General features: G+C 50.2%; 5 protein-coding genes across 19 annotated transcripts; 2 read left to right on the top strand and 3 right to left on the bottom strand.

The window, feature by feature from the left end:
* Window positions 1-750: 750 nt before the first annotated feature.
* Window positions 751-25,792, bottom strand: LOC124473450 (fibroblast growth factor receptor 2-like). Of its 6 annotated transcripts, none has more exons than XM_047028862.1 (9): window positions 25,244-25,788; window positions 21,480-21,742; window positions 14,289-14,564; window positions 13,485-13,562; window positions 9,567-9,736; window positions 6,921-7,044; window positions 2,519-2,709; window positions 2,004-2,142; window positions 1,063-1,162 (listed from the first exon to the last, which is right to left on the bottom strand). In XM_047028862.1, the coding sequence occupies exons 2-9, from the start codon at window positions 21,664-21,666 to the stop codon at window positions 1,149-1,151; spliced, it is 1,179 nt and encodes a 392-aa protein (XP_046884818.1). In that variant the 5' UTR covers window positions 21,667-21,742; window positions 25,244-25,788; the 3' UTR covers window positions 1,063-1,148. The 6 variants fall into 6 exon arrangements, with proteins under 6 accessions (XP_046884820.1, XP_046884819.1, XP_046884815.1 ...); XM_047028860.1 differs by lacking the exon at window positions 1,063-1,162 and adding an exon at window positions 1,171-1,420 and having other exon boundaries at window positions 25,244-25,790; XM_047028859.1 differs by lacking the exon at window positions 2,004-2,142 and having other exon boundaries at window positions 753-1,162; window positions 25,244-25,791.
* An 18,387-nt stretch (window positions 25,793-44,179) lies between these two features.
* On the bottom strand, window positions 44,180-83,523 carry LOC124473411 (arginyl-tRNA--protein transferase 1). The gene is given in 13 exon segments (XM_047028778.1): window positions 44,180-44,470; window positions 45,314-45,434; window positions 56,305-56,404; window positions 59,723-59,904; window positions 62,249-62,281; window positions 66,758-66,784; window positions 66,786-66,887; window positions 70,129-70,331; window positions 78,022-78,201; window positions 79,873-79,976; window positions 80,125-80,187; window positions 80,338-80,401; window positions 83,347-83,523. Coding segments are annotated over 13 exon segments (1,455 nt in total). The 5' UTR covers window positions 83,444-83,523; the 3' UTR covers window positions 44,180-44,291.
* LOC124473412 (gamma-crystallin S-1-like) lies at window positions 83,426-85,833 on the top strand. 2 transcript variants are annotated; one of them, XM_047028779.1, is made up of 4 exons: window positions 83,426-83,584; window positions 84,022-84,087; window positions 84,382-84,624; window positions 84,838-85,833. In XM_047028779.1, exons 1-4 carry the CDS (start codon window positions 83,576-83,578, stop codon window positions 85,120-85,122), a joined length of 603 nt encoding a protein of 200 aa, XP_046884735.1. In that variant the 5' UTR covers window positions 83,426-83,575; the 3' UTR covers window positions 85,123-85,833. The 2 variants fall into 2 exon arrangements, with proteins under 2 accessions (XP_046884735.1, XP_046884736.1); XM_047028780.1 differs by lacking the exon at window positions 83,426-83,584 and having other exon boundaries at window positions 83,857-84,087.
* A 652-nt stretch (window positions 85,834-86,485) lies between these two features.
* On the bottom strand, window positions 86,486-98,678 carry aldh18a1 (aldehyde dehydrogenase 18 family, member A1). Of its 3 annotated transcripts, none has more exons than XM_047028769.1 (19): window positions 97,355-98,678; window positions 95,892-95,946; window positions 95,227-95,341; window positions 94,967-95,118; window positions 94,708-94,857; window positions 94,506-94,610; window positions 94,215-94,373; window positions 93,821-93,911; window positions 93,404-93,528; window positions 93,158-93,302; window positions 92,702-92,775; window positions 92,258-92,357; window positions 91,605-91,825; window positions 90,845-90,982; window positions 89,988-90,183; window positions 89,727-89,848; window positions 87,574-87,760; window positions 87,293-87,388; window positions 86,486-86,817 (listed from the first exon to the last, which is right to left on the bottom strand). In XM_047028769.1, exons 3-19 carry the CDS (start codon window positions 95,321-95,323, stop codon window positions 86,636-86,638), a joined length of 2,340 nt encoding a protein of 779 aa, XP_046884725.1. In that variant the 5' UTR covers window positions 95,324-95,341; window positions 95,892-95,946; window positions 97,355-98,678; the 3' UTR covers window positions 86,486-86,635. The 3 variants fall into 3 exon arrangements, with proteins under 3 accessions (XP_046884725.1, XP_046884726.1, XP_046884723.1); XM_047028770.1 differs by lacking the exon at window positions 97,355-98,678 and adding an exon at window positions 96,420-96,536 and having other exon boundaries at window positions 94,221-94,373; XM_047028767.1 differs by lacking the exon at window positions 97,355-98,678 and adding an exon at window positions 96,420-96,535.
* On the top strand, window positions 96,544-121,308 carry klc1b (kinesin light chain 1b). Of its 7 annotated transcripts, none has more exons than XM_047028771.1 (16): window positions 96,544-96,640; window positions 100,854-101,119; window positions 101,748-101,978; window positions 102,687-102,768; window positions 103,229-103,457; window positions 103,583-103,670; window positions 104,214-104,315; window positions 104,484-104,657; window positions 105,897-105,996; window positions 107,649-107,701; window positions 107,883-107,950; window positions 108,113-108,221; window positions 108,932-109,063; window positions 119,036-119,160; window positions 119,413-119,470; window positions 119,817-121,308. In XM_047028771.1, exons 1-16 carry the CDS (start codon window positions 96,559-96,561, stop codon window positions 119,889-119,891), a joined length of 1,974 nt encoding a protein of 657 aa, XP_046884727.1. In that variant the 5' UTR covers window positions 96,544-96,558; the 3' UTR covers window positions 119,892-121,308. The 7 variants fall into 7 exon arrangements, with proteins under 7 accessions (XP_046884727.1, XP_046884729.1, XP_046884728.1 ...); XM_047028773.1 differs by having other exon boundaries at window positions 108,932-109,036; XM_047028772.1 differs by having other exon boundaries at window positions 102,690-102,768.
* Window positions 121,309-141,722: the final 20,414 nt, after the last annotated feature.

The following is a 141,722-nucleotide window of genomic DNA, read 5'->3' on the forward strand; positions in this document are numbered from 1 at the left end:
TTTAGGTTCGAGTCTAGCTGCCTCCTTTCTAACTGGTGCCCAGACATCTGGTTCCGCCTAAATACATGGAGACGTGCAGCCTGTCTGCCCTGCTCTGTTACACACTGACTTGACACGGACAAACTAAAGACAGACAGATAGATTGAGGAGATGTAAAATACACACACACTCACAACGGTAACAAACACCTTAAACAGATGCATACAGATATGATTCATTCTCCATACATCACACGGATGGGCTCTGGTCACTGAGAAAGTCAAGCTAGGCTGGCTGTGACTTCCTGATTCTTAAACTACATCCACTGAAGCACCTGAACACATCATCAATGATGTCACCTATTTCAAGAATAATTAAGATAAATGAACTCATTGATCAGAGCCAGGACTGGAGGCTTTCATGGCATTCAGACAGACACACAAACATGCTCCCTTGTCAAGATGAGGGAGAGAGACAGGGAGAGAGACAGGGAGAGAGATAGGGAGAGAGACAGGGAGAGAGACAGGGAGAGAGATAGGGAGAGAGACAGAGAGAGAGACAGGGAGAGAGACAGGGAGAGAGACAGGGAGAGAGATAGGGAGAGAGACAGGGAGAGAGACACATGAAGAAGGGAAGGAGGAAGGCAGCCCTCTGTGGAGCATGAAGACACTTGAGATGTTCTGGCCAGGCAGGCTTCCGGTCACAGTTATAATCAGCCCAGTTCAGTCCAGCCTTCTGGCCAAGGTATTCAACAGGTCGCCCATCTAGATAAGAGAATATATATTCTCTCCCATTTCACTGGACTGGAAATTGCCTGTGCTAGTTCATGAGAGTAATTTAACATAATCTAAAATTGGAGTTTGTGTCCTCCACTCCAGAGGGGCTGCTTGCCTCCCGTTTTCATGGAAATAACATGAACCCACGGCAGATAATGAAAGGAGGAGGGGAGGGGAAGGAGAGGAGGAGGAGGAGGGGAGGAGGCAGAGGAGGATGGAGAGGATGGAGAGGAGGGTGAAGACAGAATGTGAGGGTATATACCTGGAAGCACCGTCAACCAAGCAGTGTGATAGGAGATCCCAATAGAATTACCAGCCAAGCACGTATACTCCCCAGCATCCTCCAGAGTTACATTGGGCAAGAAGAGGACTTCAATCTCCTTATCCGTGGTGTTAACACCTGCGGTCTGGGAGAGGGGGAGGAGGACGAGGAGGAGGAAGAAGAGGAGCAGGACGAAGAAGAAGGAGTATAGCAGGACGAGGAGGTCAAGAGTTCAGAGATTGAAGGAAGGGTGAAGAGAGGGGAGTGAGAGGGGAGGGGAAAAGGAGGAGGAGGAAGCAGAGAGATACAGTGAGACCCAGAACACCAGGAGAGAGAGGGGCTGGATGATGTCCTTCATCCTCCATAAAGATGGGAGCTTCCAAGGGGGAATGGAGGGCATACCCTGTAGAGAAGACATAGACACCCTGTACCAGCACATTAGGAGAGAAGACATAGACACCCTGTACCAGCACATTAGGAGAGAAGACATAGACACCCTGTACCAGCACATTAGGAGAGAAGACAACACTGTCAGGTCCCTTCACCAACCAACCAATGAGCAGTTCACCGTTGACCTGGTTACATGCACAGGCACACACAGACACACACACCGACACACACACCACGGGGAGAGACATGGAGAGCACCCTACTGCAGCACACAACACCCTGCCAGGTGAGAGAGGAGTAGAGAGAGAACAACAGGTAGATGGAGAGAGAGAGAGAGAGAGAGAGAGAGAGAGAGAGAGAGAGAGAGGGAGAGAGAGAGTGGAAGGAAGTGTTGCAGGATGTGAGTGTGCAAACCCAGAGGTGTTTCCATGGCAGCAGTCACAGTAGAGCAGCTGAGATAGTAGGAGAGTACCCAGGACCAGACCACCAGGACCAGGACCAGAACCAGGACCAGACCACCACAGCACACCAGCAGGTCAGTGACAGGAGAGGCCAGCAGGGAGCAGGGTCAGGGGTCGAGGTTCAGGGGTCTGTTACCTGGGATCACAGTCAGCCAGCCAGACTGGCTGACGTCTCCTATATAGTTGGAGACTTTACAGGTGTACTCCCCCGCATCCTCCTCCGTCACGTTGGACAGGGTCAGCACCTCCACATCAGAGCTGTTTATGCCCGAGCGCTGGTGGCCACGCAAGCACACACACACACAGGGCAGCAAAGGGACATAAGCCTGTTATTCTTCAGGCAGTGCAGAGTAGCAGGCTGGTTGAAGGGCCCCAGAGGAACACAGTCAGATTCAGGTACATGAAGCTCAACTTCCTCATGAAGAAAACAAGATTTTAAAACAAGTTTAAAAACATCTACATACATATACAGCTCTTCAACTGCAAACACAGTCTCTGTAATCAAATGTTTAGGTGAGAAAACAAAAATGGAGAGGCTAGGCAGGTCAGGTAACCAGAGAGAGAGGCTAGGTAGGTCAGGTAAGCAGGTATCACAGGTACGACTGTCCCTACTTGTCTCCCAGGAACGGCCAGTGAGAGGTGGGATCATACCTTGAGCACGCGTACGTAAGGGTGTCCATCAGGCCCCACGTGGCTGCCGTTCTTCTGGATGTGCTGCAGCCACTGGATGTGGGGCTGGGCGTCACTGTACACCTTGCACACAAAGCGTGCATCCTCCCCCACGTGGACCGTGGTGTTGGCCGGAAGCCCCGCCTGCAGGATAGGCCTGTGAGGGGAGCGCTCTGAGGAACACAGGAACGGGGGGGTTAAGGTGTATAGGTGTGTGTGTGTGTGAATGTTGCAGCAGGTAGGTGATGTCACAGCCCCATATCTCTTATCCTGGTGAGCGTTAGGTCTCCTGGAACAAGCAGAGAGTTATCTTCCTGATAAGACGTTGGCACGGCCATGTTTGGAGACAAACTGAATTTTGTAGAGCACAGGTGTTCTGTAGCCTCACTGTGTGTGTTTGTAAGTAGGTGTGTGTGTATAGGTGCGTGTGTGTATGTGTGTATAGGTGTGTGTGTGTGTTTGTAAGTCTGTCTAAAACACATGAAGCAGTCTGACATGTAAGAACTAGAGTTGATCTGCAGGTTGCTAAGCCTGAGGCAGCCTGACTGAGGCAGCCTGACGGAGGCAGCCTGACGGAGGCAGCCTGACGGAAGCAGCCTGACTGAGGCAGCCTGACGGAGGGAGCCTGACGGAGGCAGCCTGACGGAGGCAGCCTGACGGAGGCAGCCTGACGGAGGCAGCCTGACTGAGGCAGCCTGACTGAGGCAGCCTGACTGAGGCAGCCTGACTGAGACTATCGGCCTCAGGCAGACTCAAACTATCTGCATTCTTTTGCAAGCAAACATTTGGCCTGCAAATCCAAACAGAGCAAGACCTGTAGAACAAAGACCTCTTTCACACAGTCTCCTGCCTCCACTATCACAGCACAGCCCTCCCCCTTTGACAGCACCCTCTGCTGCCACACACACATCCATACAAAAATGACGTCACTCCATCCAGGGCAGTAGGGGAGGGGCAGGGGATCATTTGAAGAAGGAGAGATTAAATATAAGGAAGGAGGAGAGAAAGGAGAGGAGGGAAGGATGAGGGGGTATGAGAGGAAGGAATAAAGAGGTCACAATAGATGAAAAAAGAGAAGAGTTTTAGTGCAGGAGGAGAGAAAGGTAGAGACTCTCCTCATGAGCCCAGTCTGTTCTCCGCCAGGACTCACATCACAGGCTCCACCCTCCTCCTCCCCCTCTCTCCCTCCACCCTCCTCCTCCCCCTTCTCTCCCTCTCTCCTCCTTCCTGCACATTCCTAGGGCTCATGGTGTTTGTTGTCTCTCTCTCTTTCCCCCTCCTTCCCTCCCTCTCTCTCTTTTCTATTTCATATGCCTCATTTCTCTCTTCACACCGTATTGCAGGAGAAAGGGAGTTGGGTACCAAACCCTCACTCTCTCACCACCAGTATTTACAACAACAAGACAGACCTGAACGCTAGCTGTCTACTGTAGGTTTACAATTCCACAAAAAAACGACATTTAAGTTTAATATGAAAAAATAAATACTTGTGGGGTTTCTAAATGCAAAAGAGAGTTTAGACTTGCTAACACAGATCTAACTTTTGTCTGAACAAGAACTGTATACAGTAAATACTTTGTTCAAGTTAGAGATGTTGGACCAGCAAGTCTGGAAGAGGCTCACTGGACTGCGAGAGAGAAAACAGGCTGCATGGCTCCGACGAACCTGCTAACAATACAGATCTGTAGAGCAACTCAGTTAAAAATAGAGAAAGGGTTTTGGTGGGGGAGGAGGTCAAAAGCGTTTCCTTAAAGGCCGATTGACCCCGAACAAGAGAACTACAGTGACCCACTGAATAAGGCACAGAGATGGAGAATGAGGGAAAAAGTTCAACGCAGGGAGAGGAGAGGAGGACAGAGGTATTTGAAAACCACAACCATGTTCCGCTTTCTCTGCTACCACAGGAAACACTCCCCACAACCGACCAGGCGGAACTTTTGGGGTTTACAGTGACACACACACACACACACACACACACAGCAGGGGCTCTACACAGTGTTGCCTTAAAGTAGACATGAGGAAACACACACACACAGTTGACAGGGACAGGCATTGACAGATATAAACATAAAAACAGGCAGAGAGACAAAGGCACACCTAGCTGGTAACAGTGAGGTGGATCTCAGTAACAGTGAGGTGGATCTAAGTAACAGTGAGGTGGATCTCAGTAACAGTGGGGTGGATCGGTGGATCTCAGTAACAGTGAGGTGGATCTCAGTAACAGTGAGGTGGATCTCAGTAACAGTGGGGTGGATCTCAGTAACGGTGAGGTGGATCTCAGTAACAGTGAGGTGGATCTCAGTAACAGTGGGGTGGATCTCAGTAACAGTGAGGTGGATCTCAGTAACAGTGGGGTGGATCTCAGTAACGGTGAGGTGGATCTCAGTAACAGTGGGGTGGATCTCAGTAACAGTGGGGTGGATCTCAGTAACAGTGAGGTGGATCTCAGTAACAGTGAGGTGGATCTCAGTAACAGTGGGGTGGATCTCAGTAACAGTGAGGTGGATCTCAGTAACAGTGAGGTGGATCTCAGTTACCTGTCCTGCTCTCAGCACTGACAGCATGAGCAGACAGCATGGAGTCCCCAAGCAGTGTTCTACTGGACCTGACTACAGCACTGTCACAATACACACACACACATGCATACACACACATACATACAATACACACAGATACATGCACACACACATCTTCCTTTCCCTGCAGCACACAAATATCAAAATGCAGTAGCAGTTACTTGACCAGGATCCATTCACCCGAATAAAATCTAAATCAATCTCTCAATTAAGTAATTAGGGAGGTCTTTACGGCTGGCAGGGCTGGGGTTCTGGGGCGCTGTGTGTGTGTGTGTGTGTGTGTAACTCCTCCTCCAGACGCCAGTTAAAGCAAGAGAGGCTGGTCAAACTTTGTTTTCAGTGACTGATCCTGCCGGTCATCTGGACCCAGATGCCTGATAACAACCCCCCCCCCCGGCCACCATTACCCCCCTGCCCCCCCAGCCCCCCTGCCCCCCCCCCCCCCGGGCCCCTAGTGCCCCCCATTCCCTCCCGGAATCAGAGTAAAAAGTAAAGCTGATTGGGGGAGTGAGTCTGGAGTGAGACTGAGAAAGAGCTTCCTGCTGGGCAGTAAAGCTGAACCTACCAAACAGCAACTTTGAAGGACAGCTTTAGTTAATCCCAGGACAAGGGGTCTGCTGAAGGGGAGGACACATGTGTGTGTGTGTGTGTGTGTGCGTGTGAGTGTGTGTGCGGCTATGGAAAAAACAAAGTATAAATGTGCAGACAGACAGACAGGCAGGCAGTCAGACAGACAGACAGATTGAGTGCTTTCAGACCCAATGGTCTATCTCGCTCAATACCCACCCTTCCCTCTCAATACCCACCCTTCCACCCACTCATTCTGCAAGCTGAGCAAGATAGCACTCTCCCCTCCACACACACACACTCCCTCCACAAACACACACACACACACTTTCTCCCCTCCACACACACTCTCCCCTCCACACACACACACTCCCCTCCGGCCCCCCCACACACACACACGTGTTGGCTCCAAAGTTCAGGGGGTGAGAGAGTTGTGTTTGAACTCTCTGTGTCCTTGTTGTAACACTGCTGACCCCAGTGGTTCTGTTTGTCCAGCGACGCAGGTACAAACACACACACACAGACACACACACACAGACACACAAACACACACACAGCTGCACACTGACCAAGTTATGTATAGTGGCCATACAGAGTTAAGCCCAGTTAAGTCACAATTAAGACCAGACAATAAACAACCGGCTAACCAGGCCTCACCAGACAGTACTGGGGCTAACCAGGGCTCACCAGACAGTACCAGGGTTAACCAGGGCTGACCAGACAGTTCCAGGGCTAACCAGACAGTTCCAGGGCTAACCAGACAGTACCAGGGCTCACCAGACAGTACTGGGGCTAACCAGGGCTAACCAGACAGTACCAGGGCTCACCAGACAGTACTGGGGCTAACCAGGGCTAACCATACAGAACCAGGGCTCACCAGACAGTACTGGGGCTAACCAGGGCTCACCAGACAGTACCAGGGTTAACCAGGGCTGACCAGACAGTTCCAGGGCTAACCAGACAGTTCCAGGGCTAACCAGACAGTACCAGGGCTCACCAGACAGTGCTGGGGCTAACCAGGGCTAACCAGACAGTACCAGGGCTCACCAGACAGTACTGGGGCTAACCAGGGCTAACCATACAGAACCAGGGCTCACCAGACGGTACTGGGGCTAACCAGGGCTCACCAGACAGTACTGGGGCTAACCAGGGCTGACCAGACAGTTCCAGGGCTAACCAGACAGTACCAGGGCTAACCAGATCTAACCAGACAGTAGCAGGGCTAAACGGGGCTAACTCACCCACTACATCCAGGGTGTAGGTGTGGTTTATGGCTCCATACTCATTCTCCACCAGGCAGGTGTAGTTGCCCTTGTCTGACGGCACCACGCTCTCCATGATCAGGGTCCAGTGCTGGTGGCGCACCTGAGGAAGGGGGGGGGACAGGCGAGATGACACATATATACACACACAAATCTATCTCAGAAACATACACGTCTAGACACACACACATAATATATACACACACAATCAGCATCTACACACACTAACTTACTGTTGACAGAAGAAGGAAGCCACAGAGAGAGAGAGAAAGAGAGATAGATAGATAGAGGGAGAGAGAGGGAGGGAGAGAGAGGGAGGGAGAAAGATGGAGAGAGAGATAGAGGGAGAGAGAGAGAGAGAGACAGAGAGAGAGAGAGAGAGAGAGAGAGAGAGAGAGAGAGAGAGAGAGACAGTAAAAGAGAGACAGAGTAACAGAGAGACAGAGTAAAAGAGAGACAGAGTAAAAGAGAGACAGAGTAACAGAGATACAGAGTAAAAGAGATTGTGAGGGAGAGCTGTGCTGGGTGAGGAGTAGGGTGGCAGTGTGACAGGAGTGGAAATAATATAGTTCCTGGTAAGAGATGAGTCCTGGTTAACTGTAACTGTAGTCCTAGCTCTAAGGCTAGTATAGTCGCGGTAACGCTGAGTGCAGATGTCTTTGTCTGGAGTTGAGCTATAATGACACTGTTTACAGAGACAGGGCCATAAGGGGAAACATTACCAGCTACATCAACACATTCTCCTTCTGAACGCCCCTTAAAGAGACATCCGTTTCCTCGTAAACTATCATCCATTAACTACAACACACACACACACAGACTGTGGTTGGCATCATCCCCTCACTTACTCCACAACACGCCTCTATTAACATCAGCACATATCTAGGGTGGTAACCATATCAGTTCAGCATTCCCCACAGAATTCTATCTCTGAATGTGATACTTGTTGAAATTCAGAGAGAGGGATCTCAGACCCAAACACAGCAAGCTGCTGCAAGACCAACTGCTCTGTCAGACAGGAGGGATTCCTGCAGAGACACGGAGCTCTCACTAGTGTTTAATAAGGAGCTGTCACTAGTGTTTAATAAGGAGCTGTCACTAGTGTTTAATAAGGATCTGTCACTAGTGTTTAATAAGGAGCTCTCACTAGTGTTTAATAAGGAGCTGTCACTAGTGTTTAAGAAGGAGCTGTCACTAGTGTTTAATAAGGAGCTGTCACTAGTGTTTAATAAGGAGCTGTCACTAGTGTTTAATATGGAGCTGTCACTAGTGTTTAATAAGGAGCTGTCACTAGTGTTTAATAAGGAGCTGTCACTAGTGTTTAATGAGGAGCTGCCACTAGTGTTTAATGAGGAGCTGTCACTAGTGTTTAATGAGGAGCTGTCACTAGTGTTTAATGAGGAGCTGTCACTAGTATTTAATAAGGAGCTGTCACTAGTGTTTAATAAGGAGCTGTCACTAGTGTTTAATAAGGAGCTGTCACTAGTGTTTAATGAGGAGCTCTCACTAGTGTTTAATGAGGAGCTGTCACTAGTGTTTAATAAGGAGCTGTCACTAGTGTTTAATAAGGAGCTGTCACTAGTGTTTAATAAGGAGCTGTCACTAGTGTTTAATGAGGAGCTGTCACTAGTGTTTAATAAGGAGCTGTCACTAGTGTTTAATGAGGAGCTGTCACTAGTGTTTAATGAGGAGCTGTCACTAGTGTTTAATAAGGAGCAGTCACTAGTGTTTAATAAGGAGCTGTCACTAGTGTTTAATAAGGAGCTGTCACGAGTGTTTAATAAGGAGCTGTCACTAGTGTTTAATGAGAAGCTGTCACTAGTGTTTAATAAGGAGCTGTCACTAGTGTTTAATAAGGAGCTGTCACTAGTGTTTATAACACAGGGAGGAAACCAGAACAAACTGTCTTCATAGTTAGCTGTTAGCTGTTCCTTTGACACATGGAGGTAGTTATTTTCATTAATAATAAACGTAAACATTTTGTTTCCTAAATTCCTCTTTGGGGTAAAAAAATGAAGCTTTTACTCAGCTTTATGTGTGTGTTAGTGTATTTGTGCTGTCAAAATGGGTGCTACTCTAAAAATGTCTTGAGATATTGACAACGCGGAACATTTGGGGAACTTGTGGCTGTTTTGCAACCAAACTATGTGTTGTATGCACAAGTTCAGCCACAGGTCATCTCTCAAGTGTTCACATAATTTCAGTTCTCTGTGCAGTGAGCCTAACCCTAACCCTAACCCTACACCTAACCCTTAACCAGTGCAACAGAAGCTACTCATCTAATCACTGAACTCATTTCAGAACAAAGGAATCACACTCTCTTGATGCCAAAGCTTGCAGGACCAGTTTTCCCTGAAATTTAATGACTTCAGTATTTCTCTTCTTGACTCCCTTCGACTATGACACTACCCAACTTGCTCTGTGAGAGTTTCGGTGAGAGCCTGGGTGAAGCAACAGACATAAGGGCGAGCAGGTCCAAATTCCCCCCAGCAGACCTCCATCCTAACTGCTCCGAGGAGCAGGACTCCAGAACACAGGAAGCAGAGTGACCCGACTCTCGGAGGATGCTGCCACAAAAGATAACTCTGACTTGTTTAAAGGTCCCAGCATGCTCTGCTCTAATACCTTGTACCCGCCCATGCGGTCCTCCTGGCGGAAGGGACGGCTGTTCTTCAGCCAGCGCAGGCGTGGGCGCGGGTGCCCTCCTGCCGCACACTTGAACTTGACGGTGTTGGCAGCAGGAACAGCATGCAGCTTCTTTTCCATCTTCTCTGGAGAAGTCCAGTAGGGTGTCCCTGGAAACACACACACACACAGTGCTGAGTCAACACATCACATGCTCAAACTTCATAACCACAACTGACAAAAAGTATTTTCGTTTTTAGCTTTACATAGAACCATACTGTAAACAGTACATGATAGATTCATAGAGTCCATTCATTATTTTACCATTGTTAGCATTAGCATGAGGTTAACAAGGTAGCATGGAGAAAACAGACAGCTATGGTTTTTTTTCTTTTTCTTATTTTTTCTTATTTTTTGTGGTTCATGTTGTTTTAATTTGTAACTTGTATAACTGCATGCTCTTATGGGTCTTCCCTTTTGGCACTTGTTTAGTAGATTCTTCACAATGTATGCTTCATGTTTTGGCTGCTTGCAATGTTTGGGACTACCTCGTTGTTATGATCAGTGACCTATGCTCTTTTGTAAAGCTCTCTCTTGGAAGTCGCTTTGGATAAAAGCGTCTGCTAAATGCATAAATGTAAATGTAAGAGAATAAGAACCACAGCCCCCCTCACTTCCCCCTACACCACAGCCCTCCTCACTTCCCCCTACACCACAGCCCCTCCTCACTTCCCCCTACACCACAGCCCCTCCTCACTTCCCCCTACACCACAGCCCCCCTCACTTCCCCCTACACCACAGCCCCTCTCACTTCCCCCTACACCACAGCCCCCCCTCACTTCCCCCTACACCACAGCCCTCCTCACTTCCCCCTACACCACAGCCCCCTCTCACTTCCCCCTACACCACAGCCCCCTCTCACTTCCCCCTACACCACAGCCCCCCTCACTTCCCCCTACACCACAGCCCCCCTCACTTCCCCCTACACCACAGCCCCCCTCATTTCCCCCTACACCACAGCCCTCCTCACTTCCCCCTACACCACAGCCCCCTCTCACTTCCCCCTACACCACAGCCCCCCTCACTTCCCCCTACACCACAGCCCTCCTCACTTCCCCCTACACCACAGCCCCCCTCACTTCCCCCTACACCACAGCCCCCCTCACTTCCCCCTACACCACAGCCCCCCTCACTTCCCCCTACACCACAGCCCCCTCTCACTTCCCCCTACACCACAGCCCCTCCTCACTTCCCCCTACACCACAGCCCTCCTCACTTCCCCCTACACCACAGCCCTCCTCACTTCCCCCTACACCACAGCCCCCTCTCACTTCCCCCTACACCACAGCCCCCTCTCACTTCCCCCTACACCACAGCCCCCCTCACTTCCCCCTACACCACAGCCCCCCTCACTTCCCCCTACACCACAGCCCCTCCTCACTTCCCCCTACACCACAGCCCCTCCTCACTTCCCCCTACACCACAGCCCTCCTCACTTCCCCCTACACCACAGCCCCCCTCACTTCCCCCTACACCACAGCCCCCCACACTTTTTTGACTTGACTTTGCTAACTGACTTCTTCAACTTTCTTCAATTACCATATTATCTATGTTTATATGGCTGTCTGGTTTATCTAGAGGTTGGAGCGAGTAATATTTATCACACTTGGATAATAATAATGTTCCGCTGGGAAAACTTTCTGGCTGGCTCACACACATCTCCACCTGCACTCCGTCATCACAGCTGTTCTCTCACTGTCTACCTAACACCACGCTGAAATGCTCTTCCCCCAACTATTTAATGCTCCTCCCCCAACTATCTAGTGCTCCTCCCCCAACTATCTTCTTCCACTTTCTATCCCTTCTCCCCCTCCCTCAGTCTCAGTAAGAGATCTCTCAGTAAACTGTGGTTCCCTCCCTCCCTCCTCCCCCCCTCTCTCTCCCTCTACCCCTCTCTTTCTCTCCCTCCTTCTCCCTCCCCCTCTCCCTCTCCCTCCCTCCCTCCCATTCCCTCTCTCCCTGCCTCTCTCCCTCCCTCTCCCTTTCTGTCCACCTGGGACAGTGATTGCAGAAGCAGATGCAGATCCCAGCAGGGCTGGAGAGACGGAAGAGAGCAACATTACTGTCCAGCCCTCCTTCAGGTCCTCTCCATGTAGCTGGAGGGACAGCAGAGAGGGACAGGGGGATGGAGGGACAGCAGAGAGGGACAGGGGGATGGAGGGACAGCAGAGAGGGATAGGGGGATGGAGGGACAGCAGAGAGGGACAGGGGGATGGAGGGACAGCAGAGAGGGATAGGGGGATGGAGGGACAGCAGAGAGGGACAGGGGGATGGAGGGACAGCAGAGAGGGATAGGGGGATGGAGGGACAGCAGAGAGGGATAGGGGGATGGAGGGACAGCAGAGAGGGATAGGGGGATGGAGGGACAGCAGAGAGGGACAGGGGGATGGAGGGACAGCAGAGAGGGATAGGGGGATGGAGGGACAGCAGAGAGGGATAGGGGGATGGAGGGACAGCAGAGAGGGATAGGGGGATGGAGGGACAGCAGAGAGGGACAGGGGGATGGAGGGACAGCAGAGAGGGACAGGGGGATGGAGGGACAGCAGAGAGGGATAGGGGGATGGAGGAGAGGGAGGACACAGGCACAGCATGTATACTCTGATGCGGCTTCCTTAAGTGATCTTCACTCTCACTATCTGTACACCCTCCCATCGTTCCTCCCCTCCATCCACTCACCCTGTTCACACTTCCTGGAGCCGACAGAGAGACAGATGAGGTGAGGACTGGCCCATCCAGAGCCTGTCTCCCCCGGGTGAACTCTGACCCCAGCCTGGCAGCTGTGTCGGAGGGTTTCCCAGGATCCTTGTCCGGAGTTGTACAATTTCAAAGGACACAAACCCACCTGACCCCTGTACCCCTGTCTCACTGAGGCCAAACTCTCTCTGGCCCCCCTGCCCTAGGCCTCCCCCTCCACCTTCCATAAGATCGTCCTTGCAGGACCACCTCCTGCAGACTCCTCTTGGCTGTTGTTGCCCAGCCTGTCTCTACAGAGACCCTGCCCACTGGGTCTTAAACGCTACACAAACTCTCCTCTCCTCCACCTCCAGACTGGGCCTGCAGCCAGAACTCAGCAGCGAACACAGAAAGCCACGGTGCTGATCCAAACCAGAGCTCTCCAGTTAACAGGCTCCCCCCCCACCACCACCACCACTCCACCCCTTCTTTAATATTATGTTGTTTTTTGTTTCAAGGACAAAATACACAAGATGAAACTCTGCCCAAGCTGCCAGAGCAGCTTATTTCCACCAGTAACTCTGCCTCCTCCAGTTCCTCTTCCCCACATGTCATGGTTTTCAGGCAGAGCTGTCCCAAACTGGGCAGAAGGCCTAGCAGTGCGTGTGGAGAATTTTAACAATATGTGGAAACCCTCATCTTCACTTCAGCGCCATGTGACACACACACACACACACTCTCTCTCTAACATACACACACACACACTCTCTCTCTCTAACACACACTCTCTTTCTAACATACACGCTCTATCTCTAACACACACTCTCTCACTCGAACACACACACACACACTCTCTCTAACACACACACCAGGCCATCTCCCATCAGGTCGCTAACCCAGTCCAGCTGACTGACCAGACTAGAGGAATGTGAAAGATCCTGGAGCCTTGCTGGGAGACACGCTCCAGGATCCTCCAAACACACTCTCCCAGTCAGAGTTTAGACAGGGCCGACACGGCACAGTAACTCGTCTCAGATGACCCGGCCAGGACGGGCCCTCCCCATCCACAGACAGCAGAACCACACGACTGCTCAACTGGGCTGGCGGTGTGGCTCTGGAGCTCTGGGGCTTCAGTGTGTCTCCTCTGGGCCATAGGAGGAGCCGTGAACCTGCCCCCATACTCACTCATCTGGTCGGCTGCATCTGCCCCCACGTCCTCCGAACGCTCGCTGTCATCTTCATCATCCCCAGACGAGATGGCATCTGCAGAGAGCACCACCATTACTGCCAGCTCCCCTCCCTCCAGGACACGCACACATGTGTACAAGCATACATACACACACACATGCATACACACGCATACATACACACACGCATGCATACACAGGCATACATACACACACGCATGCATACACACGCATACATACACACACGCATACATATACACACGTATGTATATACACACGCATACATATACACACGCATACATATACACACGCATACATATACATCCACACATGTGCATGCAGAACCCATGCCTTCATACAGTAGACACAGCCCTAAACACACACATGTTGTCACAGTAAAGAGTGTGTCAGTGAGTCATGGCTCCAGCCAGCAGCTCCAGCCAAGGGCTCCTGGCCTCTCCCCTCCAGGCCCCTCCCCTCCTGGCCTCTCCCCTCCTGGCCCCTCCCCTCCCGTCCACACTCTCCCACAGCAGGTCTCTCCCACAGCAGGTCTCTCCCACAGCAGGGCAGAAGAGCGGCTATGCTCAGCTCCTCAGCTCTCTTCCTACAGGAGGAGGTTGCTCCATGTTGGGCCTCGCCTGCCCTGGGCCTAGCCTGCCCTGGGCCTAGCCTGGGCCTAGCCTGCCCTGGGCCTAGCCTGCCCTGGGCCTAGCCTGCCCTGGGCCTAGCCTGAGCCTAGCCTGCCCTGGACCTAGCCTGCCCTGGGCCTAGCCTGCCCTGGGCCTAGCCTGGCCTGACTCACCTGTGATGTTGACTATGAAGCAGAGCTGAAGGCTCTCGGAACCCGGGGCCCCAGCCAGGCCACTGCTGCACACGTACAGCCCTGAGTCCCGGGGCGTGGCATCCCGGATCTGGAGCACCGCCTGCTCTATCAGGGTGCGGTTGTTGGCCCCCAGGGAGGTGCCATCTTTGGTCCAGGTGATGCTGCCCTGGGGCAGAGGGCAACTCAGCTTCAGCACCTCCCCCGGCAGGAGCGAGCAGAGCGTGGGCTTAGAGATCTGGTATTTGGTTGGAGGTTCTGCGCAGCGAAGGAAGGAGGAGGGAAGAGGGCGAGGAAGGGTGACAGGGTGCGAAGAAGGAGTGAGAGACAGAAAGAAAGGTGGGAGAGGAAAGAAACAAGCAATAGTGTAAGAAATAAAAAAACACCACATAACCCCATGGATGCACTGAACTCTACTTCAGCAAGAGCAACTGAAAGAAAAAGAAGTTAAACCAAATGTAAATACTGATGAATCCAGAGTTTCAAATCACCCTATATATGCCCCTTCTCTAGATATCAAGTGTCTCGTTTTACGATCCTGTTGCTGAAGCATGCAAGTAAGCCCAAGCAGAGGAGGGCAGGGAACAAGACCCACCCTCCTCTCAGCACACAAGACAGCCAGTCAGGGTGTGTGTGTGTGTGTGTGTGTGTGTGTGTGTATGTGTGTGTGTGTGTGTGTGTGTGTGTGAGTGAGTGAGTACAGCAGGAAAAACTGTTCTCTACTAAATAAAAAGATACTAAAACGATGTCTGTCAGAAGGTTAGGCAGCCAGGAAAGATCTGAAAGATGAAGCGTTTATGCGGGAACCTCTTCTCTCTCTCTTTTCCTTGTATATGAAAGCAAAACCTTGACCTCAATGTGGTCTGACCTCTCTCTGCTTCTCTCTCTGTATCTCTGTATCTCTCTCTATCTCTCTGTCTCTCTCTCTGAAACATTTACATTTACATTTACATTTAGTCATTTAGCAGACGCTCTTATCCAGAGCGACTTACAGTAAGTACAGGGACATTCTCCCCGGGGCAAGTAGGGTGAAGTGCCTTGCCCAAGGACACAACGTCATGTGTACTGGCCGGGAATCGAACTGGCAACCTTCAGATTACTAGCCCGATGCTCTACCCGCTCAGCCACTTGACTCCCACTTGAAACAGCCACAGAGAATCTGGTTTAAAATATCTCCACACGCCAAAGCAAAAAACCTCTGAACTCCAGAGAGCAACAAAGTCTTTCTGGGATCTGAGAACATCTGCAGCTCCTCTGTACTCAACATGGCCCAGGAGCAGGGCTGGGGAGCAGGAGAACAGGACCAGCTACCACACCTGGAGGTCCAGGACCAGCTACCACACCTGGAAACTGGAGGTCCAGGACCAGCTACCACACCTGGAGGTCCAGTACCAGCTACCACACCTGGAGGTCCAGGACCAGCTACCACACCTGGAAACTGGAGGTCCAGGACCAGCTAACACACCTTGAGGCTGGAAGTCCAGGTGTTCGGAAAGAACATGCAGCAACAGCTTTGATTTAGACACTGTAACTTTGCCAGAAAAGTATGTTGGATCATGCAGTATATATTGAAGCCAGGCCCAGTCTCACCCTCCAGCTCATGCAGACCCTGACACAGGAATACACACACACACACACACAACTGCACTAACACATGTGTGTACACACAAATGGATACGTACTTACACATGCATACAGTACACACACAAATACACACAAACACAAACACACACACACACTCACACTCAGGATTCTCTGGATAAGCTCAGTCTGCATATCTCAAAACCTTATAAAAACGTTTGGGGACAGTCTAAGTTTTGTTTATTGCCGAACAAAAATCTTTACAAAACTGTGTATGTGTGTGTGTGTCTGTCTGTGTGTGTGTGTGTGTCTGATAATGTGTGTGTGTCTGATAATGTGTGTGTGTGTGTTCTCACTCAGGAAAGAGGAGCTGAGAGAGGAGTGAACCTGAAGTAATGTGAGGCCCTCACAGTGGGGACAATTAGAGAGGGAGAAATGCTCCCAAGCTTTCCTGTACCTCCACACACCTCTCCCACAACATTCCTCCCCCATTATGTGTGTGTGTGTGTGCGCGTGTGTGTTTCCCCATCCCCAGTCCTCAGCAGGAAGAGAAAGTCCAGTGAAAGTCATTCCACTGGCAGGCAGCAGGCAGCAGGCAGTGTGTCCAGCTTTTAAACAGGTTCAGCTCTAGTCTTTACTTCCAGCGCTCCGGAAATATAGAACCCACCCACCCTCCACCCCCCTCCTACCCAGCCTCCACCCTCCCCCAGATCCCCCCAGCCTGAGGGTGTGGTCCTGGGAGGAGTAGCAGTGTTGACTGAAGAAGCTGTGTTCCAATTTCAGATCAGGAAGCCCTCATGACTGTGGTTCCATGTCATTATTATTGATGGGCTTCCTGTTAATGCTAAGCTGAGATGTGTCTCTGCTGATGCAGCCCAGGCCTCCGCTATAGGGAGACAGCAGATACAGCCACATAGGGCCCCAATATGAGCCCCCCCCCCCGGCTAAGAAACACCTGGAATTTCTCACACACACACACTTTCCCTCTCTCTGTCTGTCAACATAGCTAGGAGAGCAGACTAGTTCTGAGGCCCAGCACGGAAAGCTGATATGGACTGAGAGAGGAACCCCACCTAGGGTGACACCATGGCACTATATCTCTCTCACACACATGTATGTATATAACTACATCAAACTAAATATACAGTATACACACACAATGGAGGAGGGAGCACTAAAGATAACCCTGGCAGGTGAGCGCACACACACATACACCCACTCAATACTTCTTGATGCTCTTTGCTTCTGTGTTCATCTGTCTCCTGTGTCTTCTCCTTCACTGCCCCTCTTCTCCCTCATTCCTCTCTTTCACCCCCTCCCTCCCCCTCCCCCCTTGACCTGCTGACCTGACCCTGACCCCGTCCCACCCTGCTGACACCCCCAACATGCCTGATTATTCATGGGAACCTGGGGGACCTGCACACACACACCAGCCCCCAGCCTCAAGCCCCCAGCCCCCAGTCCCGAACCCTAAGCCCCCAGCCTTCAGCCTCCAGCCCCCAGCCTCTGTGGGATGGTGAGGTGAAGAGGTGAAACTCATCATGGCTGTGTTGTCTCCCCCTCTGCAGGGAGGGGCTCATCTCCCCTCGTCAGACAGCTCGCTCAGTTCCAATCAAACAGCCTGCCCTCCCTCCCTATCTTGCAGGCTTCCTTTCGTATATTGAGTTCTCCCTCTCTCAATTCTCACTCCACACAGACTGAAAGAGAGAGAGAGAGAGGGAGACAGACATTCTCTTTCTGCAGCCCTCCCCACCTCCTCTTCCTCGTCAGCGACAGTTATTATTGTTGTGTCCATTAGGTGAGAGTTCACCAGGCTCAATCTCACACCTCCCTCTCTCTCCTACTGTCTCTCTCTCTCCTTCTGTCTCTCTCTCTCCTTCTCTCTCTCTCTTCCTGTCTCTTTATTTGTCTCTCCTCTCCACATTCACACCATCCCGTCTGGAGTAATAAGGATCTCTAACCACGGTAAGACGCAGCGACCAGTTCTCACACCACACAATTGGGTCTGTGTGTTTGTCTCCTCGGGGAGCTCCATGAAGGTGTTCCTGGAGTGGAACACGTGAGAGATCCTCATAGCCATCATACAAGCCTGGCTTTAAACTGAAGCTCCTGTTCTGTAGGTTAGGTTACGGAAGAGGAATACTGATAGTTAAAACCAATATCCATAAGTACACACATTTACAATGACCCCCGCCCCAACTCACCCACACAAACAGATACAGCTCATTATACATGCTAACTCCAACCCTATCATCCCTTTCCTCATATCCTCTCTCTTCTTTTATCTTCTCACTGTCCTCTTCCCGCTCTTCCCCAATCCTCACAGTCAAATCCCAGGGCTCTTCCCTTATTTTCTCTCTCTCCATTCTTATGCTTCCCCTTTCAAATTCAAATCCCAAACAGCTTTATTGTCATGACAATAGGGCGGCTTTGCCAACTGCCTCTCAGTGGTGTCCTTGGTAAAAGCCCTGTGTCCAGCCACCCCACTGGTCACACACACACACACAGTCATCCCCTGGTCCCCTGGTTCTTGCGACGTCAGAGCTGGGGGGGTCTATGGGGGGCAGCTACCCCCTCAGACCTCTTGGCAGCCAGGGCACCACACTGCTGCTGCAGCCAGCACTGAAACCTGAACATTTCACACTTGGTCTCTTCCTGGTTCCAGTCCTGCCTGCTCCTTCCAGGCCTCCTGTCCTGCAGGAGAAGATCCTGTAGGAGAATATCCTGTCCTGCATGAGGAGCAGAGGGGGAACAAGGTGTGTCCTGGATTCTGCAGGAGGAGCAGAGGGGAACAAGGTGTGTCCTGGATTCTGCAGCCAAAAAAAGCAAACAGCAGGTCACACCTCCAGCACACCTCAGGGCTGCGCAGGCTAACGCTAGAGGCTAGTATATATAACCTCCCTGTGTAGCGCAGGCTAACGCTAGAGGCTAGTATATATAACCTCCCTTTGTAGCGCAGGCTAACGCTAGAGGCTAGGATATATAACCTCCCTTTGTAGCGCAGGCTAACCCTAGAGACTAGTATATAGTACCTCCCTGTGTAGCGCTTGTTAATATTAGAGGCTAGTATATTTAACCTTCATGTATAGCCCAGGCTAACGTTAGAGGCTTGTATATTTAACCTTCCGGTTTAGCGCAGGCTAACGTTAAAGGCTAGTATATTTAACCTTCCTGTATAGCGCAGGCTAACGTTAAAGGCTAGTATATTTAATCTTCCTGTATAGCGCAGGCTAACGTTAGAGGCTATTATATTTAACCTTCCTGTATAGCGCAGGCTAACGTTAGAGGCTAGTATAGTTAACCTTTCAGTGTAGCGCAGGCTAACTGCCCACTGAGCCAGAAACACACCGTTTATTCAGTGGGAAAGTTCAGTTTCATTGCCACTAAGCCACACACAACACACAAACACTATCATTAACAAGCCAGCTGCAGTCTGACACTTTAATACTTTTACAACCCTGATCCTGTAGAGATCCCAGAAGAACCGTGATCCTACTGTAGAGATCCCAGAAGAACCGTGATCCTACTGTAGAGATCCCAGAAGAACCGTGATCCTACTGTAGAGATCCCAGAAGAACCCCAGCCTCCAGCCTCGCCCACACCCTGCCATTCAGTAACACAAGGTGGATTTGTCCATCCTAATTTATCAAATCGATCTATTTATCTTGTTAGAAAACACCTGAGCTGAGACTATTGAACAGTGTGTCTGTCTATTCACGTTTGCTCTACTGACCTGACAACTAAACCAACAGCTAAACCATTGTTAGCTTGCCTTCTTAATGTCTGTGTTGTCAGTTCCCCTGACACATAGTTCACAGTGCACATTAACTCACAAGAGCCCATAGCAGAACCCAGGCACACAGGGGTGTATCACAGTTCACACACACACACCTCTGTTTAGCTCTCCAGCTCCATGTCATTGTTATTCAGCCCACTCAGGGTATTTTAATCACAGAGCCAATCTAGATACTGGACAAGGTAAACACAGCAGACCATACAGACCAGGCAGGAGGCTGGACTGACAACAATACCTAACTTGTACAACCTATCTCTCTCAAACTCTATTTCTCTCATTCTTCCTCTCCCTATCTCTCTCCTTCTCCCTCCATGTCTCTCTCCTTCTCTAATGTGTGTGTGCATGTGTGTGTCTGGTGTGTGTGTGCGTGTGTGTGCATGTGTGTTGGTAGGCTGAGGGCAGGTTGTGATGCAGCCCTCATCATGTGACCCAGGTTCAGCCGCTTAATCCTCAGTCACATGACTTCCAGACTGCAGTCTCCCTAATCTCCTATCTGAAGTCAAATCTGTGCAAATCCTCTTATGGGTGGAGGTGGGGGGGTGAGAGTGTGTGGAGGTAGGGTAGGGGGTGGAGGTGAGATGTGTGGAGGTAGGGTAGGGGGTGGAGGTGAGATTGTGTGGAGGTAGGGTAGGGGCTGGAGTTGAGTGTGTCGAGGTGGGTGGAGGATGGAGGTGGGTGGAGGTGGGTGGAGGTGGAGGTAGGGTGGGGGAGGAAGCGTTTGGTTGTCCAGGTTAATTACAGTGTGGAACAAAGACAGAGGAATGTGATGTAGTATCCATCACAACAACACTAAAGATCTCAGAGGCCAGAGTAGGAGGGCACTCCGACAGATAAACACGCTGCTGGCTACGTAGATGTCCATCAGGGGGACAGAAGCTTCTAGAAGGTGTTTTAAACTTTTTCCAGCAGTTTCAAATTCATTTAAAAATAGCCCCTGAAAGTGTTACTAGTTGACAGAACTAAGAAGCTAGGCCTAAAAACCTAAACCAAGCCCCAGGGTTTGATAGGAAAAAAAACAATTAAAAGGAAGAAAATGTTTCCTTCTGAAATCACTCCTCTGTGATTGTCTCAGCTGAGACAATGAGACACTGAACAGCTAAACATCACAGAGATATAAACATAAAGAAAATATTTTCCTCAACCTTTAAAAACACCTAAAAAGGTTTTGACACGCTAGGCAGGCGTAAACTATGAGCAGAGTTAAAAAACCACATGTGCCACCATACGCACTCTTTCTTGCCCCCTATCTCTCTCTCTCTCTTTCAATCTACCTCTCTCTTTTTCTATCTCCTTTTATGTCTTTCTGTCTCTATTTCTGTCTCTCTTTCTATCTCCCTCACTCTTTTTGTCTCTGTTCTCCTTATTTAATCTCTCTTTTATCTCTCTCTTTCTGCGGCAGCAGGGCACAGAAAGGAGCGGGTGAAAAGACTGTCCTAGCCCCATTACGCACTCCTCCTCATCTTCTACCACACACACAAGTATCACAGCCCCTGCCTCTGACAGAGCTAACTTGCCAGGCAATGACTAAGACTAAGCTGTGTACCATGTGGTCAATATTTTTGACATACCAGCCAAGGTGAGTTAATTTTTTTCCTTTTCTTTTCCCCGAAAACATAGCCTCAACTACTTCATTTCTGTGGAATTATATTAGCCAGATCTACCCAACCACAAGCCACCACTCCAACCTACCCTTTACAACACGAGCCACCACTCTTTGGTCAGGTCAATAATTCAAACAGTGTCTCTCCTCCTTCTCTCCCCCCCCCCCCCCCCCCCCCCCCACCCCAGGGTTGTACCTTCAGGCTCCGTCGTGGCCACCCCCTCCTCCTCCTCTGTAGCAGTGAACGGTGGTCTGGCTAGGGTGGCCGTCAGCAGCGACAGCAGGACAGCCGCCAGAAGCCATGCCCACGAGGCCATGCCTCTACTGGGGTGCAGGTCCAGCCATGGCCCCCTCCTTCGCCTCCCCCTGGACACGGATCCCATCTGAGGGGCTCCACCCAACCATCAACTGCAAGCTGTCTGGCCTGTCACCCACTGGAAGTCCCAGTAATCACCTGGGCTGCAGGGCAGAGGAGAGATAAGGGTGTTGGGATGAAAAGATGAAGGAGACCAGGGTTAGTATGAAGGAGACCAGGGTTAGTATGAAGGAGACCAGGGTTAGTATGAAGGAGACCAGAGTTAGTATGAAGGAGACCAGAGTTAGTATGAAGGAGACCAGGGTTAGTATGAAGGAGACCAGGGTTAGTATGAAGGAGAGGACAGGGTTAGTATGAAGGAGACCAGAGTTAGTATGAAGGAGACCAGGGTTAGTATGAAGGAGACCAGGGTTAGTATGAAGGAGACCAGAGTTAGTATGAAGGAGACCAGGGTTAGTATGAAGGAGACCAGGGTTAGTATGAAGGAGAGGACAGGGTTAGTATGAAGGAGAGGACAGGGTTAGTATGAAGGAGACCAAAGTTAGTATGAAGGAGACCAGAGTTAGTATGAAGGAGACCAGGGTTAGTATGAAGGAAACCAGGGTTAGTATGAAGGAGACCAGGGTTAGTATGAAGGAGACCAGGGTTAGTATGAAAGAGAGGACAGGGTTAGTATGAAGGAGACAAGGGTTAGTATGAAGGAGAGGACAGGGTTAGTATGAAGGAGACCAGAGTTAGTATGAAGGAGACCAGGGTTAGTATGAAGGAGACCAGAGTTAGTATGAAGGAGAGGACAGGGTTAGTATGAAGGAGAGGACAGGGTTAGTATGAAGGAGAGGACAGGGTTAGTATGAAGGAGACCAGGGTTAGTATGAAGGAGACCAGAGTTAGTATGAAGGAGAGGACAGGGTTAGTATGAAGGAGAGGACAGGGTTAGTATGAAGGAGAGGACAGGGTTAGTATGAAGGAAACCAGGGTTAGTATGAAGGAGAGGACAGGGTTAGTATGAAGGAGACCAGGGTTAGTATGAATAAGAGTTGGGCAAGCATGTGGTGAGAAAAGAGGAGAAACATTAATCAGAATCAGAAGGGATTTTATTCGCCATGAATGTTTGCACAAACAAGGAATTTACTTTGGCAGGGAGGTGCATACATTAAACATATAGGAATATTGAAAACTTAAATATGTGGTCTAACTATACAAAAGGAGCAAAGTCTAGCTAATACTAAGGGGAATAAAAAATAAAAAACAAAAATATAAGTAGCCCTAATTAACAATCTAACCTAAAAATACAGATAGTGCAAACGATACAATAGTGCAAAATGCAATGTGCAGGGTGTCATTGTGCAGATTGTGATTTAAAGTCAGTGCGAGTCCTTGGCCTTGTTAAAGAGGCTAACAGCGAATGGGAAGAAACTAATTAATTACTTGATAAATAATGTTATGTCAACCCACACAGAATCAGTACAATAACCTTCTGCTAAACTTTGTGCTGGCATCCTCTCACTTCACCCATACAGAATAATAAGTGACAGAGATAAAAGAGAAACAAAAGAGAGGTGTATATATATATCTTCTGTATACGAAAGGAGAAAGAAAAAGAGCTAGAGTGTTAGAAAGCAGGAGATCGTTTCTCGAAATGCTGTCGAACGAGCCTCGCCACAGACATACCGAAACTCTGATGCACTCTCAACCGACAACTTCAATACATGCACACACAGTCAACTACAATACAGCTACCTACCGTTCCTACTGTCTCCTAATTACTGTGACAGCTGTTCCCTGTGACAAAGTACTCCACTGAAGGACCAGTGACTAAACGGCGTGCTGAGAATACTTTTAGTAATTGTTTGTATATGCAACTATAAGCTAAAATGCATAATTACGATGAGACCCTAAATTGAACGATGATTTCTTTTGGGGGGGGCAGTGAGTATTTGTTGTTTTCAACTTTTATTTTATAACTTGAATTTTATTTTAATTTAGATTCCGCATATGTCTACTAGCATGTTATTTGAGAAAAAGCTAATAATTCTTAAACAGTCAACGTATATTATATATTCCATCATATTTCTGATCACAGATAACACCTAAACACCCACTTTTCCAGTGCACATCAGATTAATCGATCCTGATGCTTTCGATTAATTTCGATTCATATTTTATCAATGGAAACCGTTAAATAGCACGTTCAGTACAAGACATTAAGGATTACGCCAGTGTATTGGCTAAACATCTGTGGTTCAATCACTGAAGAGTCTCGGGAGGGTTGAAGCCTGCTGCACCGGCACCCAAGTCACGCTTCCTAGAGCGCCTTCTGTTCCAGCTGCGAGGTATTGATTAGTTTACCCCGAAAGATGCATGTCATTTGACTGGAGCAAACTGCCAAGGTGTCAAGAGGCTCCGTTTCATCTCTAGTGACCCACGAGAAAACCGATCATGGGCCACAAATAAGACCGAACAAGCGCATCACATCACTGAGGCCAGATTTATGCACGTGCTGGAGACAGCGTGTAGAGCTCATGTCTTGGCCAACTAAATGTTGTAGTAACCTGGTTAACCTAGTTAAGGCGTGGGACACATCGACGACTCAAATATAATATTTATATACAATAGATGTGGACTGCAAGCAAGGTTAAACAAAAGGCTACAGTTACAGCCTCCCTCGGCTTTACGGAGCTTTTCATTTGTGTGCACGTTTGTTTCATTACATAACGTAGGCTATCTTGGGTTGTAAACGTTTCATTCTGGATTCTGCAGTTCGGTGGCGAACAGGTTTGGATCCCTGAGGGCTTGGAGTACTATGCACGTCCACAGGTTTCCACATCCCCCCTTTAAACCAGGGCTTCTGAATTACATTTCTTGGCACTGATTGAATTCCTATTGAAATTCAAATCACTTGGCTTTTTCTTTTTTTACAATGACGGCTCATTTAGAGCGCTCAGTGATTTGGGGGTCCATCTCAATGCAGTGAAATAACAACGGTGGTCACGGGATAATTGGCACCATTAATGTAGGCTAACGTAAACAATTTAACAATAAATTATTAACTGACATTATCAGCACCATAAATGAAATGGAAAACATTTTAAAATAAAAATTACGTTAATAGTTGTTAAGGAGTGTACAGTGAATGATGCCAGCCAGGGGAATGTTTTTCAATGTTTTAAAGACTGAAACTTACTTACAATTAAATCTATAATTTCCAGAAGAAAATATCCGCGCACATACTGTGATACGATTTTTCGTCTGCTTGAATTATGATTTGCTCAAAATACAAAATGTGTAGCCTTTTTTCACTCAAACAAAATACAGTCAAATAATCTACACGTCGAAGAAATACTGTGTGACCAAAAAGTAATTGGCCTACATTGACGCGTATTACAATAAGTATAATAATGATTCTATATTATAGGCCTAGCATTAGCTTTTTTTCTCTCTCTTTATTTTCAAAAACATTTAGGAAAATCTGCAAAGCTACAGCAACGTTAAGCTAAGCTACCACCTCAACTTTCTCAGACATGACGGGAGATGCGCGGTGACTGGTCTGCTTCTGGACCAGACTGTCAGAGGGTAGCCAAGCCATGACGTTACGCGACATTTTCACACATTCTGGCGGTTGGAAAGTACTCTGAAATACTCACCAAGACGGACTAAAGTGTTTAAGATCTCCTGTTTGCATGCACAGAGAGCCGAATGCACGGGCCGGAACGAGAGAGGAATGTGTAGCTCTTACTCCCCACTGCACCAAAAAATGCAAAGCTTAAAGCAGCAGAACCCAAAAGAACCGACTCAAATAACTGAAAACATTTGGTTCATGTATTCCAAAATATTAAGTAGTCCACTGCACTTGAAGAAATCCGCGTTTCAATGCATATATCCTCCGAAAACAGAGAGAAAGGCATAAGTTCCCGAAACTTCACTTCCTCAGCAACTTTCTTTTACAGGCATTTATGTCAGTGTTCTAAAGCACTGTAAATGTAAATCTCACAACGTGTGAGAACTAGAGCGCGGAAACGAACGCCAATCTACTATCCAAGAACATAGAATCCATCAATATACGGTCCCTCTCGGCTCGGTGTCTTCTCCCCCGACAATCCTCGTTCTGTTCTCAGACGCTTTGTCAGATTTACTAGCTAGATTTTTTTCTCCTCCTTACGTCCCCACACACTGCCCCCCTCCCTCACTCCAGTGGGTGTCACTCCCCCCTGAAATTCGACCCGTTTCCTGGCGAGAGTGATTTTGGCTCTGCCTTCCTCCGCCAATCAAAACTCTGTGTCTCCCGTTGTACGCTTCTGCCTCAAAGAAATGACGAACCTTGCTCCGTACGCCCGCGGAGACGGCTCGATTTACGGCGCTCACTAGAAACTTGGTCCGATGCGTGTATCGCCCTCCTCTCCGTTTCGGTCGCTAGCAACCCGCAGTAACAACGCCGCCCTGTGGACAGAATCAATGTTACCCCATTAAGCGCATAGTAGGAGGTATTTTACGAATTCATATTTGGGATCAACTAGCTTCTGAGCATTTGCCTACCAAATTCACTTCAGCCAGCATTTCTTGTGCCTACACCCAATCACTGTAAGCCACTCTGAACAGCAGTTGTTACTGCAGATGAGCAAAGATACGGATTCAAGAAAACATGTGTGGATCCCTCCCAGTAGACTCTCAGACTCTCACTGTGAATGTTAAGATCATTCCTGGGACCCCGACAACAATGGCCCCAGGCTCTTCTCAGCAGCAGGCCCCTGCAGTCCACTCCAAGCTGGCTCTCTCATTGGCTCTGGGCTTCTAAAGGGCTCTGAAAGAGAGAGCTGAGTGGAACAGAGGGAGAGAGGGTAGAGAGGCTAATCTCCCCTAACTTTTTTCTCTCCCTTCCAGTATGGAAGTCCAGGGAGGGGGCTTCTCCTACTCTTTCTAAAGAGGGCAACTAATAAGGCTGTTAGTGAAAGGCAGGGGGGGGGGGGGTGAATGGCTCTCTCTTGCTTCATCAGTGTTTGTCTCCAGCAGTGAAGCCATCAGTGAGGAGAGGTGGCAACAGGGTTGAAACAGAGGAAGGGAGAGAGAGAGGTTTTCTTCTTTTGTGTTAAACAGAAGAGGGAAGTTCAAGTCTTCTCCCATCCTGTCACCTTGGTTTCCAGTCCAGGAGAAACTTCATCACGCTTAGCTTCTGCCCAGTACAGCTCCAGGTAGCAGAGCGGGGGACACCACACAGACTGCTGTTGTCCTCCCTCTCTCCCACATCTTCCCCCCTCCTGCCAGTGGGGGATGGAAGAAGCGATTACTCTGACAAACAGCTCTTCTGTATTTCAAACGTACACTCTTACTATCCAATAATACTTTTTAAAGGTTATAAATAGGAATTGCAGAACCTATGCTATGCTACTAGCATAGCTATGCTTGGAGGTTTTAGTCAATATATGGGCTCTCCCTCTCCATAGTCAGAGAGGACACTGTGCTGCTATGCTAATGAGGAGCTGCTGAAATGAGCTAATCAACAACTGGCAGCTACCTCTCCTTCCTGAGGGGCCGGAGAACATCTGCCAGCCACCAGGTGCTGGTCATCCTCACCTGATACCAGTCTGATTGGATTCTGTCTGAGTTTACAAACAGACACTCCTCTCAGGAGGAGGTTGGAAGATGGAAAGGGAAGCAGACATTTCAGAATTGTGAAGGGTCGTTCCCAATGCTCACGTGGAGATGCTCCTTGCAAAAGTATAGAGTGTGTTTGGAATCACACAAGACAGTATCACTGCTATGATTTTCAGAGCTTCTAGCTGCTGGCTCCAGCTGGCGTTAAGCAGCCTTTATATGGTGGTTTTTAATGGTTTGACAATCCACGCACTGACAGTGAACTTGGCATAGATAGCTTGGCTCCTCTTTAGACACTGAATGTTGTTCAGTTCCAACAGAGATGACCCAGAAACCAACATTAGTGAGCAAAAACACCCTCTTGTTTTCAGATGTGAATTATTTGAATGTGGTTTTAGTCCAGTGCCATACGTAAAATGATCTGCTTGTTTTGCAGTGAAGATGATCCTGTCAGCTGAGATATGCAGATTCCTCCCCAAACTTGAGTTCTGCCTGTCCTATACTGGAGTGTAGTCACGTCCCACAAATTCATTAGCCAGCAGTGACACAAAGCTTGATGCTAACTGCAGTGGTGAGATCTCACAGTGGAGTTTGGTGGAGGTTATCCATTAGTGCTGACTCTGGCGGTCTGCAGAGTCATTCTGTCTGGAGCAGCAGGAAGAACAGTTAAACATTGTTCAGTCCTTGACGTGGCTGCTGAGTCACAGCACCGGGTCTGGTTAACTCACCCTCGCAACCAGGCCCAAGCACTTGCTGTTTACAGGCCCAACAGAAAGTCAGGCCCAAGCACTTCCTGTTTACAGGCCCAGCAGAAATTCAGGCCCAAGCACTTCCTGTTTACAGGCCCTGCGGAAAGTCAGGATCAAGTACTTCCTGTTTATAGGCCCAGTGGACAGTCAGGCCCAAGTACATCCTGTTTACAAGCCCAGCAGAAAGTTAGGCCCAAGTTCTTCCTATTTACAGGCACAGTGATAAGTCAGGCCCAAGTACTTCCTGTTTACAGGCCCAGCGGAAAGTTAGACCCAAGTACTTCCTGTTTACAGGCTCAGCGGAAAGTCAGGCCAAGTACTTCCTGTTAACAATAGTTAACCTATAAGACAACTTATGCTGGTTGCTAGACGTGTCAGTAAGTTGCCTGCATATCAGAATGGCTCACAGAACTTTCTGGAATCTGGAACAACAAGAGGACAGAGCTGGAGGTTCACTGCTTTCCCATCATGCACTGCTCTCCTTGTGTTTATAGTGGGGGGGGGGAGGCAGGGAATAAATCACAGGGTCAGTAAATGTGCTGTCTCACCTTTGACCTCCCTCCCCTCCCCCCAAGCCCAGGCTAGAGACTCTACAATGTGTCCTGCTGACATTAACAGCAGAGCGCTCAACACCTCCCCCCCTCCCCAGCACCTAAATCACCCCTCGCCCCAAACCACCAGTTTAAAGCCCTGACCTTGACATGCCTGTGGTCTCCATTCCCTGCTCATGATCAGCCTCACATTTACATACACTTCTTTTTCTTTTATCCAAAGCAATTTACAAACGTGCCCAACCCTAACCCCAAACCTAACCTATGCAGTATGTGTAGTAGATAATCAGGACTAGTTCATAGTTCTAAGAGTCTTACAGTGGTTAAGGCTAAGGAACAGTTCGTGTTGAAAGACACAGGCAACAACATCGTATCTAAAGTACAAACGCACAGAACATCACTTTATAGATTACCCAACACCTCACCCTACCCCGTCTCCTTGTGTTCATTACGTCATACACTCTACACTACTCTACATTTGTGTTAGTGTGAATGTGTCTGTGTGGTTGTGTGTGTATGTGTGTGTGACTGTGTGTGATTGTGTGTGTGTTGAGGTTTCCTGCTCTGACAGGATAACAGAGGAGGGTTTGTGAGCAGGTTGGCTTGGCGCTCCGCTCCGTGTTATGGCCTGCATACCTCCAGAGCCCAGACTGACAGATTTACATTGTTGTCTGCCGTTCCGCACTCATGCTGGTAAATTAGCCGGTTGCACAACGGCAGCTTGTGGACGACCTGTCCCTCAACGTGTGGCCCGCTACAGCACCTCCTCTCTCCAGGAGAACCTGGTCTACAGCACCTCCTCTCTCCAGGAGAACCTGGTCTACAGCACCTCCTCTCTCCAGGAGAACCTGGTCTACAGCACCTCCTCTCTCCAGGAGAACCTGGTCTACAGCACCTCCTCTTTCCAGGAGAACCTGGTCTACAGCACCTCCTCTTTCCAGGAGAACCTGGTCTACAGCACCTCCTCTCTCCAGGAGAACCTGGTCTACAGCACCTCCTCTCTCCAGGAGAACCTGGGCTGGGCAGGAGGGCAGAGACCACACCCACTTTAACCAAGTGCTTGTTAACGTATTTATAAACCAGGAGGGGAAAACTGGACTGAAGTCTTCTCAACACTCTTCAAGACAAAATACGGTGAATGATTTAGGTTTTTAAGGAAATACCTCTGAACTGGACCAGAGATCAATCTACACAAACACAAAAGATCAAACGTGGGAATGTTTTAGTGACACTCCAGTCATCTACTGCTGACTATGGGCTGTAGAGGAGGGTGCTCCCTTCAACTACCCCTCCCTGCATTCTCTTTCTATTCTCCCCACTCTCTCCTTCCTCCTTTCTCCTCTCCTCCCTCCTTTCTTCTCCCTCCTTCCTCCTCCTAGGTTATGAGACCCTCTACTCTCCCTCCCTCCCTCTTCCTCCTCCAAGGTTATGAGACCCTCTCTTCTCCCACCCAGTGAGAGCTGTCACTGCTCCAGTGCGTCACCATAATTGACTGTGACAACAAACAACTGGCCACACTACGTACCTCCCCGGCCCTTCACACCACACCAAGAGAGTGGGGGCTGCTGGTGGGGGATGGGGTGTGTGTGTGTGTGCGTGAGTGTGTGTGTGTGTGTGGAGGAAGGGGGTTCAGGAGGGCTGGGTAGAAAGAAAGGGAGAGGGAGAACAGTGAACAGAGAGAACACAGAGAGAGTGAGAGGAGGGCAAGAGAGGAGATGGTCATGTGCACCTCCAGTCTGTCTTTTAGTTAATAAAAACCTCACATTCATATTTCACCCTTCACTGTTCCCAGTTGCATTACTCCGTTGGCTTAGGGATTGTCTAGTAAATACTTTGGTGAAGCTGGCGTAACTTCTGGCTGGTTATTATTTTTATGGTTGTTATTATTCGAACAGGCTGTGAGGGGCTGAGAATCGGGGGTCCTGTCACGGAGGTGCTGGGCTGAGCTGGGGACCTCTAACCTCTGGGGGAGGAGAGACGGCAGAGAGGAGGGAGCGGACAGTTTGGATTTCACACCTCGTCTCAAATGGACTTCTGACGGCTTGTTTTTGTAGGAGTGTGAAGCACATTTACCATCCCTGAAAGAAAGACAGGTCAGACAGAAGAAGATAATATGAGGAAATGAAAAAAAAGGGTGAGAGAGGGTGAGGGGGAGAGGGGGAGTGAGGTGAGGGTGAGAGAGAATGAGGGGGAGAGGGAGAGTGAGGGGAGGGTGAGGGGGAGAGGGAGAGTGAGGGGAGGGTGAGTGAGGGGGAGGGGGGGTGAGTGAGGGGAGGGTGAGAGAGGGTGAGGGGGAGAGGGAGAGTGAGAGTGAGGGGAGGGTGAGGGAGGGTGAGTGAGGGGAGGGTGAGTGAGGGGGAGGGGGGGTGAGTGAGGGGAGGGTGAGAGAGGGTGAGAGAGGGTGAGGGGGAGAGGGTGAGTGAGGTGAGGGTGAGAGAGGGTGAGGGGGAGAGGGGGAGTGAGGGGAGGGTGAGAGAGGGTGAGAGAGGGTGAGGGGGAGAGGGTGAGTGAGGGGAGGGTGAGTGAGGGGGAGGGGGGGTGAGTGAGGGGAGGGTGAGAGAGGGTGAGGGGGAGAGGGGGAGTGAGGGGAGGGTGAGAGAGGGTGAGAGTGGGTGAGGGTGAGAGAGGGAGAGAGGGTGAGTGAAGGGAGGGTTAGGGTGAGTGAGGGGGAGGGGGAGGGAAGGTGAGTGAGGGGGAGGGGGAGAGAGAGGGGGAGAGAGGGTGAGGGGGAGAGGGGGAGTGAGGGGAGGGTGAGTGAGGGGGAGGGGGAGGGAGGGTGAGTGAGGGGGAGGGGGAGAGAGGGGTGAATCAGAGAGGGTGACAATACAGAGCACCTCTGGTTTGTTTAGTTTACATCATTCAGTCATTTAGCAGTTTGCAGATTGAGGAGCCAAATTGTTCTCTGGCCAGGCTCAGGCTTGATGTGCTAATCACAATCATGTTGTTAGTCTTCCATTAGCCTAAAGAGGCGGTTCAATAAACCTGTAAACATTAACCAGGCAGAGGAGAGGAGAAAGGGGAGGAGGAGGGAGGATAGGGAGAGTATAGGGCCTGGGAATCCTGGTTCTTGACCACCAGCAGAGACCAACCAGAGACTGTTGTAGTAGACCCCGCTTCCCCAGCTGACCATGTGGAAAGTGATTATGTGCAAACACGGGGGAAATCAACTCTCTAACACTGGCTTCTTATCAGGGATCATTCCAGAATGTCCAAATATTGATCGGATGTGTGTGTGTCCATCACATGGGGGAATGTTCCCCTCTGATTAGACAGGCAACAGTCTGCAGCTTGTCTCATTTCAACAGAATTCTACAGGGCCAGATTAGGACACAGGCCAGAGTGGAAAGTTGTTGTCCAGTTCAGGGAACCCTAACTCATTCCTCATGTTTATTTATTGATTGTAGTTTGCTCATCTTAGCTGATGATGCTTTCTCACTGAACGATCTGATGACTGGGCATGTTTATTCACTGTGTTTGCTACCCTGAGAGAGGAGGTTTTTTGTGGTTAGAGTTGTTTACTGAGTGGATTTGAATGTGTATTACATTTCCATGAAGTGATCATGTTTTATGCTTTTGTGTGTGTCCACGTGCGTGTATTTGTGTGACTGTGTGTGTCTTTGTCAGTGTGTCTGTGTCAATGTCTGCATGTATGAGTGTGTGTGTGTGTGTATGATTGTATGAGTGTGTCTGTGTGTATGAGTGTGTTTGTGTGTGCCCGCCTGTGTGTGTGTGGTGAGCATCCTCCATCTGGGTGCCAGGCTGGCTGGCTGGTGTGAGAGGGGGTCCTGTGGTGTGGCGTGCTGTTGGGGGGCGTAGTACCATGTGTCCCCGCCGAGGGGGGGGGGGGTTGCTGGTGAGGCCGCTAGCCCGTGACCATGACGACTGTTCTCCCCATCCCGACCACCAACACCACATATATGCATCAAACACATGTGAATGCATCATTCACAAAGATATAAAGCTGCGTAGATCTTCCTTAGGTACATTTTTCAACTGTGACCCAGAGATTAAGGCAACTGCCAATTCAGGGGCGTCGTTAGACCCTTCTTCCTGGGGCACGTGCACCAGTATAAATCTGCTGTGCCTCAGTAAAATCTAACGTTTGAGTTTTATCAATTTACTTTTAGTCCATGCATTAATTTAGATTGATAATCCCTGAAAAAATAAATGCTGTATCCCAATCAACGCTTGTCAAATTAAAGCAGTTTACCGAAAACACAAACCGATGCACGCAGTATTCCATGTCAGCGCTTAGCTCTTCTGAGCTCTTCTGAGCCAAATAGCCACTGCAGCACATACACAGAGGTCCAGGTGTGGGACTCTGCAGTCGGTACACAAGTCACAATTGAGGTAGGCTAAGAAAACATAAATAAAGAAGGTTTCTAAATGATAGGCCTACCGATCGTTTTATTTGGACTAAAACATAAAAACAATATTACATGAACTGCAAGAAAGCTGTATTTGTGCTTAAATGCATGGAAAAAAAATGTTGGGCGCTAGCATTACCTATTGATGTCCCTGCCAAAGTTGATATCAAATTTGGGTCCCTGAACTGTTGTATAGTGGGTTAACCAGCTTCCTGACTTGGTGACAGGGGACGACAGATTTATTTAGCTGCAGCAAGTTTCACCATGGATAAATATAAATAAAAAAATGTAAGTATAAAAAAATAAATGTGAACACATGAAAACGTAAATCTATATATATATATACACACAAATACATGTAACATTTATATATTAAGTGTCTCATTTAATTTGTAATTTATTTATTTTGCATGTCAATTAGGCATTAATTATGTAATTACTCATTTATTTAAGCTTTGTGGTATTTAATTATGTATTTATCCAAGTATTTAACCATTAAATTATTTAATTATTTATGTATTTATATCGTTTTGGCCCCTATAATCCTTCATACGCCCTCGATTTCTTCTAAAACGTCAGTTACATCTCCACAGGGATAATTTCTGGGATAGTTTGCTAATGTATTCCAGAGGTCAGAAGGCTCTCGCACCAAATCAATGGAGGGATTTAGACTGCCTGCCCAGGAATGTGTGCTGTCCACAGTCAGGGGACATCCACAGGCCGCCCAGGGGAAAACATCCACCTCTGTTCTGCCAGACTATAAAATGTTCCGCCGCATTTAACCACAAAAAAAAGAAATGAGAGAGAAGAGCTTCTGAAGTCCTTTCGTTTACTTGTAGAGAGGGAGGGAGAGAGAGAGAGAGAGAGTCCTTACATTTACATTTATGCATTTAGCAGACGCTTTTATCCAAAGCGACTTCCAAGAGAGAGCTTTACAAAAGAGCATAGGTCACTGATCATAACAACGAGGTAGTCCCAAACATTGCAAGCAGCCAAAACATGAAGCATACATTGTGAAAAAACTAAACAAGTGCCAAAAGGGAAGACCCATAAGAGCATGCAGTTATACAAGTTACAAATTAAAACAACATAAACCACAAAAAAGTGCAAGACTGTACCTGTAGAAGAACAATCAATAGTAAAATATTTCACAGCGAGTACAAGAACTAACCTACAAGAGCAACAAGTCACTCAATAAGAGTCATTGTGATCCTGGAGGAAACTAACAACCTTAGCCTTAGTGGTCCCCTAATACTGTATCTGAAGTCTCTTTCCTGAAATTCAGCCATGGTGCAGAATTATAGGCACTACCAGCAGTCCCACAATGAGCTTTCCTCAAAACGTGCTGTTTTGGTGTCTGTAGCTTTAAATGCTAATGAGGAGGAGAGGGGCGGCAACATGCGCTAATGTTTACAACGGATGTATCGCAATGGCTCGTAGCCCCCGTTGCTGTAAGATGCCTCGAATTTAGCCATTCTCATCTGATCACCTTGGTTTGCAGAGGTGCACACTCATAGTCATTTCAATGAAGAGAAAGGCGGATATCACGCGCCATAACACCAACAGCAGAACGGTTATCCAAATAACAAAGTAGTGTACAACACTGGCGTTACAGCGTTTGTATTCACACACACACTTGATGCCATCTATCTTTACATTAGCAACAGTAACTCAGCTGTTAGCTGCAGAGATAATGTTACAGCCACATTCTAAAGGGTAGCAAGCTAGGTAACCATATACAGTACGCAAAAAAATGATATAGCGTTAGTTAACTTACTTGTCCAAGGTTTGTAGCTTGACCAAGGAGAGTTAGTGATGATCCAGAATTTTATTTCAGCAAGGCCAGTTTTGTATTGGTTCAAGTTGAGGAAACAGTAGAGACTGAAATGTTTGGCGCAGACATACAAAACTTTGTGAAGTTGTGTCGGCGCAATTCTAGCGAAAATCAAATTAAGAAGTGCAGAAGCTTGGATGAAGGAACTAAAAAAATACTTTTGTTTTGATTTGTACATTCAAGCACTGAGCAACTGTTATGCTTCGTTTGTTTGCTCGCCATGATGTCTCTCCAGGAAAAACCGATATGTGGTAGCTCAGTTTCTCATGGGTGGGCAAGATGATCTGGGCGGGCAAAGCAGAGAGAGGGGAGGTAACCTTCTTTCTATCTACGTCACTAGGAGGAGATTTTCAAACAGAGCATTTGAGCCTTCATTTTGTCAAAGGCGGAGAAGAACAGCAGGGCTTGGTTTAGACTTATTGAAAATTCTAGCCACTGGGGGACCAAAGGCAGGCTAGGGGAACTCATATTAATGTTAAATAACCTAATAAAATGAAGTTTTCATGTCATGTCTCCTTTAAATGTTGAGACCTAATATTTTTTATTGAACCTTTATTTAGCCAGGTAGGCTAGATTGAGAACAAGTTATCCACAGTGGTGACGAATTGGTGAATGAAGGAAACTATCTGTGTAAAACAGGACGTGTGTTTGAAAGTGAATACCCCTCAGACAGCAATAGGGCGAAGCAGAGAGACACTACCTCACACCAGGGGGGTTGGGGGCCTCACAATTTATTTTACTGCCAGTGAGGTGTGTGTGGGTGTGTGAGGGAGAACCCAGACCAGTCCTCCATCCCAGACCAGTCCTCTATCCCAGACCAGTCCTCTATCCCAGACCAGTCCTCTATCCCAGACCAGTCCTTTATCCCAGACCAGTCCTCTATCCCAGACCAGTCCTTTGTCCCAGACCAGTCCTCCATCCCAGACCAGTCCTCCATCCCAGACCAGTCCTCTATCCCAGACCAGTCCTCCATCTCAGACCAGTCCTCCATCCCAGACCAGTCCTTTGTCCCAGACCAGTCCTCCATCCCAGACCAGTCCTCCATCCCAGACCAGTCCTTTGTCCCAGACCAGTCCTTTGTCCCAGACCAGTCCTCCATCCCCTGCTGGCCCAGCTGAAAGTCTGGCGATGGAAGGGACCAGCAGTAGATCCCCCAGCTTTGGGTTTGGATTCTAAGGATAGGTTACAGGGTTCTATGGTTTGGTTAGAGCAGTGGTCACCAACCTTTTTAGGCCAAAGATCACCGACCTTTGCCTTGGTGACCCGAAGATCTACCTATTGAGGCGTTGAGAGACAGAACAGACTCCAGACTGAACTTACAACTTAACTTTATATTTGGCCTTATTGTAATTGAATGAAATCAAACACTTTGTGAACAATATGAACAAGAAAAAACACTTGCAATGAGCAGGCTGGATATGAACGGTTTTATTTATAAACTGAAGTTACAACACAACACTGACAAATTTCTCATGTGACAAGTCAGTGTGATGGCTGTGACTGAACACTGTCTGTGAGTGCCTTGTAGTTTGGCTCATAAGCAGAGACAGCCAGTCTGAGGCAGTCTGTGAGGTGTCTGTCAGTAAGCCGGCTCCTGTACTTGGATTTGGTGATTTTCATCTGTGAAAATGCCATTTCACAGAGGTAGGTCGATCCAAAGTAGGCACTCACTTTTAGTGCACATGCACTGAGGAGAGGAAACTTCTCTCGGCTGAGAAGTCCCCAAAAGTCACTGTCCCTTGACCTGGCTTTCAGCTCAATGTCATTTTGCAAATCAAGCATCTCCATGTCCACTCCACTTGGCAAAGCAAATGCTTTCTCGAATTGGTCTGCAACCTCCTCTGTATTAATAGGCAGGAATGGGTTTGAAAGAAATGCAGCAATATCCTTCATGATTTCTAACTCACCAAAACGTCGACTGAACTCCGCTGCCAGTTTGTCCAGGTGCACACAGTACTGCTCAGGGTGAAAGTCAGAAGAGTCTTTGATGGACTGTGACATTTTTTCCAGGTTTGTAAAGTCTGTCAGCGTCCCTTTCCTCAGATTCGTGGTCCAGACACAGAGTTTGGCCTTGAACGCATTCACTGCGCTGATCATGTGGAGGAGGTGCCGGTCTTTTCCCTGGAGTTCGTGGTTGAGCGAGTTCAGTTTTCCGGTTAGGTCCGTCAGAAACCCCAGGTCCAGTAGCCACGCATCCGTTGAAAGTTCCTCGTGCTCCTCGTTCCTTTTCGACAGAAACGTCTTAATCTCAGGCAGCAAGTCAACAAATCGCTGCAGCACTTTTCCGCGACTCAACCACCTGACATCAGCATGCAGAAGCAGGTCTCCATACGCCGAATCGAGCTCATCCAATAACGCCTTGAATAAGCGATGCTGAAGCGCTTTTGCTCGAATCGAGTTTACCACTTTGACCACCAGTGACATGACATGAGAAAAGTCCACAACTTTCCCAGCCAAGGCTTGCTGATGAATCACACAGTGATACTTCATGAAGTCGGGGAAATCCGGATCATTACGGCACAGTGCTATAAAACCAGCGTGCACACCGCACATTGCCGGTGCCCCATCGGTAGTGATTGCCACCAGTTTCTGAATGGGGATGTTCTTTTCACGAACATAGCTTTTAAAAACGTTGTAAATATCCTCACCTCTCGTTCTCTCTTTTAATTGGAGAAGAGTGAGGAAGTCCTCCTTTGTTGTAAAGTCCTGGAAAGCCATTCTGACAAATACAACAAGCTGAGCCGTGTCCATTACATCCAGCGATTCATCAAACTGCAGTGAAAAATATTCACAGAGTGACAAGTCCTCCAACACCTGTTGACCAACGTTATCCGACAGTAACTCGATCCTTCGTGTCACTGTTGTAGGACCAACAGGTTGTGAGAAAAGCGACTGTTGAGCCTTCAACTCCACTTTCAGCTCCTGAACTTTTTTGGCGCGGATTGCGCTCTTTGGTGGATAGCAGTCTTTGAATTTCGGATGGTTAGTGTTGTGGTGCCGCTCCAAATTCCCTCGCTTAGACAGTGCCTGTGGCTGGTGGCACAACATACACACACTCTTGTCTTTTACCAAGGTAAAGATGAATTCCTCCTCCCATTCATGATGGAAACTGTAGTTTTTCGCCCTCTTTCGTGGTGCCTCTGCCATGCTTGCTAACACTATGTGGACAACACGGCCGGGTAAATAAACAAACCAACGGCAACCACGCCCACAGGTATCCTGGGATAGCAGGTCTCTCAAAGGTCGTCTAGAGGGTTCTAGAGTTAGGTTAGAGGGTTCTGGGTTAGTTTAGAGGATTCTAGGGTTCGGTTAGTGTTGTGTAAAGAGGTTCTAGTAATGTGGTTGCAGCAGGAAGAGCCCCTCTCAGTCTCCAGGCTCCTGTTTATTGAAGGCTTGATTCCTCCATCCCCAAACCACCACACTGCCCACAGAGGAACCCTGACCATAGAGAGAGAGGGAGAGGGAGAGAGAGAAGGAGAGGGAGAGGGGAAGAGATGGAAAGAGAGAGAGGGAGAAAGACAGGGAAAGAGGGAGAGAGAGATGGAAAGAGAAGGAGAGGGAAAGAGAGGGAGAGAGAGATGGATAGAGGGGGAGAGAGAGATGGATAGAGAGGGAGAGAGAGATGGATAGAGGGGGAGAGAGAGATGGATAGAGAGGGAGAGAGAGATGGATAGAGGGGGAGAGAGAGATGGAGCGCGAGGCAGTTTCTTTTCCCCCCTTTGTCTGGATTCCTGTATAATGATTGGTTGGAACTGTACTGGGAATAACAGCCAAACGAAACAAGCGCCCCGGCCAGCAATGTGGATTTCTCTCCATTTCTTCCTTTTTTTCACTATGGACTTGGAAAAAATCAAATATACAAAAGGTGCATTTGGTTTGCATGGCAGCCCACTATTCTCCCTCTGCTTCCTTCAGCTCCCACCCTCCTCCTGCACTTTGTGCACATTCAGCAAGTCCTGTGGCCAGACAGGGATTTGTGGTGGGTGTTACTAGTTCACCAGAGGAGGGGGTGTGTAGTGTGCAGCAGTGCTGTGACCTCACCAAGCTGGAACTACTAACTCAGTTACACAACACCAGGCTGGGACTACTAACTCAGTTACACAACACCAGGCTGGGACTACTAACTCAGTTACACAACACCAGGCTGGGACTACTAACTCAGTTACACAACACCAGGCTGGGACTACTAACTCAGTTACACAACATCAGGCTGGGACTACTAACTCAGTTACACAACACCAGGCTGGGACTACTAACTCAGTTACACAACACCAGGCTGGGACTACTAACTCAGTTACACAACATCAGGCTGGGACTACTAACTCAGTTACACAACATCAGGCTGGGACTACTAACTCAGTTACACAACACCAGGCATCTGGAAATGGACCCTATTCAGACCAGGCTGGTCAGTGACCTCCGTTCACCTCCTCTTCTCCCTTCCCCTCTACTCAGTTCACCTCTCCTCTTCCCCCCCCTCTCCTCCATCCAACAAATAGTCACCCTACCCATTCAACTACAAATATCCATACCCCTATCCCTGCACCTACCCCTGCTGCTGTGGATACCATGACCTCCCTCAGAGCAGACTGGAGCCGAAGTGGTGGGATGAGAGTGTCCCGGCAACAGGTGGGGTAGGACCCAAATGCACGAGAGTCGGCAGGCATGGTGGAACGAAAGGGTTTATTACTCAAAAAAACAGGAAACAAACTGGGCACTCGCAGGGACAAAGGGTAGTAAGGACAAGACAAAGAATGGACACAAAACAGGAACCTAAATACACACGAACCAAACGACACACAGGTGTAGACAATGACAGGGAAACACTAGGGCAGGGCAAAACCAAAAACAACAGGGGGGCACGGCCGTGACAGAGAGCAGAGGTCTGGGCTGAGCAGCGTTTCCCCCTCGGGACTAATGCTGGGGACACACTACAGGATAATCGGGCCGATTTCGGCCCTTCGGACAATCCTAAGTAACGTCCCGATTATCTTGATGGTTCTACAGATTATTTTATCAGATGTTCCCTTGGTGTGAGGTGTGTCAAGAGTGACGTCGGTGGCGCCCCGATCGCGAATCCTAAATATTCAACATGTTGTATATTTGCAATCAGAAATCCTGATGTGTGGGGGGAACCCCTAGGACAGGGGTGTTCACTCCTGGTCCTCGAGAGCCCCTGTCCTGTTTCCCTGTCCAGCACTCCTGATTCAAATGAATGGGTTGTTATCAAGCTCTGTGGAAGCCGGGTAATGACCATTCATTTGAATGGTTCTCACAGACAGTGAAAACAGAGGACCCTGAAATCCCAAACGTTTCTAAAAGGTGAAAAAAAGAATGTGAATAAAATGTTCATAAGGTGCTTTTTAAAAGTTTTTTTTGGTAACAAATTGTTTCTTACAGTCTTTTTTACAAAAGTTTCAAAAGGTAGATTTATTATTGAGCAAAACATCCCCACTTTTTCAGGCCCTTTCATTTCTGCTCATTTGTAGTGGAAACAGAACGATTCCATTAAGCACACTGTGAAAGGATTTAGCTGAAACACGATCAGCTGAACAATAGGCACTGTTGGAAAAACAGCATATTATTAGTATAATGGTCTATTAGTATCAGTAGTAACATGGTCGTCTTTACAGCACAGATGTGAGATCCAGCTGAGATTACAACATTAACTGGGGCTTGGATGAAAAAGTGCACAGACCGAGGCAGAGACCTGCCTCTAGCAGAGAGAGGCAGAGAGAGGCAGAGAGAGACCTGCCTCTAGTAGATAGACAGAGAGACCTGCCTCTAGCCGAGAGGAGGAGAGGCAGTGAGACGCAGACAGAGAGTAAGGCAGAGGCCTGCCTCTACCAAGGGAATTTAATAAGATTGAACAGTCATATGCTTGTTGATTTTACAATGGAGATAATTATATGATGGTTTATATGATGGTATATTTGCAGAACCTTTGCGGTACACAGAAATATCAATATATTCCGGAGTCAGATGGCTGAGCGGTGAGGGAGTTGGGCTAGAAATCATAAGGTTACTGGATCTATTCCCCAAATGACGTTGTGTCCTTTGGCGAGGCACTTCACCCTACTTGCCTCGGGGGAATGTCTCTGTACTTACTGTAAGTCGCTCTCGATAAGAGCGTCTGCTAAATGACTAAATGTAAATATGTTTAAAACAGCACTGACTGGCAACAACAAGACGGGAGGTGAAAAAAACGTAAACCTCCCAAACAAAGAAAAGCAGCATGAAGTCTCATAGTAAAACAAATTCCGATTCCCCCACTATGCTGCTGGAGTTAACTCACCCCACCGCGCCGAGCAGCCGTAAATATCACTGTTTGTATTGTCTTAATTGTTGAGACATTTCTGCTCTCTCAGGGCCAGCTCCCCTCAAACAGCAGGTTCCCGTGGCGATGCCAAGCTCCTTCCACACAACAGGGGCATTCAGGAGGGCAGGATTTACAGCTACGCAAACATGGACTCTTGGTTTCATGGGCTTGGTGGGGAGGGGAGGAGGGGGAGAGGGGCCTCCCCTCGAGCTGGGTTAGGGTGTGAGGAGGTGGTGGGAGAGGCAGGGGAGGAGGGGGAGAGGTGGAGAGGGGGGAGAGGAGATTGAGAGAGAAGAAAGGCTCGAGTAAACAGTCAGGCCAAGAGAGGAGAGAGGGCTGTAGCTGTATGTTTATTTTGACTGGTTGCTGCACTGATTAAAAACGGAGGATTTTCACAGTTTATAACATTCAATACAAATCTTCTAGATTCCCCCTCAAATCATCTAATCAAGAAAAACGAGGTGAGATGCTTTAAAATCAAATCCAAGCTTCACAAGCAGCTAAACCTCATATTTGATTAAGGAAGATTAGGTCCTTAAGACATTTTGGGGTTATTTCTTTCATTAATTGTCACCACGACAACAATAATAACTTGGAAACATGTCAGTCCCATCTTTATGCTTCTTTAATAACTTTGACTAATCGCTTTAACGCTGGCTGTCTACAAAGCTTCCACATGTCCATGCATTTTAGAGAGAGAGAGAAGGGGGGGAGAGAGAGAAAGATAGAGAGGGGGGGAGAGAGGGACAAGACAAAGGCAGAGAGAGACAGAGGGGGAGAGAGAGAGAGAGGGTGAGAAAGAGTGAGGGGGAGAGAGAAAGAGAAAGGGGGGGAGAGATAGAGGGGGGAGTGACAGACAGACAGACAGAGGGAGGGACACAGAGGGAGACAGAGACAGGACAGTGGAGAGTCAGGGAGGGTGTGTTGAATCTGTGTGACAGGGGCCCAGGGTGAGAGGGCTCCCCCGTCCCTCAGTTAATCCCCCTCAGAAAGGGCTAGGGTTAGGGTAGGGTTAGGGTGCTTTGTGCTCCGGGGGCTTGGATCACAAAGCAGTGCAGCACTTCCTCCAGCCTGGAGCTTCCGCTGGCAGAGGAACACCAGAACACACAAACACACTGGGAAGCAGCACACACACACACTCTCCCACACATACCCACATCCACTGACAGGCATGCACAGAAACACCAGAACGCCATAACATCTAACACTACATTCACATTACTCCGAGGTGGGAGCCAATCAAAGCAGGTGACCAGCCCACACGTACTCAGAGTAGACTCAGAGTAAACAGTGTTTGTACAGACACACACAGACTGAGTACTGTGTTTAGATTGTGCCCCTGCAGTTGTTGAAAGAAATCCTGAATAGAGAAAGTTAAACTCAGAAACGGGGGCAGAAAGATGAAACAACATGCTGACAGTTGTTTACCAACAGGAAACCATTGAAAGAACAGTTCTTTATTCAGCTAGCTGTTCAAACAACCTGCAGACAACAGCTCACCTGACATTGGTGCATTTGGTCCAGGATGTGATGTCAGGATGTGATGTCACATCCCTCTGCAACTCCACATTTCAACTCCGGGCAGCTTCCATCTTTTTTAAAGTGTAGATTTTATTTTCATTTAAATGTTTTAGATTAAACAAAAGCATAAATACTTTCTGTCCTTCTCTGTGAACATTCTGTAAATACTACTGATGAACATCAGTAGTAATATACTCAAAATAGGCATAGGCTGTGTATATTATTCTACTTTACAGACTAGATTGTTCTGTAGAGTGAGGCTGTAGATTGATTTCCTTCTTAGTTTTTTCCCTCCATCAGTCCCACATGTGTTCATGTCTCAGGATCCCTCATTCCTCTCTCCTCTGGGTCATTCTATCCACCTCAACACCAGCCTCAGACTCACATCACCATGCTGAAGTGTTTAGAGGGTAACATTGTGATAATGGGACCATTCTTAGCCAAAGTTGTGAACTGGAAACTAAACTTCTAGATGGAGGAAGCAGGAACGAGTCAACTGTAGATTCAGGAGAACAAGCTTGTAGTCCTGAACAGTCCAGACTGTTAGACTTGACTCTTAGCAACTTCGATCATGTTTCCTATCAGTAACAAAACAGCCCTCGTTATCGATCACTTATCAGCAAGTGTTGTGGAGTTGTGACAGAGCAGATGTGCAGTATGAGCTGGAGCAGGTAAGAGAAGCCTTCAGGGAGAGTTCTCTCACCAGGAACTTTTTATTAAATGTATACAACATCTAGACATGGAAGAGCTTTGACAAAGTGACCATCATGACCGAAGTTCAGAGGGACATGGCAGAACACAATAGCTCTGGAGAGCTACAACACTGTTAGGGTTAGCGCTCGACACTACAGAGTTGGTGCCTGCCATGCCACAATGAACCTGGGTTGTACTGAGAATATGAAATCTCTTTTGACTTTGTGTGTGTGTGGCTCGGTGTGTGTGTGTGGCTTGGTGTGGGTGTGTGTGTGGATGTGTGTCATTTAGCAAACGCTCTTATCCAGAGTGTGTGTGTGTGTGTGTGAGTGTCTTCATGAACCTGCATGAAGAGGCAGCAGACTGGAGCTGGATCTCAGTTATTTTATTTGTTGAAACAAGAAAATTATGGATAATAAAACAACCACAAATAAAGCTCTATATATGAAACCAGAAACAAGAATACAATGTTTTTCACAAATCAACGAGACCATTTAGTTTTGTTGTGCCTGGTTTTGGTGGCATGGCAGCTCCGGGTCCCTCACGGGTACTACTGCAGCACTGCTGCTGAACTGCCATCTGTCCACCGCTACTAATGAATATCATGAAGTCATAAATGCAATACTATGAACCACTACCTACCATTCCACTGGTAGGAAGTGTACCCTGAAACTGTGGCTGGAGTTTTCATTGGAACATGTGACAGATGGAACACTGCTGATTTGGAAACAAGGTACACAGACTGACAGGTGAGTAACATGCACATACATGGTACATACATGGTTGGGCCTATATGAGGAGAGCTAAGCTTGGTGAGGCTTTACAGTGAAGTAGTACACACACACTGAGACAGAGAAAGACAGAGACAGAGACAGAGAGAGACAGAAACAGACAGACAGAGACAGACAGAGACAGAAAGACAGAAAGACAGAGAGACAGAGAGACAGAGAGACAGAGAGACAGACAGACAGACAGACAGACAGACAGACAGACAGACAGACAGACAGACAGACAGACAGACAGACACAGAGGGGTTGTAGAGGTGGAAGAGGAGGGAGTGGCTGTGTTGCTAGGCGCGGTACAGCAACATCCTCTCAGCACAGGTCTGTCCCACCAGTGCTGCGTACTGCTCCACCTCCTCCTCGTCACAGCAGCCCCGGCGCTTACGGCTGTAGGCAGAGTAGAGCATGATGCTCCTCTTATACAGAACCAGGGCCCGGCCCACATCCTTCAGCACCCGCGCATCACCTGCACGGACACACACACACACGGTAAGATAAGGCAGAGTAACACATCATAATGTGTTCATAGATTCATGATGTTTGTCGTCCTCGTCATCCTTCAGACACACCGTTCACCAGCCCAGTCTAGCTTTAAGGACACCAGATGCAGAGGCTGGGGAGGCTGGGGGGGATGGGGAGGCTGGGGAGGCTGCTTCTCTACCAATGGGATTGGTAGAGAAGCAGAGATGTGAATGGTAGAAAAGATGGTAGAATTCCTTCATGTGTGTTCCAGCATGTCCACATGTGCTCCCCTGCTGAGTCAAACGGGGAGGTCAGAGGTCAGGGTCAAGCATGTCTGTTACATCTGTGGGTGTAGTGCTGTGTGTGTGTGTGTGTGTGTAGTGATGAGTGTGTAGACTGCTGTTTGCACCAGATTGAGCAACAACAGTGATATTCCTGTCAATCCATCACCAACATGAAGATGATTCTCCCTCCCCCATTGGAAGGTTTGTCAGAGGGAGAACATGCAGCAGCAGTCCACCTTGTCCCTGACAAGAGTAACACTGACCAGACCAGACCCTAGTCTGACAGTCCAAACATCCGCTCCAACCTAGACCCCCCCCAGGACCACCGGACGACCGATGACATGCTGCTGTGAGGTCAGGGGTCGCGTGGATAGAGGGCTGCTCTGGGCGGGCGAGGGTCAGGACCGAGGGGATGGGCTGGATCCCACCAGGCTGCCCCCATGCAGAGCATGCTGGGTAGGGTTGCAGCTGAACTAGAACAGCATGTCCACCATCACCCTGTGTGTGTGTGTGTGTGTGTGTGAGTGTGTGTGTATATATATATATATGTGTGTATGTGTGACCTGCGTCTAGGTCCAGGTGGAAGCGCGAGTACAGGGCCTGCTCCAGCAGGGGAAGGCAGCGCTCTATAGGAACCCACACATACGTCTCCGGGCACAGTAGGTCTGCAGGCAGGTACTGGCCCTGTGGGGGGGGCAGAATGGGGAGAGTGTTAGTCATCATCAACACCTTTTTAAAGCAGACAGCAAGTACTGTATAAACTGAGCTGTGAAGGAGGAGACAGATCCAAACAAAGAGATGAAAACAGCGAGGGAGAGGAGAGAGAGGGGGAGGGAGGAGGAAGGAGAGAGAGAAGGGAGAGGAGGGAGGAGAGAATTGAGGGAGGAGAAAGAGGAGAGAGAGAAGGGAGGAGAGGAGAGAAAGGAGGGAGGAGAGTGGAAGAGGGAGAGAAAGGAGGGAGAGGAGGGAGGAGAGAGAGAAGGGAGAGAAGGGAGAAAGGGAGAGGAGGGAGGAGAGAAAGGAGGGAGGAGAGTGGAAAAGGGAGAGAAAGGAGGGAGAGGAGGGAGGAGAGAAAGGAGGGAGAGAAGTGAGTGAGGAGGGAGAGAAGGGAGAGAGAGAAGGGATAGAGGAGGGAGAGGGGAGGGAGAATAGAGGAGGGAGAGAGGAGGGAGAGGGGGGATAGAGGAGGGAGAGGAGAGAGAGGAGGGAGAGGGGGGGGAGGGAGGGGAGAGGAGGGGAGGGAGGAGGGGAGGGAGGGAGAGAAGGGAGGGGGGAAAGGAGGATGGAGGGGGTTAAGGAGGATAGAGGAGGGAGGGGAGAGGAGGGAGAGAGGGGGGGAGGGAGGAGAGAAGGGAGAGAGAGAAGGGAGGATAGAGGAGGGAGAGGAGTGAGAGAGGAGGGAGTGAGGAGGGAGAGGAGAGAGAGGGGGGATAGAGGAGGGAGAGAGGAGGGATAGGGGGGATAGAGGAGGGAGAGAGGAGGGAGAGGGGGGATAGAGGGGGGAGAGGGGGGAGGAGAGAGAGAAGGGAGAGAAGGGAGAAAGGGAGAGGAGGGAGGAGAGAAAGGAGGGAGGAGAGTGGAAGAGGGAGAGAAAGGAGGGAGAGGAGGGAGGAGAGAAAGGAGGGAGAGAAGTGAGTGAGGAGGGAGAGAAGGGAGAGAGAGAAGGGATAGAGGAGGGAGAGGGGAGGGAGAATAGAGGAGGGAGAGAGGAGGGAGAGGGGGGATAGAGGAGGGAGAGGAGAGAGAGGAGGGAGAGGGGGGGGAGGGAGGGGAGAGGAGGGGAGGGAGGAGGGGAGGGAGGGAGAGAAGGGAGGGGTGAAAGGAGGATGGAGGGGGTTAAGGAGGATAGAGGAGGGAGGGGAGAGGAGGGAGAGAGGGGGGGAGGGAGGAGAGAAGGGAGAGAGAGAAGGGAGGATAGAGGAGGGAGAGGAGTGAGAGAGGAGGGAGTGAGGAGGGAGAGGAGAGAGAGGGGGGATAGAGGGGGGATAGAGGAGGGATAGGGGGGATAGAGGAGGGAGAGAGGAGGGAGAGGGGGGATAGAGGGGGGAGAGGGGGGAGGGAGCAGCGTGGATTTATGAGGGCTGTGTTATCAGAGCTAACCATAACCATGTTATCAGAGCTAACCCTAACCCTATCAGAGCTCTGGAGATGATAACAGGACTCTAAACAAACACACACTAACACACACAAGCAGAATACGCTGTAACGGCAGGGTCTGCTGCAACATCACACACACACACAGTTTTCTATCTTATTGGGGCCCAACCATTCACTTCCATTCAACCCCTCACCCCTCACCCTAACCTAGGTGTAGTGAGGGATCACTTCCATTCAACCCCTCACCCCTCACCCTAACCTAGGTGTAGTGAGGGAGAGTGGGTGGAAACTGTGCAGCCTCTTTCCACAACCGTCCTCCCACTGTACTACTCTCTGGGAACAGACACATACAAGAGGAACAGGGGGGAGGAGGGGAGGAGCAGAGGAGGGGTGGAGCGGAGGAGGGGTGGAGGGGAAGAGGGGAGGAGCAGAGGAGGGGAGGAGGGTTGGAGGGGTGGAGGGGAAGAGGGGAGGAGGGTTGGAGGGGAAGAGGGGAGGAGGAGGGGAGGGAAAGAGGGGAGGAGCAGAGGAGGGGAGGAGGGTTGGAGGGGTGGAGGGGAAGAGGGGAGGAGGGTTGGAGGGGAAGAGGGGAGGAGCAGAGGAGGGGAAGAGGGTTGGAGGGGTGGAGGGGAAGAGGGGAGGAGCAGAGGAGGGGAGGAGGGTTGGAGGGGTGGAGGGGAAGAGGGGAGGAGGGTTGGAGGGGAAGAGGGGAGGAGCAGAGGAGGGGAGGAGGGTTGGAGGGGTGGAGGGGAAGAGGGGAGGAGCAGAGGAGGGGAGGAGGGTTGGAGGGGTGGAGGGGAAGAGGGGAGGAGGGTTGGAGGGGAAGAGGGGAGGAGCAGAGGAGGGGAGGAGGGTTTGAGGGGTGGAGGGGAAGAGCAGAGGAGGGGAGGAGGGTTGGAGAGGTGGAGGGGAAGAGGGGAGGAGCAGAGGAGGGTTGGAGGGGTGGAGGGGAAGAGGGGAGGAGCAGAGGAGGGTTGGAGGGGAAGAGGGGAGGAGGGTTGGAGGGGAACAGGGGTGCACCTCTGACAGACGTCCCCCAACTCACCTACAGTTTCACAGTCCACAGAAGCTCTATAGACTCTTCCATCACCACACACACACACACACACACACACACCCACGGAGGTGTAGATGGAGTGATTAACCTCTAGTCACACTTTTTATGTACCAGCAGAACACTTCCATGCAGAGCGTGGAGGAGAGGGGGATGAGAGGGAGAATGAGAGAAAGGGGGAAGGGAGAACCAGAGAGATCAGCATGTAAGAACAGGTCTCTCCATTCCTCCAACCATGAGAGAACTCAGGCAGGAGCACCATGATGGGACTATCATTACAAAATGTGTCCAGCCTGACGTCACAATGCCGTTCCGTTCCATCACTATGTCGACCTTAAATTCCATCACTGAGACAAACGGGTAGTGATAGGCCGATCAGACAGACAGAGAGTGAAAGGACCTATCAGATGGTCTACTGCCCTGAGGGAGGAGCATTGAAGACTTGGCAAAAAAACAAAACAGAGAAAATACTACCCTAACCCTGGCTTACTACAGACTACACTACCCTAACTCTGGTTCAGTAAAGACTACACTACCCTAACCCTGTCTTACTAGAGACTACACTACCCTAACCCTGGTTTACTAGAGACTACACTACCCTAACCCTGGTTTACTAGAGACTACACTACCCTAACCCTGGCTTACTAGAGACTACACTACCATAACCCTGACTTACTAGAGACTATACTTCCATAACCCTGGCTTACAAAAGACTACACTACCCTAACCCTGGCTTACTAGAGACTATAATACCATAACCCTGACTTACTAGAGACTACACTACCCTAACCCTGGCTTACAAGAGACTACACTACCCTAACCCTGGCTTACTAGAGACTACACTACCCTAACCCTGGCTTACTAGAGACTACACTACCGTAACCCTGACTTACTAGAGACTATACTACCATAACCCTGGCTTACAAGAGACTACACTACCCTAACCCTGGCTTTCTAGAAACTACACTACCCTAACCCTGGCTTACTAGAGACTACACTACCCTAACCCTGGCTTACTAGAGACTACACTACCGTAACCCTGACTTACTAGAGACTACACTACCCTAACCCTGGCTTTCTAGAAACTACACTACCCTAACCCTGGCTTACTAGAGACTACACTACCCTAACCCTGGCTTACTAGAGACTACACTACCGTAACCCTGACTTACTAGAGACTACACTACCCTAACCCTGGCTTTCTAGAAACTATAGTACCCTAACCCTGGCTTACTAGAGACTACACTACCCTAACCCTGGCTTTCTAGAAACTACACTACCCTAACCTTGGCTTACTAGAGACTACACAACCCTAACTTTCTAGAAACTATACTACCCTAACCCTGGCTTACTAAAGACTACACTACCCTAACCCTGGCTTACTAGAGAATATACTACCCTAACCCTGGCTTACTAAAGGCTACACTACCCTAACCCTGGCTTACTAAAGGCTACACTACCCTAACCACCTAGGGGAGGAGAGAGTGTCTCTGGGCTTGGCTTGAGAGGGAACTGCCGCCCCCCCACATCAACATCTGCTGTTGATTTCCTGCAGATCATATCTCCCCACTGTGTGTGTGTGTGGGGTGTGTGTGTGTGTGTGTGGGGGGGGGGGGGGTGCGTGTGTGGGGGGGGAGGGTGTGCATGTGCGCGTATGTCACAATCCACCTCTTCCAACACAAGCCTCTCTGGGTTTGTCTAGATCAGAGCTTCCGTGGAGCTGTGAGCCGTGTGACTTTTAGAAGGCACTGCAGTAATCTCTTCCTAGCTGAGGGCTTTATGGTAGAGGAGTCCAGGGTATAGGGGCTCCAGGGTAGAGGAGTCCAGGGTAGTCCAGGCTTCAGGGTAGAGGAGTCCAGGGTATAGGGGCTCCAGGGTAGAGGGCTCCAGGGTAGAGGAGTCCAGGGTAGAGGAGTCCAGGGTATAGGGGCTTCAGGGCAGAGGAGTAGGGGAAGAGGGGCTCCAGGGTAGAGGAGTCCAGGGTAGAGGAGTCCAGGGTATAGGGAGTCCAGGGTAGAGGAGTCCAGGATAGAGGAGTCCAGGATAGAGGGCTCCAGGCTCCAGGGCAGAGGAGTCCAGGGTAGAGGGGCTCCAGGGTAGAGGAGTCCAGAGTAGAGGAGTCCAGGGTAGAGGAGTCCAGGGTAGAGGGGCTCCAGGGTAAAGGAGTCCAGGGTAGAGGAGTCCAGGGTAGAGGTCTCTAGGATTGAGGGCTCCAGGCTTCAGGGTAGAGGAGTCCAGAGTAGAGGGCTCCAGGCTTCAGGGTAGAGGAGTCCAGGCTTCAGGGTACAGGGCTCCAGGCTTCAGGGTAGAGTAGTCCAGGCTTCAGGGCTCCAGACCCATCCAGGCCAGGACCCGGGCCAGCTTTCTGACCCAGGGTCACATTCACTGACTCAAGTGAAAGAGCAATAAACATCATCTACTAGTTCTGACATGTGTCCTCCGCACCCCCCCCCACCCCTCATGTTCCCCTGACTCTTAAAAACACAACTTGTCCACAGAAAAGGCTGAGGGCCCCAAACTGCTGACTGACATATGTAAACGCTCTCACTCTCACACACACACACACACACACACCTATACAAACACACACCTAAACAAACAAACTCAATGTCTTTCTTTACATTGAATGCCGCGCATGCACCACACATTCCAACAGAAAGCCACTAACACACCCTGTGAGTTGTGTGTGTGTGTGTGTCCTGGTCCTGTCTAGGGGAGTTACACTGACCACTGCTGTTCGACCAGCAGGAACACAGGCTCCTTCACCTCCTCAACACATCACCACACAATGACCTTCAAACTAATAAAAACCTCCAGGATGGTAACAGCCCCTAATCCCCCCCCCCCTCACCCCCCCCCCCAGCCCCGTCGTCACGGCTCCCAGGATGACAGGTTAATGAGGAGAAAATATTTTTACAGGATCGCGTTTCAACAAAGCCAGCAACCAAGGGCAGCGTTTCATAGCATCAGCTCATAGGGTTCCTCTATCTCTAGATCTCCCCCTGTCTGTCCAGGAGGGGGGAGGAGGGCTATGGGGGAGGAGGGCTATGGGGGAGGAGGGCGGAGGAGGGCTATGGGGGAGGAGGGCTATGGGGGAGGAGGGAGGAGGAGGGCTATGGGGGAGGAGGGCTATGGGGGAGGAGGGCTATGGGGGAGGAGGGGGGGGCACTAGCAGCAGATCTAGTCTTTGCCTAAGCCCCAGTCCTACCGCTCCAGTCTCCTGTTTGTTAGATGCTGCTTATCCCTGACAGGCCTCCCCCTTCTGTCTACCCCCATCTGAGGCAACCCCCCCACACTAGCTCCCCCCATCACCACCTCTACACTCTCACCCCTCTGTTCACTGCCCCCTCCCAGAAGACTCAACCATCTGACCTGACCTGGTGCCCCCTGCCCCTCACCCTGTCAGCAGCCCTTAAGGGGGGGGGCGTTAATGATTTGTTAAAAACACAACAGAGGGCACAGAGGCAGGTGATTATGAGGCATAAAACACTTTCTACTATGAGACTGTATGTGTGGTCTCCTGCCTGAATCACACATGGGTGATTCAGGGAGGGGGAGGGAGTGAGAAGGGGGGAGGAGTGAGGAGGAGTAAGGAGGGGGGAGAAGGGGGAGGGAGTGAGGAGGGAGTGAGGAGGGAGTGAGGAGGAGGGGGAGGGAGTGAGGAGGGGGAGGGAGTGAGGAGGGGGTGAGTGAGTGAGGAGGGGGTGAGTGAGTGAGGAGGGGTGGGGTGGGGTGAGGAGGGGGAGTGAGTGAGTAGGGGGTTAGGAGGGGGGAGGGAGTGAGAAGGGGGGAGGAGTGAGGAGGGGGGAGGAGTGAGGAGGGGGAGGGAGTGAGGAGGGGGTTAGGAGGGGGAGGGAGTGAGGAGGGGGTGAGTGAGTGAGGAGGGGTGGGGTGAGGAGGGGGAGTGAGTGAGGAGGGGTAGGGAGCGAGCGAGGAGGGGGAGGGAGGGGTTAGCTTATAAACTCCACAGAAAATGGGCAGGCACATAACAGGGGTTCTAACAAGGTCTGGTCTGTCTGGACCTCAACCAGCCCTCCACTCCTGATCAGAGAGAGAAAGAGGAGGGGAGAAGGTACTGTCATCCTGTAGGGTTAGGTTGGGCACTGATGCTCCAGGGAGAGAGAGACAGAGACTCAGAGAGAGAGAGAGATAGAGAGAGAGAGGGATGGAAAGAGAGAGAGAGAGATGGAGGGATGAAACAGGATGGAGGATTGCAAAACTGAAATTATGAGACAAAGTGGAAAGTCACAAGTCATCTTTCGAAAAGCTTATAACAGACAAAGAAGGGTAAGGGTCTAGAAGGGGACTGTGTGTCTTAGAACGTAGATAACCCTTGAACATGCCCCTCTGAGTGTGTGTGTGTGTGTGTGCTGAGGCCTAGGCAAAGGACAGGAGAACTGGAACACTGAGTACCATACCCGTCTACCTCGATCTCCCTCTATCTCCTAATATCTCCAGTCTGAAGCCGAGGGGGAGACAGGTTAGTGAGCTCATATGTGGACGTGTGTCTTTGCACAGGTGTGCGTGTGTGTGTGAGTGTACAGTACATGCATGGGTGTGTGTACAGGTGTGTGTGTGTGTATATGAGTGTGTGTACCACAGATGAACACCAAGAGCTGTACTGTCCTGATGCAGCTGGAGCCACAGCTAGTTCAGTTCTACTTAGCAACAAATACTCCTTTATCTACCTCCGTTACTCATCTGGCACATTTGCCACTCCCCTTTCTCTCCATCTGTCCCTTCCTCCCTCTTTCACTCTTCCTTTCTTGGTCCCTGTGGAAACTTTAATGGTTTCCTGGGCTCAGTCTTTCAGAGAGAACAAGAACAACAAGAGTAAGAGCCACTTATGTAACCCTCTCTCCCTCACCCACAGGCAGTGTGTGTGTGTGTGTTCACAAGAAGTGTTTGATCTCTCATCCCCTGCTCAGGCTGTATGGACCAGTGCCGCCACCTAACCCCAGCTCGTTCATTTCATCACGTGTTTTTCCATCAGTCTGGTTAGCCAACGTCCACAACTCTCCACACCTCTCTATGCCTATGGGCAGTTACAAAAGTGAGGAGCTGTATATTTAGGAGTCCATTGGTTTTAGATTAGCTGTAGCACACTAAACTAGCAGACTACAGCTATCAGACTACAGCCAGCAGACTACAGCTAGCAGACTACAGCTGTCAGACTACAGCTAGCAGATTCCAGAATAGCAGACTCCAGAATAGCAGACTCCAGCTAGCAGACTCCAGCTAGCAGACTCCAGTTGGCATATTACAGTCAGCAGACTACAGCTAGCAGACTACAGCTAGCACAATACAGCTAGCAGAATACAGCCAGCAGGACCCCAGCAGGAAGTCCCATCCTGGATCAGTTTGCCAGGCCATGCTCTGCCCTGGCCTAGCACCATGGCTCCAGTCCCAGGCAGTGATCTGAGAAGACAGGCTCCAGGCTCCAGTCCAGGCCCTGGCAATGTTCCAAGGTCTGCGCTGAGCCCCAGTCCAGAGCCCAGACACTGCTCCCAGGCCCTGCTTCAGGTTCTGGTCCTCCTAGCCCCCAGCCCTGCTTCCAGTCCCTAGCACCCCACCCTGCTCCTAACCCTGGTCCTAGCCCCAGCCTTGGTCCTAGCCTGGGGGTGTAAGGAGGTGTAAATCCAGAGTACATGGAGCAGCGTGGTCGAGGTGTGAATTGGCAGGAGGGGCCCGGCTAGCGCTGCAGGCCAGCAGCTACCCTCGGACGGAAACACCAGACAGTAGGGAGAGCAGCCACAGGCCTGCAGCCAAACAATCACTAAACAGCACACCTTCTCAGCGAGGTGAGATCACACGCCAGACAGAGGGATGTACAGACACGACTCTGTATCCTCATCTGCTCCGTTGTCTGCAACTAAAGTTTCACATATCAGACTAAGTTAGAGAAGCTAGCCACTCTGCTTCTGGTCCCCTGACAACAGGGAACCTAACATGGCCAGCAGTCCTCCCTGAGGGAACCTAACATGGCCAGCAGTCCTCCCTGAGGGAACCTAACATGGCCAGCAGTCCTCCCTGAGGGAACCTAACATGGCCAGCAGTCCTCAGCTGGAGCGTCCCAGGGGTAGACACGTCCCAGTGTGGTCTCTCTACTGCCCCCTCCTGTGGACACGTCCCAGTGTGGTCTCTCTACTGCCCCTCCTGTGGACACGTCCCAGTGTGGTCTCTCTACTGCCCCTCCCAGTGTGGTCTCTACTGCCCCTCCCAGTGTGGTCTCTCCACTGCCCCTCCCAGTGTGGTCTCTCCACTGCCCCTCCTGTGGACACGTCCCAGTGTGGTCTCTCCACTGCCCCCTCCTGTGGACACGTCCCAGTGTGGTCTCTCCACTGCCCCCTCCTGTGGACACGTCCCAGTGTGGTCTCTGTCTCTGTCTTCACTGTGTTGGAATCAGCTGTTCTGGTCTAACAGATTCTTGGCCTTTGTGTGTGTGTGTGTGTGTGCGGTACTTCCAGAATATACACCTGTGTTAGCGCTCAGACCCTCACTTCCTGTCAGATTACTTTACTGCCAGCATGACGGAACGACATGATGTTCTGCTCAGAACCCTCTGGTGCTGCTTCTGTACAAGTTACCAGGCTTACAAGACTGGTGATACAAGTCTTATTATTAGTAGGCTATTAGCGGCTGAATCTGCAATGTCCAGCAGCCATTGAGTCAGATAGCGAAAATGTTTGTGCGTTTTATAAAAATAAATTAAAAAAAAGCGTTTCAAAGTTCGATTAGTCAATTTTCAGACGTTTTAGTTGAGTCTTGGTCGACCAAAGAAAATCTTATTTGGGGACAGCCCTAGTGAATGACACAGAAGGGGGGGGGGGGGGAGAGAGACGGAGAGGGAAGGGGTTACTGATTCTGATGTTAAACACCAGACAACCCTTTAATGCTGTCTATCCCTCTCTTTTTCACTCTCCCTCTTCCTCTCCATCTCTATCCATCTCCTCCTCCATCTGCATCTCCTCCATCTCCATCTCCTCCTCCATCTCTGTAGATGTCTCGTCCAAGAGAGGAGCAGGGGTTTGCACAGGTCATGTGAAGGCTGTATGGGGGTTAGGGCTGTATGGAGGTTAGAGGCTGTGTGGAGGTTAGAGGCTGTGTGGAGGTTAGAGGCTGTGTGGAGGCTAGAGGCTGTGTGGAGGTTAGGGCTGTGTGGAGGTTAGAGGCTCTGTGGAGGTTAGGGCTGTGTGGCGGTTAGGGCTGTGTGGAGGCTAGAGGCTGTGTGGAGGCTACAGGCTGTGTGGAGGCTAGAGGCTGTGTGGAGGCTAGAGGCTGTGTGGAGGCTAGAGGCTGTGTGGAGGTTAGGGCTGTATGGAGGTTAGGGCTGTGTGGAGGTTAAAGGCTGTGTGGAGGTTAGGGCTGTGTGGAGGCTAGAGGCTGTGTGGAGGTTAGGGCTGTATGAAGGTTGGGGCTGTATGGAGGTTAGGGCTGTGTGGAGGCTAGAGGCTGTGTTGAGGCTAGAGGCTGTGTGGAGGCTACAGGCTGTGTGGAGGCTAGAGGCTGTGTGGAGGCTAGAGGCTATATGGGGGTTAGAGGCTGTGTGGAGGCTAGAGGCTGTGTGGAGGTTAGGGCTGTGTGGAGGTTAGAGGCTGTGTGGAGGCTAGAGGCTGTGTGGAGGTTAGAGGCTGTGTGGAGGCTAGAGGCTGTGTGGGGGTTAGGGCTGTGTGGAGGCTAGAGGCTGTGTGGAGGCTAGAGGCTGTGTGGAGGTTAGAGGCTGTGTGGAGGTTAGGGCTGTGTGGAGGTTAGGGCTGTATGAAGGTTGGGGCTGTGTGGAGGTTAGAGGCTGTGTGGAGGCTAGAGGCTGTGTGGGGGTTAGGGCTGTGTGGAGGCTAGAGGCTGTGTGGAGGCTAGAGGCTGTGTGGAGGTTAGAGGCTGTGTGGAGGTTAGGGCTGTGTGGAGGTTAGGGCTGTGTGGAGGTTAGGGCTGTGTGGAGGCTAGAGGCTGTGTGGAGGCTAGAGGCTGTGTGGAGGTTAGAGGCTGTGTGGAGGCTAGAGGCTGTGTGGAGGTTAGGGCTGTGTGGAGGCTAGAGGCTGTGTGGAGGTTAGGGCTGTGTGGAGGTTAGAGGCTGTGTGGAGGCTAGAGGCTATGTGGAGGCTAGAGGCTGTGTGGAGGCTAGGGCTGTGTGGAGGCTAGAGGCTGTGTGAAGGTTAGGGCTGTGTGGAGGTTAGGGCTGTGTGGCGGTTAGGGCTGTGTGGAGGTTAGAGCTGTGTGGAGGCTAGAGGCTATGTGGAGGCTAGAGGCTATGTGGAGGCTAGAGGCTGTGTGGAGGCTAGAGGCTGTGTGGAGGTTAGGGCTGTGTGGAAGCTAGAGGCTGTGTGAAGGTTAGGGCTGTGTGGAGGTTAGGGCTGTGTGGAGGTTAGGGCTGTGTGGAGGCTAGAGGCTGTGTGGAGGCTGTACCTTGTAGCGCATCTTGGGGCAGGAGTGGATGTAGAAGCCCAGGTAGTAGTAGCTGAGCCTGGGGGCTTGCTGCTGGAGCTGCCTGGTGAAGCCAATCTCCCTGGAGGGGCGGGAACAACAATCATTACCAGAACACCAGCCTTTATTTAGTTTAGCTTCTGAATAACCCATCTAATAGGCTAATGCTCCTTTGGTCAGCAAAACAACAATCACATAGCTGAAAAAGCTGCAGTGTTCATGTATGGTTGTAAACCAGCTGGAATGATTCAACTTCTCTTCCTCACCGACCAAGTCAAAGGGGCTCTACTATACTCTACTATGTTTGACTTTTTTTATGCTTCTCTGATCTGCATTGTTTTGCATTTTAACAAAAACTAATTCTAAAATGGGTTTAGATTATTATTTTTTTCTAAACTAGTTTATAGAGGTTGACAAAATAATTACTAAAATATTTTTCAAAAGAAAAGTTTGCATCATTGATGAGTTCTTCACTCTCCTATACTGTACTGTACTCTATTGTACTCTGCTTTGCTCTGTTTTAGGCTTCTCAGTAGTCCTCCTCTTTCATCTCCTTTCCCTATGTGTGTGAAAAAAGTTTCGAAAGGTTGAAAAAATATGTTGGAAAAAAAGTTGGAAAAAAAACTAACAAACATTTGCATCATTAATGAGTACATGACTACTGTGCTCTACTGTACTCTACTGCGCTCTGCTTACTTTGTTTAAAGCTGAGAATGGAGACATTCCTGATCACCCATGGTCATGGTTACTGTAATATTGTCTATCGTTTATCATCTTCATCATCACAATAATCAACTACATCATCCTCATCATCATCCGACCGGTGAATAGTTACTCTATCCTCTGAAGGTAGTCCAGACCACCACCCTTGAAAATATAGAAGAAAATAGAAAATTAAGAAATTAAGAAAATTAAGAATACACTACTTTCTCAGTTTTAATTCTGCGAGATTACTTATGGAAAGGTAAATTATTTATGAAAAGCCCTTAAACTTCCTTAGATGATTCATAATACCACGAGTAATAACAAACCATCAAGAAAAGAGCTTGCCAACGTTTCCATTTTAATAACAGAAATTTTATATTAAGCTATTTTTCATGATTATTCCTTCCTGTTGTGAATTATTCACCTCCAGAGGTGTTCCAATCCTATATATTTTGAGAGCAGGATGCCCTGACAAAAGTGTTTGCCCATTCTCTATTTTCTCTGCATAAAGAAACTTTGCATGACTTCCACCCATTCTATTAAAATGCGAATTATGCGCTGAAACATCCTTGCAGAAATCAGTTGTTGATGTGCTTCAGACCCCTTCATGTGAACAAACAATTTACGTGAAAGATTCAAATTTAAACAGCAACAACACAATTATGCCCCTGTCAACATGAGGGAGATGTTCAAAATTGTCGGTGTCAAAAAGGATTCCAGGCGAATGCGCTGTGTGTGTCCATAGTGGTATACAGGTAGTCGTCATGGCTACTGAAGTAAGTATGTCAGAGCCCAGACTTCTTTCCTTTAACTTGAGTGAAACAATGTAGTCAGCACTTCAGCTTTCACCACTGGTTTTAAACATGAGTGTCTGTACTACTTGAGTGAAGGATGTCTGTACTTTTGCCATCTCTGCACACACAACTGCTTCTCCTGCACAAACACCACTGACCAAACAACAGCGCTGATGAGAGAGACAGAGAGTTTCACTGTCGCTGGGAGATTTATACAGCAGCTCCCGGTTCATGTCTGTATTTCTTTATTTTCAATAGTTCCTTCCTTAATGACATCCTTTATTAACCAACGCTTGTTCTCCCTCTCCCTTCTCTACAGTTTCCTTCACTTTTCCATAACTAAATCGGCTCTTCTTTCTTCTCCTCTTTTGTCTCACTCTTCCTCCCATCCTTCTTTCTTTCAGCCTGCGTGAAAGAAGGGGGAGAGTTCCTTTTCTTTCACTTAAGAAGACAGAAAAGGGAGCAGAGGAGAAAAAGAGGCCTTAAATAAAATAGATGCACTGGAAAATAAGCAGAAGGACAAAGCAGGGACCTGGCAGGGAGAGAGGAGGAGAGGGAGGGGGGAGGACTATAAAGGGAGGGGGGAAGGGGGGGAGGGAGTGGGGGAGAGGGAGAGGGAGGGGGAGGGTAGAGGGTGAGGTGCTAGAAGGTCATATGCTTGCTGCCAGGTTCCTGGGTTCCCATCCCCTGACCACAAAGGGCCGGTTGGGGGCTGAATGAGGGGATCAGGAGAGGTGAGGGGCCCATTCACGAGGGGGCCAGCCCCCCCACCCCCATGGCAGCAGCCCCCCCACCCCCATGGCAGCAGCTTGAGGCTGCCATTATCCCCTCTTCAGCGATCTGACACTCCAACACAAGCCAATTATCCAGCTCCTCACACCGCCTGCCTCATATTAATGCACACACACACACACACACACACACTTTCCAAGACTGGGGCCTTAATACAGGCTGAGCATGCATTCTCTCCTTCACTGACACAAATGAACACACACACACACAACTACATCCAGACAGTGAAGGCCCGGAAATTGGCAGACAGACATACTTATTGCGCCTATATATTTCCAATCTTGATTGCAAACTGACCACAGCTAACAAAAAGCCACACACACACCACACACAAAATCAATTCAATGCCAGACACCAGCTGCTTTTGGACAACTGCCCCTCAGGCATAATGTCCTCTGATCCCTCATCCTCTCTCACCCCCCTCTCTCCCTTCTTTCTCCTGTCTCTCTCTCTCTCTCTCTCTCATCCCCCCCCTTTCTCCCCACACACATACTTAGCTTCTACTAACACACACATGCACGCACGCACGCATACACAAAGTCTGTCACACATACACACAAGTAGATCACCCAGACTTATACATCTGTGCAGAAATATTTTAAGAAGGCTCTCTCACATTATTGGGTTACATTTTACAGGAAGCACCAGATGTGTGTGTGTGTACAACCATTAGACTGGGTAAACCAACCATCAGAAAAGAGTGGGGAAAGACAGATAAACAGATAGGAGGTGATGCTGAGCTGAGAGAGATAGGAGGTGATGCTGAGCTGAGAGAAATAGGAGGTGATGCTGAGCTGAGAGAAATAGGAGGTGATGCTGACCTGAGAGCAGAGAAATAGGAGGTGATGCTGACCTGAGAGCAGTGAGATAGGAGGTGATGCTGACCTGAGAGCAGAGAGATAGGAGGTGATGCTGACCTGAGAGCAGAGAGATAGGAGGTGATGCTGAGCTGAAAGCAGAGAGATAGGAGGTGATGCTGACCTGAGAGCAGAGAGATGGGAGGTGATGCTGACCTGAGAGCAGAGAGATGGGAGGTGATGCTGACCTGAGAGCAGAGAGATAGGAGGTGATGCTGACCTGAGAGCAGAGAGATAGGAGGTGATGCTGACCTGAGAGCAGAGTAGGAGCCCAGAGACAGAGTGGCGAAGTCGGGGTGGTAGTACAGGTAGACGGAGGAGACGCAGGTGGGTAAAATGTCGATGACGCCCACCGCTACGATACTCCCGTCCAGCCAGTACTGCTGGTGGAACGACCCATAGCCCACATCTGGACCGTCAGGGGGGGTCTCCGCCTGGGGGGGGGGCAGGGCTCAACAAATTACACTGAAGTCTATTTAAGACTTTGTTAAAGACACTTGGAATGCAATTTAAGACAAAACATGATGACATGAAAATAGTTAAAAACTCCATTCCAACCAGTATAATCAACTGAATAACATAACTAAAGCTTCCATGGACAATTAACACATTAAAATGACATGAATTACAGCACAAACACAACTCAAAATTCTATGTAGCAAGCAATTAAAATTGCCCAAAACATGTATGGATCTGTGGACCCCCTGTTAAGTACTGAGATGTCATGACCTCACGTGTCTTTCACACACATGCACACACACTCGAGGGGGTTTGTGAGGTACAGGCAGGTGAGGCCACATTTGTGTTGTCTAGCGGGGGTCCAGCAGCCTGCTAATACCTACCAACTCTGGACCAGGGCTGGGGGCAGCGTGTGTGTGTGTGTGTGTGTGTGTTTGCGCTCAGCTAGCCTCATACGAGACTAGCCCTTTTAATAAAAGGTTGTGCATGTGCAGGAGGGGGGGGGCAGGGCAGGAGGGGGGAGCAGGGCAGGAGGGGAGGGGCAAGCAGGGTAGGAGGGGGGGAGCAGGGGAGGGGGGAGCAGGGCAGGAGGGGGGAGAAGGGGGGAGCAGGGCAGGAGGGGAGAGCAGGGAAGGAGGGGTGGAATGGAGAGTGTTTAGGTGGAGAGGCTCTGGCACCACATCTGGAACTGAGCTTGGAGCAGTGTGGCAGTCAGTCTATCTGTCTGATGACATGCAATGAATGTGTGCGTGTGAGTGTGTGCATGTATGTGTGCGTTGGTGCGTTTATGCAGCCTTGACCTGTATGTCAGATGCTGCCCTGTGTGTCACCAGACAGTCTGGCCTGTTGTGGGCTTGTGTCGTCCCCCCGTCCCCCCGTCCCCCCCCCCTGTATACAGCAGGCCTGGGTGCAATTATATGTTTATTTTTGAGGTGATTGCACAGGCGGCGGGTGTCTGTGTGGGTGTTTGTAAAACATTTTGAAATACAATAAAATGATGTTTGTATGAATGTTTGCAGTGTGTGGTGTGTGTTTGTACATGTGGTGTGTGTGTCAGTGTCACGTAACCGCTCATCTCACATCCCATTCGCTATTTACCTCGCTAGTCAATCTACTTCAGACTGGCTGCGGCCAACACGACAGTAGCAGCAACTCAACACATGGCCAATTATTTTCTTCTTAAAAATCTTGATTTTATTTGGGGACAATGACATGGCTCGATAGCTGGCTAGTCTTGTTGTTAAACATACTGTCAAATTATAATCACTGTTTGGAGAAAATGTCAACTTTGATGCGATCATCTCACATCTATTTGCTATTCAACTCGCTCCACAGGCTGCGGCTGTACTGTAGCCTAGTACTAGTATATGGCCGATATTGTTCGTGAACATCTTGATATCGATTTTGGGACAGTGACATGGCTGGTTAGCTAGCTAATCTTATTGTCAAACATACTGTAAAATTATATTTACTGTTGTGTCAACCGTACACAATGTTATTGCCTTTGAATCCTGCTAGCATAATGTTAGCTTTTGGGCTAATAGCTCAGCCAAGGGGAAGCTGGTGTTGGTTCTATGAGCTGAGCGGACTATAAATATCAGAGTTGGCTAACGTTGAAAAACGTTAGATTTCTATTGCAAAACGCCTTAAAACATAAATTAATGATTGTAAAAAAAAAAAAAAAAGGTTGGCAAGTGACCATGGTATAAGCGGGATAATGCCCTTCGAGGTGTCCAATATCACCTGATAATGGACTCCGCGGAAGCAACCGCTCCGCTGCGCGTCGCACGGTTCACGCCTCCGCATCGTCCATTATCAGGTGATATTGGACACCTCGTCGGGCATTATCCCTTACTTGTTGAAGAGCCCGTCCCTGCCTGGTGTAACTGTCCTGACCAGCCCGGCTTCCAGACCTGCTCTGTGTCATCAAGTCAGGTCTGCACCCGTCCACACTGACAGTGGAAACTGCTGGAAGGAGTTACCTTGAGAATACAGTCCAACCTCCACCTCTTCGCTAACCGCATGATTCAGCAGAGCTATTACTGTCCTTTCTAGTTCTGAGGGGAAATGAGGTCATGGAAGAGAGCAGTGGTGGTTCCCTCCCACCCTGACGGCAGCCAGCTGTTTCCCCCCCAGTAAACCCGACATAATGCCCCCTGCCCATACCTTATGCTGCACATTCCACACACCCACACACAGCCACTCTCACTAGCAGCACGTCCCCGGTCTGCAGCCACACAGGAGCGGCTCAAGGCCATGTGTTGAGCACACACACACACTTCTATCTGGACACATTCTCCCCCCCCCAGGTGTACGTACCTCCAGAGGAGAGTCGCAGAGGAACCTCTTGAACTGTGGAGGCGCCGCAGCATCAGACGACAGGAAGAGAAGAAGTCCGTCAATAGGGTCAGTGTTGCTCTGTAGCCATAGAGACAAAACAATAACCCTCCAGGCTAACCCTCCAGGCTAACTCTCCAGGCTAACTCTCCAGGCTAACTCTCCAGGCCAACACAGGACTAACCCTCCAGGCTAACTCTCCAGGCTAACTCTCCAGGCTAACTCTCCAGTCTAACCCAGGACTTACCCTCCAGGCTAACACAAGACTAACCCTCCAGGCTAACTCTCCGGGCTAACACAGGACTAACCGTCCAAGCTAACCCTCCAGGCTAACACAGGACTAACCCTCCAAGCTAATACAGGGCTAACTCTCCAGGCTAACCCTCCAAGCTAACACGAGACTAACCCTCCAAGCTAACACAGGGCTAACTCTCCAGGCTAACCTTCCAAGCTAACACAGGGCTAACTCTCCAGACGAACCCTCCAGGCTAACACAGGACTAACCCTCCAGGCGAACCCCTCCAGGCTAACACAGGACTAACCCTCCAGGCTAACCATCCAGGCTAACCCTCCAGGCGAACCCTCCAGGCTAACTCTGCAGGCTAACCCTCCAGGCCAACACAGGGCTAACTCTTCCGACAAACCCTCCAGGCTAACCCTCAAGACTAACCCTCCAGGCGAACCCCTCCAGGCTAACACAGGACTAACCCTCCAGGCTAACCATCCAGGCTAACCATCCAGGCTAACCATCCAGGCTAACCCTCCAGGCTAACCCTCAAAACTAACCCTCCAGTCCATTTCCAGGGTTAGGAAGAGGAAGTTTCTGTTTACACATATGAAAATGTTTACCCTGTATGATCCTCTCACACTCAGGATGGCGCTGACAGGGAACAGCTGAGCTGTCGTCTCCCTGACCATGAGCTCCTGAGTCCCACCAGCACCTGGGTAATGCTGGACTGAGTCCCACCAGCACCTGGGTAATACTGGATTGAGTCCCACCAGCACCTAGGTAATGCTGGACTGAGTCCCACCAGCACCTGGGTAATGCTGGACTGAGTCCTACCAGCACCTGGTTAATGCTAGACTGAGTCCTACCAGCACCTGGTTAATGCTAGACTGAGTCCTACCAGCACCTGGTTAATGCTGGACTGAGTCCCACCAGCACCCGGGTAATACTGGACTGGGCAGCGGCTGGTTAGGATTTTCTTTACTGAAACTTGAAGTATATCTGCCCTCCTGCCTTCCTCTAGCAGGCTGTGTGTTTAGAAACAGGCCTCTCTGCTGCTGGCAGGACTAATGGAGAACGTTCTACCACTCTAATCACTACCAGCAGGGCAATGGAGAAGGACAATAATACAGCTGCACACTGCACACACACGCACACATACAAAGTACACACTAAAGGCTTCATTTGAAGTCAACAAAGTTTCGTGTTTCACAAGGAAACTTAACAATTCAGTTGTGCTCCAGTTGTGTGTAAGTCCCAGTGTATATGACCCCATAGCCCAAAATGGGGAGGGGGTTCTAGAACAGGGGATAGTCCAGACTGGTTCTAGAATGGGGAGGGGGGTTCTAGAACATAGCTAGTCCAGATTTACAGACTGTGGGCTCGTGTGTGTGTGTGTGTGTGTGTCAGGGCAGGCTATAAGACCCTGCCCCAGGGGAGGCTAGAGTTTCCCCCAAATCACTTAACTCTCAGCCCCCGCTCCTGTCCTCCCCCGCTCCTGTCCTCCCCCGCTCCTGTCCTCCCCCCTGGTGCTCTGCAACAATCTCCTATTGTCCAACTGCTGAACCTCTCTGAAGACTTCAGTACAGAACTTGGAAACATTATTTCTGATTGTGGGCCTCCTCTCTCTCTGGCCCCTGAAGGGCCTCATCCCTCCTCTCTCTCTGGCCCCTGAAGGGCCTCATCCCTCCTCTCTCTCTGGCCCCTGAAGGGCCTCATCCCTCCTCTCTCTGGCCCCTGAAAGGCCTCATCCCTCCTCTCTCTCTGGTCCCTGGAGGAGGTGAAAACCTGGACAGGATCGGCACTGACGCAAACACACACACACCTCCCTATTAACACCCACACCTCCATATAAACACACCCACACTTCCCTATAAAGACACACACACACACACCTCCCCATTAACACACACACACACAAACCTCCCTGTAAATAGTGCTCTGTTATGGCACCAGGAAAGTATCCGCCACAGACTGACCCTTTCTGACAGCTTTTAATATTTATTAATTCCCTGGCTTTTACAAGCAGGAGGGTTTGGTAACAAGCCGAGCCTCGGAGGAGAGGGACAGTAAGGTCCAGGAGGTTCACTTCCTGACTAGACTGCCTCTCACCTCCCCCTCGACGACCACCATGTCTCCACCTGTCCTGTATATCACCTGTGATGCTGCAGACCCCTGACATTGCTGCCCCTAACCCAGGCTGCTCATACAGAACCCTGGACAGAACCATGAAGGAACGGTTCTACACTGAGAGTCATATATGACCAGATAGTTGCAAACAGACATGCCAGAAGTGTAACCATGCAGCAGGAACTGAAGGAGTGTGTGAGGCGCTACAGGTGTCTGAGGTGACAAAAGGACATTTTCCAGGCAGATTCTCTGACCACAGGCAGGAAGGAGCACAATGTAGCAGAGTGGCTGTGTACAGCAGAGTGCCAGGAGCAGAATGTTGCAGGGCACAGTAAGATATGATGTTTGGCGAGCCGTACCTCGCTCTCGTTACAGTCGGAGGGGGCGTCGCCGTGAACGGCCATCTGGTAGCGGGCGTAGAGCGCCGCTGACGCCTCAAAGGACGCCACGAACCGAGGGTCCTCAGAGCTGACCGGCACTAACCTCACCTGGGGGGGGGGGGGGGGGCATGGGGGGGGGGGGGGTACAGTGGATAAAATAACAGCAGAGAGGTTTAGATAATGCCACACTAGCAGCTCCATGATCTACTGAGGGCCTTAGAGTACCAGACCAGCAGCTCCTCAGCAGCTCCATGATCTACTGAGGGCCTTAGAGTACCAGACCAGCAGCTCCTCAGCAGCTCCATGATCTACTGAGGGCCTTAGAGTACCAGACCAGCAGCTCCTCAGCAGCTCCATGATCTACTGAGGGCCTTAGAGTACCAGACCAGCAGCTCCTCAGCAGCTCCATGATCTACTGAGGGCCTTAGAGTACCAGACCAGCAGCTCCTCAGCAGCTCCATGATCTACTGAGGGCCTTAGAGTACCAGACCAGCAGCTCCTCAGCAGGCTGGTGATGCTGGACCACTCCTGCACCTCCCACCCCCTCCACCAGGGGGGGTGAGGCTAGTGCACTCCCTGAGGGGGGGGGGGGGGGGGGGGGGGGGGGGTGAGGCTCGTGCACTCCCTGAGGGGGGGGTGTTAGTGCATCCCTGAGCAACTGACGACCCACCCAAAGAGAAACACCAGAGGGCAGACAAAATCCTCCAGAGCCTCACACAGACCAGGGCACACACACACACCTGGGTAAACACACACCCCTGCACACACACACACCTGGGCAAACACACCTGCACAAACACACACACAACTTGGCAAACACACCTGGGCAACCAACACTCCTCCCAGCCAACAGAGGTTCTCACACCTGTAGAAACACCTTCAACATCAGCCTGTCATCCTGACCCTGTAGAAACACCATCATCAGCCTGTCATCCTCACCCTGTAGAAACACCTTCAACATCAGCCTGTCATCCTGACCCTGTAGAAACACCATCATCATCAGCCTGTCATCCTAACCCTGTAGAAACACCTTCAACATCAGCCTGTCATCCTGACCCTGTAGAAACACCATCATCATCAGCCTGTCATCCTAACCCTGTAGAAACACCTTCATCATCAGCCTGTCATCCTGACCCTGTAGAAACACCTTCAACATCAGCCTGTCATCCTAACCCTGTAGAAACACCTTCATCATCAGCCTGTCATCCTAACCCTGTAGAAACACCTTCAGCATCAGCCTGCCCTCCTAATCCTGTAGAAACACCTTCAACATCAGCCTGTCATCCTAACCCTGTAGAAACACCTTCATCATCAGCCTTTCATCCTAACCCTGTAGAAACACCTTCAGCATCAGCCTGCCATCCTAATCCTGTAGAAACACCATCATCAGCCTTTCATCCTAACCCTGTAGAAACACCTTCAGCATCAGCCTGCCCTCCTAATCCTGTAGAAACACCTTCAGCATCAGCCTGTCATCCTAACCCTGTAGAAACACCTTCATCATCAGCCTGTCATCCTAACCCTGTAGAAACACCTTCATCATCAGCCTTTCATCCTAACCCTGTAGAAACACCTTCATCATCAGCCTTTCATCCTAACCCTGTAGAAACACCTTCATCATCAGCCTGTCATCCTAACCCTGTAGAAACACCTTCATCATCAGCCTGTCATCCTAACCCTGTAGAAACACCTTCAGCATCAGCCTGCCATCCTAATCCTCTACTCCCTACCAAAACTCTCCCCCCTCCCCCTGACCTGGCTCTCGGAGGGCTTGTCGGGGGGGGTCCTTGTGAACAGCCATCTGGTAGAGCCTGTACACCTGGTAGGAGGCGTCGTACGAGGCTCTGAACTGTGAACAGGGGGGGCTGGAGCGCACTAGCCTCACCTTCAACACAGGACAGGACACCAGGGTTAGATCAGCGTCACAAACATTCATACAGGACAGGACACCAGGGTTAGAGGAAACAAACCCTCCACACATCACTGTGAGATGGAACCAGAGGAGGAGAGAGGGGAAGGCAGAGGAGAAAGGAGAGGAGAGGGGGAAGATAGAGGAGAAAGGGGAGGAGAGAGGGGAAGGCAGAGGAGAAAGGAGAGGAGAGGGGGGAAGAGAGAGGGGAGGAGAGAGGGGAGGAGAGAGGGGAGGAGAGAGGGGAGGAGAGAGGGGAGGAGAGAGGGGAGGAGAGGGGGCACACAGACCTGTGGAGATGGACAAGAACACACGTCTCTTTACAGCTCTGTTTTTCTGCTAAGCTAGTGTGGGTTATCTTTAGTCTCTAAACTACCTGTAGCTGTAGAGACCTAGCTGCAGCTATAGAGACCTAGCTGTAGAGACCTAGCTGTAGCTATAGAGACCTAGCTGTAGCTGTAGAGACCTAGCTGTAGAGACTTAGCTGTAGCTATAGACACCTTGATGTAGCTGTAGAGACCTAGCTGTAGCTGTAGAGACCTAGCTGTAGCTATAGAGACCTAGCTGTAGAAACCTAGCTGTAGCTGTAGAGACCTAGCTGTAGCTGTAGAGACCTAACTGTAGCTGTAGAGACCTAGCTGTAGCTGTAGAGACCTAGCTGCAGCTGTAGAGACCTAGCTGCAGCTATAGAGACCTAGCTGTAGCTATAGAGACCTAGCTGTAGCTGTAGAGACCTAGCTGCAGCTGTAGAGACCTAGCTGCAGCTGTAGAGACCTAGCTGCAGCTATAGAGACCTAGCTGTAGCTGTAGAGACCTAGCTGCAGCTATAGAGACCTAGCTGTAGCTGTAGAGACCTAGCTGTAGCTGTAGAGACCTAGCTGCAGCTATAGAGACCTAGCTGTAGCTCTAGAGACCTAGCTGTAGAGACCTAGCTGCAGCTGTAGAGACCTAGCTGCAGCTGTAGAGACCTAGCTGTAGCTGTAGAGCCCTAGCTGCAGCTATAGAGACCTAGCTGTAGTTGGAGAGACCTAGCTGCTACCTGAGGCAAAGAGTATAGAAGCACTCAATCAATATAAGTTATTTGCCTGAGGGGAGGAGGGTCCGGAACAGGAAGCTACGGGAGGGTGTGTTTGTATCCATCTCCATGGAAACCAGGTGTTGTTTGCGAGATCATGACAGCACAGATAATACCACAAACGTTTTGTCGTCAAGATAAAATACATTTTACATTTACCTTGGTGGGCCAGCTGAAAAACAAAGAAATGACTTCACACCCCCGTGTCGTGTGTGTGTGGCCCATGCCCAGTGCTTTACCATGTTACATTGGGGCTGTTCTAGGGGCTGTTTTGGGGGCTGTTCTAGGGGCTGTTTTGGGGGCTGTTCTGGGGGCTGTACTGGGGGCTGTATTGGGGAATGGGGGCTGTACTGGGGGCAGGGGGCGGAACAGAGTGTTCTTGGGGGAGAATGCAGCCTTCACATCCATAGACTCACTTTTAATTAAACATCGCTCCGTTGTGAAGCTTTTGTTGGCCAACGCATCTCTGCCACTAGAATCCTGTAGAAAGCAGAGGATGGGAAATCTAACCCTGGTTTGTTTGAGTTGGACGAGGGCTGGGCTCTCAGATGACGACCTGGCACACACTGCTCTATTTCAAACGAAGATGTTGGACTGGTAGGTAAAAGATAATAGTAAGAAAAGGCCTTTTTAATTTAGTTCTAAAACTCTAGAGATCCCCTTTGATAGCCGACAGCCTTATTTATCCAGCAGGTCTGGATCAGACACAGCCTGCTGATACGGCACCAACACACTAACCCTAACCCTCACCAGGAATGTGGAAATAATGCCACTTAATACCAGCAGCTTGCAGAGGCTTAATTGAGACTGGGAGGTATTGACCTTCTGAAGCGCCTACTGGGGAGCGGAGTGTGGAAGCTGTGAGAGGGAGGAACCCTTGTGTCTTGGATAAGCACCCCAGACACACACACACACACACTGCACCACGACAGAGACAGAGAGACACACCGAGAGATAGAAGGAGAGAGAGAGAGGCATGCAGAAGAGGGAGAGACAGAGAGAGAGAGATAGAAGGAGAGAGAGGCATGCAGAAGAGCGAGAGAGATAGGCAGAGAGAGGTGCTACTTCTAGAGCTGTTAACCGTGTGGTCATCCTGCCCCCTGCTGGGCTCTGACAGCAGCACAGAGCAGAGATGTCTGACTGTGGACAGGCAGACAGACAGACAGACAGACAGACAGACAGACAGACAGACAGGCAGGCAGGCAGGCAGGCAGGCAGGCAGGCAGGCAGGCAGGCAGACAGGCAGACCCAAGCTCAGGCCTCCATAGATGAAGAGTCACAGGAAGTGTCTCCTTAAGCAATAAGCCCCAAGAGGCCGTGTTTTGCGCTGATTTTAGAACAGGTAAGGGGAGTTGCGACATGGAACGCGATATAGCCAATCACAATCAAGGATGGGAACAACCAGTTTTAGAATCGGTGTTTCCTGTCTCTGTTGGGCCCATGTGTGTTCTGTCTGAGTGTGCTGGCTCCTTCAGCCAGACAGCCTGTCGTGTTCACAGCCAAGCTCATGATGAAGTGCTGCTAGAGAGGGGTCATTGGTCTGGTGTAAACATGATGGAGGCTTCATTGGTCTGGTGTAAACAGGGTCATAACAGCCTGGATCATAACAGCCTGGGTCATAACAGCCTGGATCATAACAGCCTGGGTCATAACAGCTTGGCACAACTCCCCCCCCCCCACCATCCTGTCTGTCTAGACCAGGGGTGTCGAGCTCCGGTCCTCGAGGGCCGCTGTCCTGCATGTTTTAGATGTTTCCCTGATCCAGCTCACCTGATTCGAATGAATGGTCGTTATAACAACCCTTTTAATTGAATCAGGTGTGTTGGAGCAGGGAAACATCTAAAACATGCAGGACAGCGGCCCTCGAGGACCGGAGTTCGACACCCCTGGTCTAGACACTTAAGGACATTGAATGAATAATAACAGCCAATCACAGTCATCTAATCAGTCCCAGGACAGACCAGGGACCCTAGGGGAGGTTGACTGGAGGAGCTGGGAGATGACCAGGAGTGGGTGTCATCCCCCCGTCACGCCTGGTGCAGCTACTGGGGTGAGGGGGTGAGGACAGGTCTGAGCACCTGTCCAGGTCTCATGCACACTCTCCAGCTGTCAGCCGGTCCAGAACAGCCCGTCTCTCCTCACCTCGAGACGGTGCAGAGGGGTTTCAGGCAGGGAGTTGTTGATGAACTCCTCCAGGGCTTTTGATTTGCTGGTCTGGGTGTCCGTGGTGGGGTGAGGGGTCACGGGGGCGGAGACTCCTCCCTCCTGCTTTCTCTGCAGGCGGCGCTCCTTCCTCACATCTCTGGCCTTCCTGCACTGAGGTCTGCTAGGGTCAGGCCCCAGCCCTGCCCCAACAAGAGAACAGGATTAGAGAGAGCTGGTGGAGGAGAAACCTTCCAGAGGTGTTGCTAGGAGTGGAGGGGTTAGAAAAACACATCTTAATCCATTCCCACTCCAAAGACAACCTTGGGCTACAGCAAGTCCAAAGCGTTTCAAGGTGAGAGAGGAAAAAGGCTTGACAGAGGAAACGCTAGCAGTTATATTTAAAACATTACTGAACTACTGACATCAGCTTCCCTGGTGCTCCAGTCGAGCGAGCAAGCGAGAGAGAGAGAGCTCCACACGATGGAGAGAGAGAGAGAGCTCCACAAGATGGAGAGAGAGAGAACTCCACACGATGGAGAGAGAGAGCTCCACACGATGGAGAGAGAGAGAGAGCTCCACAGGATGGAGAGAGAGAGAGCTCCACACGATGGAGAGAGAGAGAGCTCCACACGACGGAGAGAGAGAGAGCTCCACACGATGGAGAGAGAGAAGGCTCCACACAATGGAGAGAGAGAGAGCTCCACACGATGGAGAGAGAGAGAGCTCCACACGATGGAGAGAGAGAGAGCTCCACACGATGGAGAGAGAGAGAGCTCCACACGATGGAGAGAGAGAGAGCTCCACACGATGGAGAGAGAGAGAGAGCTCCACACGATGGAGAGAGAGAGAGCTCCACACGATGGAGAGAGAGAGAGCTCCACACGATGGAGAGAGAGCTCCACACGATGGAGAGAGAGAGAGCTCCACACGATGGAGAGAGCTCCACACGATGGAGAGAGAGAGAGCTCCACACGATGGAGAGAGAGAGCTCCAGCCCTGATGAGTCCCACATGGGGGCAAGGTTTGTGGGTGTGAGGGTGTGTGTCCAATGGTTCTGCCCCGACCCCCCCGGGCTAACAGGCTGGTTGTGTTGTATTCAGAGCTGCTTCTACCACTAAAGAGAGAGCTACATGGAAGTCATTTTCTTTTCTCTGCCTCCTAAGTACTCTTTAGTCTTGACATGACATCATCCGTACAGAAGCTATAAAACTACATGGGCTGTGCTTATTGACTGCCAGGGGACTGGAGGGCTGGAGTTAGATACTGTGTTGGGAGGAAGAAGTCACACTGCCCTGAGACCTCTAACTTCCTGACAGGGGGGAGGAGGAGACAGGAAGAGAGGAGGAGAAGAGTGGAGGATAGAGGGAGAAGAGAGGACATGATGATAGAGGGAGAGGAGGAGAGGGGAGGAGAGAGGGAGAAGAGAGGACAGGAGAATAGAGGGAGAGGAGGAGAGAGGGAGAAGAGAGGACAGGAGAATAGAGGGAGAGGAGGAGAGGGGAGGAGAGAGGGGGAAGAGAGGACAGGAGAATAGAGGGAGAGGAGGAGAGGGGAGGAGAGAGGGAGATGAAAGGAGACAGGGAGATGAAAGGAGAGAGGGAGAGGACAGAGGGAGAGTAGGAGAGGGAGAGGACAGAGGGAGAGTAGGAGAGGGGAGGAGAGGAAGAGGAGAGGAGGACAGGACAGAGGGAGAGGAGGACAGTAGAACTGGACCCAGCTGCAAGTTAGCATGGTAATCATCAGTAGGTATTCCACATCACACACTGGACCTGGCTGTGTGTGTGTGTGTGTAATGTACGGTGTTATCAACATAACAACCATCATATTGGAGCACACAAACACACAGCCCCTGTTCTGCAGACAGAGATATAGATATGGGTGTGTATACCCAGAATAGTTCCAGTAACTCATTCCTTCCCTCCCTGGCCGCCTTCCGGGCCCTCCAACGCTCCGGGCAGCCCATGTCAACAGCTTACACACGCACATCCTGTTTGGAGCAATAAGGAAACAAGAGCCATTTCCTGCCTGTCCCACTGCCAGCAAACGCTGCTCTCTCTATCCCCGTCTCTCTCTTTCTCCCCGTCTCTCTCTCTCTCCCCGTCTCTCTCTCTCCCCGCGTCTCTCTCTCTCTCTCCCCGTTTCTCTCTCCCCCCGTCTCTCTCTCTCTCCCCGTCTCTCTCTCTCTCCGCGTCTCTCTCTCTCCGCGTCTCTCCCTCCCCGCGTCTCTCTCTCGTCTCTCTCCCCCGTCTCTCTCTCTCCCCGTCCGTCTCTCTCTCCCCGCGTCTCTCTCTCTCTCCGCGTCTCTCTCTCTCTCTCCACGTCTCTCTCTCTCCGCGTCTCTCTCTCTCTCGTCTCTCTCCCCCGTCTCTCTCTCTCCCCGTCCGTCTCTCTCTCTCCCCGTCCGTCTCTCTCTCTCCCCGTCCGTCTCTCTCTCTCCCCGTCTCTCTCTCTCTCTCTCTCGCCCCTCCTCTCAGAGACACTGCAGTGAGGAGCGGGATGGAGAGCTGTCCAGAGTGATGTCATCAGCTTGCAGTGATCCTCAGACAGGCAGAGGGGGGACTAGAGTACTCTGAGCCGTGACCACCAAACAACTTCCATACACAATCCTGGTTTACAGTCTGCTGTACTGTGTTAGGCTCATAGCTGCTGGGTCAATAACAGATTATAAATAAACCAGTCAGGCATTGATTCATATGCCTAGAGGATTCATGTGTATACAAACCAAGCAGCACGCTTGTCTGGCGACAGAGAGCAACACTCCACGATGTGACCCAGAAGGGTTAGGGGTCAGGGAGTGGGTTAGATAACCAACAGAATATCAATATTAAACCAGCACAATAAAGTCTGAGAAAAGTTTACATTTTGTTCTGTGTGGCACAAAAAAAAGGTTGTACAATCATAATCCAAAATGCATGGCTTTTAAATTGCTTTCTGTGCAACGCAAAAAAAGTAGGACAATTGTGACGCTCAACACAGCCAGGCAGAGACAGGACGCTCAACACAGCCAGGCAGAGACAGGACGCTCAACACAGCCAGGCAGAGACAGGACGCTCAACACAGCCAGGCAGAGACAGGACGCTCAACACAGCCAGGCAGAGACTGGAAGCTCAACACAGCCAGGCAGAGACTGGACGCTCAACACAGCCAGGCAGAGACTGGACGCTCAACACAGCCAGGCAGAGACTGGACGCTCAACACAGCCAGGCAGAGACAGGACGCTCAACACAGCCAGGCAGAGACTGGACGCTCAACACAGCCAGGCAGAGACTGGACGCTCAACACAGCCAGGCAGAGACTGGACGCTCAACACAGCCAGGCAGAGACTGGACGCTCAACACAGCCAGGCAGAGACTGGACGCTCAACACAGCCAGGCAGAGACTGGACGCTCAACACAGCCAGGCAGAGACTGGACGCTCAACACAGCCAGGCAGAGACTGGACGCTCAACACAGCCAGGCAGAGACAGGACGCTCAACACAGCCAGGCAGAGACTGGACGCTCAACACAGCCAGGCAGAGACTGGACGCTCAACACAGCCAGGCAGAGACTGGACGCTCAACACAGCCAGGCAGAGACTGGACGCTCAACACAGCCAGGCAGAGACTGGACGCTCAACACAGCCAGGCAGAGACTGGACGCTCAACACAGCCAGGCAGAGACTGGACGCTCAACACAGCCAGGCAGAGACTGGACGCTCAACACAGCCAGGCAGAGACTGGACGCTCAACACAGCCAGGCAGAGACTGGACGCTCAACACAGCCAGGCAGAGACTGGACGCTCACAGGACACGCCTGGGCACAGGCACACACCAGAACAGGCGTGTTAACGTTGAGTCACTCAACACATCACCTCCATCTATGACCCCTGGCAACACCAAGCCTCCTATACACCTCCTCATACACTAACTCAGGACACACACACAGGTAATCCAGAAGACTGAGCTTGCAGCAAGAGTGAAGATGACAGATGTGATCCTGTGGAAGACAGATGCTCCAATTCCAGCAGTTAACACTTCCTAAAGAACGATGGCACTCTCTCTACCTCTCCAGCCACACACACACACACTCTCTCTCTACCTCTCCAGCCACACACACACACACGCATCTCTCAGGGTAGACCAAGTCTGACGTGTGCCTGTGTGACAGGCTAGGATCTGGCTAATGAACTCGTACTCTGGTACCATCTACAGTGCCCTCCAAAAGTATTGGAACAGTGAGGCCAATTCCTTTATTTTTGCTGTAGACTGAAAACATTTGGGCTTGACATCAAACGATGAATGTGAAACCAGAGATCAACGTTTCAGCTTTTATTTCCAGGTATTTACATCAGGATCTGATGCACAAATTAGAAAATATCACCTTTTTGTTCGAACCCACCCATTTGTCACGTAAGCAAAAGTATTGGAACATGTGACTGACAGGTGTGTTTTGTTGCCCAGGTGTGTCCTATTACATACATTATTCAATCAATAAATACCACTGAATGTCTACACTCAGGTTCAGATTGGGTAAGATAGGTTTTGTCTATGCAGACTGTATTCAGAGGTGAAAACAACATGAAAACCAGAGCGCTGTCTTTGGGTGAAAAACAAGCAATTGTGAGTCGTAGAGAAGATGGAAAATCAATCAGAGCCATTGCAGAAACATTGGCCATAGCCAGTACAACCATTTTGAATGTCCTGAAGAAGAAGAAAACTACTGGTGAACTAAGTAACAGACGTCGAACAGGTAGACCAAGGAAAACATCAGCAGTTGATGACAGAAACATTGTGAGAGCTGTAAAGAAAGACCCTAAAACAACTGTTAGTGAGATCAGCAACAACCTCCAGATGGCAGGAGTGAAGGTATCACTATCTACTGTTCGCAGAAGACTTCATGAACAAAAGTACAAGGGCTACACCAGAAGATGCAAACCACTCATTAGCAAGAAGAATAGGAAGGCCAGGCTGGAATTTGCCAAAAAGTACAGAGATGAACCTCAAAAATTCTGGGACAAAGTTTTATGGACTGATGAGACAAAGATTAACTTTTACCAAAGTGATGGAAAGGCTAAAGTTTGGAGAAAGAAAGGAACTGCTCATGATCCCAAACACACAAGCTCATCTGTGAAACACGGTGGAGGTAATGTCATGGCTTGGGCTTGCATGGCTTCTTCTGGGACGGGCTCATTAATCTTCATTGAGGATGTAACACATGATGGCAGCAGCAAAATGAACTCGGAAGTCTACAGAAACATTTTGTCTGCCAATTTAAGGAAAGATGCAACCAAACTGATTGGCAGAGCCTTCATCATGCAGCAAGATAACGACCCAAAACACACTGCCAAAACAACAAAGGAGTTCATCAGGGGCAAGAAATGGAAGGTATTAGACTGGCCAAGTCAATCTCCAGACTTAAACCCTATAGAGCATGCATTTTACCTGCTTAAGAGGAGACTGAAGGGAGGAACCCCACAAAACAAACAACAACTGAAAGAGGCTGCAGTGAAAGCCTGGGAAAGCATCAAAAAGGAAGAATGCAAAAGTTTGGTGACATCAATGGGTCACAGACTTGCTGCAGTTATTGAAAGCAAAGGATTTGCAACTAAATATTAAGTCTTATTCACTTAAATATGTTTTAAGTATATCTGTTCCAATACTTTTGATCACATGACAAATGGGTGGATTCAAACAAAATGTGATATTTTCTTAGTTGTGCATCAGATCCTGATGTAAATACCTGGAAATAAAAGCTGAAACGTTGATCTCTGGTCTCACGTTCATTATTTGATGTCAAGCCCAAATGTTTTCAGTCTACAGCAAAAATAAAGGAATTTGCCTCACTGTTCCAATACTTTTGGAGGGCACTGTATGTTGTCTATTTCCATGTTTCCAGGACAGAGCCAGGCTGGAGAGCAGGGGGCCGTGCAGCAGACCTACTATCCTTCCTGTAACTATTTCTGACGGTTCTCTCTGTGGCTCAGACTCAGACACACACAGAGGTAAGTAATCATGACACATTTCAACAACCTGGTACCTCAGCAGTGTTTCCAGAGGCCACTGCTCTGGTGGAAGCAGCACTAGCAGCTCCACCAGCAGGAGAACCAGGAGGAGCTGCTCCACCAGCAGGAGAACCAGGAGGAGCTGCTCCACCAGCAGGAGAACCAGGAGGAGCAGCTCAACCAGCAGGAGAACCAGGAGGAGCAGCTCCACCAGCAGGAGAACCAGGAGGAGCAGCTCCACCAGCAGGAGAACCAGGAGGAGCTGCTCCACCAGCAGGAGAACCAGGAGGAGCTGCTCCACCAGCAGGAGAACCAGGAGGAGCTGCTCCACCAGCAGGAGAACCAGGAGGAGCTGCAGGCTCCAGGTGTTCTGTGTCTCTAGGGGGGAGGCAGGGGGGAGAGACTCTGGCCTGTCCTCGGGGGGGGGGGGGGGTTGTGTTACTGACTGGGTGAGCAGAGGAGAGGACGTCCTCCTGTGTGTTTATGTCAGGTTCTGGGTCTGGTTCTGGGATCTGGTGTCTAGTTCTGGGCTCTTGTTTCTGGGGTCTGGGTTCTGGTTCTGGCGTCTGGTTCTGGGGTCTAGGGTCTGGTTCTGGGGTCTGTGTTGGAAAAATTGAAGATGTAACACATTTATCCTGTATAAGAATGATTCTGTGTTCAGCATTCCTTGTGTGTAGGGAGAGGCCATAAACGATGTCTGGCCTTATCTGTGTTGGGTGAATCATGTGGTCAAGCTGACAGGGGTCAAAAGGCACACACACTCAAACATGTACGCACACACGCGCACCAGGTCTATGCAAGGAGCCAATGAAGAAGAGCCAAGGAATATTTGTATGCCTTCGTCTTAACCAATGACTGTAAAGAGTGGGGCTGCTTAAATAGCTGCTAGCTAGCACAACATGCTAGCAGACAAACTTTGTAGCACAAGGGCGTGTGATGTTTTTGTCTCCTTGTGGGCCGGCCACAAGCAATAAAGCTTTCTTAAACTTGTTCACCAACTGACTGTGCAATGCTTGATAGATATATATAATATAAATATTTCTGACAGTCTGGTTCTGGGGTCAGGTTCTGGGGTCTGGTTCTGGGGTCTAGGATCTGGTTTTGGGGTCTGGTACTGGGGTCTGGTACTGGGGTCTGGTTCTGGGGTCTGGTTCTGGGGTCTAGGGTCTGGTTCTGGGGTCTGGTACTGGGGTCTAGGGTCTGGTACTGGGGTCTGGTTCTGGGGTCTAGGGTCTGGTTCTGGGGTCTGGTACTGGGGTCTGGTACTGGGGTCTGGTACTGGGGTCTAGGGTCTGGTACTGGGGTCTGGTTCTGGGGTCTGGTACTGGGGTCTGGTTCTGGGGTCTAGGGTCTGGTTCTGGGGTCTGGTACTGGGGTCTGGTTCTGGGGTCTAGGGTCTGGTTCTGGGGTCTGGTACTGGGGTCTGGTTCTGGGGTCTGGTTCTGGGGTCTGGTACTGGGGTCTGGTTCTGGGGTCTGGTTCTGGGGTCTGGTACTGGGGTCTGGTTCTGGCCCCTGGAGTCTGCTGCCCCAGTCTATCGAGCTGGCCCCTGGTGGACCCGTGGGCCTTGTGATTGGTGACTGGAGCTTCCTGTCTCAGAGCTGTTTATTATCTCTGCCGGACAGACGGGCTGAGAGGAGACCCATTCAGAAAACGACAACAGGACAAGCAGTCATTCACTACTGTCTATCCATAAGTGGCTGCTGCACTCTGTTGGTCAGACAGGGTCACTGCAATCTGATGCTCATTTAACCTGGCACACAAATCACACCCCCACACTCACACCCTCACAGGTAAGACAGAAGGAGTGGCACACAGCTGCCAGGATGAGGTTTGAGCTCACATCCTGCCAGAAGGAGGTTTGATCTCACATCCTGCCAGGTAAGTCAACTTCCTGTGGTCAGCCTCACCTGGTTTGGGTGCTGCAGGGGCTGGCCTGCTGTCAGAAATAGCAGCAGCAGGTCTTCTAGCAGGTTCTGTCTGAGGGGCTGAACTCTGGTCCTCCTGGATGGAGTTCACAGAAGGGGTCTCCTCAGAGCAGAGAGCAGATGGTTCCACCACATCCTGCAAGAACGAGTCCATGGGCTCTCCTGTCAGGACAGAAGCACAGTCACAATCCACATGCCTTACCACACACACACACACACACACACACACACACAACACAGTATCACACCATTATGTGATGCTAACCGATCCTATTAAAGCATGCTTAATTGTTCTTTATCGCCCACCAGGACCGCTAGCCGACTTTGTGGAGGAGCTGGACATGCTCCTCAGCGTACTCCCGAATGATGGAACCCCCTGATAGTCCTTGGGGACTTCAACATCCACCTCCAAGGAACGCAGGCTGTCGACTTCTTGTCCCTTCTGACCTCCTTCGACCTGATGCTGCTGAGCACCCCGGCGACCCACAAGGCAGGCAAACAGCTAGACCTCATCCTGACACGTAACTGTATCACTGACCTAACCTCTGTAACCCCACTACACATTTCTGATCACTCCTTCATCCAATTCTCTGTCTCTCTCCCTCTAACTCCTCCTACCTCCCCTCCCCTCGTAACTTTCCGGCACAACCTCCGCTCCCTATCCCCCTCCCATTTCTCCTCCATTGTAACATCCTCCCTCCCTCCCATTGACGAGTTCTCGTCCCACCTCACTAACACTGCCACCGACACCTTGCTAACCACTTTAACTGCATCACTTGACTCTCTCTGTCCCCTGTCAACCAGGCCTGCACAATCTTCTCCCTCCTGTCCATGGCTTACGGATGTTATTCGTGAAGAGCGGTCCACCCTTCGGGCAGCTGAGAGGAGATGGCACATGTCCAAAGACGGTCTGGACCTTGATAAGTATCACTCCCTCCTTAAATCTTTCTCTGCTCACATAACTGGTACTAAAACCATCTACTTTCTGAACAAATTAACTCTGCTTCAAAGCCCCACAAACTTTTCTCTACCTTCTCCACCCTTCTCAACCCCCCTCCCCCACCCCCCTCCACCCTGACAGCAGACAACTTCTCCTCCTTCTTTGAGAAAAAACGACATTAGCAGTCGGTTCCCTAAACCCACCTTTCCTACCCTCTCACCCTCCACGACTGACCCACTTAAATGTCTAAACTCTTTCTCTCCTCTGTCCGAGGCAGAGCTCTCTGACCTCATTCTCTCTCATCGCCCCACCTCCTGTCCCCTTGATCCTATCCCCTCCCCTCTCTTTCAAACTATCTCTCCCTCCATCATAACTTATATTCTCCATGTCCTTAACTCTTCTCTCACTTCTGGCATTTTCCCCTCTGCCTTCAAACAGGCTACAGTTAGCCCTCTACTCAAAAAGCCCTCCCTTAACCCAGTCAAATTTAACAAATTTAAATTGTTGTACTCGCTGTGAAATATGTTTTACTGTTGCTTGCTTTTCAACAGGTACACTTGCACTTCATGTTGTTTAATTGTGACTTGTTTAACTACATGCTCTTCTGGTTCTTCCCTTTGGCACATATTTTGGTTGTTCACAATGTGTGCTTCATGTTTTGGCTACCCGCAAAGTTTTTCGGGGCTATCTTGTTGTTCTTATTATCAGTGACCTATGCACTTTGTAAAGCTCTCTCTTGGAAGTCGCTTTGGATAAAAGCATTTGCTAAATGAATGAATGTAAATGTAAAATGTATCAATCACCACACAGACACACACACACACACAGACAGACAGACACACAGGCACACGCCACAGCACATGCAGCCCAGCCCTCATCTCCACACATCTCACCTTCACTCCCTCCTGCAGGCATCTCCCCTTTAGACAGGAACTTGTTCATCTTCTTCAGGATCTTCTTGTGGGTTTTGGAAGGCTGGAAGTTCAAAGCATGGCACCTTCACAGAGAACATCCTTTATTAATTGTTTAAAGTTGACTGAACCGAAACCTGCTGGCCATTATGAATAACAGTTAATGAAATCCTTTCATCTCCCAGGTTCCAGTGAAGAGGAACGTGGTTCCTGTTGGGTAGCCTTGGGCCTCACCTGATGCTGTACTGTGGACAGCACGTCTTGTTCATGATGGGCTTATAAACATACTTCCCACTTCTGAGAAGGAAAACACACAGAACAAGACAAGCCAAGCATTTAGACCACAGAGTGAAATACTGTTTCCCAACACTGAGATGCTTCAAGGAGGAGGGGTGGTGGTGGGGGGGGGGGGGGGTTGGTGTTAGGAGGGTTGTTAGGTTATCTCACCGTCTCCATCCTCTGTCGATGAGGTCCTGGTAGTCCTGTACTGTCATGGCGTGGGACCACATCCCTGAGAAACAGACACACAACATTACATCCAGGGTCATGACCCCCACGTCCTGCAGGGTCACAACTCTGGGGAGGGATGTTTCCCACAGTGCTTAGGGAGGGAAACACAGACCTCTGGGTTGTAATGGCAACGGCCTCAGGGCCCCTTTTTCCCAGAAGAGATTTAATCTCTCTGCTTCTTCTCCACTCCACCTCCCGGTACACACACACACACAATCTAAATTTCCAAAGCAAGCATATCAGTCTATGAATAAGCAAGCACAAATACAACATCAGTTTCAAGTCTTGGATGCGTTAGGGACAGAACACTGTCTGAACCAAACTGAACCAAAGTAGTAAACAATAGCAGATTACAGAGATGATCTCCTCTCCTACTGTGTGTCTCCAGTCTACACACACACACTCTTGCCTACTGATTCACTGGGAGTGCATTTGGAGCCAATCAATATCCATAAATGTTCTTGGTAAAATATGATGCAGCCATGACTGGGTTAGGGTTAGCCATGACTGTGGACTAGAGTGGACAACTCCCTTCCACCCCAAGCAGCTACACCCTCCCACACACCCTGGGCCCTCCCACACACCCTGGGCCCTACCACACACCCTGGGCCCTACCACACACCCTGGGCCCTACCACACACCCTGGGCCCTAACACACACCCTGGGCCCTAACACACACCCTGGGCCCTAACACACACCCTGGGCCCTAACACACACCCTGGGCCCTAACACACACCCTGGGCCCTAACACACACCCTAGGCCCTCCCACACACCCTGGGCCCTAACACACACCCTGGGCCCTACCACACACCCTGGGCCCTAACACACACCCTGGGCCCTAACACACACCCTGGGCCCTAACACACACCCTGGGCCCTAACACACATCTGTGTGATATAACAGACCACCTGTGTGTTGGTCACACCTGATCTGCACCAGAAAAAGGGCTCCATTCAGGTGTGCAGAGACTGTGGGAGACACAGAGAGAGGAAGCAGGTGAACACTGATGTGAGCTGTGGTCCACAAAGGTGCAGCACAGGTGACAAGGTTACTACTTCTATGAGTCTGCCCCCCCCACACACACCACCATGGGATTAAGCATGGTGCCACGTCCTTCCTCCCTGGCCCCTGTGCCTCAGGGGTTAACTACCTGCCCTGGGATTATCACCCTGGGATTATACTGCCCTCCCTGCTCTCTTCTCAACTCTCCTTCATTGACTGCAAGTCAGGGACTGCCTGAGCCATTATTATAGCCATCCCTCCCAGCCTCCACACAACTTGTTACACTTCCATACGGGTGACATCCTCATCCATCTGCTTACACAGCTTTTTATAGCTCTGTCGCAAAGGCAGGTGTGCCAGCGACGGAAGGGGTTACAGTACTGAAAGCCCTTGTGTTCATGACAGACTCCTGGCCCAAGAATATCTGGAGGGACAGGGTCAGCTTAGTGGTTAGAGACTACAGACTGAGCTGATACTTCCGTGTGGGCTGACTGATGGCTGAGATAAGGTTACATGACAAACCTGCAGTCTTACCAAACTAACAGGTGGTTGGTACAGAAGGGAGGTCTTTATGCTCCATGCTGCTACATTCAGGTTCCCCCCGTTCCCAAAGTGTCCATTTCCTAGAACTCACATTTAATAATGATTAAGCCAGTGTGTCCTCTCTCCTAGAAACACACGGAAAGTGCCTTATCTGGTTGCTGGAGAGAGAGGCCTGAACTCTCCCCTTCAGGTCGGTGTTATGGAACAGGTTAGATAGATAAACTGGAAAAACCTGAGTCAGACAGTGTTCAGTGTGTGGCTGAGGGCTATCTGGCTGCATGTGCAGCTGTACAGCTATCATAAAACATGTAGGCTTTAAGTATCCGCTCGTCACCTTTACTCGGCATCGACTAATGGTTGTAAAGTCAACATTGAGAAAATGACACAAGAGCCTGACATTTCCTGGCAGTGTGAAACTTGTCGATGACAGGAACTCTTCACCCAAGGCAAAGTGTCTATGCGTCTTAAGACACCATTTATGTTACAAAGAGCAGCTCAAACTTTTGAGTGCCTTGTGTGATATCCTAGTTCACTGAAGATGGCTTAGGCCGAAACGCATCTGTGAATAAACTGGTAAAAATATGCAATGAGACAAACTTGAGAGTGCGTTTTTTTCTACTTTAACCCTAGTTCGCTGGACATTGAATTGAAAGACAAGTGTCCAGTTAATGGAAAATCTGAACCCGCTCCTAATTCACAGCTGATCCTCTGCTTCCTCTTTGACAGACCAAGTGAAAGCGACAGCTGATGTTTGTCCAACTCGCCAACTGGATAGCGAGAGCTATCAAGCTAGCTAGCAGACACCAAGACTGCTCTAATACTAGCTTGTTAGCTAGTTAGCGAAGACGCTAACTTCCTTATTTCCCCAGTACAGTAATGTGAAGAAAAGCAAGGAAACACAACCACCACCAGTCATTACACAGGATGCAGCTGTATACTAGATTTAAGGAAAGCCGTCACAAGCTAGGCTACGTAGCCTAGCTAGATAGCTAACATTGGCAACTTGCAACGGAACGACGATCCTTGTTTTATTTGCCTGGGCAGCCCCGAGTTTACGATTGCATCTTGTTGCATTCGATTTCGTGGTCAGTATGTAACAAACTTAGGATTTCCTGGCATCCCACACTTTTACCTTGTGCATCTTAAATATGTTAGACGTTTCATGAGAATCCGCCGTTTTTAAGTCGCTAGTAGGTTTTGTTTGTTTGAGTACCAAGTTCACACGCTCGTCTGGCCTGTTCACGTGACAGGTCAGGTCTAGTCATGGCAGAACAAGTGAAAATGCTAGTGTCCTGGCTAGCCTGAGTTAGCTGGTAGTCAGCGGCGCATTATACCACTTGAAAGTAATACTGCTTATGAATTGAAAGAAAAAAAACTGATGACTTAGAAACTTAGCTTACCATGAGAGAAGTTGCCTTTTTCATTTTTACAGTAACCGCAACGATAACCGTCATCTCCCCCGAAATATTCAACTATTGTGTAGGAGCCACCAGCCATCGTGTCCGGTGTGTAGCAGGGCAGCAGACCGGGCTGTTATGGAGAGCCGCCTCCCCTGCGCAGCACAGCTGATGCAGGACACGGAACAGCTTTGATGCAGGACAGGCTGTCCGCTGTCATCCTGAATTGGCAATGCACAATGTTGGTGATCTGTACTTGAGACCTATTGATTTGAATATTCTAATAGTTACTGCGACTTGCAGACGGTAATACAATTATTTATATAAAACCAAAAGAGGCTGTACACAGACACTAAACACACAGACACAGAAAATAGTAGGCCTACTTGGCCATGTGTGTGTGGTCGTGACATCGTTTCAAACTGGTTCATAACCACATATACTACAATGGTTCATATACTATATGACTACATGGTTGACTGTTTTTCCTCTGCAACAAATACAGAGTTTGCAACTCCATTATCCGAGAGGCCAGCTTTGTTTGTGTGACAATAGCTTTACATCCACAGGGCGTATGTGGATGACATGTGCTCACACTAGTCGTGGGGGAATATAACAGTTTGTGCTGACAGGATAACTCACCTGATTTTAATAACAAAGCTTGGTTCTTCTTTTCAGACACATAAATGGCTCCGGGCACTGGACAGGCTTGTCCTGTCGACCTTCGCAGTCATGATGGGCAAGGTAAGCACACACTATTCTCACCGAAGGATAAAATAACATATCACACTACCTTTTCATGTCAGATGTATTCAATAGTCGGTCATAATGATTTGATGTTGCATGACTGCAATCTTCTTTGTGAATGGTTAGGCCCGTTCAATGCCGTATCTTTCGGTTAATGTCCGGTTCTAAATTCGAATAAAGTAGACTAAAGTAATATTTTCGTAATGTACCGTAATATATAGCCTATTCTTAGTAGTGAACAGTACTATAGTCAATAAATTATCCTATTTGAACGTTGATTCCTCTGCTCAGATAATCTTTTACGAGGGCAGGAATTTCGAAGGGCGTCACTATGAGTGCAGCGGTGACTGTACCGACATGCACTCACACTTCTCCCGCTGCAACTCCATCCGCGTGGACAGCGGCTGCTGGATGGCCTACGAGAAGCCAAACTACTCCGGTTACCAGTACATGCTGACCCGGGGCAAGTACCCCGACCACCACCGCTGGTCTGGCTTCAACGACTGCATCCGTTCCTGCAGAATGATTCCTGCTGTAAGACCTGTTACCGTTCACTAACAGACCTGATGAGTTGTACAGTAATGCAAGTTAGTGGATGTCAGGATGGTAGATCTACTACATCCCGGAACCCTTATACCAGGCAGTTATATTTCCTAGAACTCAGTTCACAATGCATCCAGCCAGGTACGTGTTACTGTACACTGTGTTTGATTAGTCACAAGGTGATGGTGCTCTCCCTGTGTGCAGTACAGCGGGAACTACAGGATGAAGATCTTTGAGAGGTCAGACTTCGGGGGGAAGATGACGGAGCTGAGTGACGACTGCCCCAACCTGCAGGACCGCTTCCACCTGCGGGACGTGTCCTCCTGCAGCGTCATGGAGGGCTACTGGATCCTGCACGAGCACCCAAACTACCGCGGTCGCCAGTACTTCCTGCGCCCTGGAGAGTACAACAAGCACAGCGACTGGGGCAGCCTCAGCACCACCATCGGCTCTGTGCGCCGTGTCACCGAGCTCAAACAGACCCAGTAGACCTGCTGTGGAGCTGCTGTGGACCAGCCTGACACCAGCTCACACCTGGGGGCTGGGATCACACTCACCACAGGGCCAACATCAAGGGAGAGACACACCTGGATGAGGCTGGCTGAACACAGGCTGGGTTATCCAGGTTTAGCTGTAATAAAGGCCTAGAGGCAGGAGTCAGCTTTGTGGAGGCGCGCATGCGCCATGCACACGCACACACACACACACACACACACACACACACACACACAGAGAGAGAAGCCTAACAGACCTGTGTACAGTAAAACATTAGTAGATGCACTAACAGACCTGTGTATAGGACAGTAGCAGTCACTAATGCAGTATTGCAGCTTCACAGCAGCAAAAACAGGTGCAATTTCTAAGAGGATCCTACGTTCATGTTTGTAGTGTTTTAACAAAACTCATGAATTTCATCTGTGTAAAGGCCTGTCATCCTGTCTATGTAGCATGTGTAGAATACCAAGAGCTCAACACAGTTGATGTTTGAAAGATTTAGCAATTAAATGTTGTTTTTGGTGTAATGATCAATAAAGAATTTGCCTACTCATTAAATAATACATTTGTAAACCAAGGCTTCCAACTATTTATTTTGCCATAAATGTGACAAATATGAAACAGTACTTCATATATGGAACTGTCCAGAAGAACATTTATTGAAATCTGAAGGCAGACAATAACCAAAACTTATTTTTAGCAAAGACCTGCCCAGATGTTGTCATGAACTTGACAAAATACTGTACAAACCCCTGATACTCAAACTCACAAGGTTCACATAACCATGACGACAGTAGAATGCTTTCACTATTTCAAAGGTACCCGAGCAAGAAGCTGATGGAGTATCAGTAACATCCATGAGGACACCTCAGCCGTGTCCACACGCACAGGCCCCCAGGTCCTGTCAGCAGGCCAGGAGGCCTCCTGGCCCTGTCAGCAGGCCCAGGTCCTGTCCTGGTGTCCTTGCCCCAAGGAGAGGCTCTCAGGAGGAGCTCAGTGGAGCCGGCCTCGGCCTGGCAGCTCCAGTCACACAAGCAGCAGAAAGAACAACAGCTGGTCTAGGATGGGTGTTGTAGTCAGACGACTTAGTCTTCAGATCCGTACTAACAGGAGGGGTCTGTGTTAGTAGTCTGTGTTAGCAGTCTATAGTCACAGGAAGGGGTCTGTGTTAGCAGTCTGTGTTAGCAGTCTATAGTAACAGGAAGGGTTCTGTGTTGGCAGTCTTTGTTAGCAGTCTGTACTAACAGAAGGGGTTCTGTGTTAGCAGTCTGTAGTAACAGGAGGGGTCTGTGTTAGCAGTCTGAACTAACAGAAGGGGTCTGTGTTAGCAGTCTGAACCAACAGAAGGGGTTCTGTGTTAGCAGTCTGTAGTAACAGGAGGGGTCTGTGTTAGCAGTCTGTAGCAACAGGAGGGGGGGGGGGGTGTTTACAGTTCAGTGTGGTAGAGCTAACAAACCTCTGGGTTATTAGTCATTCCTGGTAATCCTGTCCAGAACCTGCATGGTTCCTAGCTGAGGTTCCTCTGAGGAATAGGGATGTTCTCGTGGAGGAACTTCATGCTGCCCTGCTCTGAGAAGTCGGCTGCTGTGTGTCCGTCCCCCCGCAGGACCCACTTAGTGGTGAGCAGCCCCTCAAGACCCACAGGCCCGCGGGCGTGGATTCTGGCTGTGCTGATGCCAACCTCTGCCCCTGGAACACAAAAGGCCACAGTCAGCAGAGAGAAAACCATGGTGGCTGCACCCAGAGCAGACATACTCCCCCAGGAGATCTACTGCCCCAGGAGATCTACTGCCCCAGGAGATCTACTCCCCCAGGAGATCTACTCCCCCAGAAGCTCTACTGCCCCAGGAGCTCTACTCCCCCAGGAGCTCTACTGCCCCAGGAGCTCTACTGCCCCAGGAGATCTACTCCCCCAGGAGATCTACTGCCCCAGGAGATCTACTCCCCCAGCTCTACTGCCCCAGGAGATCTACTCCCCAGGGAGATCTACTCCCCCAGGAGATCTACTCCCCCAGGAGCTCTACTGCCCCAGGAGATCTACTCCCCCAGGAGCTCTACTGCCCCAGGAGATCTACTCTCCCAGAAGCTCTTCTGCCCCAGGAGATCTACTGCCCCAGGAGATCTACTCCCCCAGGGGATCTACTCACCCAGGAGATCTACTCACCCAGGCCGAAGCGGTAGCCGTCAGCAAAGCGAGTGCTGGCGTTCCAGAACACACACGCGCTGTCCAGCTGCTGCAGGAACTGCTCTGCTGTCTCCTCTGAACACAACACAACACAGGTCATCTGGAGACTGATCCCTCTGAACACAACACAGGTCATCTGGAGACTGATCACTCTGAACACAACACAGGTCATCTGGAGACTGATCCCTCTGAACACAACACAGGTCATCTGGAGACTGATCACTGAACGAGACGGTTTCTGTCTGTGTGTGTGATCTCACCGTTCTCAGTGACAATGGCGTCGGTGTGGGAGCTGCCGTACTTGTGGATGTGGTCCACGGCATCCTGCATGCTGTCCACAACCTCAATGCAGCACTCCAGGTCCCCGTACTCCGTCCTTAGGGACTTGACCTCTGACGGGCTGAAAGTGAGGTAGGACGCGAACTTTGGCCCTGCATGGATCTTGACCTGGGAGAACCCAACACTGTGTTACCATACGCACTGTGGATGGACAACAGGCTGTGTCTCACCTGCTATACTCAGAGCAGGTCTGGCTGTGTGTGGTGCAGAGATGGGAAGTTTTACTTTCGTCGAATTTTCTGGCATCAGTACTTTACTTCACAATTCATTTTCCTGACAGCTTTTTACTTTCACTCCTTTAGTTTTTTCACACAAATATCTGTACTTTCTACTTCTTACATTTTTTAACCAGGCTTGTTACTTTAGTTTGAATCCGTATTTGGTGGCATGATCAATATTATTTCTTGTCATTGGACACATTTTTTCATTTCCTGGCAATCACGCACAACAACCGTAAGCTAGTTTACGAAGCATGGAGCGAGGCAAAAGGAAACAAGAAAAATATTTTGGGGAAAAAAAGGTGGACATTGTTTTGTTTGCATCATTGATGAGAACCTGACTCTATATTTACATGTGGCTTTATAAAAAGTGCATAGGTCATAAACAGCAAGCCCCAAAAACATTGCGGGTAGCCAAAACATGAAGCATACATTGTGACTACTATACTCTACTATAATCTACTGTCCTCTGCTGTGCTTACTCTGTTTTAAGCTTCTCTGTTCTCCTACTCTCTCTTCTTTCACTATGGGTGTGAAAAACAAGTTCCGAAAGGTTGAAAAAAAAAGTAAAAAAAGTAAAAGTACTGTTTTTATAAACTTTTTTTGTGTTGTGAAAAATGTATTTGTAAAAAGGTTTGAAAAAGGCCTCCTCTCTCCTTTCTCTGTGTGCGCAAAAAAAGTTTAGAATTTTGTTTCGTTTTAAATAATGTTTAAAATATAGAAAGTTTGCATCATTGATGAGTACTTCACTCTACTATACTCCACTGTACTAGTTTTGAAAGGTTGGAATAAAATAATAATAATAAAATACATATAAAAATTATAATACAAAAAAGGATGAGATGGAGGGAGTTAGCGATGTCGACATGACTGAGAACAGCGACATTCCTGATCACCCATGGCCATATATGAGGGAGAGGTTCTAAATAGTTGGTGTCAAAAAGGATTCCTGGCGCATGTGCTGCATGTCTATAGTGTCTTTTGTATTAATATAATGCGAAGTCCAACAGGTAGCAGTAATGGTCCAGTTACCAGGGTGACCATAACACAGGTAGCAGTAATGGTCCAGTTACCAGGGTGACCATAACACAGGTAGCAGTAATGGTCCAGTTACCAGGGTGACCATAACACAGGTAGCAGTAATGGTCCAGTTACCAGGGTGACCATAACACAGGTAGCAGTAATGGTCCAGTTACCAGGGTGACACTAACACAGGTAGCAGTAATGGTCCAGTTACCAGGGTGACACTAACACAGGTAGCAGTAATGGTCCAGTTACCAGAGTGACACTAACACAGGTAGCAGTAATGGTCCAGTTACCAGAGTGACACTAACACAGGTAGCAGTAATGGTCCAGTTACCAGAGTGACACTAACACAGGTAGCAGTAATGGTCCAGTTACCAGGGTGACCATAACACAGGTAGCAGTAATGGTCCAGTTACCAGGGTGACCATAACACAGGTAGCAGTAATGGTCCAGTTACCAGAGTGACACTAACACAGGTAGCAGTAATGGTCCAGTTACCAGAGTGACATTAACACAGGTAGCAGTAATGGTCCAGTTACCAGGGTGACACTAACACAGGTAGAAGTAATGGTCCAGTTACCAGGGTGACACTAACACAGGTAGCAGTAATGGTCCAGTTACCAGGGTGACACTAACACAGGTAGCAGTAATGGTCCAGTTACCAGGGTGACACTAACACAGGTAGAAGTAATGGTCCAGTTACCAGGGTGACACTAACACAGGTAGCAGTAATGGTCCAGTTACCAGGGTGACACTAACACAGGTAGCAGTAATGGTCCAGTTACCAGAGTGACACTAACACAGGTAGCAGTAATGTGTGGTGTGTGTACCTGCTCTACTCGGAGCATGTCTATGATCTGGTCAAACAGAGGTGTCCTCAGCAGATCTCTGTGGATGAGCAGCGTCTCCATGGCATTGCAGGCAGCAGGGTAGTCACACTTGGAGTCTTTGACTGGAGAAACATCCAGACAGATCACCATGAGCTATTTACAGAACATCCTAGAAAACAGCCTTCAAAACTGCAGAAGCTAGTATCCTGTACAATCGGCACACGACCTTCATCCTCCACAAGCAGTGTTCCTCTGACTCACTGATGTCCAGGGCTTTGTCACTGCTGGCCTCTGCGTCCACGTATACGTGGCAGACGCCCTCGCTGTGGCCCAGCACCGGGATGCCCCGCGCTGCCCGCTGGATCTCCCTCACCAGCTGGGACGAACCCCGGGGGATGATCAGGTCAATCAGCTGGTCCAGCCTGCACAGGTCCTCCACCTCCTCTCTGGTGCTCACCTGCGCACACATCACATATACACACACACATCACATATACACACACACACATCACATATACACACAAACATCACATATACACACAAACGTGTTAAATCTATAGATCTTTAGTGTCAGAGAAATTAAGAATGTAATGTTTTATACTGAATAATACTGGTGCTTAGCAGTCGTTGTCAGCAGAGAACCCCCTCCTCACATGACCTATAGAAGACACAAACTGACCGAGGCTGACCATTATCTTACTAGAGATGCCATTAATATGTTTAACCTTATCTGTACTCAGTAAACCATCTGGTCAAGCCTAGGGTCAGAGAACTTTGTACGTTTCCACTGCTAAGGACGCACACACGTGCGCGCACGAGGTAACTCTGGGATCGATCACCTTGACAGCTGATATTCAGGGGAGGGGACTTCCCACCAATATGTTTAAATGGTCTTACATGAAGACTAGACAACCAGACAACTTTGTATTGCTATCAGATTTGTCTCTTTGTATTGCAATCAGAGTTGTCTCCTTGCCGGCAAGCATTAAACTATTGTACAATATTTGAATACAACGACTTGGTGCATTACTTGATAAAGAAAGTATCTTAACAATCGCTCGGAAGGCATCATCAATATATGATCAACATTAATACTTGCTGGCCCTCCCCTGTCTCACCAGCTGAACGGCTTCCTTCACTCCATGGAGAGACAGCGCTTCCTGTGTGAGCTGGTGCAGGGTCCTGTTGGTGTTTGCTGCCTCCTTACCGCCCTTCAGCAGCAGAGCGTTTCCACTGGCGATGGCCAAGGCTGACACCTGTGTCCAGGACAACGTCATCAGTCACGCTCGCACACACAACAAGCCTCCCCACACTGTCCACACTGTCAACACTGTCCACACTGTCCACACTGTCAACCTGTCCACACTGTCAACCTGTCCACACTGTCAACCTGCCAACACTGTCCACACTGTCAACCTGCCCACACTGTCCACACTGTTAACCTGTCCACACTGTCAACCTGTCCACACTGTCCACCTGTCCACACTGTCCACCAGTCCACACTGTCAACCTGTCCACACTGTCCACCTGTCAACCTGTCCACACTGTCCACCTGTCAACCTGTCCACACTGTCCACACTGTCAACCTGTCCACACTGTCAACCTTTCCACACTGTCCACCTGTCCACACTGTCAACCTGCCCACACTGTCCACACTGTCAACCTGCCCACACTGTCAACCTGTCCACACTGTCAACCTGTCCACACTGTCAACCTGTCCACCTGTCCACACTGTCCACCAGTCCACACTGTCAACCTGTCCACACTGTCCACCTGTCCACACTGTCAACCTGTCCACACTGTCAACCTGTCCACACTGTCAACACTGTCCACCTGTCCACACTGTCAACTTGTCCAACCTCCTCAGCCTGACCTGACCTGAGGGAGACAATCTGGCCGGGACTCGAAGATGACCAGCAGCACCCCGATGGGCACAGTGATCTGCTCCAGCTGCAGGTTGTTGGCCAGCCTGGTCCTGCGCAGCACGCGGCCCACACTCTCCTGGGACGACACAGCGATCTGGCGCAGACCGATGGCCAGGCTGTTCAGCTTGGAGGAGGACAGACTCAGCCGGTTCAGCAGGGGCGCAGAAAGACGACCTGCAGGGAAACACGGAGACACAGGAACTCAACTAGTCCTCTCAGAATCACAATGGCTTTTAATCGCCATGAAAGTTTGCAAAGACAAGGAATTTGCTTTGGCAGGAAGGTGCATACATCAAACATAGGAATCTTAAACATTTAAATAGGATATCTAACTATACTAAAGGTACATAGACTAGCAATACTTGGAATAAAATAAAATATACAATACATATAAAGTTGCCATAATTTACAATATAAAAATACAAAATACAAATATTACAAAAAACCTGATGAACCTGATGAGACCAGCATGTCTCTCTAACCCTGAATCTGATAAGACCAGCTCCATGTCTCTCCTATATGAGACCAGCTCCATGTCTCTCCTATATGAGACCAGCTCCATGTCTCTCCTGTATGAGACCAGCTCCATGTCTCTCCTGTATGTACCTGATAATGTGGCCAGCTCCATGTCTCTCTTGTTAGCATTCAGGATCTCTTCCTTCCTCTCCGTCAGCAGGTCGGCCAGCCTGCAGATGATCTCTCCCCTCTGCACATGAGCAGAACGGAAGCAGGACAGTTCAGGGACACTGAGCACCTCAGTACATACGGGTGAGGCCAGGGGGAGGGTTAGGGGGGTGAAGGTGTAGGGGGGTGAAGGTGTAGGGGGGGGGGGGGTGTAGGTATCTGAGGGGGGGCCAGAGGGGTGAAGGGGAGGAGGGGGAGAGGAGGGGAGGAGGAAGGGAGGGAGGAGGAGGAGTAGGGGAGGGAGGAGGAGGAGTAGGGGAGGGAGGAGGAGGAGTAGGGGAGGGAGGAGGAGGAAAGGAGGGAGGGAGGAGGAGGAGGGGAGGAGGAGAGGAGGGGTGGAGGAGGAAGGGAGGGAGGAGAACTAACCTCCTCAGGGAGCAGCGAGGCGAGAGCTCGTCCTCCCTGCCGGGCCATCTCTGTCTGCTGCTCCACCGTGGGGCCTGAGAACACAGGGAGCACTCGAACCTTAACCCTGACAACACCCTGAGAACACAGGGAGCACTCGAACCTTAACCCTGACAACACCCTGAGAACACAGGGAGCACTCGAACCTTAACCCTGACAACACCCTGAGAACACAGGGAGCACTCGAACCTTAACCCTGACAACACCCTGAGAACACAGGGAGCACTCGAACCTTAACTCAGACAAAACCCTGAGAACACAAGGAGCACTCGAACCTTAACTCAGACAACACCCTGAGAACACAGGGAGCACTCGAACCTTAACTCAGACAACACCCTGAGAACACAGGGAGCACTCGAACCTCTTCTCCTCCTGCAGGTCAGCGTGTCTGCAGTGTGTGAGGGGTCAGTGACTCACCTGCAGGTTTCACCTCTGAGAAGAAGGTGCCCACCTTCTTACCCTCCACGATGTCAGTGATGACCTGACCTGTGACCTTGGGGTGGGTCCCGTTGGCAATAACGACCGACGTACCTCCCTGCAGCGCCCACAGTGCTGCCTTCACCTGCAGACGCACCAACAGCACATGGTTAGTGTCTATCATCCCAGTACTGGTGACAACAGCAAACCCAACTACATCAGACGTCAGGAGCACGTTGGACCGACCTTTGCTTCCATGCCCCCGATGCCCACCCTGGACTTGGTGCCGTAGGTGATTGACTGCTGGTCTCCTGGATAGAAGATGTCTATCAGCTTTGCATCGTCTGTGCCTGGGGGGCTGTCATACAGGCCTGGGGAACACAGCAACAAGAATCAACATGGAACCACACTACGTCATTCTGAGCAATACAACATTGTTGTGCTCACCTTCGACATCTGACAGTACAACATTGTTGTGCTCACCTTCGACATCTGACAGTACAACATTGTTGTGCTCACCTTCGACATCTGACAGTACAACATTGTTGTGCTCACCTTCGACATCTGACAGTACAACATTGTTGTGCTCACCTTCGACATCTGACAGTACAACATTGTTGTGCTCACCTTCGACATCTGACAGTACAACATTGTTGTGCTCACCTTCGACATCTGACAGGGCGATGAGGAGGTCAGCTTTCATCTCAACAGCCAGCCTCGCTGCCAAGCTGTCATTATCCTTGATGCTGATGACCTGCAAACACAACATGAACCGTGATGATGTAAACTATGGACTAAAATAATAACACACATCAGGATGAACAGAAGCCCATGCAGACTATTCAGGGATGCTCATCAACTTAAGGACATGCATATATTAGCATGCACTATTAACATTAGCCTACTGTGACTAAATACAGACAGTCATCCAGACATCAGAGCAAGCTGCAGCAGGCCTACATGATGATGCAGTAGCACCCTACTCTCAGAGCTACCAACTAGCCATCACCATCACCAGCAAATAGCATTCCCAGCATGCCCGGCACACAGTACCCACATTTACCCCCTGCAGGTCACTGTTGGGCACGGGCGGGGGCACCACGGCGTCGTTGGTGTTGATGATGGGGACGATGTTCATACGTAGCAGCTCATGCAGCGTGCTGTTCAGGTTTCTCCTCTTCTGCTCGTCGTGGAAGTCCAGGTTGGTCACCAGAATCTGCACACACACACACACACACACACACACAGTCAGCAGCAGCTACTGCGTCCTCCAGCATTGAACAGATGCTGGTTCATAGTATCTGGAAACTTTCATTGACTCTCACACAAGTTGATGAGCGGTCCATACCTGTGCGGTGCAGGTGCTGTACTGTGTGAACATGGCTTCATACAAGGCCATGAGACCACTCTGGCCAGCAGCAGCACAGGCCCGCGCCTCCAGCACTGGGACAGACTGACACCAGGACACAGGGACACCAGGACAGGATCAGCAAGTGAACTAAACTAAAGTTAAGCGATTTCCTCTTTGAGGCTGTGTACCATTTCTGTACCATTTCTTTAAGCTGGTTCTGTCCAGAGTGCAGGGCTTGTCTGACGCTCTGAGAAAGTAGAATCTCATGCCTCAGCCTCTGCCTACCAAACGCAACAGCCCCACTGGTGACGATCATCATTTCCCTGCCCTGGTTCTGCAGCACAGCCACCTGAGGATGACACCAGCGTCTTAACTTGGACGGTAAGTGATGAGTCATCATCACACTCAGCTCCCCAGAGTGTAATACTGTGTGTCTGGGGTGTCCTGATCTGAAGCACCTGCTCCACGACGGAGGCCAGACGGCCAAGGGCCAGGCCACACTCATCCCCCCGGGTCACCACAGCACTGCCCAGTTTCACCACCACGCGCTTCGCCTGCTTCAGCTCACTGCGGTGGGCAAACGACTTTCCATGAGAGCGGGTGAGCGGGACTGCAACAGACAAGCAGGCCTGGGTCAAGCCCTGTCTTCTCTCGTCAAGGGTACTAGAAACAGCAGTGTTAGGATGTGGTGTTGAAAGGCAGGTAGCTAGCTACATACACTTGGTCTGTGACACTGCCCGGGTAATGAGAGGGCAGACATTAGCCTGAGTAGGCCTGGATCGGAGGCGGGAACACAACGCGAACCTTTGCATCATGGCACTGTGACCTGAGGACTGATGCCAAACAAAGTGATTAATAACCTCAAAACACGGTGAAATTAACTTAAAAACTACTTATCATCTACAAGCATAGTAGCCACTTCATAGTAACTGGTTGAGCAGTGAAAGTAGATTTCCCAACTCGCTGTCAGGAAACATTTAGATTCAAGTCAGCGTATAACTTGCTTTGTCTTTCTGACAATGTAATGAGACAGCCAGGAGTCAAGGACAGACTAACTAAGCTCGTCCTAGTGCCACGTTTTCACTGTACTGGTAATCAACTTTGATGTTAAACGTTACTGTTAAAGAAACAGAGTTGCAATACATCGAACCTGTTTGTAGTTTAAACTAGCGGGATCAGTGACAAAAAACACAACCGTGCTTTTGTCTGTAAATCTACTTTATTGATCTGAGCTCGCTATCCTAGCACTAGCTATTTAACTTACAGCACGTAGGATAGTATTTTGCAATAAAGTATAGCTACAAAGGCCGGAGTAATCGATTAATGGCAACAACAACTTCTAGAGCGAGAGGGTTCATTAAAATAGTAGTTAAATGATCTTACCTAGCAGTGACTGTGGATCAAATCTTCCAGCTAGACCGACTGTGTTCTCTGCTAGCTGGGGAGATAGGAAAAGACACGTCACAGCCTTGGTAGTACAGAGCATCAGGCCGGTTACCCGCGTTTTAACTCACAGCGTAGCGTGGCTGGGCGGAGGTTTTTACATTTATCTGAATATCTTCTCAATTTTTTTTTATTGATTGGGATTATTTAAAACAGTCGATTTTTGCATGGTAATTTCCTGTTATAATTGTGTATGTTTAGCTCATATAGCAGATTATTGTGAAATATATTCTGTGCCAGGTCGAATTACTGGCTGGCGCAGACCCCTTAAACGAGCGTACATGTTGCTGAGGAGCAGGACACGTGGACAGGGTTGCTTAACCATGTTCTGCCAGAGGAGGGCAGCCGAAATCCGTTAATGAAAAAGTTACTTGATCTGCAATGCCTTCTATTCAATACAAAGAAAGAAACCAAATTAATCGCTACGGTTTAATAACTGATCTATATCCCGTCTACATCAGATTTTACCTTAATAGAACTCTAATGGTATTTAAACCGTCTAATTATCCGGAACCTCTTGTTGCAGGAGTTGTTGCAAAACTGCAAGCCCAGTCCAACCTTCTCCAACACATACCGATGAAAACAAAACATTACGTCATTAAAGCCGATGCAAAGCTTTCTGGGAGCTTTCCAGGGAGACGCCATTTTGGATTTAAAGGGGCTGATCCAGCTATCACAAACAGCTCTCGGTGAGTACAAATATGGATTAAGCCAATTTATTGTATTTATGTAACATCGTTTGAGATAAGTTATTACTACTACAGTATACAGTAAAAAAAATCCGGACGGTGACTATGGTCTAAATTGCAAAGGATAGCTAGCAAACCGCTGGCTGCCTCTAACAATGAGGAATGCTATTGAAAGCTAGTACCTAGCTAATTTAGCTAATCTCAAAGTAGCTCGCTTGCTAGTGCTAGCTAAGAGAAGCTGTCCAGCTAACGTTAGCTAAATTAAGTAAAACTTAAAATGTATGCTTGCTTGTTTTGGTTTATGGATTCTGACGAAATGCTACAACTAACCGGCAGGTTAATAGCTAGTTGTAATCGAAAGTAGTCTGTAGCTATTTAACAGAGTAGCATGCTGCTGGGAAACATCGCCAGTAGCGATATGATGTCACAATCAAACCAGTTGATCAGGAGCTGGACTGAGGAAGCTAATCCGCTAGCAGTTGCTGCATACATGTAGATATGTCTCCACTTCAACTCGAGAAAATCTGTTGGAGGCGTTAGTTAAACGTTTTTGAACTATTCGTTGCATGGTATACAATTATACCAGAGCATATTGTATGACATCCTCTAGGTTTCTCTGATCTCGTATGTCTAAGGAGGCTAGCCAGCCGCCTAAAATGATCTTAGGTTAGCGATTGTGTGATAGGTGTAAGAATACGTCGGAACAACTCCCACCTCCTCATCCACTCCTTAAAGTTCATACAGAAATCCCATGTATGCTTTGTAAACTGTCCTAGTGGAGAACAGCCTTCTGGTGAGCTCAGAATGGGTTCAGGATGAATGATGAGCAGAAACGGTGTCATGTGCACTTTCCGCACAGCTGCTGTCTGCCCTGCCGCACCCTCCGTGGAAGGGCTGCCCTGCCTGCCGCGGCCCGGGGGAGGGGCGGGTATGGGAAACACAGGATGATGAAGTTATCCGGTGGTGTCCAGCTTTTCTGAGAAACAAAATGACAGATGCACAGTGATCAAGGATTCAGGAACTGTATAGCTGCAGTGCCTCTCTCTGTCTCTCTCTCTCTCTGTGTATCCCTGTCTCTCCCTGTGTATCTGTCTGTCTTTCTAAATTGAACCCTGACCTCAGCATTAAACAGTCTTAACACTGGAAACTGTCCCTCAGTGTAAATTATGACTTTAGCTGCAGTTCTTCCTCAGGAGAGCAGGCGCCTGGCCTGTTAACCCTGTGCCTGCCGTCTGTAACAATCACCGTTGCAGATGTTCCTCATGAAGCTAATTTTCCTTTTGGTTCAACTTGTGTGCTTGTGAGGGTTAGTGTTAGTGCTAGTCAGAGGTGGTTGTTGGATGCAGTTGGGAAGTATGGCATGGCAGGAAGCTGTGTTCAGATAGGGTCACTCCTGGTTCCCCTGGAGAAGATGAGCTAGTCAACCTGTCAAATCCCCAGGGTCTCCTCTCAAACTCCAGAGCCAGGCCATGGCCCCAGGTGACTGCAGAGCACTGTCTGCAAGGTGACATTGTCTGTTGTTGACTTGTCATGTGGCCAAACCTGTTTCAGCCACCAGCACTCTTGTTCTGCCAGCAGTCTCGTTCTCCTGTTTCAGACGCTGTTGTTCCCCCGAGCTGCAGTAGTTCTCACACGTGAAGGTCACCTCCAATTCCTCTGGGGTGTGTTTAAGACCCATTTAAGATTACAATTTAAGATTGAATAAATGAACACTGGTTCTCTTTGTCTGGTATCACAGCGAGTCTGTCAAATTAAAGACCGAGGTGTACCACTATGGTCATGTGCAATCTGGATCTGGGATATCTGCTATTTTTGATTACAGCCAATCAGCAGTGTTGAACAGGCAGATGTTGTGACAGCCCATTCCTTCACCTGGATAACTGAACACTGTTGAAGGTGCCTGAGCATGCATCGTGTAGGCAGTAGACAGCAGACAGCCTAATCCCAGGTCCTGTTTGAAAGGCAGTGTGATAGATGCCTCCATCCTTATCAAAGCACCTATGTGGGACTCTGTGGTGAGAGGAGCTCCTGCTCTCCTCAGTGATCAGGGGAAGAAAGAGGAAGGTTGTTCCCGACCAGTCCCCATGTCCCCCTGCTCTGACTCCTCCCCTCTAGGCTCTGGGGGCGGGGCCAGGCTGCTCTCTTTGAGAACAGAGGGAAGGTCTCACACACACTTCCTGCTGTCTTGTCCTAACCCTCCACTTTGCCTCTCCTCCATCTGAACACTCGGGGCTGCTCTCTGCTTGGACAAGCCTGGATCTGCTAGGCTCACTCTGCCAAGCCAGGCTGTGAGGCTGTTCCTTCCAGCCTAGCTGTGAGGCTGTTCCTGCTGGTGACTGAGTTCAGAGTGTGTTATTGCTGGAGGAGAGACACTCACCAGCCTCTTGTTTGCCTCAGCAGGCGGAGAGGATCTGGTCTGTTGCAGGCGCCGAGGTGAGTGCTCTGCAGAGCGGAGGCTTTGTGGATGGTTGGGAGCAGTGCCAGAGATAAATCTGGTATTTTGCAATGGGGTAAATGGTCTCTGGATATTAAGTGTGATGATTTAGCTTTGTCTCTTGCTATAGAGCTGTGTGCAGAGTAGTGAGCTGTGTGCAGAGTAGTGAGCTGTGTGCAGAGCAGTGAGCTGTCTGCAGAGCAGTGAGCTGTGTCTGCAGAGCAGTGGGCTGTGTCTGCAGAGCAGTGAGCTGTGTGCAGAGCAGTGAGCTGTGTGCAGAGTAGTGAGCTGTGTGCAGAGCAGTGAGCTGTGTCTGCAGAGCAGTGAGCTGTGTCTGCAGAGCAGTGAGCTGTGTGCAGAGCAGTGAGCTGTGTGCAGAGCAGTGAGCTGTCTGCAGAGCAGTGAGCTGTGTCTGCAGAGCAGTGAGCTGTGTCTGCAGAGCAGTGAGCTGTGTGCAGAGTAGTGAGCTGTGTGCAGAGCAGTGAGCTGTGTGCAGAGCAGTGAGCTGTGTCTGCAGAGCAGTGGGCTGTGTCTGCAGAGCAATCTCCGTCCACGCTCCTCTCTGTAGCAACACTCAATTGGACTGTAGCTCGTAGTTGACTTCAGTCCTGTAATCAGACTGCAGACATGAGTCACCCAGACGGCTGCAGTGAGGGCCGGCTGCAGTGAGGGCCGGCTGCAGTGAGGGCCGGCTGCAGTGAGGGCCGGCTGCAGTGAGGGCCGGCTGCAGTGAGGGCCGGATGCAGTGAGGGCCGGCTGCAGTGAGGGCCGGCTGCATGATGCCATGCCCAGGCTGCTGTGCCCTCACCCTGCTGTGTCCTCTCCCTGCTGTGTCAGGATCCTGAAGCAGGTCTTGGATGGTTGTTCAGGGACAGGCAGCAGGACAGAGCCGTGCTGGGGCTTGAGTGATCAGACCAGCTGCTCCCCTCCAGTCCTGGGGCACAGTGCCCACTCTCCATGACTGCCTCCACACGGCTGCATCTCATCTGGGAGAACTCTGCAGCCCTGGATCAGGGGCTTACTGTGTCTTGTGTGTGTGTCTTGTGTGTGTGTGTGTGCGCCTGCCTGTCCACCGGAACCTCCCCCTCAGCTGTTCATGATGTAAACAACACGCTCTCTATGAAAGACCACACACACACACACACACACACACACACACACACACACTTCATTTACAGCAGAGTAACTGGAATGTAACCTAAAAAGGCTACAGAAGTCCTCAATGTAGTAGGCATATCGTACAAGTTTGACTAGGCCTGTTTGCATGAGTGCTTCACTGCTGTGTCCCAGTATGGAGCGCCCCATGCTGACCACTCTGGCTGCTCACCCTCCCCCAGACAGGACCCCCCAGGCAGGACCCAGTCTAACACGTTACAGATTGACAGAATGTGACAGCACTTCAGATAGTCCTGCGTTTTGAAGCTTATCTTCTGGACAGCCATGACATGTCCCTCTGTGTCTGACAGCAGGTATCTGAGATGTGATGACACGGTTCCTGTCTCCTGACATCCTCTCCCTGACCCACCCCTGGTCACACCTGAACACACCTCAGACAGGTGACGGCCAGGTGAAGAGCCAGGTGGATCCAGGCCGGAGGCTTGAGAAAGCCAGCTGGGGTAGCTGACCTGCTGGCTGGGGCTCTCAGCTGTGTGACCTCCTGTACTGTTTAACCACAGGAGAAACACAACGCCTCTCTTGAGGGCTCAAATCGGAAACCTTTTCGTCCACTTTCTACCTCCACATCCCAGACCTGTTCCTTCTCTGTCCTGCTGTCTGCAGGTTCCCAGAGGTTGAAGATGTCCACCATGGTGTACCTGAGGGAGGAGAAGCTGGAGAAGCTGTCCCAGGAGGAGATCATCTCCAGCACCAAGCTGGTGATCCAGGGTCTGGAGGCGCTGAGGAGCGAACACAACTCCATCCTGCACAGCCTGCTGGAGACCATCCGCTGTCTGAAGAGGGAGGAGGAGGCCAGCCTGGTGCACGAGAAGGCCAGCCTGCTCAGGAAGTCTGTGGAGATGATCGAGCTGGGCTTGGGGGAGGCACAGGTGAGACCTGGGGGAGGGGGGGGCACAGGTGAGACCTGGGGGAGGTGGGGCACAGGTGAGACCTGGGGGAGGGGTTACTAGACACTTCGTCTATCAGCCTCATTGTGATGATTGTGATTCACCCTCCGCCTAGCCTAGCCCTCTGCCTGCTCCCTGACCTCCACAAACAGGCCTCCTCTCTGAGCAGCCTGATCCAGCCTCTCTCCTCTCTGAGCAGCCTGATCCAGCCTCTCTCCTCTCTGAGCAGCCTGATCCAGCCTCTCTCCTCTCTGAGCAGCCTGATCCAGCCTCTCTCCTCTCTGAGCAGCCTGATCCAGCCTCTCTCCTCTCTGAGCAGCCTGATCCAGCCTCTCTCCTCTCTGAGCAGCCTGATCCAGCCTCTCCTCTCTGTGCTCTCTGAGCAGCCTGATCCAGCCTCTCTCCTCTCTGAGCAGCCTGATCCAGCCTCTCCTCTCTGTGCTCTCTGAGCAGCCTGATCCAGCCTCTCTCCTCTCTGAGCAGCCTGATCCAGCCTCTCTCCTCTCTGAGCAGCCTGATCCAGCCTCTCTCCTCTCTGAGCAGCCTGATCCAGCCTCTCCTCTCTGTGCTCTCTGAGCAGCCTAACCCAGCCTCTCTCCTCTCTGCTCAGGTGATGATGGCTCTGTCCAACCACCTGAACACAGTGGAGTCTGAGAAGCAGAAGCTGAGGGCCCAGGTGAGGCGTCTGTGCCAGGAGAACCAGTGGCTGAGGGACGAGCTGGCCAACACTCAGCAGAAGCTGCAGAGGAGTGAGCAGAGCGTGGCCCAGCTGGAGGAGGAGAAGAAGCACCTGGAGTTCATGAACCAGCTCAAAAAGTACGACCAGGACCTGTCTCCCACTGTGAGTTATGGTTGGATCCTCTCTCTCTCTTATACTAGATGATAGACTCGCAGCGCATTCACCAGAAATCTTTTTTGACCCCCGACAATTTCCAACATTTCCCTCATGGCCATCAGGAATGTCTCTATTCTCAGTCATGTCGCCTTTGCTAACTCCCTCTGTCTCATCCAGAACATAACAAAAAAATACAAGAAAAGGTTTCTCAACCTTTTAAACCTTAAAAAAAAAAAAAAATCAAAGCCTTTTTAGAAAATATATTTTTTCGAAACTTCTGAACCTTTTTTTACACACACACACACACACACACACATACACACACATACACACACAGAGGAGAACGGATACGTTTTTTTCTCGAAGCTTTCTCACAACAAAGTTGAAAGTATTTGTGTACACACATAGTGAAAGGAGGAGAACAGAGAAGCTTAAAACAGTAATCAGAGTAGAGGACAGTAGACTAGAGGAGAGTAGACTAGAGGAGAGTAGACTAGAGGAGAGTAGACTAGAGGACAGTAGACTAGAGGACGGTATAGCATCAAGATCTCATCATGATGCAAACTTTTTTTGAGAGGAGGAGGGTGGAGAACAGAGAAGCCTAAAACAGTAAATAAAGCAGAGGCCAGGGTCTCTCAGAAGCTAGCTAATAAGCTGTTCATCACAGAGACTCCTCTGCTGACAGGGATGATGGGTGTGTGTGTGTTCCTCCAGCAGGAGGAGAAAGAGGGCGAGGCTTCCAAGGACTCCCTGGACGATCTGTTCCCCAACGATGAAGAGGAACCAGGCCAAGGCAGTAAGAACCCACCACCTACCTGTCCCCACACCTGCACTACTACCTACCCAGTACCTCTGTCCCCACACCTGCTCTACCACCTACCCAGTACCTCTGTCCCCACACCTGCACCACCACCTACCCAGTACCTCTGACCTCTGCCCCCCAGTGCAGCAGCTCAACATGACCTCTGACCTCTGCCCCCCAGTGCAGCAGCTCAACATGACCTCTGACCTCTGCCCCCCAGTGCAGCAGCTCAACATGACCTCTGACCTCTGCCCCCCAGTGCAGCAGCTCAACATGACCTCTGACCTCTGCCCCCCAGTGCAGCAGCTCAACATGACCTCTGACCTCTGCCCCCCAGTGCAGCAGCTCAACATGACCTCTGACCTCTGCCCCCCAGTGCAGCAGCTCAACATGACCTCTGACCTCTGCCCCCCAGTGCAGCAGCTCAACATGACCTCTGACCTCTGCCCCCCAGTACAGCAGCAGCACAACAGCGCGGCGGTGGCTGCGGCCCAGCAGGGGGGTTATGAGATCCCGGCCCGCCTCAGGACCCTCCACAACCTGGTGATCCAGTACGCCTCCCAGGGCCGCTACGAGGTGGCCGTGCCCCTCTGCAAGCAGGCCCTGGAGGACCTGGAGAAGACCTCCGGACACGACCACCCCGACGTGGCCACCATGCTCAACATCCTGGCCCTGGTCTACAGGTCAGACTGCCAGCAGCCTGGGGGGAGGGGGGGGGGGGGGGAGCTTGACACTGTGTGGTGTTTGTAGTGGTGTGTGTGTGCAGCCTGCCTCTGCCTCGCCTCCTGACTCTGCCTCCTGCCTCCAGGGATCAGAACAAGTACAAAGAGGCAGCCCACCTACTGAATGACGCCCTCTCTATCCGGGAGAAGACCCTGGGCCGGGACCACCCCGCCGTGAGTTACCACAGCAACCACCCATGAAACACCGTGCATCTCCTCCAAGCCCCCTGACACTTCTGTGAGATGTACCCTGGGAACGTAGAAACAGAAGTCAATAAATATATATGTTGGAAAGCTTATTCTCTCTGGCTAGCCAAATCATATATTGCTGTTTGCTGCTTTGTCATAGCAGTGAGGGGGGTACACAGAGGGATAGAGAGAACCTGTTCTAATACAGGGGGTCAGATGGCTGAGCGGTTAGGGAACCGGGCTATTAATCAGAAGGTTGCCGGTTTGATTCTCGGATAATCTAATTTTTATTATATACAAGAAAAGATGCAAAAACATAATTTTTTTTAGCACTTGTCAAGTGCATTTCAACATAATTAACTGAAAAAACATAATTTTGACAAAATCCTCCGAACTATTATAACTAATTAGTTATTGATCCCATTAAAACAAACCAAAAAGTTCAGACTTCATCTATGATGTAGTTGCCGTGTTCTACATTGTATGCAAATTGGTGCATATTTAAGGAGAAAAAATGCGTGTGTCTAGGTGGCCGCAACGCTGAACAACCTGGCTGTGCTGTATGGGAAGAGGGGGAAGTACAAGGAGGCTGAGCCGCTGTGCAAGAGAGCGCTGGAGATCAGAGAGAAGGTAGGCCCCACCCTTCCATCATTAAAAATACAGAAATGAGTTCATCTAGTGTCTCTAGATTGACACGTGTCGCTATAAAAGGGAGAGCCAAAATAGTCTGTTCTAAATGTGTATGTGGAGCTCTATCCTGGAGGTGCAGGGCTTAACTGGGCGGTGTGTGTGTCCCAGGTTCTGGGTAAGGACCACCCTGACGTGGCTAAGCAGCTGAACAACCTGGCCCTGCTGTGTCAGAACCAGGGCAAGTACCAGGAGGTGGAGCACTACTACAGCCGTGCCCTGGACATCTACGAGGGCAGACTGGGCCCTGACGACCCCAACGTGGCCAAGACCAAGAACAACCTGGTGACACACCTGCACCCACACACCTGCATCCCCTCCACCCACACCTGCACCCCCTCCACCCACACCTGCACCCCCTCTACCCACACCTGCACCCTCTCCACCCACACACCTGCACCCCCCACACCTGCACCCCCTCCACCCACACACCTGCACCCCCTCCACCCACACACCTGCACCCCCTCCACCCACACCTGCACCCACACACCTGCACTCCCTCCACCCACACCTGCACCCCCTCCACCCACACACCTGCACCCCCTCCACCCACACCTGCACCCCCTCCACCCACACCTGCACCCCCTCCACCCACACACCTGCACCCCCTCCACCCACACCTGCACCCCCTCCACACACACCTGCACCCCCTCCACCCACACACCTGCACCCCCTCCACCCACACACCTGCACCCCCTCCACCCACACACCTGCACCCCCTCCACCCACACCTGCACCCCCTCCACCCACACCTGCACCCCCTCCACCCACACACCTGCACCCCCTCCACCCACACCTGCACCCCCTCCACCCACACCTGCACTTCTCCAGCCACACACCTGCACCCCCTCCACCCACACACCTGCACCCCCTCCACCCACACCTGCACCCCCTCCACCCACACACCTGCACCCCCTCCGGCCACACCTGCACCCCCTCCACCCACACACCTCCACAAGGCTCGTTCAGTTGGAGTTGTGTTCATGCGGCTGTTTGTGTGGCATGTGTTGACTAACCACAACGTGAAGGCTGGGTCATGAGAAGTGTTGTTAGTAGAGCGCATGCAGCTTGACGGCTCCTGTTGTTTCCTCTGCACAGCCACACCGTGTGGGGTGTGTGGGGAAACCTAGAGCCAGCTAGGTTTCGGTGTGTCTTGAGACTGGAGCTTCACTTTATTGGAAGTTTCTGTGTGGAGGTCTAAAGGCCCTGAAGCCCTTTCTTCAGCGTTCAATGACTTTCAAGGTTTTTGCCTTTCTCACTCGACAATGACACAGTTGATTGAATCGATATTCACAGTGCTTTTCTATCTATTTCTCTCTCCTTATCTAGCTGTTCCCTTGCCTCGACCGCCCACTCTTGTCTGATAACTAATGATTGTGAGGCTAGCTACAGCATCTTTGTTGTGATCTGCAGTGCGTCACACGGGAAATAATGTCCGTGCTTTCACATTGCAACACTATTTTAGCAAAAGGTTTGATTTTGATGGAACATTAATAAAAGACTCTCTCCCTCCCTCCCCTCCAGGCTTCCTGCTTTCTCAAACAGGGAAAGTACAAGGAGGCTGAGATTCTGTACAAAGAGATTCTGACTCGCGCCCACGAGAAAGAGTTTGGCTCCGTCGATGGTAAGTCTTCACAGCGGCCCGGGCAGTAGCCCAATCATGCTAGCCCCCATCATGCTACCTAGCCCCCCCTACCTAGGTCCCCCTACCTAGGTCCCCCTACCTAGCCCCCCCTACCTGGCCCCCCCTACCTAGGTCCCCCTACCTAGGTCCCCCTACCTAGCCCCCCCTACCTGGCCCCCCCTACCTGGCCCCCCCTACCTAGGTCCCCCTACCTAGGTCCCCCTGCCTAGTCTTCAAAGGTGTCCAACCTACATGAGATTAGAAGAAACTTCCGAGATTACAGAAGTGTTTCATCAGTTGTGTCTCTCCCCTCCTGGCTGGTGCCTTGCCCCAGAGAGCAGGGCCAGCGATGGGCAGAGGGTTAGGAAGTGGAGCGTGTGCTAGCAGAGAGGCAGGCTTCAGGATCACAAGGGGCAGGCTCACTAGGAGACAGTTTGAAGAAAACCAATAAAGAGTTTTTTTCTTTTATGTTTAAGAGCCTCTGTTATTCCTTCAGGGTGAACTGAGCTCTGTAGTGGTGTTCCTCAGGGATTGCCCTGCCTACTTAAAAAATGTCGCATTGGCACCAAAAAAAGACTGACACTGCACACAAGACACTCAAAGCTGACTAAGCAAAACCAATACAAGTTTGGTTGGCTTTGAAAAAGCTCCCTGCATTATTTTGTCATGAGTCAGGTTTCATAGGGAAGTGCTTTCTGTCTGTCGGAGCACTGTCTGGATATCTTAATTTAGTTTTATTTTATACAAACGTCTTGGTGATGGGTGTCAACATACAGTTATGTTATGTTATATACCCATGGTGCTCTTGGCATTGTTTGAACAACCATATAACAGTTACAGCACTGCAAGTCTGAACAACCATATAACAGTTACAGCACTGCAAGTCTGAACAACCATATAACAGTTACAGCACTGCAAGTCTGAACAACCATATAACAGTTACAGCACTGCAAGTCTGAACAACCATATAACAGATACAGCACTGCAAGTCTGAACAACCATATAACAGTTACAGCACTGCAAGTCTGAACAACCATATAACAGTTACAGCACTGCAAGTCTGAACAACCATATAACAGTTACAGCACTGCAAGTCTGAACAACCATATAACAGTTACAGCACTGCAAGTCTGAACAACCATATAACAGTTACAGCACTGCAAGTCTGAGCAAACCTATCCTCAACATCGTTCTACTGACACTCACATACTGAAGACAAGATTCACCTCAAATACTTTGCTGTCAATGCCAATAAATAATATGTGGGCCAAATGCATGTGTTATGAATCCATATGAATGAATGAATGCATGTGTTATGACTCCATATGAATGAATGAATGAATGCATGTGTTATGAATCCATATGAATGAATGCATGTGTTATGAATCCATATGAATGAATGCATGTGTTATGAATCCATATGAATGAATGAATGAATGAATGCATGTGTTATGAATCCATATGAATGAATGAATGAATGCATGTGTTATGAATCCATATGAATGAATGCATGTGTTATGAATCCATATGAATGAATGAATGTTTACTACATGTATCCCATGAGGATGTTAGTTGAGTGGTTGGGCCTGGTTGGGCCTGGTTGTTGTGGTGATGGTGAAAGCTGCAGCTGGACCCTGTGTCTCTGTCTGCAGCTGACAACAAGCCCATCTGGATGCACGCTGAGGAGCGGGAGGAGATGAGCAAGGTGAGGCATGCATACCTGCAGCCTATTGGCTCATCTGAATGTGTGTATACGCAGCCTACTAACTCATCTTCTAAAAGGCCTTGGTAGGCGGAGCTGTCAAACAACTCCATTAAATGGCCACAAAATGCTGTGTTTCCTGTCTGAAGGTCCTCCCTCTCCTCCTCTCTTGTTGTGCTTCCAGGGCAAGCACAGAGACAATACTCCCTATGGAGAGTATGGAGGCTGGTACAAGGCCTGCAAAGTCAACAGGTGAGCCTCACTCAGGAACTCAGCCAGTCGTCACAAACCAGCCCAGCATGTCAGATTACTGTATGTAGATCAGCCCAGCATGTCAGATTTCTGTACGTAGATGTACTAGACCAGCATTCCGGGTAACTGTGTGTGTGTGTGTGTGTGTGTGTGTGTGTGTAGCCCCACAGTGAACACCACCCTGAGGAACCTGGGCGCTCTGTACCGCCGCCAGGGCAAGCTGGAGGCGGCTGACACCCTGGAGGAGTGTGCCACACGCTCCCGCAAGCAGGTCAGGAACACACACACTAACACACACACACTAACACACACACATGTACACCTACAGTTAATGTGTTGGCTGCTATGATGGGGTGACTGCTTCAGTGTATCATGAGGTTTTCTTCTCTCCCTGCCTTGCTTTGGATGCAGAGTAACACAGGAAGTCATTTATTACTAGCAGCTAGTCTAGTACTAGAGTAACAGGAAGTAGTTTGTCTCTAGCAGCTAGTCTAGTACTAGAGTACATTTACATTTAGTCATTTAGCAGACACTCTTATCCAGAGCGACTTACAGTAAGTACAGGGACATTCCCCCCAAGGCAAGTAGGGTGAAGTGCCTTGCCCAAGGACACAACGTCATTTTGCAAGGCCGGGTTCAAACCGGTAACCTTCTGATTACTAGCCAGACTCCTAACCGCTCAGCCACCTGACTCCCAGAGTAACAGGAAGTAGTTTGTCTCTAGCAGCTAGTCAAGTACTAAAGTAACAGGAAGTAGTTTGTCTCTAGCAGGAAGTCTAGATATGGAATTCATGCCTCCATCTCCCTGTCCTCTTTATCCATCCTTCATCTGCTACATCAGCAGATTATACCTCACATCCCATAATAACTCCATACCTCCTCTTCACTGACAGTGCAGTAAAATATTACAATTATGAAGGTTTGGTGACAATTCTCAAGTGTGTGTGCCCTCCCTTCTGTGTGTGTTTGTACATGTTCCAGGGCGTGGACCCCATCCATGGGGCGCGTGTGGTGGAGCTCCTGAAGGAGCGAAGGGAGGCTCCGCCCAGCGTGAAGTACGACAGCGGCTCGGAGACGGGCGAGGAAGTGAGTATGGGCGTGGAGTGGAACGGGGTGAGTACAGATCTGGGCAGCAGGGTAGCAGGGCTGGGCAGCAGGGTAGCAGGGCTGGGCAGCAGGGTAGCAGGGCTGGGCAGTAGGGTAGCAGGGCCGGGCGGCAGGCTGGCAGGGCCGGGCAGCAGGGTGGCAGGGCTGGGCAGCAGGGTAGCAGGGCTGGGCAGCAGGGTAGCAGAGCAGGGTAGCAGGGCCAGGCAGCAGGGCAGCATGTTGGCAGGGCTGGGCAGCAGGGTAGCAGGGCCGGGTAGCAGGGCCGGGCAGCAGGGCTGTGTCTGTCTGCCCTGCCTCCCTGGACAGACAGCTGCTGTGTGTCTGTCTGCCTTCCTGGACAGACAGCTGCTGTGTGTCTGTCTGCCCTGCCTCCCTGGACAGACAGGTGCTGTGTGTCTGTCTGCCCTGCCTCCCTGGACAGACAGGTGCTGTGTGTCTGTCTGCCCTGCCTCCCTGGACAGACAGGTGCTGTGTGTCTGTCTGCCCTGCCTCCCTGGACAGACAGGTGCTGTGTGTCTGTCTGCCCTGCCTCCCTGGACAGACAGCTGCTGTGTGTCTGTCTGCCCTGCCTCCCTGGACAGACAGGTGCTGTGTGTCTGTCTGCCTTCCTGGACAGACAGGTGCTGTGTGTCTGTCTGCCCTGCCTCCCTGGACAGACAGCTGCTGTGTGTCCGTCTGCCCTGCCTCCCTGGACAGACAGGTGCTGTGTGTCTGTCTGCCTTCCTGGACAGACAGGTGCTGTGTGTCTGTCTGCCTTCCTGGACAGACAGGTGCTGTGTGTCTGTCTGCCCTGCCTCCCTGGACAGACAGCTGCTGTGTGTCTGTCTGCCCTGCCTCCCTGGACAGACAGCTGCTGTGTGTCCGTCTGCCCTGCCTCCCTGGACAGACAGCTGCTGTGTAGGACAGTGAAGTTGATTGAGAGTCCTTGCTAGCCTGTCATGTGTCTGTGCGTGTGAATGCTGCTGTAGCCTGTTTAACAACTGTGTTCCCTGTTGATGATGTTGCATGGTGCACCCCCCCCCCCCCCCCCTGCATGTGAAGCCCTTTAACCCTCTCCCACTAGCAGTCAGTGTCAGACCTGGTGAGAGCCTCCAGGAATATCAGCACCAAACTGTTATATGTGCTTCCACTACAAGTTGTTTTTGTATAAGACATTTTAACCACTAAAGTTACATTGTTATTGTTAGTGGTTGAAGACTTGGTGATGTGTGTTTACCTGCTGCTGTCTCTGGGCAAGGTGTCTGCCTGGGTCACCTGGTGATGTAGAGATGCTGTTAGGACCACAACACTCCCCTGGGTCACCTGGTGATGTAGAGATGCTGTTAGGACCACAACACTCCTCTGGGTCACCTGGTGATGTAGAGATGCTGTTAGGACCACAACACTCCTCTGGGTCACCTGGTGATGTAGAGATGCTGTTAGGACCACAACACTCCTCTGGGTCACCTGGTGATGTAGAGATGCTGTTAGGACCACAACACTCCTCTGGGTCACCTGGTGATGTAGAGATGCTGTTAGGACCACAACACTCCTCTGGGTCACCTGGTGATGTAGAGATGCTGTTAGGACCACAACACTCCTCTGGGTCACCTGGTGATGTAGAGATGCTGTTAGGACCACAACACTCCTCTGGGTCACCTGGTGATGTAGAGATGCTGTTAGGACCACAACAATCCTCTGGGTCACCTGGTGATGTAGAGATGCTGTTAGGACCACAACACTCCTCTGGGTCACCTGGTGATGTAGAGATGCTGTTAGGACCACAACACTCCTCTGGGTCACCTGGTGATGTAGAGATGCTGTTAGGACCACAACACTCCTCTGGGTCACCTGGTGATGTAGAGATGCTGTTAGGACCACAACACTCCTCTGGGTCACCTGGTGATGTAGAGATGCTGTTAGGACCACAACACTCCTCTGGGTCACCTGGTGATGTAGAGATGCTGTTAGGACCACAACACTCCTCTGGGTCACCTGGTGATGTAGAGATGCTGTTAGGACCACAACACTCCTCTGGGTCACCTGGTGATGTAGAGATGCTGTTAGGACCACAACACTCCTCTGGGTCACCTGGTGATGTAGAGATGCTGTTAGGACCACAACACTCCTCTGGGTCACCTGGTGATGTAGAGATGCTGTTAGGACCACAACACTCCTCTGGGTCACCTGGTGATGTAGAGATGCTGTTAGGACCACAACACTCCTCTGGGTCACCTGGTGATGTAGAGATGCTGTTAGGACCACAACACTCCTCTGGGTCACCTGGTGATGTAGAGATGCTGTTAGGACCACAACACTCCTCTGGGTCACCTGGTGATGTAGAGATGCTGTTAGGACCACAACACTCCTCTGGGTCACCTGGTGATGTAGAGATGCTGTTAGGACCACAACACTCCTCTGGGTCACCTGGTGATGTAGAGATGCTGTTAGGACCACAACACTCCTCTGGGTCACCTGGTGATGTAGAGATGCTGTTAGGACCACAACACTCCTCTGGGTCACCTGGTGATGTAGAGATGCTGTTAGGACCACAACACTCCTCTGGGTCACCTGGTGATGTAGAGATGCTGTTAGGACCACAACACTCCTCTGGGTCACCTGGTGATGTAGAGATGCTGTTAGGACCACAACACTCCTCTGGGTCACCTGGTGATGTAGAGATGCTGTTAGGACCACAACACTCCTCTGGGTCACCTGGTGATGTAGAGATGCTGTTAGGACCACAACACTCCTCTGGGTCACCTGGTGATGTAGAGATGCTGTTAGGACCACAACACTCCTCTGGGTCACCTGGTGATGTAGAGATGCTGTTAGGACCACAACACTCCTCTGGGTCACCTGGTGATGTAGAGATGCTGTTAGGACCACAACACTCCTCTGGGTCACCTGGTGATGTAGAGATGCTGTTAGGACCACAACACTCCTCTGGGTCACCTGGTGATGTAGAGATGCTGTTAGGACCACAACACTCCTCTGGGTCACCTGGTGATGTAGAGATGCTGTTAGGACCACAACACTCCTCTGGGTCACCTGGTGATGTAGAGATGCTGTTAGGACCACAACACTCCTCTGGGTCACCTGGTGATGTAGAGATGCTGTTAGGACCACAACACTCCTCTGGGTCACCTGGTGATGTAGAGATGCTGTTAGGACCACAACACTCCTCTGGGTCACCTGGTGATGTAGAGATGCTGTTAGGACCACAACACTCCTCTGGGTCACCTGGTGATGTAGAGATGCTGTTAGGACCACAACACTCCTCTGGGTCACCTGGTGATGTAGAGATGCTGTTAGGACCACAACACTCCTCTGGGTCACCTGGTGATGTAGAGATGCTGTTAGGACCACAACACTCCTCTGGGTCACCTGGTGATGTAGAGATGCTGTTAGGACCACAACACTCCTCTGGGTCACCTGGTGATGTAGAGATGCTGTTAGGACCACAACACTCCTCTGGGTCACCTGGTGATGTAGAGATGCTGTTAGGACCACAACACTCCTCTGGGTCACCTGGTGATGTAGAGATGCTGTTAGGACCACAACACTCCTCTGGGTCACCTGGTGATGTAGAGATGCTGTTAGGACCACAACACTCCTCTGGGTCACCTGGTGATGTAGAGATGCTGTTAGGACCACAACACTCCTCTGGGTCACCTGGTGATGTAGAGATGCTGTTAGGACCACAACACTCCTCTGGGTCACCTGGTGATGTAGAGATGCTGTTAGGACCACAACACTCCTCTGGGTCACCTGGTGATGTAGAGATGCTGTTAGGACCACAACACTCCTCTGGGTCACCTGGTGATGTAGAGATGCTGTTAGGACCACAACACTCCTCTGGGTCACCTGGTGATGTAGAGATGCTGTTAGGACCACAACACTCCTCTGGGTCACCTGGTGATGTAGAGATGCTGTTAGGACCACAACACTCCTCTGGGTCACCTGGTGATGTAGAGATGCTGTTAGGACCACAACACTCCTCTGGGTCACCTGGTGATGTAGAGATGCTGTTAGGACCACAACACTCCTCTGGGTCACCTGGTGATGTAGAGATGCTGTTAGGACCACAACACTCCTCTGGGTCACCTGGTGATGTAGAGATGCTGTTAGGACCACAACACTCCCCTGGGCCCCCTAGGTCACCTAGTGAGGTCATGCTTGTTGAGGTCACAAACTCAGTCAGGGAATTTAAGACATCCCTTCATTTCTCCCTCCCTCCTCTACATCCAACTGGACATATTTTCCAATGGTACATCTATATTGTATTATATCAATCTCTGCACCAAGACTAGAGTAAAACGGCCCTGTGCATACATGGAGCACGTTGGAGTAAAACGGCCCTGTGCATACATGGAGCACGTTGGAGTAAAACGGCCCTATGCATACATGGAGCACGTTGGATTTGACCGATGGTGACTGTCGGCAGGTTAATGTGGTCATCCAGACATGTGAAAAGGCTTTAAAACTACAATTTAAGGACTGAAATGATATCTGTACACTCACTGCCAGCTCCAGGACAGCCCTTCTCTAGTGCTTCCTTCTGCAGGTGTTGGGGGCCAGATGGTAAGCTGTGCAGGCAGGAGGACCTCTGGCTTGTGGAGCTCTAGGGTGTAGTTAGCCTAGCATGTAGCTAGCCTAGCATGCTGCCCAGTGGAGCTAGTGTACGATGCTAGACGTGGTCGTGTTTTGCTTGCATTGTGGTTGTTTTGTGAAACTGTTAAACTGTTGACTGGAATAGCATGATTTAATATGAGTATCGTGATGCACGTTAGGGTTAGCTACGTGATGCACGTTAGCTTTATGCTTTTCTCCGCTGTATGCCTCCTGTCACCCTCTTCCCCCGCTCCTCCTCCTCCTCCTCCTGCTCCTCCCCCTGCTCCTCGTCCTCCCCCTGCTCCTCGTCCTCCTCCTGCTCCTCGTCCTCCTCCTCCTCCTGCTCCTCCCCCTGCTCCTCGTCCTCCCCCTGCTCCTCGTCCTCCTCCTGCTCCTCGTCCTCCTCCTCCTCCTGCTCTCCTCTTCCCCCTGCTCCTCCCCCTGCTCCTGCTCCTCGTCCTCATCCTCCTCCTGCTCTCCTCTTCCCCCTGCTCCTGCTCCTCGTCCTCCTCCTGCTCTCCTCTTCCCCCTGCTCCTCGTCCTCCTCCTCCTGCTCTCCTCTTCCCCCTGCTCCTCGTCCTCCTCCTGCTCCTCGTCCTCCTCCTCCTGCTCTCCTCTTCCCCCTGCTCCTCGTCCTCCTCCTGCTCCTCGTCCTCCTCCTCCTGCTCTCCTCCTCCCCCTGCTCCTCGTCCTCCTCCCGCTCCTCCTGCTCCTCCTCCTGCTCCCCTGTCTGTTTGTGACACTAACCTACTTCCCTTTGATTACTCTTGCCATGACAACCAATTTCCCTTCATTCAGTAGATTGTACTCCTCAATCATCCTATTAAATCTGAGCTTTGGGGCAGGGCTCGGCAGGGCTAAGCAGGGTGGGAAACTGACTGGACTATTAGTGATTTAGGGAAAGAGGTTTATCATGTTTGGGTTATGTGTTATTGCGTATAAAGCAGTTTCTCTCTGCTGAGGTAGGGTATAGGCTAAACAAATATTGTTAGTCTTTATTTTTATGCCAAGGCTTACTTAGTTACTGAAGTAAGCAAATGGAGGGGTAAAGATGTAATAAATATTGAGGCAGTAGGTTACATGTCAGATCAGAGTCTCTGCTGTAGTCAGGTTGAGGTTGAGGGTGGCAGTGTTGAGGGCGGCAGATGTCCTGTGCCTGCCTGAGCTGCAAGGGCCACTATCACCCCAGGAAACAGCTGAGTCACAGACAGGAAACAGCTGAGTCACAGACAGGAAACAGCTGAGTCACAGACAGGAAACAGCTGAGTCACAGACAGGAAACAGCTGAGTCACAGACAGGAAACTGTTGAGTCACAGACAGCTGAGTCACAGTGACCGCATCCTGCCAGCTGGTGCAGCAGCAGCCTGAGCTTCACTCTGCAGCTAGAGCCCGTCATCACCAGGGATAGAGCTGAAGGGTAGTTTAGGAGCCCTGAAGGTTTGGTAGATGCCCTGTTCCAGAGCTGAAGGTTCCAGAGTTTGTAATCATACCCGTTTTGTGTATTTTCTCTCTCTCGTCATCAGGCTTGAGAGATTATCCCTCCATCCTTCTCTCCTTCCCAAACACGATAGCAAAGGATGTGTTTGTCCTCCTCCTCCCCACACAGCCCAGCCGGCCTCCCCCATCCCATCCCGGGCTCCCTGACTGCTCTTCACTCTCTGACCCTACAAAGGCTCCTGTTGGGACGTTTGGTCTCCTGATCTCTCCTCCTCTCTTCTGATCTCTCCTCCTCTCTTCTGATCTCTCCTCCTATCTCCCGATCTCTCCTCCTCTCTTCTGATCTCTCCTCCTCTCTTCTGATCTCTCCTCCTCTCTTCTGATCTCTCCTCCTCTCTGGTTCTGTTTCTCTCACTGTGTCATGGTTCTGTTTCTCTCACTGTGTCATGGTTCTGTCTCCTCTGTCGTACTCCGTATGATGTCTCAACTCTTTCAACTGAAATACACGTAGATGTTGTTTCTCTCTCTTTTCCACCCGTTCCACTGTTTCTAAAGATGTGGTGTTAAACTGGTAGACATTACATTTACATTTAGTCATTTAGCAGACGCTCTTATCCAGAGCGACTTACATTAAGTACAGGGACACTCCCCCCGAGGCAAGTAGGGTGAAGTGCCTTGCCCAAGGACATAGCATAATTTGGCACGGCAGGGAATCAATCCGGCAACCTTCTGATTACTAGCCCGACTCCCTCACCGCTCAGCCATCTGACTCCCGGCAGACATGGCAGAAGGATCATGGCCATCCAGGGTTAGGTAACCCAGCGAGCCTGTCTTCAGTCCTGCAGGGGTTTAGCTCAGCTTGTGTTCCTTGCTTAGACGTCTCACAAACACACACTTGCAGTAGCTGGCAGTTAGCAGTAGATGAACAGACTTTGTGCATTGCCTAAATTATGGCTGAAAATGTAAAAAATGAATAAATATTGTGCCTGTATTGAGCTAGTTTAATTCGCTACTTTGAAGTTCATTTCTACAATTGAAATATATTAAAATTCCTGAGATCAAGGAACAAGGCAGTTAATACTGTTTAGTATTTAGTAACCCTAATACTGTTTAGTATTTAGTAACCCTAATACTGTTTAGTATTAACTGCTTTTGTCAGTGGATAACCTTATGGCATGGTAGTAATAGTTTTTATTTTGTAATATGGATTACACATTTAAATAGTTTTTTTTTAAATATATATAGATTTTTCATATGAAGTTTAATTTTATATTATTTTGTTATGTTTACGTAACAACAAAAAATGCTTTCCGGGTTTTGTAAGCCACAGTCGCACAGACCACATGCAGCCCACAGTCTGGTGGAGAGATCTCCTCACCTCCATGTTGAATCACACGTTGGGCTGGAGAGAGTAGAGAAGCTAGTATAAGCTGGACAGATTTTGAGTGTGAATCGTAGTATTAGTGTGTGTTGTGATTGCTCAAGGCCAGATTCTAAACACAAGCTGAATAGAGCGTTGCCATTCTAACTCTTCACGACAGCTAAACGTGGTGTTGTCGTCCGACTAGCTAAGCTGTTTATACACCCTAACCCCCACCTGGGAAGCTCTCAAGGTCAACACTTCAGTTTTGCCTTCTGAACTAACTAATTGAATGTAATATTATTTAAATATCATAGCCTACCTGTAATTATATATTTTTGGTTTTATAAGAGCATTCATTATCAGGCTGCCTGCTCTGCCATTCCTTACCCTGAGAAAACTTTCTAGAATGCTACTCTGCAAAAGAGGGACAACAACTATGATTTTCATTACATTAGTTATCACAATGTTCTGGCTATATTGATAAGTGGAATGCTGATTTATTTATTGACCTGTCCGTTATTTATACCTATAATGTGACTTCAGTTTCCTCAAGCCAAAGTAATGAAATGGCAAACTTTATAGACTCCCTTAGACAAGTAGAACAGCTAATATTTACCATTCTGCATTGTGATGATTGTTGCATCATATTATCAAATAAAGTTTTTCATTTGTGAAGTGTGCCTTGTGTGTGGGACTGCTGCTGGTGTGTCTGTGTTCCTGAGAGGGCTGTAATGATGTAGCGCCCCCTGCTGGGGGCTCAGGGCCACCTGGCAGCATGTCAGGGGAACAGAACTCTCCTGATCGACCAGTATCTGTCAAGAAGCATCAAGAGAAAGATCATGCTGCTTATCAGCAACTGCTGCTCAAAGAACAGGAAGACGGGAGGGAAGGGGGGGGAGGAGGGGGGGGAGGGGGGGAGGAAGGGCAGGAGGGTCAGATAGATGTTTTACTATTCCACAGTCTACACCCAACATGTTCATTCCTTTCTTGTGAGAACATGAACTGGATTTTAGGATACTCATCCAGGGTTTTATCACTTAACTGCAAATCCAGCAGTTAACCTCCATCATGGAGCACCCTGGGTGGAGAAGACCTGCTGTGTTAAAGGTCGCATGACATGAAAACTTTAGGAGGTTATTTACATTAATGAGTTCCCCTAGCCTGCCTTTGGTCCCCCAGTGGCTAGAAACTTCAATAGGTGTAAACCAAGCCCTGGATATTCTTCTCCACCTTTGAGAAAAATGAGAGTGCGAACGCTCGGTTTTGAAAATCCCTATAGACCGTTTATTTGTAAACATTCGGGATGCGCACTCAATGTGGTGAAAAGGAAAGGATAGCATTTAAAACGGCAAAAGGACCACACGGATCATACACATAGTTAGATTTAAAAAGGTTGAAGAGGACAGCCTTTAAGAGAGAAAGTGATTTCCCATTGATCTGTCACATCAGAATTTTGATTTGGATCACGAAAGTCTTGACATTTGAGTGAGAATGTAGACCGCATAGTCGGGCGGCAGCAACGTCTTCACATCATGTCACAAAGTTCATAATTTTACAGTTTTACAGTCAATTTTACATATATAAAGTCGAGCAGGGCAGCTTTCAAGAGATATGGGAATTCTGCTTTTAGGCAGCTGGTCCATTATTTTCGTTTTGACGTTAGCATCAGTCAGACTCGGGTCGCTCACTGGCAGTGTGCACAATGTTGTATTTCACTCCATTCTACACCAGAAATGTCTGGGAGGACTGCCTATTGTAGATACGGGCCTGTTAGCCAGCATCTCGGATTTCTTTAACCAAACCTGTTTCATTCATCATTTGCCTGAGAAAGCGACCTCCGTTAGCCAGGCTAGTTTTGCCCGATCACTTGGTCAGGCTATTTAAAGGTATCGGGGTCAAGTGACTTTTGTGCATAGACAAGTGAAACGTAAATGTACTTGTCCAAAGGACAAGTGCCTCAAAAAGTTAATGTCAAGCCCTGCAATCCAGTGGCCAGAGATATATGATGACCTGATCAACATTCAAAGTGTAATAGAACGAGAAGTTCGTCATTTGCAACCGACATGCGCAGTTCAGCCTGCTTGGCAGTCGTGTGACGTAGGGTGATAATTGGTCTATTGTGATGTCACAATAAGGAAGGTTACCTCTCCTTTCTCTGCTTTGCCCGCACAGAGAATTTGGCCCGCCCATAAGAAACTGAGCTACGACCGTGCAAGCGTGATATTGTTTTTTCCTCGCGGCATCATGGTTTGCAAACGACCGAAGCATGGCAGTTAGCCCCGCCTTTTTCTCCCTCATGGCATTTAAAGCTACAGTCACAGAAACAGCACGTCCTGAGGAAAGCTCATTGTTGGCCTGCTCGTAGTGGCTGTAATTCTGCACGAAGGCTGAATTTCTGGAAAGACACTTCAGATACTGTATTAGGGGACCACTAAGGCCTATATAAAAGCATCCAAAAACACCATGTCCTGGGATCTTTAAGGCCTGTGTGTAATATGACTGACAGGACCATGTGGGGTAGGTAGCATGTGCAGAAGGACTGAGGGATGTGCTTCTGTCTGTGTGTGTGGGTGTGTGTCTGTAGGACGGCAGTGGGGCCCTGCAGAGAAGCGGCTCTCTGGGGAAGCTGAGAGACGTGTTGCGTAAGAGCAGCGAGCTGCTGGTGAAGAAACTCCAGGGGACCAGCCCCCCCGCCCCCCGCAGCACCACGTAGGAACACACACACACAAACACACACACCCACCCCGAACACCAGCCTCGACACGTAGGAACACACACACACACCCACTCCGAACACCAGCCTCGACACGTAGGAACACACACACACACCCACCCCGAACACCAGCCCCACCATGCAGCACCACGTAGGAACACACACACACACACATCCCGTAATGCTGTTTAAGCAGGTGGAGTATGAGACTTGTGACCTGAGTGCTCCTGTCCTGTTCTGTCCATCAGCATGAAGAGAGCTGCCTCCCTCAACTACCTCAACCAGGCCGCAGAAGACGCCTTCCAGGTGAGGCTGGGGGGAGAGGCTGGGGGAGAGGCTGGGGAGAGAGGCTGCTGGGGGGAGACCAGGGGGGGGGGGAGTCGGGGGAGAGGCTGGGGGGAGACCAGGGGGTGAGGCCGGGGGGAGAGGATGGGGGAGAGACCCATCATTAGGGTGCAGGTGATCTTTTACAAGACACCTGTCTAACTGTAGAGGGCTTCCGGGTCACAAACTGATGTCCTTAAATGTCACAATTTATAATGATAACATGGAAAATAATCCTAACGAAAAATCTACCTGTTCTCTCCCTCTGTCTCTCCCTCTGTATCTCCCTCTGTCTCTCTCTCTCCCTCTGTCCCTCTCTCTGTGTCAGACTGGGGCTGGCGATCGGCTGAAGGAGAGTCGGGGTTTGAGCTCCAGTACTGTCGACCTGAACAGTGGGTACTGAGCTCAGCTTCCCTGAAGATCCACCTCTGTAACCCTGAACCCACCTCCCCTCTAAAACCATCACCAAGGATACACTCCCCCCCCCCCCCCCTACCCCATCACCAAGGATACAGGCCAGACCTCTGGACAGCTGGCCCACAGACCACCCAGCCATCCTCTCTTTCCTCACAGAGCCTGTGGCCCAGACCTGCCCCTGCTTCTCCACTAGAGGGCATCAGAGACAACATGTCGACCCTCTCACCAGAGGGGAATCCTCTCCCACCTCATGGTAGTTGACACTGGCTACAGATCCATATAAAAACAGTTTTGCCATGACTGTTATCTTCTAAAAGGAATATTTCCAGTGGAATGTTTCTGCATTATGCTGCTGTCTTCCTGTGCCATTTAGAAGTAACTGTTTCACTACATGTACAGCTGCTTGGTTTCTTTTAATGTTCCCCAAATTATCGTATGTGGGAAGCTGGATTTTGTTTATTTTGTTTGTGTAAATCACAACCTTAACATTTTACAGCATTTCCTTATTGTGAATGCTTTTGAACTGTTTTTAAATATGTATTCCATATTTGGCTGTAGAGATTTATCTGGGAGCGAGGTGTTTGCATAGAGCTTTGGAAATTGGGTAGAACGTTTAACCAAATGGAAATCTAGCAATACGTTTTCTTAAACTAGAATAAGATGTTTGTGTTCTTGTGAGATTTGAAAGTGGAATCCGCAAGGGAAAAGAAAGAGAGGTCGGCCGCGAAACACCTGGCGTAGAGACTGGGAGGCAGACGCCAAGAAAATGGGCTACACTTGGGGACAGCTTGAGATGTTGGCTCAGGACCAAGATGCTTGGAGAGCTCTTGTTTGCGGCCTAAGCCCCAGAAGGGGTAGTAGGCGATGTTGAGGTTTGAAAGCCGAGAGACGCAGCCTCTCTGAGGACCACAGCCTCTCTGAGGACCACAGCCTCTCTGAGGACCACCGAGGAACTTTCTGGAAGGAGATTCTGGTAACGGTTGTGTTCAGGCACTTTACTGCTGTGGAGATCTGATGAGACGTTTAGAAACATACGGGACATCTTGCACAACTCTTGTATGGGTCTGTTTAAACTATGGCCAATTATGTTACAATATGGGATTTTTTGTTGCAGAGATGTATTTTGTTATCTCTATATTCTATCTTGTGGTAAATATGCAGGAGATAAGCAGTAGTTGTGTTTCTCTCCAGCATGCTCCCTCCCTCCCCCGTCCATAACCAGGTGGGTAGGGATGCAGTTGTCCCTGTTCAAATGACTCCTCTCATCCATAAAGTTACAGCATGTTAGATATCAGGTATTTAAACGGGAATGTGTGTTGGCAGGGTATGCTGGGATTGGGCTGGTTCCTCTGGGTTTACCAGCCCCGCTTCTGTCATTAAAACATGAAATGTTGAACCAAAAATGTTGTAGGAAGATGTGTCCGATGGCATGATTACCTCTCCCCTTGGTTCTCATTTCCAACAGGAAGGAGGATCCAGGAGTTATCCAACAGTCTGTGGAGAACCCTGTGTATCTGAAGAACGACTGCGAGGAGCCCATTTCTCACGCTGAGAAATAAGGGAGAACTTGTCCCTATATACAATTAATGGACGAGGCTCAGGCAGACTGAGATGATAGTTGTATCGAGTACAAAGCCATTCAGAAATCATCACCCTTCACCCAATTGAAAATGGCGGAGGTACTCATCAGTTAACTTAAATCAAAATACCGTTGCTGGCCTCTAATTGGTTCAGAACACTGACATCAACCTGTTCGCTTATTAAAATCTTGAATACAATTTGAATTGGAAAGTACACGAGGGTGCTGATTTGTACATATCTAGCCTCTTATGGCGTAATTACGCATGGCCGAGATCCAAATGCTCTGTAGCTATAGTGCCGATATGGCTTTTCTTGGTGGCAGAATAGTTGCAGAATCACTCCATTATTTCAACCAGAGGGTAGCAGTGTTGTATTCCATATCCCAAGTAGTTGGATACCGGAAACGGTGGCACTGGGAATGATTGAGCGAACAAGCGCGCACACTCAATTTGCTTTCCCCGGTGAAGTGGGTAGGCGGGGTTTCCTATTCTGTACAGCTGATACAGTGGAACTTGCGGATACATGCGTGACATTCCACCCACCTGGACTACCCCAGAAAGCAAAACACGTAAGCCCAGCGAGAGCGCACAGTAAAGCCGAACGGCGAGTTCCAACTTTGGCTCCACCACCGAGCAGTGAGTCGCAGTCTTGGTTCAGGACTGAACAGGTCTCGCGATCGAGTGTCAAGGGAACAGCCCTGAAAGTAGGCTGGCAGACGCAGGTTTGGGATTTCGATTTAGTAATACTTCTACAACGTTTATATTACAAACCTCAACAGTCTAGAATAATCTATGCAATATTGCAAACTTTGCTTAGGCCTACACGTTTTTATAACTTGTATTTAGAATTGCGTGTGTGCGTGCTTGGTCGCTTCAAGTTTGGTCGCTCATCGTGTGCCTAGGAAGGTATCGAGGTTGTGAAACCACCCACGGACACTCAGGTAGACCCACCGAGACGTTACGTGCGGAGTTCTCCATTCAGTCTGCTCGCTGGCTTTACGGTTTCACATTGCTGGGTCACCACGGGGTCGAGGTTGTACAATCATGGAACTATCAGCGACTGAAAGACAACAACGGGAAGGCGAGAAGACTTTAACGGCGACCAACAAAAGAATGTCACCGGTGTCTTTCGTCACGGCTGGCATCGTCTTCATGAACGGTAGGTTACAAACTTGGATACGGTGCTTGTTGCTGTTCAGTCACAATGAAGTGCCGACTACTCGCTTATTTCTTTCTCTTCCCGGTCGCCCGACCTGCTTTACACAACCACAACACACATAACACTAACGCACTGGGTATAGCATTAGATACGCTTAATTAACAAAGTGTAACAAAATGAACACATGAAGGCAGTGTGGGCGAACATGCTATGGGAACTCTAACTTCCACGTCATATTTTACCACTGTACCAGAACCTTTCCTGACATGAACGGACCGGCCAGGAAAGACGGGATCTCTTCAGGGAGGGAGCAATAATGTCTGGTTCCTGCATAACTAACTAGAAATGAGCCTGTTCACAGCTCGTTGTGTATGATAGCCAATTTCTTCCCCTTAGACACAAACAAGCATATTCCTCACAGGATTATCATATAGATCACTTCATAGCTCAGTGCTACAGGTGTGAAGGTCTATTCCAACATGCCTTTTCTCTCATTCATCTCGTCATGTTTACCTGTTTACATTTAGTTATTTAACAGTTATTTAACATTTACATTTAGTTATTTAACAGACGCTCTTATCCAGAGCGACTTACAGTAAGTACAGGGACATTCCCCCCGAGGCAAGTAGGGTGAAGTGCCTTGCCCAAGGACACAACGTCATTTGGCACGGCGAGGAATCGATCCTGCAACCTTCTGATTACTAGCCCGACTCCCTCACCGCTCAGCCATCTGACTCCCGTGTTTACCTTTACCTGTTTACCTTTACATGTTTACCTTTATTTGTATTTATACGAATACATTTCATTTGATTTGACCTGGAGCTCTGGGTCACTTGTTCCAAAGCAACTCAAAATCTAAACAACATAACCACTGTTTTCCAGACAGGGACGGTCCTGAGAGTGAAAGGTTCAGTGATCATTGAACATTTTAGAAAGTCAGGAATTAGCAAGGTATCCTTCCAAGGTTGTCAAATGAAGTTCTTCCCCTGCCAGTGATCTGGCTCATTAACTCACAGCTAATCATGTCATAACTAGGCAGGTTCATAAAGAGCCCTGGCCTGAGTAGCCGGGGCCCTGTGTGTGCCGGGGTCCTGTGTGTGCCGGGGTCCTGTGTGTGCTGGGGCCCTGTGTGTGCTGGGGGGGCCCTGTGTGTGCCGGGGCCCTGTGTGTGCTGGGGCCCTGTGTGTGCTGGGGCCCTGTGTGTGCTGGGGGGGCCCTGTGTGTGCTGCTGGGGCCCTGTGTGTGCTGGGGCCCTGTGTGTGCTGGGGCCCTGTGTGTGCTGGGGGGGCCCTGTGTGTGCTGCTGGGGCCCTGTGTGTGCTGGGGGGGCCCTGTGTGTGCTGGGGCCCTGTGTGTGCTGGGGGGGCCCTGTGTGTGCTGCTGGGGCCCTGTGTGTGCTGGGGGGGCCCTGTGTGTGCTGGGGGGGCCCTGTGTGTGCTGCTGGGGCCCTGTGTGTGCTGGGGGGGCCCTGTGTGTGCTGGGGCCCTGTGTGTGCTGGGGGGGCCCTGTGTGTGCTGGGGGGGCCCTGTGTGTGCTGGGGGGGCCCTGTGTGTGCTGCTGGGGCCCTGTGTGTGCTGCTGGGGCCCTGTGTGTGCTGGGGGGGCCCTGTGTGTGCTGGGGGGGCCCTGTGTGTGCTGGGGGGGCCCTGTGTGTGCTGCTGGGGCCCTGTGTGTGCTGGGGGGGCCCTGTGTGTGCTGGGGCCCTGTGTGTGCTGGGGGGGCCCTGTGTGTGCTGGGGGGGCCCTGTGTGTGCTGGGGTCCTGTGTGTGCTGGGGCCCTGTGTGTGCTGGGGGGGCCCTGTGTGTGCTGCTGGGGCCCTGTGTGTGCTGGGGGGGCCCTGTGTGTGCTGGGGGGGCCCTGTGTGTGCTGCTGGGGCCCTGTGTGTGCTGCTGGGGCCCTGTGTGTGCTGCTGGGGCCCTGTGTGTGCCAGGGTCCTGTGTGCCGTAAACAGTTCCAGGTACAGAATGCCTGGGCCCATTAGAGATCCAACCTCCTGGATGAAATATTGACCCATGGCTTTTTGAGGACAGACGTTCTGTTTTCTCGTTCCGGCGTTTCGTTTGGGTTTTTATCTCCATCTTGTTTGTTTCCACTCAGCTGAGAAATGTGCTGCTCCTTACACGGCGCTTGGGCAGATGAAAGCAGATGAAAGCCACTTATCAGGTTAAACATCCATAATGTATGTCTAGTGTGTATTCCCCCTCTAGTCTCCACCCAGAGCCACTGGTATCCCAGCACACACAGCATACACACACAGCATACACACACAGCATACATACACAGCATACATACACAGCATACAGATACACAAACAAGCATTTGTAATCCTGTGGGTGTGATCGATCATAATAGAGAGATGTGGATTAGTATCTGTTTGCTGCTGTAAATGGATTACAGTGCAGGGTGCTGCTTGCCTCTGACATCTGTGTACACAATCCTGCACCCCCCTGCATCCCTCCCTTCCTCCATCCCCCCTGCATCCCTCCCTCCCTCCATCCCCCCCTTCATCCATCCATCCCTGCTAGGTGCAGGCACTAAGTGCACATGCAATAAATCACTGTGTACACTGACACGCAATATTTGCATTGCATCATCACAGTGGTTTATACGTCTCCCTGTGTAATTTCATGTTGGATGGTGTTATGTTTAGCCTGCAAGGAGATTTGGGGGTGGGTGGAGCTGCATAATGCAGATGTTTGCACAGCTAAAGTATTACATGGTTTATCTTGGGCGAGTAGTAAAAGGTTAGAGTTAGTAAAATCGCTGGCTTTCTCTGGGTGGCCAAGAGCTCCGGGGGGAGGGAGGCGGGGTCGGGCTGAGGGAGGGGGGTGAAGGCTGAGGGAGGGGGGTGAAGGCTGAGGGAGGGGGGTGAAGGCTGAGGGAGGGGGGTGAAGGCTGAGGGAGGGGGGTGAAGGCTGGCACACAGCCTTTCATCTGAACACGCTTACCCTCAACGTGAGGTTACCTCACCCCCATGGTTATCTCACCCCCATGGTTACCTCACCCCCATGGTTACCTCACCTCCATGGTTACCTCACCTCCATGGTTACCTCACCTCCATGGCAGCTCCTTTGGCTGGAATCTTTCTCCTTCTCCCTTCCCCGGTTGGCATGTGCAGATTCACACTCACTCCATCAGGGGAGGGGAGGGTTATGGTCTAAACTTGCAACCCAGGACCCTAGCCTCACCCTCCTCCCCCTTTCCCCTCTTTCCTCATCCTCCCCCCCTCATCCTCCCCCTTCCTTTCCACATTTACATTTACTAATTTAGCAGACGCTTTTATCCAAAGCGATTTACAAGAAAGAGCTTTACAAAAAGTGCATAGGTCACTGATCATAACAACAGCCAAAACATGAAGCATACATTGTGAAAAGCCAATAAGTGCCAATGGGTAGAACCAGAACAGCATGTAGTTAAACAAGTTACAATTAAACAACATGAAAGTGCTAGAGTGTAGCTGGAGGAAAGCGAGCAACAATAATATAGTTCACACCGAGTACAAGTAGTTAAATCAGTTACAACTAACCAACAAGTGCAAAAAGTCTTTCAATAAGTGTCATCGAGTTCCTGGAGGAAATGAACTAACATCTGACCCAACAAATCTTTCTTAAGTACCGTTGTTCTTCCGGAACAAGTGCGTCTTGAGCCTTTTCTTGAAGGTGGAGAGACAGTCAGTGTCTCTGATGGAGGTGAGGAGTTGGTTCCACCATTGGGGGGCCAGACAGGAGAAGAGCTTGGGTTGAGAGCGGGCGCTCTTTAGAGGTGGGACCACCAGACGGTTGTCAGAAGAAGACCATAGGTGGCAGGTGGGGGTATAAGGCTTGCTCCTCCTCTTCCTCCATACTGGAGGTTGACACCACTGAAAGGAACGTCAGAAGAAAATCACAATCAAACTTTTGTTTACATATTTATGAGTTTTCAATTTGTTGATTGGAGTTGATCGATGCTCATCGATCAGATGCTGCCAAGAACAACTGGAACTGTTCATCCTCTGCTTTTGGGTTGAGACCAGAGAGAATGAGGGAGGAGAGGAGGAGAAGGGATGAGAGAGGAGGATGATGATCATAGGGCTGTTATGGTTTGGAGAGATTGTGGGTTATTCTAGACATGCAACCACTGGCAGGTTTGTATGGTGAGTGCTACTGCTATGTTAGAATGTGTTAACTTGTAAGCATTAGAACCCGACCGATATATCTATATATTAGGAATATTCCAAACTGTCGGCATTTATAAGGGCCGATAAATGAATATTAATGTTTTTTTGTGTGTTTTTTATTGTGTTTTTGTTCAAAGGACTAAGTTTCATATTTTAAGTTTGTATTTTTATAAATTGTATTTATCAGAACTTTAATATATTTAGATGTTCGTCTGTTCTGTTGTGATAAAAAAACAAACAAGTTAATTTTTAAACTGCATTATCATATTATTTTAGTGAGGAAATAATAATAGCAGTCAGATGGCTGAGCGGTTTGGGAATCGGGCAATTAATCAGAAGGTTTCCATTTGAATCAGGCCGTGTCAAATGACGTTGTGTCCTTGGGCAAGGCACTTCACCTTACTGCTTTAGGTAATGTCCCTGTACTTACTGTAAGTCGCTCTGGATAAGAACGTCTGCCAAAAATGACTAAATGTAAACTACAAATAACTAATGTTAGGTAAATCAGTTTGTTTTGTAACGCATTTCTGGATTTTTTTTTTTTTTGGAATCATTTATTAAATCACCAAATAATTGTATCGGTATCGGCCTTAAAAATCCTTTATCGGTTGGGCTCTAGTCAGCATGTCTTAGCCTGTGTCAGCATGTGCTAGCATGTGCTAGCATATGCTAGCATGTGTTAGCATGTGTTAGCATGTGCTAGCATGTGTGTAGTAGCTAGGTACCAGTCTGACCTGTGCAGGAATCCTGCTCCCCCTCCTGACACGACAGCATAATGATCGCTGCTGGTCAGTACAGCCGCATCAGCACCCGGGCTGCGCTACATGCTGACTGTGACTGCTGGACTTAATGGTCTATTTAGTTCTAAAATGCTGTGTGTAAGAGAGAGGGAGATGGGGACGAAGGGAGTTGAAGAGAGTATGAGTGTGTAAGACAGAGAGAGGGAGTGAAGCTCTGTCTCTCTGGTCTCCTGGTTGGCTGATAACTGTCTGGAGGAGCTCAGCTTTCTCCCTAGCCTGGAGCACCTTGACACTGAACAGACCCCTCCCCCAGGGCCTGTCTGCCTGCCTGCCCGTCTGCCTGCCAGTCTGCCTGCCTGCCTGCCTGTCTGTCTGCCTCCCCCCCCCCCACACACACACACACACACACACACACACATACACCCACACTTTCACAGGCCACCCTCCCCCTTCAAACCTGCCCTGAGTGTTAGTAATGAACACTGTACTTACCATATATGTACTGTTCCAAGGCAGACAGAGCCTATAGGGTACAGAGGCAGTGGTGTGCATGTCAGGTGTTGAAGTATGTGGGGTGGCTGAAACAGAGAAAGTGCTTGTAAACTAGTTCTCTCTTGATCTCAGACATTCTTAGTGTTCAGGCCGTAAGATGGAGTTCTGCATCATAAGAAAATTGCCAAGCTACACACACCTAGCTCCTTTTGACTTGAATAAGTCAGGCTTTGTTTGCCTCCAGCTGTGTTTACAGGACAGCTTTCAGGGGTGTTAAACACCCACCTGATAAAAGATTAAAATCCTGTGTGAATTCACCTGGCTGGCTGTGCTGTCTGCTGCAGGGGTGAGGCGGAGGGGAGCGTGGCTCTGGGAAACAGAACTTCCCACTTTGTGGTGGGGTGCGGTGCTGCTTCCAGATGCAGCTGAGAGAGACGTGCAGAGAGACAGAGACAGAGAGAGAGGCTAAAGGGCATCACTGCATAATCCCGGTCCATTATCCCTGCGTGTCCCGGCTGGGCTGAATAAACTCGTCCTAGCAACGTCCTAGCAACGGGCCGACCATGCCCCCTGGCCTCCCCTGCCCCAACCCCCAGGTGCCCCCAGCCCCCAGGTGCCCCCAGCCCCCTTGGTCTCTATCCCCCAGACCCCTGGTCTCTATCCCCCCGGCCCCATGGCCTCCAGCCCCCCAGGCACCAGTCACCCTGGAACCTGATCTGGAGCCGCTCTCTCAGAGCTCATACATGCTGGAGTGGAGCCAGCACCCACACCACCTCCTCTGTTCAGGGTTGGGTTTGGGTGCAGCTTTGACGGTTTTCTACCTTTAACACAGGCGCACACACACACACACACTGTCTCCCACGTACACACACTCTCTCTCTCTCTCTCTCTTTCTTTCTCTCTGTTCATCCTGACCTCAACTGCCTTGGGTAGTTTCTTCTTTTCAGAACTTCCTGGTACTGAGAGACTCGCTAGCCTGGCTGGTACTGAGAGAGAAGCTAGCCTGGCTGGTACTGAGTCGCTATCCTGGCTGGTACTGAGAGAGAAGCTAGCCTGGCTGGTACTGAGAGAGTCGCTAGCCTGGCTGGTACTGAGAGAGAAGCTAGCCTGGCTGGTACTGAGAGAGAAGCTAGCCTGGCTGGTACTGAGAGAGAAGCTAGCCTGGCCGGTACTGAGAGAGTCGCTAGCCTGGCTGGTACTGAGAGAGAAGCTAGCCTGGCTGGTACTGAGAGAGAAGCTAGCCTGGCCGGTACTGAGAGAGTCGCTAGCCTGGCTGGTACTGAGAGAGAAGCTAGCCTGGCTGGTACTGAGAGAGTCGCTACCCTGGCCTGTGGTTCCAACTGGACAAACCCAGTGCCTTGCTTCCAAAACCCAGCTCTGTGATTGGCCCTCGCCTGAACAGGTCAAAGGTGTGAGGCCAGCCTGCTATGTCTGTCTACTTCCTGTTTGTCAGAGTCGCATTCCTGCTCTACTTCAATGCATATTGGAACAGGACACACACAGTCTTGTTGTTGTTCCATGCAGGTGCAGGGTTGCGTAGCTTTGTTGATCAGGGAAAAGAGGCCATTGTCTCGTGTTTGTGTGTAGCAGGGTGATGCATGTACTGTCTCCTGTACTTTCCCCTGCTCTACTCTACTGTGCTCTACTGTGCTCTGCTCTACTGTGCTCTGCTCTGCTCTACTGTGCTCTGCTCTACTATACTCTACTCTGCTCTACTGTGCTCTGCTCTACTGTTCTGTGCTCTGCTCTACTGTACTGTGCTCTGCTCTGCTCTACTGTACTCTACTGTACTCTAATCTGCTCTACTCTACTGTACTCTACTGTGCTCTACTGTACTGTGCTCTGCTCTACTGTGCTCTACTCTGCTCTACTGTCCTGTGCTCTACTCTACTGTACTCTACTGTACTGTGCTCTACTCTACTTTGCTCCTGCTAGCACAGGTCTGCCCCTCAGTGTCAGGAAACACGTTTGAGTGTGTGTGTTTCATTCTAGCTTTAGTGTCTTAGAGTGTGTGTTTCATTCTAGCCTTAGTGTCTTAGAGTGTGTGTTTGTGCTGACAGGGTTTGTTCAGGGTCGACCGCAAGCCTGACCTACCTCTCAGGACTCGCATTCAAACTGGGTCAGTTTGGAGAACACACTGCTTCATACAGGTTCTCACTCACTCACTCACTCTTACACACACACACACACACAGAGAGATGCATACTGACTGAGTTGTTCCCTCCTCTTTCCGCCTGGCTGGCGGTGCCTCAGTGTCTTTTCAGGGAGTTCAGAGCTACATCAGGAAATGCATCATAGGATTTGACCAACTGTAGAGCCTGGCTAATGTACAGTAGAGACTATGGAAACATCCTATCCTCTTCCTGGCTTCAACAACCATCCATTACTATATCCCTTCCTTGCCCTGTTCCTAATGTTTCAAGACAGGAAGCAGAGCAGAATACCAGAGCAGAGAACCACATGTGTAGCCTCAGTGGCAACACTGAAACCTAAAAGGAGGAGGTAAACTCTGTACTGATGAAGGCCTGTCTCTGGCAGCCTGATGATGATCTGCTGCAGAAAGACATGAGCATTCACTGTTACATATGTAACTGGTGTGAATTGGTGAAACTCACTCCTCAATGCATTTTAACGGGGGTGTAACAGACGTGGTCTTGCTCCGTCCTGAAGGCTTTATGGACCTTTTGTTTGTCCCTGCCTGGTCTCAAACACGCCACCTCTGACTGCCAAGCGCAATCACTACCAGCTACGCCAAAGAAAAGCAAGCTATTCGTTGACGCGGTTGGCCTGTGACATACCTGAGGAGTGAGTTTCACCGATTCACACCGTTTATACACACAGTCCCTGGATTTTTTTCTTTAACCTTTATTTACCCAGGCCAGGTCCTTGAGATGTCAAACTTGGAGAAGGAAACCGTGAGGTTCAGTGAGGCTGTGTGGCTCTGGACTTGTGACTGCTGCGTGTTTGTGGCGTGACTTCACTATGCTCCTTTCATCTCCCTGTGGACTGTTTCCAAGCATCTTCTTCTGCTTTGTGTGGCTCTCTTGTTCCTTCGCTGGGAAAGAAGGGAGGAGTGAAAGACTACACCCCTGCCTCCTCCACAACCCTGTCTCTCCGTCTTTAAATTAGGTCAGGTGACAAATAAGCCCTGGGTGCATCGCCCTTTCTCTCTCCTGCTCCTCCCTCTCTTACCTCGCCCTCTCTGTCTCCTCCCTCTCTTTCTCTCCCCATCTCCCTTCCTGGCTTCCTCCCTCTGTGTGTACAGGGCGCTGCAGCAGCAGGGTGGAACTGTGAAGATCTGAACCCAGGAATGTGTGTATTAGAAGCAGTAAAGTCCGTGTCACGTCCTGGTGAGGAGATGTAGAAGAGCTGTGTACTGTGGTTGTCTGCAGAGTAGCGAGCTGGCTGCTAATGATGCTCTTCTGGACCATTCTGAATTGAAGACGAGATGAAATACGGATGTGAAATAGCAGCAATTTATTCTTAAGCATGGAATTAACAAACACAAATAGCTTTTAGTTTATCCTTGTGCACTGTTTGTAATTGACATTTTGTATGAAATGCTAATCCTGCCTCCTGGCTAGAACAGCCTTTTTGCTTCCATTTGCAACATTATTTGATGGTGATTCAATCAGCCAGGTTCTGCTTCTTGGACATCAGGCTAGTTCTGTCTTCATGAAAGCAGGGGGCTTTAGAGGTGACCAGATTAACCACCAACTGGGTTAGAAGTTGACAACACCTCATGATGGAGGCCAGAGAGACACGCACATGTTTCTCATCTCTTACAAAAGAAACTGCTGGTGTTCTTCATTATTTTTTTAATTCTGCTTTTGATCTTTTCAGGCTGTGTATTTTTTTTATTTTTTTTTTTAACCAAGTCCACCGTCAGTTCAAAAAGCATTAAACATGAGAGATGCAGGGGCATGTTCCCAGAATATGAATCTACTCAACATGGAGTCAAACCACAGACAGGCTTTAGATCCCAGTTCACACTGAACTACATACAATCACATCCACCTCTGTGGTTTTCTACTGGGTTCACAAATAGTTTAACCATAGTCTTCTAACGTGTCATGATTACTTATAATATCATGGAGGATATGGGTCCTTCAGTGCGCCTGAAGCTGTAGCTCCTTGAGCTCAGAGGAGTTGTCGGGAAGGAGAGACCCAGGGGAGGAGAGACCCAGGGGAGGAGAGACCCAGGGGAGGGGAGACCCAGGGGAGGAGAGACCCAGGGGAGGAGAGACCCAGGGGAGGAGAGACCCAGGGGAGGGGAGACCCAGGGGAGGAGAGACCCAAGGGAGGGGAGACCCAGGGGAGGGGAGACCCAGGGGAGGAGAGACCCCAGGGGAGGAGAGACCCGAGGGGAGGAGAGACCCAGGGGAGGAGAGACCCGAGGGGAGGAGAAACCCAGGGGAGGAGAAACCCAGGGCAGGGGAGACCCAGGGGAGGGGATGCTGTCTGGGATGCAAGCTGGGGTCATGTTCTCCTGAGGAAGCCCTCTGTTCACCCCTGAAACGCTGTGGCTGTCACTGTGTTTGTGTCAGTCAGGAAGTTATCCCTGATGTCAGAGACCATTGTCCTCATCTTTCTCGTCCTACAGCCGGGAGACTGTCACACCTGAGGAGGTTTCAGTCTGCAGACTGTTTCATACTCACTTTTTATGTCAGCTTTCTTCCTTCTAGCCCCTTTAGCTTTATGCTTCAGCTTTCCTGACAGACCTTATATAAGACTTGGATAAGAGATTTCCCTCAACCCTATTGCCATTTGTTGTCTGGGATCAGGGGTCATGCCTGGAGGACAAGGTTGCAGACTAGATGTCTGCTGGAACACCAGACCACACGCATGGAGACTGAGGTCAGCCTCTGAAGCCTCCAATCAGAACCCAGATAGGTCGAAGAATTCTGGTTGAGGATTATGGGTAACAAACAGTCCATTAAGTCATTCATGGCCCCACCACTAAGTAGCAGAAGAGATGACTTGTACCTGGTTTCCCTCCAAAATGGATGAAGTGTCAGCCCCTGTTGTTACAACACCCTCAGTTCACCCACTTCTCACTTCTGAGTGGCTTGAATCTGAGAGTCTGAATCAAAGTTCTCGTTTTGATCATCAAGCCTGGATTTATGTTGCCTTCAAACTCTGTTCCATTTCTGCCAGAGGTGTTCCTCAGATCTGCTCGATCTCACATCAGCCATGCTCCGTCATCCTCTGATCATGATCACATGGTCTTGGGGAAGGAGATGAAATGAGAGACCTGGGGCCTGAACCTGACAGGAGTCTCTGTCTCTCTCTCTCTCTCTCTCTCTCTCCTTCTTTCTCTTTCTGTCTGTCTCATTTCCACTTTCCATCTGTTTCTCTTTTTGCTCTGTATTTTTCCCCTCTCTCCTTCTTCTCCTCTCTTTCCTTTCCATGTTTTCAATCTCTCTCTCTCTCCTATTATTTTTGTCTCTTTCTGTATGTCTCTCTCTTTCCTTCCTCTTCTCTCTCCTTTCGCCTCCCATGCAGCAGGCAGTCTTTGAACCCCAGTCCTCCACCAGCCTTGTGGAGGAGATCCTTCAGGCTTCAACTTCAGGACTAAACTTTCTCCCTAAATCTCTGGCTCTGTTCTGTAGATGAGCTGTGCCTCTCTGTGACAGCATCTGTGCTGTGCCTCTCTGTGCTTCTCTGTGCTGTGCTTCTCTGTGCTTCTCTGTACCTCTCTGTGCTGTGCTTCTCTGTGCCTCTCTGTGCTTCTCTGTGCTGGGCCTCTCTGTGCTTCTCTGTGCCTCTCTGTGCTGTGCTTCTCTGGGCCTCTCTGTGCTGTGCTTCTCTGTGCCTCTCTGTGCTGTGCTTCTCTGTGCCTCTCTGTGCTGTGCTTCTCTGTGCCTCTCTGTGCTGTGCCTCTCTGTGCTTCCCTGTGCTGGGCCTCTCTGTGCTTCTCTGTGCCTCTCTGTGCTGTGCTTCTCTGTGTGTGCCTGTCTGTGCTTCTCTGTGCTGGGAGGACTATGCTTCTCTGTGCTGGGAGGACTGTGCTTCTCTGTGCTGGGAGGACTATGCTTCTCTGTGCTGGGAGGACTGTGCTTCTCTGTGCTGGGAGGACTGTGCTTCTCTGTGCTGGGAGGACTGTGGTATCAACAATACAAACATGACTAAAGCTGACGCACCATGGCTGGAAGAGTTGCGTGAAGTCTGTTACTGCGACTTCAGCCGCAGTCTGTTACTGCGACTTCAGCCGCAGTCTGTTACTGCGACTTCAGCCGCAGTCTGTTACTGCGACTTCAGCCGTTCCAAGGGATTCATCTGTGATCCAGGTGTCTCTGCGGGAACGCTTTCAGGCATACTTCATTGTGTTGCACACAGAGGAGTAACACACCGGATTAACGGTGACCACATATCTGGGGTTAGGCAAAAAGTATTAAAGTCATACTGTCGCACAGATTACTGAATAGGATTAGCTATTGTTTACAACCACATTATAGCTTAGTCCAACGTATTTAGTCACTGTATGAAATGTTTCACATTGAGGTGAGAACTCTGAGCTGTATAGGCTGCAGGAAGTGGATTACTGAACTCTGGTGAACACCTTCCACAGCTCAGGTGAACATCTTCCATAGCTCAGATGAACACCTTCCATAGGCCACATGGAGACTTCTGTGCCAGAGGTTCTTGCTGTGTCCTTTTCATGAGCTCAGGCTTCTTGGTGGTGAGTGCTTGGCATCTCTCTGAACGTGATGGTGAGATGATTGGTTCTCCTGAAAGTACTCAACAAGTGGTACTTGTTAACAGCTAGACTGTAATTGAATTTGAAACCCTGTGTTTCTGATTTGATTTGGCGTATATCTTTTTTTATCCTATTTAATGGAAGATTATTCAAACTGGATCAGGCAGGAAGACTCCCTCTTACTGGGTGTGTGTGAGGCAGAGCAGTACTGAGGCTGTGTCAGGGGCTCCTTGTTAGAGAAGAGTTCTGACCCTCCAGAAGACTGGATCAGAGAGCCTGTGTAGCCCCGCCCACCCCAGAGTCAAGCCTGTCAGTCCCAGTTAGAGTTGGCTGGTTTGTAAGACGTGTTTTACCCCTCTACCCACCCAGCACTGGGGGAAAAGCAGTATGCCTTTAAACCTCTAGCCTTACAACAAAAGTCTTCTTGTTACACCGTCATTATCTGATTATCTGTTCTATGTAATTTCACACAGGAAACTCCATCCTAACAACCTTCTACGCTGTTGTATATTTAACCAAGGAGAAGACCCTAACAAATTGTCCCATGCACCCAAACACCCACAGCTGCTCTGGTTTTCAGTTTACTCTGACGAGAACTGAACGGTTGTTCTGTGTCGGGAGGTTGATAACAGGATATAAATCCTGTCATTGTTTATGGCAGAAAACAAAAGCTTTCTGAAGGACGTCTCAACTGCAAACACAAGGCAACATAGTGTTGACACAAAGTCTATCCTTGGCTTATTCCCCAACCTCTCTCTTTCTGTCTGTTTGTCTGAAACTCAAACAAAACAGTTTGCATACCTTCCTAGATAGTAAGAGGTTGTTTTTGTCCACAGTCGACTAGAGAGACCTTCTCTACGGGAGTGTCAGGAAAGCTTTTCTCTGGTTCTGAAATCCCACATTCTGTCCCACAGTCCCAGTCTGTGGAAACTATTTGACTTGAGCCAGGCAGCATTTCAAACGAGAGGCAGTAAAACAGGTTCCCTGTGATAAATAGCAGGCAGAACTGACAGTGTCGGCTTTCGGACATTGTAGCAGCTTTCTTCCCTGAAACATGAGGCTGCAGCAGACCCAGAAAAGCTCAATAGGGAAGTAGATAGAGGGGGGCAGAGAGAGAAAGGGGGGGGGGGCAGAGAGAGAGAGGCAGAGAGAGAGAGAGGGGGGGGGGTAGAGAGAGAGGGGGGGGCAGAGAGAGAGAGGCAGAGAGAGAAGGGGGGGTAGAGAGAGAGGGGTGCAGAGAGAGAGAGAGAGAGGGGTGCAGAGAGAGAACGAGAGGGCAGAGAGAGAGAGGGCAGAGAGAGAGAGGGGGCAGAGAGAGAGGGGGCAGAGAGAGAGGGGGCAGAGAGAGAGGGGGCAGAGAGAGAGGGGGCAGAGAGAGAGGGGGCAGAGAGAGAGGGGGCAGAGAGAGGGCAGAGAGAGAACGAGAGGCAGAGGGAGAGAGAGAGAGGCAGAGGGAGAGGGAGAGCGAGAGAGGCAGAGGGAGAGGGAGAGAGAGAGAGGCAGAGGGAGGGAGAGAGAGAGAGGCAGAGGGAGAGGGAGAGAGGCAGAGAGAGAGAGAAAGGCAGAGAGAGAGAGGTTAGAGAGAGGTAGAGAGAGCGAGGTAGAGAGAGAGAGGTTAGAGAGAGGTAGAGAGAGCGAGGTAGAGAGAGCGAGGTAGAGAGAGCGAGGTAGAGAGAGAGAGGGGGGCAGAGAGGGGGGCAGAGAAATGGGTGAGAGGGGGGGGCAGAGAGAGAGGGGGGGGTCAGGGAAGTAAGAGGCATCTGAGGTTAGATAGGAAGAGTGATGGGTGTTGAGGGAGGCAAAGGGAGGGTGGATGACAGACTCACCTAGTCTGTCATCAGGGGAGGGGGAGGTAGGGGGAGGGAAAGTTCTGCTGATAATAACTTCTGGTAGAAAAGTGTTATAAAAAAGATGACAAGTCCCTAGAACTGAGGGCCCCATCTGGCTCCTGCTTCCTAAGGGGGCGTCTGGGTGGAGTTGCTCTGGAGAGCCTGAGAGGCGCGGGGGAGCTCGCCTGTCGCTCTCCCTGAGCAGCACAGTAGCATGCCACAACACATCTTATTTCAATACAAAGACAGCCTGTGATGTAGCCTACATACAAATGCGCCAATAATAGGTGGTTTTGTCACTCAATTCCCTCCAAGTTTAATCTGACGAACAAACTCCCTCTGTTTGCTTTGTGCGTGTGTGTGTGTGCCAGCATTTCTGTCTGCCTGCTAGTTTTCTGAAGAGGTTGGGGAGACGACCGCTGCCCCTCTACTCCACCCCCACCTCCTGGGGAAAAAACACCCAAAACAAAACCCTCTTCTTCTACACGTGGTGCACATGTCATGCAGGAGACGATGTGTGCAACAGGAAGCAATTAGAGCTAATTATTCTGCTCTTATCATAGACCCTGCTGCTTCCCTGCCCTCAGCTCTTCCTCTGTGAACACAAGCTGCCCTGCTAGCGAGGCCGAGAGAGTAAGGGTGACAATGTCCTCTCTTAGCGTTAGCAGCATTTTACCGAATACAGCATGCTAACTAGCTAGCTAGCTAGTGTCCTCTTGAAGTGAATCACAAATCCCAGATAATTCCCCCAGTAGCAGAAGTTCTATGCTTGCTTCACTTCATGTGAGTTTAGGTTTAATCACATGCTCTTGTGAAGGAATGGGCCCCAGACGGGAGAAGCGACCTTACAGCAGGTTCAGCGCTGAGCTGAGGGCCGCTGTTAGCCATGCTGGAAGTAAACTGTTGGAAGCTAACAAGGTCCTTTTATTACTGTGTTGTCTGATCTGGATTCTGTCTTTGAGGGAAAGACAGACATGTCCTTCATTTAGACACTCGCTGGATATAAAGGAATGTAATGTAATGTCATTGATGTGAGTTCTTTATCTGACCCATCTATCTCTTTTTCTCTCCCTCTCTCTTTACCTCCCTGTCTCCTCTACATCCCGGAGGGGGGGGGGAAACAATCACGGGGCCCTAAACAAATGTTTAGTTAGTTTATTGGGTCGGGCAGGCCCCTTGGCCCATGACACTCCCACACACCCTCCCACACCAGGTGTTAACACTGTGCTCCCTGGGGTTCTAGGCGTCCTGGGAGGGCTGGGTAGAGCAGGATAGAGGAGACCAAACACTGTGACGCTCTGCAGTGAAGCATGCGAGAGATCCACTCCACTCGGCATTTCTGGTTCCCACTGGACTGGAACAGAGCCAGGCCTGCACTGGGCGAGGGGGGAGAGGCTGGGGGGGCTTGGCTGGCCCAGGTTGCGTGGGGGGAGAGGCTGGGGGGGCTTGGCTGGCCCAGGTTGCGTGGGGTGGTGGAGAGGTGACCCGGACCCCCCGGGGGCCTGGCTGGGAAAGAGGAACAGACATGGACACAAATGACTTCAGCATGTGAATGAAGCATCACTTCATTTAGCAGAACTAATCCCTCTCTCTGCTTCTTCTGTGTCCACCCACTCCCCCTCCAGCCTCCCCCACTCCCCCTCCAGCCTCCCTCACCCCCCCTCCTCCTCCAGCCTCCCCCACCCCCCCTCCGGCCTCCCCCACCCCCCCCTCCAGCCTCCCCCACCCCCCCCCTCCAGCCTCCCCCACTCCCCCTCCAGCCTCCCTCACCCCCCCCTCCAGCATCCCTCACCCCCCCTCCAGCCTCCCCCACTCCCCCTCCAGCCTCCCCCTCTCCCCCTCCGGCCTCCCCTTTCATCAACATGTGATTCAGATATCAGAGACCTCCTGTGGTCTCAGCAGAGCTCCCTGCCCCTCCCCTTCCTGTGACCCACTTCCTCACTCTGTCCCCCTTCAGGGAACGTTCACTGCCCTCTGGAGGGAACTCAAACTGATTAAGCTGTTGCCACATTTCCTTTCGGATTTAGTTTTTTTCATGGAGAAACAATTTTTTGTAATGTAGGCTACAGTGTGAGCTCTGAGATACTGTAGAGACGTGATGTGGTGGGGATGTGGTGGGGATGTGTTGGGGATGTGGGGGGATGTTCTGCTCACTGGGTCCGTCCTGGCTGTCAGAGGAATTTGCTGCTCCCGCTGCAAACACAGCCACACCTCCAGCTGGGGGAGGGAGATACACACATATCTACTCATCTACACACACACACACACACACACACACACACACACACACTTCCACAACTACTGTGTGTGTGTACATATTTCACATAGCAGTAGAGGGCAGGTATGCTCCGTTACTACTGTAATCCCCCCCCTCCCCTGTCTGTCATCCCCCGTCCCCTGGTGAAGGAGCTGCAGTTCTCTGAATGCACACATTTGTCCCCCCTGTCTGAAGAGGAGGGGGCAGGAGTCCCCCCCTTCCCCCCACCAAAGACAGGTCACAAAGAGACCTTTCAGCACTGGGCACGGTGGCGCTAATCCCCTTAGCACAAAGACCCAGCCACCGATAGCGTCTAAATAACTCCACCGTAAATGTCATCTGCCTGAATTAGCTTTATAGTATCTCCTGATGCAGGGTACATTGCATTGCACTGTGAGCAGAAATATTTGTCCGTGTTGTGATTTTTCCTGATGTGCTTGTTGAGAGCTGGAGGCCAGCTCAGATTCAGCTCTGAGACGTCATTGACTGATTGGCTGATTGTCCTGGGGGTTTAGGTCACTTCATTGGTTTGTCAAAGGCTTCCTGTATATTCATGTGGCAGTTTGTGTATTACTGTTGGCCATCAGTGACACCATAGCCTTTTAACCTTTCTGCATCTGTGCTCAGGGCTGAAGGAGCCAGAACGTTTTAAAGCCATATTGAGCTGGATGTTTCTCAGTTGAAAATGCCCCCGGGCCAAAAGATGTCCGCCCAAACCATAGGCTGCTGATGCCATGCTGCTGTGACTGAAAGAAGAATGAAAGATTCAGTAATGGTTTAATAAGACACAACATGGATGGACTAGTCTTTCCTGCTTTGAGGGTGTGTCTGTCTGTGAGAGAGACGGGAGGGAGCGAGAGCGAGAGCGAGGAGGGTGCTGCTGGTGTGTTCTAATCTGACCTGTGAGTAGCTGAAAGGACTAGTCTGTTGCTAATCCTGGGTCTGACCTGTCAGACAGCCTGCAGAAGCAAGAAAATAATCTCTGGTGTCCAAACATGAACTCTGTTCCTTTGAAGGGAACCGTGTTGAAACAGGCTTGGCTGAGGACAGAACATCACTTTCCAGAGCAGAAATAAATGACCCCCATTTCACCTCTGACCCCCAGACATGGGCTCTTCTCCCCAGAGGAGCGTCATCCTTGATGGTTGCCTTGGAAACGCTGCCTCTAAACGTAATATCAGAGCTTCCCTCCCCCATCCTGATGCCCCTTTCTCTTTCCTTTGCTCTTTTGCTTTCACTCTCTTTCTCTCCATCTGTTTATCTGGTGATTTCTGTACCTGGTCTGTGCTCCTCTTCCAGGCTCCTCCTCCAGGCCTCCTGTGTGTTCAAGGCCCAGCCTCCTTTGGACGCCCTTCCTCCCTCTCTGCCTTCCTCCCTCTCCTCCCCCTCCCTCTCTGCCTTCTCCCCCTCTCCTCCCCCTGCCTCTCTGCCTCCCCTTGCCTGCACCCCTCCTCCTCTCCTAGGGGTGAGTGAGTGTTTCAGGCCCAGAGGGAGGCATCATCCTCACCACACCACAGCCCTGCTCCTCCAGCACCTGGTCCTGATCCTGGTTTGGGTCCTGGTCCTGGTTTGGTAGAAACCAGAGATGGAAAGAGAGGGGGAGAGAGAGAGACTAGATATCACTACTGCATCCTTTCAGTTCTGCAGCCTCTCACTACTGAAGCTTCTCACTACTGCAGCTTTTCACTATTGCAGCCTCTCACTACTGCAGCCTCTCAGTCCTGCAGCCTCTCAGTCCTGCAGCCCCTCACTACTGTAGTCCCTCACTACTGCAGCCTCTCACTACTGCAGCCTCTCAGAACTGCAGCCTCTCAGAACTGCAGCCCCTCACTACTGCAGCCTCTCTGTACTGCATTCCTCAGTACTGCTGCTTCTCACTACTGCAGGTCTTGGTCTTTGTCCTAGCCCTGGTTCTGGTGCTGTTCTCTTCCTGGTCCTGGTCCAGGTGTTCTGGTCCTGGTTTTGGGTCTGGGTCAGTGGCAGGAGGACAGGGGCAACGGGTCACTTGGTGTTTCTGTTGGAAACATGATCTCCCTGTTGATAACCTGCCAGGAACACCACCTCCCTTCTTTAGAGAGATTTAAGCAGGTTCTTTCCTTTTCCATGACTCAGGTCTGAGGACAGCAGACCTGCTTTGCAATCCGGCTTGTTCCCTCAGGTTCTCCAGAGCCTGAGAACCATTAGATCACTTTCTCTCTCTGCAGAGGTCTGGCCTCTCAGCTCTGATGATGAAAGGAGAACTTGTCTTTGTGCCATCGATACAGGCTTTTCAGATAATGCAACTGTGAGGTATTCCTTTACACCTAATGTGCAGCCATGCAAGATTTATTGGCCTTTTTCTTTAGAAGATTTTCAAAGACACTCTCCGACTGGGTTCCTTGCTCTGCTGCAGGTAGACTGGGCTCTGCTGCAGGTAGACTGGGCCCTGCTGCAGGTAGACTGGGCTCTGCTGCAGGTAGACTGGGCCCTGCTGCAGGTAGACTGGGCTCTGCTGCAGGTAGACTGGGCTCTGCTGCAGGTAGACTGGGCCCTGCTGCAGGTAGACTGGGCCCTGCTGCAGGTAGACTGGGCTCTGCTGCAGGTAGACTGGGCCCTGCTGCAGGTAGACTGGGCCCTGCTGCAGGTAGACTGGGCTCTGCTGCAGGTAGACTGGGCTCTGCTGCAGTTAGACTGGGCTCTGCTGCAGGTAGACTGGGCTCTGCTGCAGGTAGACTGGGCTCTGCTGCAGGTAGACTGGGCCCTGCTGCAGGTAGACTGGGCTCTGCTGCAGGTAGACTGGGTTCTGCTGCAGGTAGACTGGGCCCTGCTGCAGGTAGACTGGGCTCTGCTGCAGGTAGACTGGGCTCTGCTGCAGGTAGACTGGGCCCTGCTGCAGGTAGACTGGGCTCTGCTGCAGGTAGACTGGG

Source organism: Hypomesus transpacificus, chromosome 11, assembly GCF_021917145.1.
Source record: "Hypomesus transpacificus isolate Combined female chromosome 11, fHypTra1, whole genome shotgun sequence".
Classification (NCBI taxonomy): domain Eukaryota; kingdom Metazoa; phylum Chordata; class Actinopteri; order Osmeriformes; family Osmeridae; genus Hypomesus; species Hypomesus transpacificus.

Excerpts from the sequence above, each read along its gene's own strand:
- klc1b (XM_047028771.1), top strand. The coding sequence starts at position 96,559 with ATGCAAAGCTTTCTGGGAGCTTTCCAGGGAGACGCCATTTTGGATTTA. Across the intron at positions 101,120-101,747 it reads TGGGCTTGGGGGAGGCACAG|GTGATGATGGCTCTGTCCAA; the intron begins GTGAGACCTGGG and ends CTCTCTGCTCAG. Across the intron at positions 107,702-107,882 it reads AGCGGGAGGAGATGAGCAAG|GGCAAGCACAGAGACAATAC; the intron begins GTGAGGCATGCA and ends TTGTGCTTCCAG.
- LOC124473450 (XM_047028859.1), bottom strand. The coding sequence starts at position 21,666 with ATGGGATCCGTGTCCAGGGGGAGGCGAAGGAGGGGGCCATGGCTGGAC. Across the intron at positions 9,737-13,484 it reads AGATGCAGCCGACCAGATGA|GGACACCCTACTGGACTTCT; the intron begins GTGAGTATGGGG and ends GTGTGTTTCCAG. Across the intron at positions 2,710-6,920 it reads CTACACCCTGGATGTAGTGG|AGCGCTCCCCTCACAGGCCT; the intron begins GTGAGTTAGCCC and ends TGTGTTCCTCAG.
- LOC124473412 (XM_047028779.1), top strand. Across the intron at positions 84,088-84,381 it reads TCGCAGTCATGATGGGCAAG|ATAATCTTTTACGAGGGCAG; the intron begins GTAAGCACACAC and ends TCCTCTGCTCAG. Across the intron at positions 84,625-84,837 it reads CCTGCAGAATGATTCCTGCT|TACAGCGGGAACTACAGGAT; the intron begins GTAAGACCTGTT and ends CCCTGTGTGCAG.
- aldh18a1 (XM_047028769.1), bottom strand. The coding sequence starts at position 95,323 with ATGATGCAAAGGTTCGCGTTGTGTTCCCGCCTCCGATCCAGGCCTACT. Across the intron at positions 94,611-94,707 it reads AGAACCAGCTTAAAGAAATG|TCTGTCCCAGTGCTGGAGGC; the intron begins GTACAGAAATGG and ends TCCTGGTGTCAG. Across the intron at positions 92,358-92,701 it reads CCTCGCTGCTCCCTGAGGAG|AGGGGAGAGATCATCTGCAG; the intron begins GTTAGTTCTCCT and ends GCTCATGTGCAG.